At 38.8% G+C, this 140,107-nt stretch overlaps 17 protein-coding genes and 4 pseudogenes across 35 annotated transcripts; 11 read left to right on the forward strand and 10 right to left on the reverse strand.

The window, feature by feature from the left end:
* Window positions 1–1,324: 1,324 nt before the first annotated feature.
* On the forward strand, window positions 1,325–4,149 carry LOC121804047. The gene is made up of 3 exons (XM_042203599.1): window positions 1,325–1,350; window positions 2,075–2,680; window positions 2,813–4,149. Exons 2-3 carry the CDS (start codon window positions 2,075–2,077, stop codon window positions 3,917–3,919), a joined length of 1,713 nt encoding a protein of 570 aa, XP_042059533.1. The 5' UTR covers window positions 1,325–1,350; the 3' UTR covers window positions 3,920–4,149.
* A 1,196-nt stretch (window positions 4,150–5,345) lies between these two features.
* On the reverse strand, window positions 5,346–9,200 carry LOC121807727 (mitochondrial thiamine diphosphate carrier 2-like). Of its 6 annotated transcripts, none has more exons than XM_042208041.1 (9): window positions 9,114–9,200; window positions 8,911–9,020; window positions 8,519–8,666; window positions 8,264–8,380; window positions 7,150–7,261; window positions 6,799–6,926; window positions 6,413–6,565; window positions 6,118–6,261; window positions 5,346–5,835 (listed from the first exon to the last, which is right to left on the reverse strand). In XM_042208041.1, exons 3-9 carry the CDS (start codon window positions 8,633–8,635, stop codon window positions 5,617–5,619), a joined length of 990 nt encoding a protein of 329 aa, XP_042063975.1. In that variant the 5' UTR covers window positions 8,636–8,666; window positions 8,911–9,020; window positions 9,114–9,200; the 3' UTR covers window positions 5,346–5,616. The 6 variants fall into 6 exon arrangements, with proteins under 6 accessions (XP_042063975.1, XP_042063957.1, XP_042063967.1 ...); XM_042208023.1 differs by having other exon boundaries at window positions 8,885–9,020; XM_042208033.1 differs by having other exon boundaries at window positions 8,885–8,969; window positions 9,114–9,156.
* A 19,924-nt stretch (window positions 9,201–29,124) lies between these two features.
* Window positions 29,125–29,906, forward strand: LOC121796784 (flowering-promoting factor 1-like protein 3). Its single transcript, XM_042195565.1, has one exon. It carries the CDS (start codon window positions 29,260–29,262, stop codon window positions 29,566–29,568), a length of 309 nt encoding a protein of 102 aa, XP_042051499.1. The 5' UTR covers window positions 29,125–29,259; the 3' UTR covers window positions 29,569–29,906.
* Window positions 29,907–33,602: 3,696 nt separating this feature from the next.
* On the reverse strand, window positions 33,603–36,138 carry LOC121795572 (annotated as a pseudogene).
* A 2,711-nt stretch (window positions 36,139–38,849) lies between these two features.
* LOC121793754 lies at window positions 38,850–41,169 on the forward strand. The gene is made up of 7 exons (XM_042191791.1): window positions 38,850–39,025; window positions 39,115–39,153; window positions 39,238–39,291; window positions 39,560–39,613; window positions 40,563–40,616; window positions 40,700–40,771; window positions 40,874–41,169. The coding sequence occupies exons 1-7, from the start codon at window positions 38,981–38,983 to the stop codon at window positions 40,982–40,984; spliced, it is 429 nt and encodes a 142-aa protein (XP_042047725.1). The 5' UTR covers window positions 38,850–38,980; the 3' UTR covers window positions 40,985–41,169.
* Window positions 41,170–42,512: 1,343 nt separating this feature from the next.
* On the reverse strand, window positions 42,513–51,301 carry LOC121757546 (annotated as a pseudogene).
* Window positions 51,302–60,912: 9,611 nt separating this feature from the next.
* LOC121807757 (probable protein phosphatase 2C 40) lies at window positions 60,913–64,599 on the reverse strand. The gene is made up of 4 exons (XM_042208069.1): window positions 64,079–64,599; window positions 62,139–63,190; window positions 61,784–62,048; window positions 60,913–61,261 (listed from the first exon to the last, which is right to left on the reverse strand). The coding sequence occupies exons 2-4, from the start codon at window positions 63,186–63,188 to the stop codon at window positions 61,131–61,133; spliced, it is 1,446 nt and encodes a 481-aa protein (XP_042064003.1). The 5' UTR covers window positions 63,189–63,190; window positions 64,079–64,599; the 3' UTR covers window positions 60,913–61,130.
* A 1,326-nt stretch (window positions 64,600–65,925) lies between these two features.
* LOC121795520 (40S ribosomal protein S21-2-like) lies at window positions 65,926–67,420 on the reverse strand. Its single transcript, XM_042194064.1, has 4 exons — window positions 67,337–67,420; window positions 66,980–67,059; window positions 66,671–66,803; window positions 65,926–66,160 (listed from the first exon to the last, which is right to left on the reverse strand). The coding sequence occupies exons 2-4, from the start codon at window positions 67,027–67,029 to the stop codon at window positions 66,095–66,097; spliced, it is 249 nt and encodes an 82-aa protein (XP_042049998.1). The 5' UTR covers window positions 67,030–67,059; window positions 67,337–67,420; the 3' UTR covers window positions 65,926–66,094.
* Window positions 67,421–68,055: 635 nt separating this feature from the next.
* Window positions 68,056–70,082, reverse strand: LOC121793765 (heat shock factor-binding protein-like). Its single transcript, XM_042191802.1, has 5 exons — window positions 70,004–70,082; window positions 69,066–69,113; window positions 68,762–68,785; window positions 68,627–68,669; window positions 68,056–68,425 (listed from the first exon to the last, which is right to left on the reverse strand). The coding sequence occupies exons 1-5, from the start codon at window positions 70,004–70,006 to the stop codon at window positions 68,286–68,288; spliced, it is 258 nt and encodes an 85-aa protein (XP_042047736.1). The 5' UTR covers window positions 70,007–70,082; the 3' UTR covers window positions 68,056–68,285.
* A 3,046-nt stretch (window positions 70,083–73,128) lies between these two features.
* LOC121757553 (expansin-B4-like) lies at window positions 73,129–74,268 on the forward strand. Its single transcript, XM_042153081.1, has 4 exons — window positions 73,129–73,225; window positions 73,309–73,421; window positions 73,502–73,692; window positions 73,941–74,268. Exons 1-4 carry the CDS (start codon window positions 73,129–73,131, stop codon window positions 74,266–74,268), a joined length of 729 nt encoding a protein of 242 aa, XP_042009015.1.
* Window positions 74,269–76,131: 1,863 nt separating this feature from the next.
* LOC121757560 (expansin-B4-like) lies at window positions 76,132–77,788 on the forward strand. Its single transcript, XM_042153088.1, has 4 exons — window positions 76,132–76,309; window positions 76,389–76,501; window positions 76,593–76,783; window positions 77,467–77,788. Exons 1-4 carry the CDS (start codon window positions 76,132–76,134, stop codon window positions 77,786–77,788), a joined length of 804 nt encoding a protein of 267 aa, XP_042009022.1.
* A 1,051-nt stretch (window positions 77,789–78,839) lies between these two features.
* LOC121807805 (xyloglucan 6-xylosyltransferase 2-like) lies at window positions 78,840–80,611 on the forward strand. The gene has a single exon (XM_042208138.1). It carries the CDS (start codon window positions 79,070–79,072, stop codon window positions 80,444–80,446), a length of 1,377 nt encoding a protein of 458 aa, XP_042064072.1. The 5' UTR covers window positions 78,840–79,069; the 3' UTR covers window positions 80,447–80,611.
* Window positions 80,612–84,019: 3,408 nt separating this feature from the next.
* LOC121757565 lies at window positions 84,020–84,943 on the reverse strand. The gene has a single exon (XM_042153093.1). The coding sequence runs from the start codon at window positions 84,941–84,943 to the stop codon at window positions 84,020–84,022; it is 924 nt and encodes a 307-aa protein (XP_042009027.1).
* An 8,461-nt stretch (window positions 84,944–93,404) lies between these two features.
* On the forward strand, window positions 93,405–96,382 carry LOC121807775 (xyloglucan 6-xylosyltransferase 2-like). 11 transcript variants are annotated; one of them, XR_006052044.1, is made up of 3 exons: window positions 93,405–95,088; window positions 95,537–95,568; window positions 95,748–96,382. XR_006052044.1 is itself a non-coding variant. In XM_042208106.1 (2 exons), exon 1 carries the CDS (start codon window positions 93,679–93,681, stop codon window positions 95,053–95,055), a length of 1,377 nt encoding a protein of 458 aa, XP_042064040.1. In that variant the 5' UTR covers window positions 93,406–93,678; the 3' UTR covers window positions 95,056–95,088; window positions 95,537–96,382. The 11 variants fall into 11 exon arrangements, 1 of the variants encoding a protein (XP_042064040.1); XR_006052039.1 differs by having other exon boundaries at window positions 93,406–95,455; window positions 95,665–96,382; XR_006052040.1 differs by having other exon boundaries at window positions 93,406–95,455; window positions 95,739–96,382.
* Window positions 96,383–100,096: 3,714 nt separating this feature from the next.
* Window positions 100,097–105,607, forward strand: LOC121807764 (probable histone-arginine methyltransferase 1.3). Its single transcript, XM_042208082.1, has 15 exons — window positions 100,097–100,625; window positions 101,212–101,274; window positions 101,620–101,722; window positions 102,040–102,183; window positions 102,371–102,474; window positions 102,554–102,652; window positions 102,742–102,811; window positions 102,974–103,070; window positions 103,529–103,583; window positions 103,786–103,869; window positions 104,319–104,396; window positions 104,559–104,662; window positions 104,747–104,919; window positions 105,009–105,160; window positions 105,354–105,607. Exons 1-15 carry the CDS (start codon window positions 100,452–100,454, stop codon window positions 105,411–105,413), a joined length of 1,560 nt encoding a protein of 519 aa, XP_042064016.1. The 5' UTR covers window positions 100,097–100,451; the 3' UTR covers window positions 105,414–105,607.
* A 288-nt stretch (window positions 105,608–105,895) lies between these two features.
* LOC121807810 (translocase of chloroplast 159, chloroplastic-like) lies at window positions 105,896–109,842 on the reverse strand. Its single transcript, XM_042208150.1, has one exon. The coding sequence runs from the start codon at window positions 109,617–109,619 to the stop codon at window positions 106,038–106,040; it is 3,582 nt and encodes a 1,193-aa protein (XP_042064084.1). The 5' UTR covers window positions 109,620–109,842; the 3' UTR covers window positions 105,896–106,037.
* A 1,384-nt stretch (window positions 109,843–111,226) lies between these two features.
* Window positions 111,227–113,652, forward strand: LOC121807821. 2 transcript variants are annotated; one of them, XM_042208165.1, is made up of 4 exons: window positions 111,227–112,473; window positions 112,814–112,980; window positions 113,069–113,263; window positions 113,344–113,652. In XM_042208165.1, the coding sequence occupies exon 1, from the start codon at window positions 111,249–111,251 to the stop codon at window positions 112,098–112,100; it is 852 nt and encodes a 283-aa protein (XP_042064099.1). In that variant the 5' UTR covers window positions 111,227–111,248; the 3' UTR covers window positions 112,101–112,473; window positions 112,814–112,980; window positions 113,069–113,263; window positions 113,344–113,652. The 2 variants fall into 2 exon arrangements, with proteins under 2 accessions (XP_042064099.1, XP_042064103.1); XM_042208169.1 differs by having other exon boundaries at window positions 111,227–112,463.
* A 137-nt stretch (window positions 113,653–113,789) lies between these two features.
* On the reverse strand, window positions 113,790–115,269 carry LOC121807817 (TOG array regulator of axonemal microtubules protein 2-like). The gene is made up of 5 exons (XM_042208160.1): window positions 114,910–115,269; window positions 114,728–114,834; window positions 114,511–114,655; window positions 114,239–114,433; window positions 113,790–114,158 (listed from the first exon to the last, which is right to left on the reverse strand). Exons 1-5 carry the CDS (start codon window positions 115,132–115,134, stop codon window positions 113,928–113,930), a joined length of 903 nt encoding a protein of 300 aa, XP_042064094.1. The 5' UTR covers window positions 115,135–115,269; the 3' UTR covers window positions 113,790–113,927.
* Window positions 115,270–115,866: 597 nt separating this feature from the next.
* On the forward strand, window positions 115,867–124,160 carry LOC121807836 (annotated as a pseudogene).
* A 1,451-nt stretch (window positions 124,161–125,611) lies between these two features.
* On the forward strand, window positions 125,612–129,405 carry LOC121807864 (annotated as a pseudogene).
* Window positions 129,406–129,554: 149 nt separating this feature from the next.
* On the reverse strand, window positions 129,555–135,551 carry LOC121807844 (kinesin-like protein KIN-13A). 3 transcript variants are annotated; one of them, XM_042208194.1, is made up of 14 exons: window positions 135,384–135,551; window positions 135,159–135,283; window positions 134,791–135,038; window positions 134,243–134,470; window positions 133,956–134,144; window positions 133,739–133,843; window positions 133,505–133,582; window positions 133,332–133,413; window positions 132,032–132,194; window positions 131,426–131,764; window positions 130,912–131,130; window positions 130,194–130,812; window positions 130,057–130,122; window positions 129,555–129,974 (listed from the first exon to the last, which is right to left on the reverse strand). In XM_042208194.1, exons 3-14 carry the CDS (start codon window positions 134,992–134,994, stop codon window positions 129,792–129,794), a joined length of 2,475 nt encoding a protein of 824 aa, XP_042064128.1. In that variant the 5' UTR covers window positions 134,995–135,038; window positions 135,159–135,283; window positions 135,384–135,551; the 3' UTR covers window positions 129,555–129,791. The 3 variants fall into 3 exon arrangements, with proteins under 3 accessions (XP_042064128.1, XP_042064121.1, XP_042064137.1); XM_042208187.1 differs by having other exon boundaries at window positions 135,159–135,287; XM_042208203.1 differs by lacking the exon at window positions 135,159–135,283.
* Between the last annotated feature and the right edge of the window lie 4,556 nt (window positions 135,552–140,107).

The following is a 140,107-nucleotide window of genomic DNA, read 5'->3' on the forward strand; positions in this document are numbered from 1 at the left end:
ATAAACACACATAGTTTTTTGTGTTGGATTTTTCTTTTTTATGTATTAATTAGAAAAATCATAAGAAACAATATTCCTAACCTAGGCCAAGAGAGAAAATCCTTACTCGAGAGAATTTTATCTGACCTGTAAATAAAGATTCTTTATGCGTGCATCGTGCGTGCACCTACTCATCCGAGTGTATTTGCATTTTATTATCACTAAACCTAATTACAATTTACAAATCCTATGATTGTTGCGATAATTCAACCTTGCAAAGCGATTCTCTTCTCTCTCACACGGAAATCATTTAATTATTTTTGCCCTTCATTTGAATTAATAATAATTTGGGTTACCGATGAAAATGTGTTCAAATGGTAAGTTGACTATTTTTTTTTCACATGGAAATACAGGCCCCATTATTATTTTAGTCAATTTAGCAGCCACATTAAGTCAATTTCTGTCTTACAATAAGATTATTCTTCCTCCAACACGCAAATTATTTAATTTTTTTTCGTTTGTTTGAATTAAATAGTTATTTGACTAAAGACTGAAAACACATTTTAAAATTATAGTCTTTTGGTTGAAAATTTGTTGTTATAACAATTAGACCATTCGATGACGGTAAGTTGACTATTTTTTTCACTTTGATAACACTCACCTCCACCTAAGTGTATTTGTCATTGTACATGTCATTAGTCGAATTTATTTGTTGTTTATTTGAATTACACCGATTTATTATAAGTTGATTCTTTTCCTTTTCAACCCTAACTCATAATTCTATCTGCCTGCGAAAAAATACATTGTATTTTAATTGTTGCATATTAATGGTAACTCATTTCCCCTGTTATATTTATTTGTATCCCTGTCCATCTATATTTCATTTTTTTTATTAATAATCTCAACTGGATTCTTTTCGTATTGGTTCATAAATTATGAATCATTACCTAAAAGATGTATACACAAACCAATAAAGTATACCGCTCTTTGTCCCACGCACGAACACATCCGTGCGTGTTCTTGCGCGTTCGTGCAAGTGTGCTTATATTCTTTTTATCCACAAAATAGGTCAAATCAAGGTTCTAATGTAAGTAATTTACTCGCGTGTTTCTAAGTTCCAACATATATTATGCATAATTAATCCATATTCGTTACTATTTTATTGGTAATACTAACTTCTTAATTGATAAGAGTACTATTTTATTCCTATCTATTTCGAGAAAAAAAGAAAAACCTAGAAAAAAGAAATTCATCCACACGCTCCTCCCCGGCGCCTGGGGAAGAGTTGTTCGTCACTCACTATATATTTCTTCTTCCATTCTCATGAACTCAAATGAGTCTTAAAACGCAGCCCATTGCGAAAAAAGACAGGTTCGTCCCTCTTTATCGCGTATACATAAAGCTTTTGTATGTATGGTCGGACGTAGACGACGTTCCCTGTTTCTGTATTTTCGTGTATGCACTGTTTTGTTGTTTCTCATCTAAACCCCATTCTTTTCCCTCCAGACAAGCCCTTCAAATTATTTTTCTTCTTCTTTATACATGCATAGATGTGTTTGTAAATGTTTTCTGTATGTTTGTGTTCGTGTTTTTTCTTGCCGATGTCGGTTTCTTTTACATTTGCTTTGTGAAAAGTTGGGATATTTATGGAGAAAGATGGAATTTTGCTTGTATCTATGATGCTTTAATGACTCGATCTTAAGTTTATTGTGATTAGGTTTTACGGTTTTGGTTTTGGTTTTGGTTTCCCAAAATTTGAGTCTTTCAAGGTGCAATTGGGTATTGTGTAAAGAGCTCATTCTTTAATTTCTAGTACATTGTTATCTGTTTTGGGAATCATGGCGATTTGATTTTGATCATATGTATATCATTATGTGTCAAGAAACTTTTTTTATGTTTTTTAATCAGATCATAGAGAGAAGGGTAGGTTTTGGAAAAAGTCTGTTGCTGGTTAGTTTTCTCCTTTGTTTGGTTTATGATGATGATGTCTAAAGCTATTATGGATTGACTTCATGCTTTTTCTTGATTGAGTTTTGATATTGCACAAGCATTCTAATTTTGATATTGCACAAACTGATGCATCTTTAGTTGGCAGATGACTAATTGTATGGAGAATCATGTTGCATCCCCGTTGTATGATGCGTTTGGGGAGCCAGAAATCATGCCTCGAGTTGGGGATGAATATCAGGCTGAACTGCCTCAGTTTCTTGGAGATTCGAACGCTTTGTCTTCCTCGATGGACTGTGCAGATGATGAGACCAGAGCTGATTCCCTGCAAAATTTCCACATTGGTTCGCGTATAAAGTTGGCGTGGATAAGCAGTGAACAATCTGGTATGAGGGGATCACTTGATTGGATGGATGAAATAGACGAGCGCAGTGGTAAAGACTATCGTTTGGTGCCTGAAATCTGTGATGAACGCTGGTCTGAAGCTGAGAAGGGCTGTTTCCTTCTTGGATTGTACATATTTGCAAAGAACTTTGTCGAGATAAAGAAATTTGTTGGGGCGAAGGATATGTTAGCTGTGCAGTCGTACTACTATGGGATGTTCTACTCTTCACCGGAGTATCACAGATGGTTCAGCGCTAAGCACAAGAGACGCAAATTAGGCCGGGGATTGTTTTATGGGCTAAGGCTGCAAGAATTTCTATCTAGGGTGCTACCAAGAGTAGGGGAGGAGTCTCAGAATGCTCTATTGGAGGTACTTATTGCTGATGTTTTCATCTAAACATCTGCGTTTTTTCTTGATTGAGTGCCAAATAGTGCAGAAATGTGCTCATTTAGTGCACTTTTTTGTGCTGATTTTGTGCATATGGTTGTTTTTTCTTTCTAGGTTTCTAAATCATTTGAGAATGAAAAGATATCAGTGGCAGAGTATGCCTTCCGTTTGAAGGCGATGATTGGTACAGAGTTGCTTGTGGAAGCCGTTGGCATTGGGAGAGAACATCAAGATCTCACTGCAATGGCTACGAGGCACTCAAAGGCACGCCATGATATGCCATCAGAGAGGGTGTATACCTCACTTACAACAGCTGAGATATCGAACTTGTTGAGTGGAGAGCACCGCCTGAGCAAGGCCAGATCGAATGATCTGTTCTGGGAGGCAGTCTGGCCGCGTCTGCTAGCAAGTGGTTGGCATTCGGAGGAGGCCACGAACTACAGAGACGTTGCTAGTTCAAATGCAAGTCCTAGCCTAGTTTTCCTTATTCCCGGAGTGAAGAGATTTTCGAGGAGAGAACTGGTGAGAGGTGATCAATATTTTGATAATGTGGCTGATGTGTTGAGAAAAGTTGCTCAAGAGCCTGCCCTGCTCGAGCTCGACCAAGAAGGCATTGGTCGCAGCAACGAGGCAGAACAATGTGGATTGACTAGTGATGAGAATCATTGCAGTTTTTCCCTCACTGTTGTGGATACAGGCCTCCCAGATGGGAAGGTAGTCGAATTCAGAACCTTCCCATCTGCAGCAGAGATTAGTCGAGAAACGACTGATGAGGCTACAATTCTAGGCAAGAAACGCGGCCATGATGCCATGGCTGCGGATGAAGAAGCTCGTGCGACTTCCCCTGATGCAAGAACCGCGTTAGTGCACAAGAAATGCACCACTCAAGGTCAAGATGAAGATGAAGTAAGCAAGAATCTTGATATATTGCCATCCACTAGCAGTAGCAGCAACAACAGCAGCAGCATTGAACAGCGGCAACAACCTCAGTTTTTTATTGACCTCAACTTCCCTCCAGAGGCAGAGGCTGGCTCCTTTTCTGCTGATCACTTGGTCCACGAGCAAGATATCATCGCTTCAAAAAACAATCTTGAAACTGCTAGCTCGAACCAAACAAGGTTTAGCACGAGGCGAAGGCCTCCAACTATGAGAGTTCTAGAAGCTTTTGCACACGGATACTTGAGCGTGAACAAGAAGCAGAAGAAGGAAGACGGGCAATGAGCAAGCGATGTTGAGCTCGGGATTAGAAGAGGATTTGCTGCTGCCATGTGAAAAACAAGCAAAGAAAATGGTGCTAGTTGGCAGCATTCAAGAATAATTTTGTAGGTGAGAAAGCACAGAGTATTTTCTTGCAGCTGATTTAGGTGCTGCAGATGTTTCTTACCAAATATACCAATCAACTTTTGCAGTGATTTCATTGTTGCAACTTTGAATGTAACAAATAGCATGAAAAAAATTTCAAGTGTGGATAATTGTGATAAAGTTGAGTGTCCATTACTCCATTAGCTCACTTAGGTCTCAAATTCTTTTTTGATGATTTTTACACCAAGTTGAATATTTTGTCACGGCCTTAAATTTAAGATAGATATTGAGTTCTTTCTTAAATCAAACTTAATGATTTTTAAGAATTAATTATCAAGACTAGGGCTGGCAATTTTTGCATGACACGCACGAATTCGCACGAAATTAATGAGTTTGGGTCAAAGTTTATTGGGTTCGTGTCCTTATCGGGTCAAAACACGAAAAATTTCGTGTCGTGGTCGTGTTACCCGTTAAGAAATAATATTATTCATTTTTAGTATTTTAAAAATGATATTTTTTATAGGATTTTATTGCTATGAATCTATTGATGTTATTGTTCATCATATCAGACTGTGTAATCAGATTTTAGGTTTTTAATTACACTATTAAGGATTAGATTCAAGGTTTTGTAACTTTTGTTTATCGAGAGCAGTTATTATCAGGTTCGAACTGTGTTATCAGGTCATATTCTTGTTTGTCCTTAATAAGTCGGGTCGTTAACAGGTTGACCCGATAACAACCCAACACGCACGATTTGTCATCCCTAATCAAGACTTAGTGGTAGTGTGGGCTAGTGGGCCAATAATAAAACTCCAATGTATATTAAAAATGATCTTGTTTTTATATTTTTATCAATCCACCAAAATAATTCACTTTTCATTTCTTGCAACTATTTTATACTGGTATTCAATCTTCACTCACTTTCTACCTTTTATCATTATTTAACTCTTTATAATGGAACTCATACTCCACTTATAATGTTAACACTTTCAATAAAACACATCACCCCCAAACAAGACTATTTTTTGTGATGAAAGAAGTATTTTTTATCATACATTCATGTGTATGGCTTATGAGATACTCCTATATTGTGGGTCAATAGATCTAGTAAAATTGTAATTACATAACTAAAATTGCAATTACGATAAATAAAAAGAAATAAGGCAACGGAAAAAACGAAAGAGAAAAGATGGTTGATTAAAGATTTCTAACAAAAACATCAAGAATTTAATTTCAGAAGCAACCTCAAATTTTAAATGATACTCCCCTTTCATTTCCAAGCTACATAAAATTGAGGATGAAATAAATGCAAAAAATATATCAAAGACTTTATCATCAACAAATGTGAAGAGAATTCCAAGACTCTAGAGAAGCAAAATGATCATTACAAGAGTAATAGTAATATAGTCAAACGTTGTTTCATTAAAATCTATAATATCACTGACTTTCTGCTGTTTAGACTATATCTATGCCTATGGATTATTCCTAGTACAAAACAATATGCAGGTGGTACCCCTCAATTTTGAGGGGACATATCAAGATCAACTGTGACAAAATTGCTCTAATGCAAAAGGAATGAATGGTTGAAGAAGAGAAAGGTGAAAGAAGAAACAGATTCAAGTCAAAAGGGTCTCTAACCAATCCGCCGTGAGCTCATACGCAACAAAGGTTACAGCACCTGCTGGCGCAGCTTTGACAATTGATGGTGTGATGCCCTTGTATAGACCCGGCCAGCCCTCTTTATGCAAAATTTGGCGTAGGGCATCGTACATGTTTCTGTAAGCACGGTGCTCCACTCGAGCTCCATATCTTGGATCACGTTGCAGCCCTTCGACCTACAAGTAAAGCCAATTCGTTAAGATAGAGTTTGTGACTTGTGAGGTGATAATAAAAGCTACTAAAGAGAAGTTCCTAGGATGAGGGAGCCATGAGCAAGAACGGGACGACACTTGGACAAATACACCATCAAAATTACAATCATATAGAAGTTTGCATCCTAGGATTATCTAGAGTCTTCACTAGAGCTGATTTGTTTGTCGTACACGTAGGAATTCAATCGTGCAGCAGCTGAGATTGAAAATCAAATGAATAATCAATAGTCGAAGCTGGAAATATACCTGAAACCTCTTCTTCACCACATCGAGTGGATGGCATACAGCTTTAGCACAAGTGCCAGCAGCCAATCCACAAAGGAAAAGCTGGAAGCTTGAGAGAGTATCATCGGCTCCCATATCATAACCTGATCTGTACTGATTCCAAACCTAGACAACCAAGAAAGTAAATCAAATTACAACCATGACAATATAATTAATGTTCAAACAATAAGCTGCACCAATGAACTCCAGATACATATGAGAGAGGGCGTGTGCGTGTGTGAGGAAGGGAGGGAGGGGGGCAGAGATCATAGATCACCATGGTCCAACGTTTGAATGTATCATATGTCCCAAACTGCAATCCAGCGTAAGGAACTATTTCTATCAGTGTGGGTGTCAGTCCAGCATACAGCCCTCGAAAACCACGTCTTTGAAGTATATCAGAGACTGCAGCCCTCATATTAGGATAAACCTGTTTGAGTACACAGCACCATTCAGAAAAACCTCCTTATTCATCCATGTAGCAGACGAAACATCAATGCATAACTAAATTATCTTGTTCTAGTTACAATTAGCAAAATTAACTAGCCACTAGCTTAGTGACTGGGGATTTCAAACGTTGGTTCCTAAATACCGTAACCCCGTTCACCAAAATGATAACAATTGAGGGGAATGCTCATTACTTGCAAGAGTATTGCACAATACCTTTGGCTCCCCTTGTGAAGCTAAAAGGGTTCTTATAAGATCGAATGGATAGGATCCAACAGTGGCTGCACATCCCGCTAATGCCCCACTTACATATGAAAGATATGGACTTATATTGATATGGTCTCCTGTGTAAAGAAAACAAGAGAGCACAATGTTATCAAAAAGAAAAAAAGAATCGTAGGGCAGCTGGATCAACAATGCACAAGAATTTATCATGACAGAAGTTCTTCAAAGCTATTACAGTATTTATCTATCTCATCGTAATAAAGAAAGACGAAAGCATTATTTACTCTGTATAACAATATCATGTGCATCAACAGACTGAAGACGAGCAGCAATTTTTCAAACCTGACTTGGATGAACCAGAAACAAATGACTTCAATTTGTGCAGAACTGTAAATTGTATTGCCGTGTACGGCATCACCATAAGCAAGGCTGGGACATTACCCCTCCAGAAACCCTGATAGAGAAAATGAGAGAGAAACAAAATGAACATGGAATGGAAAAAAGTAAGAAGTTACAGGCTCACAAAATGTCAGGACGAGAATGAAAACGACACATCTACGATTAGTTCCATGCACAAAATAGGCACTAAAAGTTCTTTAATCATTGCAGAAAACTCAAAATTAACAGGTAAGTGGCAACAGAAACCTCTTTCTCCCTATCTCTTACTAAATTGTTGTAACACATCAACACTGCCAGCTTTCTCACTAAGCATCTCTCTCCCCGTAACATGTCATCGTGTGCAAGTCCCTTCTATTACATGTGCAAATCCTGCCCATATTTCCATGGCATCACCTGCAATAATGGAACCTAGAAACAGCCTAATCACTGTGGAACCCAACATGTCAAGAAGAGAACTGTGAACTGACTGACTGCTGGGCTACAATATTCATCTCTGTTTTTATACTATCATTCTTCTTTCATTACATATCTTTTCCTCCCCAATTTTCTTTTGTCCGAGCCATAGTTATTTATTTTGCCATTCACCTCTTTGCCTTTAATTCTTATTCTTACTGGATATGCTGAAATGAAAAGAAAGATGGCTCGTTCCCTTTTCTCTCCTTTCTTGACTTTCCTTCTGCTATGAATTTTGCAGAGCTCTATGGTCCAAGTTCACTAGAAAAATCTATTGAACTCAGTTCCCATATACCACATGATTTTTAAATTGCACGGGCAGACTTTGATGACATATTTTGTCCCCAACCTGCAGTTAATTCCTAGACTTAAGCCCCAAAACAAAAATATCCACCAACCATTAACAAGCACAAGTTTAGGTGGAAACTGGAAGGACTTTATCTTGCACATAATCTCCAAATACAGCATGAGCATGTAAGAAAGAAATACCAAGCATAACAATGAGAACTCCATGCTAAACTCGGCCTATAACAAAATAAGGAACGTGGATCCACATGCGTCTTATAAAATGTAAACAAAGTCTATTTTTATAGGTAATCAATACCGGCCAGCCTTCCTCCCTAAAAATGTCCTTTGTTGCTTGCACCATACCAGTATATTTTGATTGACTATACACATCTCGCCGAAGCAAAGCCCATTGCGTAGTGGGTTCCAATTGAACCTGCATCATACAACAAATGAACTCATCATCGATAAGCTAAACACAAGTAGAAATATACGCTAAGAAGCATAACTAATAACTTAGACCACAATTCTTCAATAAACCAACTTTTCAAAACAATTGAACTAGAAAATCAACCTGAAATCGGATTTTAATCACGTCGAGGGGAGATGTGACAGTTCTTGAAATCCCACCCGATATAGCGCCAGCAGATGCATCAATCAAAGCCCTTTTCAGCTGCCCCGGTTCCTCCATTCCCCTCCTTCAACAATCAAGCTTCAAAAACCTATAAAAAAAAAGAGAGACCCAATTCCCAAATTAAACTTCACAACTTTTCTACAACCCTTATTTTGGCCCCATCGGAGTCACCAGAAGCCAGAACTAATGCACTACTACAAAGACCAGGTACAAAACGCATTAATATGCTGCAAGTTGTCGACTTTCACATTATAGTAACCAACCACAAGTAAAAGAAAATGAAATTTCAGAAAAATTAAAAATTACCCAAAATTGTAGGGTTTTAGAATTACAATTGAAGGCAAGGACTCTGAAATAGTAGTAGGGATTTGATGGAGTCCAAATGGGTGTCCTGATTATTCAAATCATCCACACAGCAGAAGAAATAATTAAAGAAACCGACCTGCAAAGAATGGAGGAGGGGAGAAAGAAAACATTGAACAATATTCTGATGGAGTCGAAGAATCTCCCAGGTTTATGATTAATAATTTAATACCGATATAAAGGTCTTTGTGTTGAGTTTCGCGTTTGCAATCGCTGTCTGCAGTAGAAAGCAGAGTGCGTTTCTCGCTGCGTGTCTGTGTGGGAGAGGAATAGATTTTAAGGATATTCTTTCGCACATAAGAGCATCCACAATGGGAGCGTCCGCTCGCCGAACCATTGTAACTGGCTAGCCGAATTTCGACGAAAAAATCGGCGAGTGCACGTCGATTTCCGAGAGCTCGCCGATCCGCTGGCCGCCATTTGCACGCCATTTTCATTTGCAGTGCTTGTTTTAACGAGTATTCTCTCTATCTTAATTTCTGTACAAGAGCAACAACGCGAAATGGATAACAACAACGAAGGTATTCCAGTGACGAGCGGGTCTCAAACTCCCTCGGTACCCGTGGGAGGTGGATGGGGTCTGATGCCCGGGTACTACAACATATACTCCAGGATTTTAATTAATATAATTTTTTTAAATTAATATAATTTTTTTAATTAATGTACTTTTTAAATTTTAATAATATAATTGAATTTTCTCGTATCTGTGTCGTAAATTTAATTCCGTATTTTGTGTGATTGTTAATTATTTGTTTTATATAATTTTGAGTGATGTGGCTAGGCGATTATTAGGCTATTGTTGGGCTGTTTGCTTGTTTTGATGATGTGGCATGAGAATTTTTAGTGCTGATGATGTGGCAGAAGAAGTTTGTGGCTAGGCTATGTCTGGGATATTCTTATGTTGGATGCTCTAAGAAAATAAAATCTAATAATTTCATTCAACTTAGTACTTCAATAGTACCAATTTTCTATGTATAAGAGCAAATCCCAACCTAAATAACCAAATCGAAATTTTCAATTGATTTCTAACGATACATAAAGTTAGTTTAACTTTTATCTATACTATCAAAAAATCGCATCACGCATGGGCTAGCGTGTGATGATGCATTAAGTTAGTTTAACCTTTACCTATATTATCAAAAATCACATGATGCATGGGCTATTTTGTAACAATGCATCATATTCATTTAGCTTGTAAATTTAAACTACCAAAAAAACATGTGTGACCTACATATGGATATTGAAATGACATGAATTTCATGCATATAAAAAAATTGGTATGATCATCACTACTAGAAAAATTGCTTCTCACTACACTTTTTTTTATCACACTTTATAAAAAGTGCCAGCATAGATGTACTATCTACACACTAGCTTTTCACTGCACTTTATAATATATTGTTACTGCACTTCAACATAAAAAGTGTCATCATAAATGTACTATCTACACACTACCTCTTACTACAGGTACCCGGTGCTGCACTTCATCAAGTGTCATTATAGATGAAGTGTCAGCACAGTAATTTTCTAGTGACAATTTTAAGTGTCATTATAAGCCAATTTTCTAGTAGTGCATGGAGTTAAATTTTCTTGTAGAGTTTTCACTTATTTAATAACTTATGAAGACCTGTAATTAGGGGTGAGAAAAAAAAAACCAAAAACTGAATATTCGAACCTAACTAAACTGAAATTTTGAAATTCGATTTGATTTCTCGGTTCGGTTCGGGCGAAAAAAATGAAAATCCTAAAAACCAAATTATATTTTAAATATAGCGTATTATATATATTAAATTAATAGAAAATATATATATATGGGTGTGTTATAATGATAACTCATATTTATGTGATAACCTTATAACTAAATCTTCACCACACATTTTTAAAACTCCCGCTCCCCTGATGTGTGATGCAAATCATGCAACTTGACAAATAGGAAGTAAAGGGTTCAAAACTAATTGCTGTTCGAGGTTAGAACAATATCGCAACGGCCATTTTGGTAATTTTACTTAATGTGATAGCTTCCCTCTTTCTATAGCATCGCAAATCTTGCATGAGATTAGTATTTATTTATTTTGTATTTACTTTATGTGTTAACAATAAAACTAAATTTAGGTTGGATTATACAGTATAATTAATTAGTGTGAGGGTCCACTAGATATATAGGTGACTTGAGCGAGTGTAAAACATTGACCATATTTTATGTTTTGTGTTGTGAATGTTTAATTACATGTGCGTGTGTAGAGTGAATGAAACAGTTGCTATCATTTTATCAAAGTATCATCTTATCAACTCAGAGTATCATTCTATCCGTTAAAATTATCATTCTATCCGCTAAAACTATCATTTTATGTACATACCTAGGGATGTCAATCGGGCCAGCCCACCGGGTTTCGGGCCAACCCTATTCGGGTTGCGGGTCAATCGGGTGCGTGCTAATCGGGTTGTTATTTTTTCGGGTTATAAAAGTTCAGCCCTAACCCTAAAAACTCGGGTTTCGGGCTAGCCCATCGGGTTAATCGGGTTGCTACCGATAAAATTAACATGCGATCAATCCAATAAATAATAGTGAAAATTAGTTATATTTATAAAATGTAAAATATTTAATTATGATAAATTTGAGATATATGCGTAAACTCAAATATTAACATAATCAAATACTAATATTTGAGATTTATGCAACATAAAACATAAACATCAAGAAATTTTAAAGCATGTTTAGAAATTTAAATATATTTTTTTAGTGAATTTGAAGTTTCTAATTCATTTATCTATTATTATATTAATAAAAACTTAATATATAATTTATATATTTAATATATAAAATGAAAAGTTATTTTTTCAGTAATCTGTATTATAAAATAATCAATGAAGTGTCGAATTAGAGTCAAACAAATAGAACAATATAAATTTTATCGGGTTTCCGGGCCAGCCCATCGGGTTTTCGGGTCTGGCCCTAACGGGTTGCGGGTTAATCGGGTGCGGGCTAATCGGGCTGTAATTTTATCGGGCTGGAAATTTTCAGCCCTAACCCTATAAATTTGGCGGGCTATTCGGGTCAGCCCACGGGTTGCGGGCTAAATTGACATCCCTATACATACCTACAAATAAGTAAAAGTATCATTGTATCAACTCAAAGTATCATTCTATCCGCCAAAACTATCATTTTATGCAGTGGGAGTGAAAGAATGGAGCGAAATTCAGAAATTAAACGAGGGAAATGACATATTTTGGCACCTTAAAACATGTGTTTTGTGGATATGGTTCCAATCAAATTTGAAGTTCTTAACTGATTAAATTTGATTTCAGCCGGCAATCTCTCTTGGATCTCATCATTGTGCAACTTGCTCCACGTGCAGCAGACGAACTATGGTACGGGAAAGATCAGCTAACACGATCCTAATTTTCAATATTCATGGAGTATTTCATTTCGGAAATTATTTTTGCATTCTTGGAAATGGCTCCCTACAAAACAGAGAAATCAGTATTGGTTGAAGTTTACACAAGGGCTTTTTTCAAGCTATCCATTGATAATTCCATAACATTGTCAACTATTTTTCTTAGGATTGATAATCAAAGTGAACTTCAAATAAACAATTTTATTCTTAATAAACCAGTACAAGTTATCCGATTATTTCCCAATATCTGGAATTTTGTTTTTGACAGTCCTACTGTTGAATTGATTTACACAGTTGAGTACCATCTGGGCAGAGACAGCCGATAATGCTCGATCTGTTGCACGAACCTTAGTTCTTGGTAATTTTATGTAAAGACCTACAAATAAGTAAAAGTATCATTCTATCAACTAAGAGTATAATTATATCCGCCAAAACTATCATTTTATGCAGTGGGAGTGAAAGAATGGAGCGAAATTCAGAAATTAAATAGGGAAATGACATATTTACCCCCGCGCCTTTTTTAATGAAGTTCTAAGTTTGTGTGGTCCAGATTTGGTTATAGGGTTATTACGATATTTAGGGGTTATTATATGATCACAACTCTATATATATAATGGGGAATGTTATATTGCCAACTCAATACTTAATTGCTAACTATAATTAAATAATATCCATTAGATATTCAAATCAAGGGTCTAGATCATCAGTCCTCGATTGTCAATACGATCAACAAAAAACGTCAATAAGGGTATTAAGGTCAATTTACAACAAATTAGTTGTAACTAGCTTTTGAAAAATATCTCATAACTTTAAAATGCATATAACTTTCTCGATTTAAATTATTTTTTCGCACAACATATATCAAATTAAAGATAATTTCATAAGGATTCCAACGAGATCTCACTTGCATATGTTCCGATGTCAAAATTTGAAAAAAAAATCTAAAATTTTCAATTTTTTCGTACAACAACAAATGTCAACATAGTATATAAAATATGTCATTATAATACATGTAGAATGTCAATATAAGCAATGTGTTAACATTGTCAAAGCATTGTGTTGATATTTTCAAAACACTATATTGATATTTTCATCCAAAACCCTAATTTGGTAGTTATTTTTATCTTTTTCGATTTAATTAATAAAAATGAAAATTACACGTGGCATATTTTAGACCACAAGATTTCTAAAATCCTATGGTCTTAAATTAGTTGTAGTTAGCAATTAAATGATGAGCTAGCAATTGATCACTCCCCTATCTGGGGTGTGATCCGTTGCTAACTTTTCTTAAAATGCTAACTTGTTAAATCATCAACGCAATGTATTAAAAATATCAACACGATGATACTGAAATGTAAACATAAACTTAAGTTGATATTTTAATAAATTGTAACAGAATGACGACTTTACTCTTTTGTTGATATTTTATCTCCTATTTTATTAAAATTCGTGAGATTTAATCTCATTCCCTCATCTTAAAATTTAAGGGTAATTCAGTCTTAGTTTTGGATTATGATGCTATAAGCAATATAAGAATATAAACAAAATATAAGTATGGTATCATGAAATTATATTTATATTTTATTTTTATAAATAGATTTTTATAATTAAAAATTTTATATAGTAGTTCTGTATATAATTTTTAAAATAGCAAAAAATGACACTAACTCGCATGTCTAGCGAGTGGGCATCACGTTCGCTTATTATTGGCCATAGAGAGTGGGGGCCCATGGAAGTGATGTCTCGCGCTCTTTTGCATATCTTGCCAATGGCTTGCAGCAAGTTCCGCGACCGTCTCGCTTCGGGGCAGAACTAACCCTAACTATTGTGAATTCTCTAATTAGACCGTTGAATGAGTCTCAAATATATGAACACATGTACACCTCTATAGTAGATACGTAGTGCAATTATAAAATCAGCACCAAACTTTATTTTCATATGCACATAATGAATGCACAGTCATGTTAAATTTATGGAGTAACTCATACATCTTTAAAACCTAAAATCATGGAAATCGCAACAAAAATTCACTCCCCTTGTGCTTAGTATGTTGTGTTATAATACATGATGCTTAGTGGAGTAATTGACAGTTGACACTATATATGAATAAAAATAAGAATCACCTTCACAGTGGCTTCACGAAGAGTTTCCTCTAACTGTTAGTGTTTGAGCTCATCAAGATCGGATTGAGCTGGTGGAAGAATCAAGTCAGGAAATAGCCGTTGGGAACCAAAACAGGAACTAGCCGTTGGAAACGGTTATAACCGTGTTCGGCAAAAGGAGCTGTTCGGCCAAAGGAAGCTGTTCGGCAAAAGGAAGCTGTTCGGCAATTGGAAGCTGTTCAGCAATTGGAAGCTGTTCGGCAATTGGAAGCTGTTCGGCAAAAGGAAGCTGTTCAGCAATTGGAAGCTATTCGGCAATTGGAAGCTGTTCGGCAAAGGAAGCTGTTCGGCGGTTTTCTTGATCGATACTTCTTAAGGGAGTTGCGATTCATTCCGGAACTAACAACAACAGAAATCAAAAGTGATAGAGAGAGAATTCAAGAGAGGAAGTGTTATCTTTCAGCTGTGCGTTTTTAGCTCTCGAAGCAAGAAGTTTTCGGGCGAGTTGAGGGTTTTCCATCTTGTAAATTCTTGAGAGTTTTGAGTGCTCTCATGTTTGTAATTTCTCGAGTGATCAATAAAGAAAGACACCAGATTCTGCCCGTGGATGTAGGCTTACGCCGAACCACGTAATTCGCTTGTGTTCTTCCTTGCATGTTGTCATTTCATTAATTTGCATTTCGATCATCACAACCGTAGGTTCGTTCTTCACAACGTGGCGCCGTCTGTGGGAAATTCGTCCACTGAATTGATCGAGAAGGCATAAAGTTTTGGGAGTTCTTTCTTTGTTTCCTCAAGAAGGCGCTCAACCTGTTTGAATAATGGCTGCAGCAAGGTTTGATGTTGAAAAGTTCACAGGCCGAAATGATTTTGGCCTATGGAGGCTGAAGATGAAAGCAATCTTGATGCAACAGGGTTTATGGGAAACCCTAAATGGTGGAGGCAGTAATGAGGAGAAGAAGCCCGAGCCTGATGAAAAGGAGAAGGCAAAGGCTCAAGACAGAGAGTACAAGGCATATAGTACCTTGATACTCAACCTCAATGACAGAGTCCTCAGAGAAGTTTCAAAGGAGGAGACAGCGGCTGGAGTTTGGTCCAAGTTGGAGTCATTATACATGGCCAAATCCTTGGCAAATCGGCTGCACCTGAAGCAGAAACTTCTCACTTTCAAGATTGCTGATGGAAAAGGTGTGTTGGAACAGCTCGAAGAATTTGGGAAATGCATCGATGATCTTGAGAACATTGATGAAGAGATTAAAGATGAGGACAAGGCTCTGATGTTGTTGAATTCCTTGCCACCAAGTTATGAGCATTTCAAGGATGCTATACTTCTTGGTAGAGAGTCCAAGATTGGATATGAAGAGGTGTACTCTGCTCTAAAGCTCAAGGAAATCCAGAAATCTAATCCAAAGTCCACTGAAATGGTGTCTGAGAGTCTGAATGTTGCTGATCACAAGAAGAATGTGAAAAGAAAGTCACAGAAGAAGCCTTGGAAAAACAAGACAGCTGACTGGAAAGAGACCAGATCATGCCATCACTGCAAGAAACCAGGCCACATAAAGAAGAATTGTTGGGTTTGGAAGAAGAAGCAGGCCGAGGAAGAGAATGGCAAGAACAATGCTGATATTGCAGAAGAGTTGGTGGTCCCGGAGGCTCTGTGTGTGACTGAGGACATGGAAGAACTTCCATGGATCATGGATTCTGGATGTAGCTTCCACATGTGTCCAACTAGAAGTCATTTTGAGGAAATCAAGAATGCAGCTGGATCAGTTTTGTTAGGAAATGACCAGATATGCAGAATCAGAGGAATTGGGTCCATCAGGCTTAGACTTCATAATGGCTCCATCAGGTTACTCACTGGTGTGAGGTTTATTCCAGAGATTAAGAGGAATTTGATCTCTATTGGAGTGTTGGATGCAGCAGGATATAATTGCATATTATCTGATGGGATTATGAACATCGTCAAGAATGGTGATGTTGTTATGATGGCTGAGAGAAAGAGAAGCCTATACTATCTAAAGGCAAGTGTGGTTACTGGATCTGTGAATCTGGTGCAGGTATTAGACTTAAGAATGTGGCATCTCAGACTCGGACACTTGGGAGAAACTGGAATTAAAGAATTGGCCAAGAAGGAGCTGATTAAGCTGGAAAATCCCAATGAGCAGTTGGGTTTGTGTGAGCAATGTGTGCTCGGAAAGAGTAAGAAACTGCCCTATGGAAGAGGAATTCACAGCTCAAAGTCACCACTAGACTATGCCCACAGTGACTTGTGGGGCCCAGCTACACCAGTTTCATTGGGTGGAGGTAGATACTTTCTATCCATTATTGATGATTTTTCTAGAAAATTATGGGTGTTTATCTTGAAGGAAAAATCAGAGACATTCATGAAATTCAAGGAGTGGTGTAGGGAAGTGGAGGTGGAGAAAGGGTGTTCTTTGAAGTGTTTAAGAACTGATAATGGGCTGGAATTTCTGAGTGGGGAGTTTGATTCTTTCTGCAAGCAGAAAGGTATGAAGAGGCATAGGACATCTCCATCTAATCCCCAACAGAATGGAGTTGCTGAGCGCATGAATAGAACCATCCTAGAGCGAGTTAGATGTATGCTCTTTGGCTCTGGAATGGCTAAGAGATTCTGGGGTGAGGCTGTGAGTATGGCAGCAGTTCTCATCAATAGAAGTCCTTCTTCAGCTATAGCTTTTGACACTCCTGATCAGAGATGGTATGGAAAGGCCATGGATTATTCGAATATGAAGATTTTTGGTTGTATGGCTTATGCACACATCAAGCAAAGTAAGTTGGAGCCAAGGGCCTTGAGATGTGTGATGATTGGATACCAAAAGGGAGTGAAGGGCTACAGACTGTGGTGCATAGAGCCAGGAAATCAGAAAGTTATTATCTCTAGAGATGTGCAATTTGAAGAAAGTAGGATGCCATTTCTGGAAAAGGCTCAAGAGAGCCAGAGGCCATCTCATTCTGAGAAAGAACCAGAGCCTGAGAGGATGGTGGAGATGGGTGTTCCAGAACCTGAGGAGGCTGAGGAATCAGTTCAGGTGGAGGTTTCTGGAGCAGATAGAATTGCTGAGCCTGAACAGCAGATGGGAAATCATAGTGAACAAGAAGAAGCAGATGCTGATGTCTTGAACCCTGAAGAAGAGCAGCAGGATTTGGGTGACTATGTTCTAGCCAGAGATAGGGTCAGAAGAATCCCTAAACCATCTACAAGATACAGTGAAGAAGAATACTTGCTATATGCACTATGTGTTGCAGAAAACATAGAGTATGCAGAGCCTTCAAGCTTCAAGGAAGCTATGAGTTCTAAGGAGAGCAAGCAGTGGATGGAGGCTATGATAGATGAAATACAGTCCCTGATCAAGAACAAGACATGGGTGCTTGTGAAGAGACCCTCCACACAAAAACCAGTGAGTTGTAAGTGGATATACAAGAAAAAGTTGGAGGTTGGGAACAAGATTAGGTTCAAGGCTAGGCTTGTAGCTCGGGGGTTCACACAAGAGGAGGGAATAGACTATAATGAAGTATTTTCTCCAGTGGTAAAGCATGCCTCAATAAGAATTTTGCTAGCTATAGTTGCTCAAAGAAGTTGGTTTTTGGACCAACTTGATGTGAAGACAGCCTTTCTTCATGGAGAGCTTGAGGAAACTATATACATGAATCAGCCAGAGGGATTTGTGATACATGGGAGTGAAGATAAGGTTTGTCTACTAAAGAAAAGTCTATACGGTTTGAAGCAAGCAAGTAGACAATGGCATATCAAGTTTGATGAACATATGCAGAGTATGGGATTTACAAATTCCAGATATGATAGTTGTGTCTACTTCAAATCAAAGGCTGAGGGACCTGCTGTGTATTTGCTATTATATGTAGACGACATCTTGCTTGCTGGACCAGATAGACAGGAGCTAGATAGGGTGAAAGCCTTATTGAAAAAGGGATTTGAAATCAAGGATCTGGGGAGTGCTAGCAAGATTTTGGGAATGGATATATTCAGAAATGCAGATAAGAGGGTGTTGTGGTTGTCCCAAGAAGGCTACATTCAGAAAGTACTGCGCAAATATCAGATTGACAAGAGTAGAACAACCTCAGTTCCACTATCACAACAGACTAAGCTGTCCAAATCACAATGTCCCAGAAATCAGCAAGAAGAAAGAGAGATGAGCCAGATACCTTATTCCAACATAGTTGGGAGTGTGATGTATATGATGATATGCACAAGGCCTGATATTTCTCATGCGGTAAGCGTGGTGAGCAGATACATGTCCTGTCCGGGAAGAGAGCACTGGTTGGCTTTGAAAGGGATTCTCAAGTATCTCAAAGGAAGTAGTGATCTGGGAATAATGTTCAAATCAGAGAATGAAGGAGATAAGGATAGCATTATTGGGTTTTGCGATTCAGATTATGCAGCTAACCTTGATAATAGGCGCTCACAATCTGGGTACATATTTACCTTGTTCGGCTCCGCGGTGAGCTGGAAGTCTAATCTCCAATCCGTGGTGGCTCTATCGACGACGGAGGCAGAGTATATAGCTCTTGCTGAGGCAGTAAAGGAAAGCTTCTGGCTTAGGGGTATAGTTGGTGATTTTGGGGTGAAGCAAGAGAATGTTGTGATCAAGTGCGACAGCAATAGCGCGATTTGTCTCTCGAAACATCAGACATATCATGAACGCAGCAAACATATAGACGTGAGGCTGCATTTCATTCGAGATGAGGTTGAGAAGGGTGCGGTGAAGATTGAGAAGGTCAGCACCGAGCACAATGCGGCTGATGCACTTACTAAAGCCCTACCAAGATCCAAGTTCCGACATTGCTTGGATTTGGTTGGGGTGGTCCGAAATTTGTAAGTATGGGAAGGAAGGTGGAACTGGTGGTGATGGATCTTAGATTGCTCAAAGGTGGAGGATTTGTTAGTGTTTGAGCTCATCAAGATCGGATTGAGCTGGTGGAAGAATCAAGTCAGGAAATAGCCGTTGGGAACCAAAACAGGAACTAGCCGTTGGAAACGGTTATAACCGTGTTCGGCAAAAGGAGCTGTTCGGCCAAAGGAAGCTGTTCGGCAAAAGGAAGCTGTTCGGCAATTGGAAGTTGTTCAGCAATTGGAAGCTGTTCGGCAATTGGAAGCTGTTCGGCAAAAGGAAGCTGTTCAGCAATTGGAAGCTATTCGGCAATTGGAAGCTGTTCGGCAAAGGAAGCTGTTCGGCGGTTTTCTTGATCGATACTTCTTAAGGGAGTTGCGATTCATTCCGGAACTAACAACAACAGAAATCAAAAGTGATAGAGAGAGAATTCAAGAGAGGAAGTGTTATCTTTCAGCTGTGCGTTTTTAGCTCTCGAAGCAAGAAGTTTTCGGGCGAGTTGAGGGTTTTCCATCTTGTAAATTCTTGAGAGTTTTGAGTGCTCTCATGTTTGTAATTTCTCGAGTGATCAATAAAGAAAGACACCAGATTCTGCCCGTGGATGTAGGCTTACGCCGAACCACGTAATTCGCTTGTGTTCTTCCTTGCATGTTGTCATTTCATTAATTTGCATTTCGATCATCACAACCGTAGGTTCGTTCTTCACACTAACAAAGTTAGACATCTAAGCATGGGCGGACCCAAGTGAGGAGAGGGAGGGGCTTAAGCCCTCATCGATATTATTTTTTTAACATTTTTCTATTAATTTTTTAAAAAAATTATAAAGATTTAGTGTAAATTATTATGTAAAAGTCCCTATAAATGATCTAATTTATTCAAAAGTATACTTTAGAATAAAATTTAGAAATTTCAGTTCCTATTGATAAATATTTCTCTATTGATAAATATTTCCGCATCCGCCCCTGCATGTAATACGAAGAATATAGTAAATAAAAGGAAATTGTTAAGTGTGTACATTAAGTAATATAATACAGTCAAATGAACAAATGAGCTGTCTACAAAACTATTGGTTAATTTTTTTTTATCATCGCTGATCTATGCATACGCGCCATTTCCTATTTTATATATACCTCTCTCATTATTTCACTTAATTTCATCTCAACAAAATGCAGTTCCGAACTCTGCATATCACTCTACTCTCCGGCAAAAATTTGAAGAAAGTCGCCCCCTCTAGAAAGATGGACGTCTACGCCGTCGTTTCGATCTCCAACGAGATCGACGGCTCCAAGCAGGAGCACACGACGCCGTCCGACAACGACGGCACGTGGAACTTCCTGATGGAGTTCAAGGTGGGCGAGACGGCGCTGCAGACGAACCGCCTCGCCCTCGAATTCAAGCTCCTCTGCAAGGGGACGCCAGGCGGCGACAAAGACGTCGGCCGCCTCAGCGTCTCCATCAAGGAGCTTCTCGACTCGGCCGACAACAACACCCCCTTCATCGGCCGAGTCGAGCACGAGGGCGAGCTCACTTTCTCCTACAAATTCAGCGAGAAACCAGCCGCCGCCGCCGCCGCCTCATCTCGACCTCCGCTTATGGAGAGTGTGAAGAAAACGGTTTTGTACGGAGCTGAGGTAGTGAACAAGAATGTTAAATCTATGTTGGGATCGGAGACGGTGAAGAAGAACAAGGCTGCGTTTGTTGATTTGCTATCGTCGTTGCCGAAGAAGAAGGATGAGGGTAAGTTTCCATTTGTGAAGGCGGCCGATCTCCCGGCCCGGGCTCTGCCCGGCCCATCTCGTCAGGCTTCGACTTCGAAGACCGGGGGAACCTCAAGCTTCTATGAAGCTTTCAAGACAACTTCAGACTTTATATCGACGTCTGTGTCCAGTATAGCCCAACCCGGTTCAAGCAAGGACTCGGGAAAGACTAAGCCCAAGCCACGTAAATAGTTATATTGACTAAAGGTCATGTCTAATTTTATCTTTTGTTTGATTGTCTACTGTTGTATTTTATCTATAGTCAAATTGTACCTTTGCCTATTTTCCAAAGTGGGGCAGTTTATAAACGAAAAATGTGTGGGTTTGTATGGATTCAAGTGTTATTATCGTAATTATTCGTGCGAGTAATTAATTACAAGAAGCTGATATTGATTCATAAACCATAAAGATTAATAGTTCAAGAATTTGTTGTTGAGTGCGTTGGCCCAAAATTTAAGAATGGAATTACAAAAGAACTTTTTTTGTAAAGCCAATCCCACAAATAATTTCCTATTGAAACACCTAAATTTGCGGGTCAATTCGCCGAAAAATACATTCGTGTAAGAAAATGCATGGTATTGGTACCTAGATTCTAGCTATTTCTTGAATTAAAAACAACAAGCCCAAATACAAAGCCGATAAAAAAGCATTTAACCCATATTGACTTTTACCTATATTATCGAGAAACACGTTTAGCCTATAATTCGATTTTGTAATACAATGATAATTGACAATTATACCATTGAGTGAAATTCTCTTGTAGAGTTTTCACATATTTAAGAGCTTGTCAATACACTTAAAGCAAGGTTAATTAAACTGAAAATTTTGATTAATTGATGCTATAGTTAACAAACGTCGATGTTTCTACGCACTTGGAGTCATCAAACTTCATGGATCGATATATTCAACGTGTCATTCATTCTATTTAATCCATATCATACACATTATGCGTGCACATATAATCAACGAACAAGTGATAATATGAAGAAATACAAATTTTTTCGCTCCAAATAGAATTCGTTCGCGACATTATATATTAAGTGACGATGATGTGGTTTAGAATCTTCAAAATTGGACTATTCGTGGAATTGGCTCAATTCGATTAGGAATATGGAGTAGTTCACTTCCACTATTTTATCATACAAATTTTACTTTTTATACTTGTTACTCTATTTTTCAATTGATTCGGATCAAAATTAAAAGAATTCGAAACAATCGAATAAAACCTACTACTACTACTATTACTTACACTTTGTACGTTGCGTTCGTTCTTATTTTATCTTTTTGTAATTGGTTTACAGCTATATATATTTTCTTCTTATTACCGACGGAATAAATGCCATCGCCAATTACCGACAAATATTAGACTAAATTTATCGATGGTCATTTCCTATCAGAGATTTCGTCGGAAAAATTACTAGCGAAATATACTCCGTCGATAATTATTATCGACATGCAACTTACCAATAGAAAATTTCCGATGGAAAATCAGTTGTTTTTTAGTGTTATAGATAAGTATTGATACAATTTGTGTGGTTATCATGAGTATATTATTTGTATACATACGCATCCATAAATACTTAACATTATATCAAAATTAGGCTTGCGTGGATTGAATCAAAGACTTTGAATAAAATTCTAGAGTTGCTATTGATATGAGTCATGATTCATTGGAAGAGAAAAGTAAAATAAGAAAGATGACGAGTGGAGAAGAGTGAACTGAGGAAGTTGCAGTGGCGATCGTATCCGATAGCATGTGTCGACATGCTTAAGCGCGCGTTGACCACGCCGCTGCCATTGACCTAATAACAGTCAAATAATGATTGAGCTGTGTGCAAAAGTAATATTTAATTTTTAATTAAGGCTAATTAATCTTTGGAAGCCACCAGGTAATTCCATGCTCATCGTGTTGACTTTAAAAAAAAAGACTTTTGATCAACATGCATACTCTATTTCATAATTTATATATACCTCTTTCCTCACTCCTCTCAATCTCATGAAATTGAAATTGAAATTTGAGATCACAAAATGCAGTTCCGAACTCTACAAATCACTCTTCTGTCCGGGAAAAACCTCCCCTCTATAAAGATGCCCATCTACGCCGTGGTTTCTATCTCCGGCGAGACCGACGGCTCTAAGCAGGAGTACATGAAGCCGTCCGGCAGCGACCCCGGCCGCCCGGCGCCAACCCGACGTGGAATTTCCAGATGGAGTTCAAGGTGGGCGAGACGGCGCTGCAGAAGAACTCCCTCGCCCTCGAATTCAGGCTCCTCTGCAATGCCACAGAAAACAAACAAGTCGTCGTCGGCCGCCACAAAACAGCTGTTTGACTCAAGGAAATCCCCCTACGTCGGCGAGCTCTCGTTCTCCTACAAATTCATCGACGAGTCAGCACCGAATGCGAGTGGGAGTGGGGCAGGATGGAATCGGGTGGAGAATGTAGCTGGCGTAGGGATAAAAGCGGCTGCGAATGTATTATCTAGAACACCATCCAGTTATGGTTGAGCCTGTGGTTGATAGTTCCATATCATCGCATTTCGAATTTTCTTTGGTAGAACCATGGTTACTTCTTCCTTACTTGTTATGTGTGTCTTCTTCCAAATGGTCGGAAGCTCAGTTCCTTTTTGCTTTTTAGGAATACTTTTGTTGGGATTGTCTGTTTGTTTAATGCTTATGCTGGATATTACTCTTCACCTCTGTTGCATCTTACAATTACTATTCTTATACAAATGTCAGCCAGTTGAACTTTAGGTATTAGTAATTTAGTATGAATGTATAATGGTTTCGTTTTGAAGTTGGACTAGTGTGTATCCTGTTGATTTTGTACTTATGAAGCTAAGAAATATAAACGAAGAATTTCAGTTGAATAAGAAGTGAATCTAGGTTTAAGGAGAAGCCGCCTCTCCGTTGTCATATTGTATATATTGTTAATAGTTGTGGCACTATGGAGACAAGACAAGATATATTATTACGGGCCGAGCTTTTCAGAAAAGAGATAAGAATACAGTGGAAATTGAATGGCCCCTAAGGCCATCCGCAATGGGCGGACGATGGCACGCCCGATGGCGCGCATCGTCCGCGCCATCGATCGTCCGCGCCCATTGCGGATACGGACGATAGGTCGCGGACGATCGTCGCGGCCGATACTAAGGGCGCGGAGGATGGCGCGCCCGATGCCTATCGTCCGCGCCATCGTCCGCCCCATTGTGGCGTACACGGACGATGGCTGCGGACGATAGGCATCGGGCGCGCCATCGTCCTCCCCATTGTGGCGTACACGGACGATAGGTCGCGGACGATGGCACGATGTCCTCCCGACGTCCTCCCGGCGTCAAGGCTGCGAAGGCCAAAGGGAAGGCGGCCGCGACCTCATCCTCGACCGCTGCAACCCCACCTCCGCTCCCGGAAATGCTCCCGCCCCAGGCAGCCGAAGTGTATTCGTCGTTGGCGACAGCGTCGATGGCGAGGACGTTGTTGGAGACGCACAAGGCCCTCAAGAAGTGTACCGACCCCGACGAAGCCGAATACCTCCGGGCATTGATAGATGAACTGCGTCGGAAGTTGGGAATTGCACCGACTTAGTTTTTTTTTTGTAAGTTGAACGGTGTAACTTCTTTTTTTATTAATGTGTCCCCGTTTGTTATTTCGACCTTTTTATTTACTCGTTATTAATTGTTAGTTGAAAACATTTAAATCAATTAAACAAATAAATAAAATGATGATGTGGCGCGCCATAGGGCGCGCCTTAGGGCGCGCCTTAGGGCGCCCCACTGCAGGTGGGGAGGTAGGAGGATAAAACTGCTGACGTGGCGCGCCTTAGGGCGCCCCATTGCTAATGCCCTAAGTTGAAATGTGTAGCTTCTAAAATTGAAAAAAAAAATAGAATAAAAAAAGTTTTGAATTGCGCATCCAGAGAATCGAACCCTGGTCAGTACCGTGTGAGGGTACTATGATACCACTACACCGGATGCGTTTTCTTTAATTTCTAATAGTTAAAATCAAAACTATGAGTAATATATATCAGGATAGGGTTGTTCAAGATTCCGAGAATGCTCGTGATTAAATTGACCCGAGATCATTCACTACAAGAAATTTATATATTAAGGATACAAAATTAAGGACACAATCATTTGCGTTGGAGTATTTGGAAAATTACTAAATTTTAAGATTTAAGATACAAAGAAAAAGCATTGTTGAAAGACAATATATCTAAGATGAAAAAAAGAAAGCGTTGTTAAACATTTTCATATTCAAGACGCATATAAAATGACTTGCTAAATTTTCCACATGTAAGACACTATAGCTAAAAGTGTCTCTAATTTTAAAAGAAAATCACAAAATACAAAATTAAGTACGTAGTTTTTATTAGGAAAATCATAAATAAAATCTTCTCTCCTCTTCACACTACTTAGAGCATCCGCATCGCCATCTCGATGCGGGCTCGGACTCGTCTCGGCGAGACGAGCCAACATCGAGATAGCGATGCAGCCCTCCCGTCACGTCGCGTGTCCCTCCGCCTCGATGAAGCTGGTGAGCTCTGGCGCGAGGCGTGACGCCCACTCGCCGGCCCGCGAGTGGGCGTCGTCATGTTGACGCAATAAATATTTTTTTTAAATCGATTTTCCGAAAAAAAATTTAAAAATTAAAATTTTAAAACGGTAATATTACCGTTTTTAAAATTATGTCTTTTTATTTTTTTAAGATTTTAATTATGTGTTTTTTTTATTTTTTTAGGATTTTAAATTGTAATTTTCTTTTATTTAATGAAGCGTGTTTTATTAATTGAATTTGTTGGAAATAAAAATAAAAAATGAAATTGAATGAATAGTTAAGAGATGAGATGGTTAAGAGATGGATGGTTGCAGGTGTTGTCTCTTAATTAAGAGATGGGATAAAGAGTTCAGTGGGGCCCATGAATAGTTAAAGGATGAGACAGTATTGAGACGAGGATGTGGATGGCCTTATAGCTCTTCGATTCTCCATTGAAGAAAAAAAAAATTGGTTCAATTCAAAGTTTATGTTCTTCGTTTCAATTGTAGATAAAAATTGGTTCAATTTCACAACTCTTCACGCCTGTCTTCTTGATCGGCCTAGACAACCAGTCCTTATGGCCTTCAATTCTCTTGGAGTTAACCTGCAGAAACATATAATCTATCTTAGTTTTAGATTTAGGTTAGAAATTTAATGCCTCCAATATTATGAAATACACCTTTTTCCACTTAGAAAGTTGAGAATCAGGTTGGTTTGGGTACGGAATAAAGACAGCCTCACATGCTGAAGTTGGAGCTGTTGTAAGCAATGCGAGACTTCATTTTAATAGAGATTCGAGAAAGGATTGTAATCAACGTCGAACTAATTTCTAGTGCCGAACCCTTCATTTTTAGTTTGTTAAAGTTCATTTTGGAACATCTTTAGTCTGTTTTACTTCATTTTATACAGACTTCATTTTTACACCGTTTTGCACTTTAGAAAGAATGAAGTAAAACGGTCTTAAAATGAACTCCATGCTATCTAATAATGAATTATTTGTTGGTTCGGTAATAACCCTAGTCAAATCAAAGTTTGACTATCTCAATGTCGCCTACCCATTCTAAGACCTTTTGACTATCTCGAAGTTCACTCTAAGTTCATTTATGCTTGGGTAGGCGGCATCCAATAATCGTTTTGCAATTTTAGACCGTTTTGCATTTTAGATAATATTGTTTGACTATCTCCTGTCCATGATAAACTGTTTTCATGCAAGATTTTGTGATGGCAGTCTAAGATAAAAGTTGATGTTGTTTCTGACAAAATCTTCTTAATTAATTTGTTGAGGTCTACAACTTTGAGATAGTATATAACTCTTCTTAACATGCAATAGAGGTAATTTTTCCTTAGCGAGAGCTTCTACATGTCATGATAGTTATTTTTTGAGGATCAAGAATTTTATGAATTTGCAAAATATTCTCCCATATGGGGTGCATGGGGTTGTATAGAGATTAGAGAATCCCATAAAATTGGATTCTTCTCAATCCGAACTCCTCAATTTATGCAACTCCTACCAAATTTTAAGAAATTATTTAGTATAATGGCTGCAGCTATATAAATCGCAGATATTTTGAAATATTAGGTTTATGTTTTCATATTCTAAAAAATATGTTATTTTTGCAACTCTGGCTACCCCTAATGGTCCACTAATTATGTATCTGTAATTTGTGGAGTATCTTATTTTGGAGATTACCAAATTTTACAAGGTATCTATCAACTTGCCACCGTCCCATATTGTTCTCAACAAACAATTAGAAAAAAGAGGCACACCCACGTGAACAACATACATACATATATATATATTCATCAAAAATTTGATCCACGATATTATGCTTTGCTAAATCTTAATATTATTCTCCCAAATCTAATATTCCACGTGACTCAAACTAATTAATCAAGTCTTTCATCTTTTCATGTATACTAGAATTGTTTTCTCACCACCTTTCCAAATGTATACAAACAATAATACTAATAAAATTTGAAAAAAAATGGACTCGACCGTACGCATACCCTTTAGTATAATATTCGATAGACACACCTGCATTAGCTCCACATTCATGATATCGTACATAGAAAATAAATAAAAAATAAAAAAAATTGAAGTAGTCCTATATAGACTCATGCAAACCACACCTACATTTCCCACAATTTGCTTCTAACTCTAGAAAGAATTTGCATTATATATAGCCATGAATTTGAATATTGAAAAGTACCTCAAAGGCTATACAATATACATATCTCCCCAATTTTAGCTAGATTCTAGATTCTTGACAAAAACATATTCTCCTAGCGAATACTAATGCAAACTATCCTATAAATTCAAATTTATATTGTGTAGATAAGATTGGGTCATTGAGAATTATATATGAAGATAAGAGGCTTTCCAAAGCCCACTCCTTTCTTTTAATGGGCTTCTATACATTTCACTCTTCCTTCTCAGTAATCATTTGTAGAGATTAAAAAAATAATTGACATTAATAATAAATATAATATGGTCATCAAGATTTTGTATACATTTGTTTGGTGATATTTATGATTCTCTTATCCTATACATAAAGTATGGGGCAAGAGAGTTCCCCATAACAGCTTTTTTCACTCTCATGCCATGCATGCATTTTTCCATTTAGGTGAAACTTATTTTCTTTATTTCCTTTTTATTGATCAGTCTGCAAAATTTATTGTCTTTTCATTGCTGGAAACATTGATCATTCATGATTTCTCCTATTCCAGATCTGGTACTCTGATTCTCTACCTCCACCATCCAATATATTTTTATTTAGAGATAGAGAGAGATAAAGAGAGAGAGAGAGTACCACCTAATTAAAGTCTATGTATGCATAAATAAGTACATGGATTAGAATAAGATAGGCACATGCATTAGAATAAGATAGACTCTCTATGTTCTTTGATCAAAACTCAATCTTGTTGCAAATGCTTAATTAAGGATATAATATATGCATAAGTTGAGAACAGATCCTCCCATTTAGAATTTTCTTATATAGAAAGAGAACCTTCTTATCAAAGTGAGTATGTGAGAATATATTGCACTGAACGCGTAAAGTAATTTTACTATAATAATCTCATACGTTTAATGCAGTATTTTCATGATAAAAAAGTTCTCACAATAATCAATCCATCTCTATATATGATAGACACACATATGAAGTACATATATGTGTACATGTGTGTGAATACTTTCTTGAAAGAATATAATGGGGGAAGGTTTTTGAGAACCCATTAAGACAAAGATCAAGTATATTATATTAATTGTGTTTAATTAATTTACACACTATGGCATTACAATAAATGGCCAAATAAAGCTAAATGGCCAAATAAAGCTTGCAATCTAGTTTTTTTTGTCTTAGATAAATAAAACTTACTTTTTCATTTAATATTACTACAAGAAAGAACCTAGTTCTAAACCCTCCCTACAAAATTAAAAAAAAAAGCAACAAATCAATTCCATATGTAGCTTATTCCCTAGCTTAAATAGACACTTTCTCCACCTATTTGAACACAGCTTTTCCCCATAAGCAAAAAATAATAAAAAGTGGGGAAAATTCCACAACACACTAGCCTAAAAACCCCTATATATATCCCCACAATCACCACATCTCACTCAACAAATTTTCCAAATTCACCACAACAATTTCCTTCTTCACTTGAACAATGTCTGGGGTTTGGGTGTTCAAGAATGGTGTCGTTCGACTCGTGGAGAACACTGGAGAATGCCACGGCAAGAAAATGCTAGTCCACGTGCCCTCGAACGAGGTGATTGCATCATATGCTATGTTGGAGAGGAAATTATTGGATCTTGGATGGGAGAGGTACTATGATGATCCTGAGCTTCTGCAGTTTCACAAGAGATCAACGGTCCATCTCATCTCTCTCCCCAAAGATTTCAACAAGTTCAAGTCCATGCACATGTACGACATCGTTGTCAAGAATCGGAACGAGTTTGAAGTTAGAGATGTTTAGTAATGTGATGTGATCATGCACCTAAGTAATTTCTAGGGTTTATTTTTGTGTGTTTAAATTTGTGTGTGTGATATAGGGATGTTGCCCAAGGTCAGGGTTTTTAATTTATCTTTGTTTTTGTGTGAAACAATATTAGTATTGTATAATATCTGCTTGATTTGGGTTGATGTGTTGTAAGAGAAATGAAATAAGATATGTATATTGTGGGAATTTAAAGTGTAGTGTAGTGTACAAGGTCGTCTAGTTTGAATTTTTCAAGCTAATGCCACATTATGTGAAATGTACTTGCTTATTATTGATATAAACTATAAATTCTAAAGAGATGGTGATTTAGGTTATATTTTTTGAACCGTTGATTTTGTGCTTGATTTACAATATTTTTGTTGAGCTTTACATATATGACGTTTGAAACTTTGAACGAACAAAATTTCATTCTATTTTCTTATAATTTCTTAGTGCGGGAGCCGGGAAATGACACACATATAATAATCACAAAAAAAAAACAAAGGATGTAAAAATTACTATACATCCAATAATCTCTACGAGAATATGGTGAACTCATACAATTACGATGAGGGGGGGAGGGGTATTTACATATAAAGAAAAATCATAGTAACTAATAATAATTACATTTGCATTTAATTTTTACTACTATATTTTTTCAGTTCATACTGTACTTTTTTATTTTTATAAATCATATATTCAGATAGAAAAATCTAAACATAAATTTGAATGTTCACTCCTTGCTAAAGACTACGTTTTATCAAGAGCGTAGGAAAGCATCATGAAGAGGAGGATGACCAAAATTGCTTCAAGAGAAACAAAAACTGAACTCAAATTAGTCTGCTAATCTACCTTATTTATTGGTGGATTAATTAACAAAGTTTGAGCTTGGTGGATCATGCAATTAATACTCCCTCCATCTCATGTTACTTACATTTTTTTATTTTAGATCGTGAATTCAGGATTGGATAATTAGTATAAAAAAATTATGTAATAAGAGAACACTTAATTAATTACTTATAATATCTTAATTAAATACCTTAATTAATACTTAAAATAGAAATAGTACAAGTAGTTTGAAACGGGTCGAAACAGAAAAACTGTGAGTAACATGGGACGGAGGTAGTATTATATAATTCATTATATCACCCAATTTGCCTCATCTATATATATGACTATATATAAGGACATGCATATTGAAGCGTGTAGTGTAGTCATTTTATGTGATTATTTCGTGGGTACATATATATACTTGTATTCTCATTGTTTAAATTTACGTGTAGACATGTAGTCATATTATATGATAATTTTCGTGAGTAGTACATATTTATATTCTCATTAATTATTTCACCATAATTATATTGGTCTCCACATTATATTTAGGGCAATTTCAGCGTGGGGAGTATCTACTGTTTGGTCAGGCATAATATTCTTCATAAAGAAATACTACTCCTATATTATTTGGTAAATTATTCCAACTTTAAAACCTCCCTTTTTGACAAAGATTCTTCAAAAGGGGTTGGTGATTTCCAACCCCAAAAGTCAGTTTTAATCTCTCCTATAAAAATGTATATAATGAGAAAAGAAAAACATATTCCCCCTAACCCTAAATATTCAGAATATAATGAGAATGACAACCCTATTTTTCCATACACATTAAGCTACAATACTTTTAGGAAAGAAAAATAGTACTACTATACTACTACCGTACTTTATTTGTTCCATCTCCAAGAATATGTTTATACAAAAGAATGGTCTTTAAGAGAAGTATTTTTTAATCTTTGAGTGGTTCTGCTGCCCACCATGTTTTCTGGAATTAGGACTAATTTTTCACCCCTCCTACCCCTACGTACTAAGTCTTCATATTCCCACATAAAGGTGATTTAAGTTCCATAAGTTAGGTAATCATAACTTTTTTCGTTAATCAGACCATCCACTACGGGTCTCGCCGGCGTCTCGCGTCCCGTCCCGGAGAGACGGGACCTCGGCGCGACGCGTTGCAGCTCGCCGTCCCGCGCCGTCCCGCGTCTCGTCGGGCCAAGAGACGGGCTGTCTCGCCACGCGCCTAGGCGACGTGGCGCGACCCGGCGTCGTGCGTGCCGCCCACTCGCCGGCCCGCGAGTGGGCGTCGTCACGTGCTGACGCAATAAATAATTTTTAAAAAAAATCGAATTTTTAAAAAAATAAAAGAAAAAAATTTTCTAACGGTAATAATACCGTTTTTTTGTTTTTTTTTTAATTTTTAATTACTTTTTTTACTCTATAAATACTCCTAAACTCATTCTCATTTCACACACAACTACACATCTATTCTTCCTATCATCTAAATTTTCTCTCAAATTTTCTCTCAAATTTTCATATAACAACTCAAGATGTCCGGCGACGGCGATGGCAACTACGGCGGTTCCGGCTCTGGTGGGTGGGATCTCAACGCGTTCGGCGATTGGGAGACCATGATCAACACATTGGGCGGTTCCGGTTCGTCAACGCCGGGGACCCAGGGTTCGGCGACGCCGGGGGGTACCAACCAGCCAATTTTGACCTTGATGCATATGTCCGTCCCTCCGTCCCGCGGTATTCGCAGGGATTATCCCAGATCCGGGAGGATTTTTCCGTTGATCCCACGTCGGGAGTAGGCCGAGGCGGTGGAGGTGGCCGAGGCGGTGTACAACCCCAGGCGGGCGAGGACGAGGAGGAAGAGGATCTAGGCCGGCATCCGTACAACAACCTCGAAACACTGGCGGTGTACAACGCCTGGATCACCGTCTCGTATGATCCCATCGTCGGAAATCAACAATCCCGAAAGTGTTTCTGGGAAAAGGTATGTGAGGTCTACCACCAGATAAAGCCGAAAGGCTCCCGCAAGCGCAAATTTAAAATGCTCCGCTCTCACTTTGACCGAGTCGACCGACAGGTCAAAAAATTCTGCGGCATCTACTCGGCCGAAGAGGCGCGCTACCAAAGCGGCGCCACGGCAACCGACATTTTGACGTCCGCTTTGCGCGCCTACTACCAGGACGAACGTCATCAATTCAAATTTGTTGATGTTTGGCAGGCAGTCAAGGACGAGGAACGGTGGGCCGGCGGTTTCCGCTCCAGCTCGGGCTCAGCCTCGAAGCGCACGAAGCATACGGCGAGTGGCCAATACTCGTCTGGTGGTGACACCGCTGAGGGCATCAGCCAACATGAGCCTGAATCCCAGGAGTTTGCGGGTACGGTAGGCGATGCTGGAGGATCCGCGAGTGGGTGTCGTCGGCCGCAAGGGACGAAGGCGGCGAAAGCGGCTAGAGCAAGGAAAGGCCGAGGCGAATCAAGCCAGCCGGCCTCGGGATCGGGCTCGCGGGGAGGCTCGGACACACTTATGGTGGCGTACATGACCGCCACAATGGCGGACACTTCCCGCTTCTCGTACGCCCAATTCACGGCCTGGTGGAACGGAATTGTGCATATGGCAACACAACTTGGCCTTCCGACTCCCCCTCAACCTCGACCGCCTCTGGAGGTTGATTAGCCGGCAGAGTAGTTTTTTTATTTTTCTTTAAATTTATATTTTAAATTATGTTTTGTGTTTTTTAATAAAGTGTGTTTTTTAATAAAGTGTGGTTGTTTTAATTGAATTGGGTTGGGAAAAAAATAAATAATGAAATTGAATGAATAGTAATTAAGGGACGGTTAAGGGACGGAGCGTTGCAGGTTCTGTCCCTTAGTTAAGGGATGTAGGAAAAAAGGACAGTGGGACCCTCAAATAGTGGTCAAATAGTAGTTAATGGACGGTATAGAGACAGCGTAGTGGATGGCCTCAAGAATAAAAATGATAATATTCTCAATCAAGTAACCTATCTTAGAATCATCTCAAGCTTAACACGTCTTGGTGTTATTAAAAAATGACATAATATCTAATTTATTTTTAGACGAATTTCTTTTTTCCAAAGTGATTAACAATCTCGTTTTAGAAAATTTATGAACAAACATATGGAGTATTTCTCAAATTTGTATCAATCACATCTTCTATCATTTCTTATACTATAAAATTGCCAAGTAAAAAATATATGTTGTGTCTATTTTACATGGAAAAAAACAGTTGAAGCAGTTACATGGGAATCCAACAACATGGCCACCGAAGAGCGAGTCTAGTCCAGACAGAGGCCGAGAATACTAACATTTAAACCCCCGGCAAATAGAGAGGACGATGATGAGGACGAGGAGGAAGATGATTCCGAGCACAATCAACTTCATTTTCATGTTTTTGTACCATAACTTTCTCCGGAGTTGTTCCCCTCCTTTCTTGAACACTTGAGCCTGCAGAGACGAGAAAATGGGCTCAGAGCTTAGATTCCAGAAGGGTGTGGGGAAGAGAAAGGAAGAAAAAATAGCTCAAACTAACCGATTCGCGCAGGTCTTGAGCCTTGTCGTTGAGATCAGTTAGGTTTTGGCCTCTTTCTATAGTCTGCAAGAAGCACATACAGAGGATAAGAACGTTAAAACCAGATAAAAAAAATCAGCTCGAATCCATGTGTCGAGATCATGTAGATGTGAAGCGTGCAGTGTTATTACTTGAGACGATGGAACGCCTTAAAAGCACTTGATATGCAGAATCATATAAGAGCCATTAGAAATCGAAAAAATCATATACTCCTACGATTTATCAAATTATGAGAAAAGGTAGAACAATTACGCCTGCATTTAGCGAAGGCAGTAACGTAACAAGCAGCAAAGAAGAGTGTCGTATATTCGTGAGTGCAGTTCCTTTTGCCTACCTTGTCTATATTCTCCAGCATAATACTTTTGACCTCGGAAACTTGGGCTTTAACTTTCAATAGTTTATCGATCTCATCAGCGTGATCAATGATATATTGCATGTGTTCTTTCATTAGAGGCCTGCGTGAATTTTTTTCGAGTTATACGTATTTGCCAATGCTCGTGTCAAACACTAAACATTAAAATCATATTTTGTCTTTTGGGAATGAGAAATTTACCCAAATTCTTTGTTGAGACTTTCGGCAATGGCTGTATCAGCCTTACCACCGCCGTATCTTTTCCTGAAATCAGCTTTAATGCGTTCCAAAAGTGCGATTGAGATCTGATTCCCAACAGATTCTTTGGCAACGACGCAGTAAGCTGCATGAGAGGTAAGCATGGTGTCAACCACAAGTTCAGGAAAATCAATTTTCAGAGCTTAATACATAATTCTTTAGCTTCTGCTTCTTGAATTATAAGTTATGTGCTTTATTTTCATCATTTACATGATTTGAACAAGAAAGAATGAAAACAGCAAATTGCTTTGAACACACAGCAACATGTAGGGAGATTGTGATGATCATTGTTCTTTGGCCTATATATAATACTCGGATCTGATCAGCAGACGACTATTTACCCCTCAAAGTTCGATACTCCAAACATTATAAAAACATCTTTAGATGCAGGAGAAAATCGGTTGATGTTTTCAGCCAAAACCAGGCATTGATTAGAAACCAACAAAATTCACAAAAAGCATCTTGAACTAGCTTCATGATCAATCAACAATGGCTGAAACACATTTATAGATTGAAGTATGTAGAGTGGGAGGCTAATTAAGATATAGTACTACTGTTCATTCTACAATCACTCAATTCCCAAAAGATCAATTTCTTTACACAAACAACTGCAGCCACGGCATACTTATCTCAGTTGCTTCCGCCTTATCCATACAAGATCAGAAAATGATCAAATACACAAGACTCTTTTGCAAGAAAACTGCAATGTAACAGGACATAACTTATGTAGTAGTATTGCTCTATTTTTTTCTTCCCACAATTCTAAGTAAAACAGTTCTACGTCTATGAAATGAATCACAACTTAAGCAGTTCAGGCAATGAAAAAGAAAACCAAAACCAAATGAAAAATCAAGAAAGCATAAGCTTAGTTCTATGAATTGTAAACATCTCTCCCCTGTCCATAATCAAAACCTAAAAAGATCAAATTCCCAAATCTTGGCAACCCAAAAAGAGCATAACAAATTATCAAAATTGGCAAACTACCGAAATTTCTTGAAACTGTAGCTAAAGAAAGCAGTCAAAACTCAAGATTCCACCTTGCGACCTCAGACCCAAGAAAATCCCAGCTCAAATTCAACCCTCATTCCCCTAAATTCCAACCCAAATCAACAAAACCAATAGCAGCATGAAAGATTCAGACAGCCCACATCATGCTTAAGCAAAAAACAGAATTTTTACCGTATCCATCTTCAACTAGAAAGTTAAAAATGTGTTGATCGTAGTTGTACGTGAACTTGTTGTTGGTCGACGGCAGCCGCTGCAAGCACTGAGCGGCATGCCGGTGAACTCGGTGTACTCCGCCAGCACCACCGTGCCACGCGCCACGAAGCTGTATATGAACGATTCTTGGCCCATCGCTGAGTCGACTCACCGATTCCCGCAGCAGAATTGAATTGAGCAGCGATTTAGCGAAACCCGCCGCCGCAGCAGTCGAAGAAAGTTCGTTTCTTTAACGTTGAGCCGCCGGTTTTGGGTGGTGGGCTGCTTCTGATTGGACGTTGATGTTTATTGATTACTTTCTTGATTTCTTTTAATTTTTATTCTTCTTGTATTAATAATTTTCTTGCCTCTAAATTTTGATATATAACCATTTGAAACACGGTTTCTTTATTTATAATTGTGATTTTCACCGAGTGAATTCGTTTGAAATTTTGAATAGTTGATGAAATGAGGAAGGCCAAGTCTAATTTCTAGAATCTAGATTACATTTTTCAATAATATTTCACTTCATATTCCTATTTTTTAGATTGCTTCAGGATTGAAAAAAACGCGTTGTTTAATCAAGTAACTTCTTTCATTTTTGCTGTATTTATTTATAAAATGAATTAAATGCACTTTTTTCTATATAGAAATAATTAAATCAATGCAATTAGTTGTTTGATTATATACTTTAGGCTGAAAACAAATTATCGAAATATATTAGACATCCAAAACTATATTTTTGTGATAATTCCTGGCGTAGCAAATTTGGACAATTGTATCTATTTAATGAGTATGTCATATGTATCGTATACCTCCAAACAAATAATTTGGTATGGAATTTTTGTAATGTGTGAAACATAAAATTATTTTGCTGTGCAAGTAAGGTAGCTTATTGAAATCTATCTTTAAATGGAGAGAGAGGAGTAGGGAAAGAATCAATTCAATATGTTATTTTTATTTAATACATAATGTAATTTTAGTAGTACGATTTTGTTGACTTGGATTTTGAGAGATAGATTTGTCTAAATAATTGAAAACGGTTATGAATCCTGACTTTGACAGTTAGTATCATGGAGATTGATTTATGTAAAAACTAGTCAAATTTAAATAATGGCTGTAGACTCCATTTGCATTTACAATGTTTGGCCTCCTTATTTTTTATCTACAAGACAGAAATAATCAAAATGTTAATTCTAATCAAATCCTTGTTTTACTCATTAATTTACTAAATTATCCATAATAAATGACCCATACAGTCCCCAAGTTAAATCCCAAAATCAAATTCTAAATTTTAATCTCCAAAATGTATTTTTTAAAAATACAATCCGATAGGCTCATAGGCATATCATGATTAATTTTTATATTGTAAATGAAAAGCTATAATAATTCAAATGAAATTATGAATAGAATGGCGCGCTTTATATTGGGACATTACTTAACACAAGCCCAAATCTTAACGATGTGAATATTGTTTATATTGGGCCCAACCAAAAGAAGGTCAAAAAGCAACCTAGTAGCTAGTAGTAGTAGTAGTAGTATTTTTTTGAGACGAAAGTGCCAAATATATAGTGTTGAAAATTTGAAAATTTCATTTAAATTCAAGTTTAGTTAATTTTGTTGTAAATGCAATGACTTTATGCATCAAGTCCAGGTTTTTAGTACTCCATCATGCAAAAAAATTGATTTTTTTTAGATCAATTCATCCAATTATACATACATATACGTTTTTATTTCATAACTACCATTAAAAATTCACAACTCAATCATCCTTAGAAGTTAGACTCTGCCGTAGTCCACTGTTTAAGGAATAATGGGTAAGAGTAAGATATCATGGCTGCGAACAACTAGTAATGATCATTAAAATACGCTTTACTAGCTTGGTTTGCTTTTAATAGAAGAATAATTATTCCTATGCTTAGTGTAATTACTTGGCTAAAATTGTTGTGTAATACTTCAATGCTGTCTTAAAACGCCTAATCATGATTGAATTGAGTTCCTTTGAAGACTAGGATGAAAAAATACCTTTGCAGGCTCGGATTTGAAGCTTCCAACATTAATCACTCTATCACTAAGTCAATACTTGTACACGTAATCTTCTATTTATAATATGTGATATTTTGTGTTTAAATTTTAATGTTCTTCAACTCCAAAATATGGCCAATTTTACATATAATTAGGTTGGGATATATTACATTTTATGATCTGAATATTTCAAAATATTTAAAAATTTTGAGATTGTGCCAAGTTAATTAATTTTCTTTCAAAAGGTGAAAAATGTGTTATTCCAAAGCATAACTATTGTACAAATTTCGACTTTCGAATCATTAAATATTGAAAATTCATATACTATTTGCTAGTACTGCTACACTGTGAAAAGATTGAGGCATTATTTGAGATATTTTTGAAGATTGCTACATTATTTGCACAAATTATGATTCAGTTCACACATAGCCCATTGCAGTAAATCGAGTAATTTAGCAGTAATTGGGCAGTTTAACATTTGCGAACTAAAAATGTGAAACATAAATATAACAATGCAATAATTCGAGTAACTTAGCATTCATTACATATACCCGATACCCTATCCGAACTTTTGTATTAATCGGGTTTACCCGTTCCCCAATCACATATACATGATACCTGAGTTTTGCCAAGTCCAATACCTAGCAATGCAATACTCGAATAATTTAGCAATAATCGGTAAACCTAGACCCTAAATCTTAAAGTGAAAAGGTAAATTGAGAAGGTATATTTTTCATTTACCTTCTCAAAAAGGTAATTATACCTTCTCAAAAAGTAATGTACTCAAAGGAAAAAAGATAAATTAAAAAGGCAAATAAAAATAACTAACATAGTACCCTTTTTTGCCGAGAAGATGTCTTCTCAAAATGAAAGAATGTATAATACCTCCCAATATACCATTTTCATTGGAGCATGAATTTTTTTGAAGAAAAGGTAAATATGTAGTTATTTCCCTTTGAAATGCTTTAAAAAGGATATTTGAGAATATATTTTTACCTGTAAAACTGCATATAAATTCGCCCGCCTTAAGTTTGAACTCGAAATTCAACTTTTATAAGGCAGTGGGGTTTTCTATTGCTTCAATTATTGCTATAGCCTTTTTGAATACCCAAACCCCCAAATCCGGTTCCAATTTAGCTGCAGATTTTCCGATGGAACTTCCGGAATCCGTTCCTCCTCCAGCTCCTCTCTCCGAGGCATGGCGTAACAATTCGATCTTCTTTGTTTGTTCATTCATTCAGTCGTTTGTTTCTTTTAGTTTCTGATTTTTGCCCTTATTTTTCAGAAAAAGGAGAATGTGACGCCGATGAATCCCAAGATAGCGGTAACGATTGCAACTCTATGTTTTTTTCGGGTTTCAGATAGTGTTTTGAGTAGGGATATTTAATTTTGAATTTGGGTATTGCAGGAATTGGCCGAATCCCGGCAGGAGCTTGTCAGCAGAATACAGAATCTTAAACAGGTTTTCTGCACAATTTTTCACTGGTTGATGCGTTTTTTCATATTTACTGTTTTGACTGAATCAGGTGTTTGCTGGTTTTTCATATTAACTAGGGCTAGTTAATTTACTGTTTTGAAGAAATTAACTAGGGCTAGTTGAACTAATGAAGGGTTTGGAATTGGTTAACTAAATTATATGGTACTATGTTACATGGGATGGGGTAGTGTTCTGTTTCTTGCTTTTGAGTTCAGTAATTTATTCAATTTGTTCCTTTCTTGCAATGAATTAGGACCTCCAAAGCTGGAGAATGAAGCTGGATACGCAAGTTAAGGTTTACCGTGATGTAAGTATTGGTAATTCTTTCGGAGATATTGAATGGCTTGATGAGTCGATATGCCTTGTAACATGTAGCCTATCATTCTGATTTGTTATTGTCCTGTAGTCTCGAATCTTGAGTCTCATAGATTGTGGAAATGTTTTCTGTTCTTTGTGGGAAATAGTCGGCTTAGGTTATTCTTGTAACTTGAAACAGAATTTGTTAGTTTGGATGGAGTTGCTAGCACACAATCATTATGCTACATGCATTTGGATGATGTCAAGAATACGTTTTTATCTTATTGTCAAACTACAAACTAACAAAGGTCTTTACCTTGTAGTGCTTAGGATGTAATTAGACCAACTATAGCTCAAGTGTGATGTGTCTGATACCATCATTCCATCAGACATTATACCAGTGTGAGCAATGAACTGGGATTTGGATGTAAGACAAGAAAGCCATCCTTATACATGATTAATCAATGGCAATGAGCTAAAATCAGATGCATGTTAGTCCAAACAAAAGGATAATAGGGCAACTGGTGAGATCATGAGAGTGATGTGAAAGTCTGAATTTATTTAACAGGCAAAAGAAGTTTGATGCTGTTCTTGTAACACTCATGATACATATTCGTGTTGAGTATCATTAACCACCTCTGGCTAAACTCTTGAACAATATTTTTGGGTGCACTTAGTCTCTTGGATGTCAATCTGAGCCTTTTGAGTTGTTGTCAAATTTAGATTAGTTCTATGGATGAATTGTAGTACTACAATGGAGTAAACACATATAAGAAGTTTGGAACTTAGTTGTCGTGCTTCTGTTACAAGAGCTGTGTGCTGTCTCAGCCAGAAACGGCAAAATTGTCTGGACATAGCAATCAATAGTGATCAAAAACTTTATTTGTATCTAAACTTGATGAATTTGATACTTGAATCCTCACATATGATCCAGTAACCCATTCCCTGTCTTCCTACAGGAGCTCTCAGAGCTTAAGAAGTCACTAAATACTGAAGTTGATCAGCTACGAACAGTCAGTTCCCCTCCTTCGCTTCATACTCATGCCTTGTAATATTACACACACTTATCACATCCTTGTTTGTTTGATACACAAAGGAATTTCAAGAGCTGAGGACTACTCTCCAACAGCAGCAGGAAGACGTTGCAGCCAGCCTGAAAAATCTAGGGGTCAGTATGTTATGCCAACATGTCATGGCTTCTTCATTTAGCTTAAATATGAGATTTTTGCAAATGCTCTACTCCATTCATTCAAATCTTTCTTAACTGCAGGATGATCTTGGAGAACCAAAGGAGCTCGGAGGCACGAGAGACGTGGAAGCCAACAAGAGTGTAGATCAAGATTCACCAAAAGACGAGGGTAAAGCAACTCATCAGTCATGATTCATGAATAGATTGAATTCTTCCTCCATCGTTTACTATTGGGGATGACTTCTTTTGCCATCCCAAATTTTTATGTGTCTGAACTCTCTTCTCAATTTCATCACGTGACATTAAGCCCTCTATCACTAACACTAACAGTGATGCTAATATATTTCCATCTATCCAAATTTTAAATTATTTAGGCATTTTCATTTGAATTCTGCTGTTAATTCCTCACAGTTGCTAAGGTTTTTGTTTGGCAATATTCTCATTATTGCTATTCGGAATATAATTTATTTTTGCATTGTGAATTGTAAACAATTCATTTAATTTAATAGCTGTAGAACCCCTTTCACATTTCAATATTTTCACCATTAATAATAGCCTTGAAGTTGTCCGTTTCCCACTACAATGATTTGAATACGAACTGAAATTGAATAATTGAGTCAATACAATTCTATGTACTATATAAAAAGGAGTGGTTAAAATCGCTATTCCGCTATCACCAAAGCCTTATACGTCGAAAAGTCGCACCAACACGAGCATAAAACACAACGATTTTAGTTTCATTTTTAAGTTTTATACTCGAAAGAGATCAAAAACCGAAGAGATTCTCGATATTACTAGCACAGTACAACCTTTCTGCAAATGCTATTTTCATCCATAAAAAAAGTACTCCCACAAATTCAATAATCTTCAGAATCAAGCTTCTTGACTCTTGATGAAAAAAAAGGAAGAAGCAAAAAAGAATGGCAAAGGCATTATTACACCTTGCAGATGAAGACATTCAATCCACATACAAACAGCCGATTTTGGCAACGTTATAAGAAGATATATGTACACCCCGAGTTTATCACATACCTTTATCTAAGGAGGGAATCTAAAGCTAAGAAGCTGCAAAAAGTTGGCCTGTTTCACAGACACAACGTTGACGCCTTCGAGATGCGTTTGTTCGTCCCCAAGACGATCACAATCACTGTGATGTCGTCGTGATATTTTCTCCTTCTGCCAGCAGGGGATGATGCTCATCAGCTCTTCCATGCTAAATCCTGTAGAAAATAGTACTAACGCAACATTTTCAGCAAAAGTCGTGCAACTGAAAGAGACTTATTCAAGACTTTTGCTTCGTTCGATCACTTCTACGGTTCTACCATTATGGAATTTACACATTAGAAAATAGTACTGACGCAACATTTTCAGCAAAAGTCGTGCAACGGAGAACTTGAACCAGACCTTTGGCCTCAGGCATTATTAACATCTCTATCGCTTGGCCAACACACACACACGGATTGTCTTCATTTATTAGTGTTGCAAGTGGTGGTCTTAAAAAGATATCTATGTAATTATCAATATCTTCCTTCACATATTGAGCGTATGAGGATCTTTTTGTTGAAACAAAAAACTATTTTGGCAAAAGACGGAGTAAAAAAAATCTATACAAAGACACATATTGAGGTTATGAGGACTTTTTTCATAACAAAACTAGGAACAAAAATATAGTATATCTTTTTTCCCAAATAAATGCAAAAATTACACCAAATCTCTGCTGCTACAAAAAGTGCCTATCATAGAATTTTTCCAAAAAACCCTTGTATTCTTGTATTTTCTGCACCCAAAAACAAATATGCGACCATGAGGCAAGATAAAACATCACAAGTGAGAATTTGGGAGAATTGTAGAAGTAGTTAATGAGAAGAAAGCACCTTGTCCGACACGGACGGCGAGATTTTCTCCCGCTCTCATGAAATGTGTCTCTTTGATCGTCCATTGTATGCTACTACTTGTATCCATTGATGGTGGTTGATCTCGTAGCACATTCGCAGCTAAGAGATCAGCGCTACTAAATTTGTCACTGTGCTTGGCTAGAGCCATGAGGTCCACATTGGCATCAACTGGCCTATTCCGAGCAAGGGCTTTTAAGATCATTCCCCGTTCGTCTGGACTAGGGAGGGGAACATACATAAGCTTTCCGAACCTTCCTGGTCGGAGCATTGCCTCATCCATCACTTTGGGGCTGCCAATAACTCAGCAATATTAGAAGGGAAATAAATTTGATAATCCATGTAGTACCTATTTGTAGCACCAATTACATAAACACCGCTTCTCGGATCTGAGCCATCCAGTTCTACCAGCAGCTGCAACGGAAGGAAGACATGATCTGTTTTAGATGAATATTTGGAATGAACAAAATTTGCACTAAGCACTACTATTTGCTAACCTTGAATGTGTATAAAATTGGCTCCCGAATGAAGCCTTGGCGATCAATGTCTTTCCGCAGCCAGGAGGGCCGTAAAGCAAAAAGCAAGTTGCTATGTCCAACCCAAGAGCCTACAAGAAGTAGGAAAAGTTTTACAAAACAACAAACTAGTATGATTTACTAAAATAAAGACAATTAGGAAACAATCAAAGTAATCAAATTTCACTCGCATAACTCAATTTACGCAGCTGAATAAAGTAGGACTACGAAATAAAAACAAATTTACCGCATAAGCTTCACGACTCTTTATACGCCTAACTATAAGATGGTCGAACTCCTCTCTGAGCAAATGCAGGTCGCCAACATCATCCCACTTCACATTTGGTATGCCAGAAAATCCTTCTCTTCTCATAGAAAGTTGGACCGTTTTGGCCGCTTCCTGCCATCAGTTAGAGCTTAGAAGAAATGGTCAAGTGCATCAAAATGATATTAGTATAAATTATGACAAGGAGAGAGGAGAATAATATCAAAATCACGATTTACACATTGAAAATGATTATACAAAACCAATGCTTCTAAGCATTCGTTATTTCATCAGTGTGTGATTTAAATGAGAACAAGCTACTCAAAATCAGCCATGGTTACATAGAGATTCTCCATTTCTTCATCTGGGCACGGCAACTTCAACCACTATGATCCTCGTCCTTCTCTTCTTTGGACAGCTCATCCCTTTTCTTGCCTGCAATTCCCTTCTTTGCAAGGATACCAGCATCGTGAGCTATTGCTGTCAAATCTGCTCCTGTAAAACCTGGAGTCAATCTAGCTATTTTCTGAAGATCTATAGCACCTTCAAGTCTATGTTTCCTTGTTAGCATGGAGAGTATTTCAATCCGGGCAGCTTCATTAGGAACACCTAATGCAATTTCACGATCAAATCGTGCTGGCCTCCTCAATTCAGGGTCCATGGCGTCGGGTCTATTCGTTGCTCCAATCACAAGTATATAGCCTGGTCTGCTATTAGAGCTTGCAGAACTCGCACCATTGCCAGCAGGTTCTACAGGCACGTGTGATTCATCCATGCTAGTCATCAACTGTGTCACGATGCTTTTCTCCATTTCCCTCTGTAAGTTACCCCTTTTTTGAAGCAATTGCATCAATGAAGGCTATAGATGGCGCTGTCCTGTATGCTTTTCGGAACAACTCTCTTATGTTCCCTTCCGATTCACCTAGCATTGAAATTCTATCATTCTCTAGATTCTAGAGAACAAACAAGTAAGAAACTACAAAGTAAAGACGATAGCAATCCTCACATTGGAGGGGTAAATATCAACATAGCAAAACCCCGAGGCTGTGTTTGGTACACGGAATTGGAGGTGTGGAATTGGAATTGAAGCATTCAATTCCAAATCCAGTGTTTGGTAGTATAAAAATTCACGGATTTGGAATTGAATTCCAATTCCAAATCCTCCAATTCCACAATTTGAATTCCATATAAAAAGTAGTGGAATTCTAAATATTCACACACACACTACATGCATTTCACACACTACATGCATTTCACACACTACACACACTTCACAAATTTCACATACTACACACACCACACATTTGAACTGTGTGTAGTGCATGAAGTGTGTGAAATATTTGTAGCATGTGTAGTGTGTGAAATGTGTGAAGTATATGAAATGTGTGTAGTGTGTGAAATGTGTGAAGTATATGCAGTGTGTGAAATGTGTATAGTTTGTGTAGTGTGTGAAATGTGTATAGTTTGTGTAGTGTGTGTAGTGTATGAAGTGTGTGAAATGTGTGTAGTGTGTGAAGTAAGTGAAATGTATGAAGTGTGAAATGTATAAAATATGTGAAATGTGTATAGTGTGTGCATTGTGTGTATATTCATTGTTAAAGTATCGGTAGAATCGATATATTATTTCTGAATGAATTTACATTATACACATAGCGTCAATATATAGGGCTAAGGACTCATCTATATGGTAAACCTAATTAACATAATTACATTGATTCCAAATCTCCTATACTTGGTAAAGATTGATTCTCGTATATCTTTTCCCTGATTTGGTGCAATCTTCTCCAACACTCCCCCTCAAGTTAAGCGACAGGGTTACCGATGCTCAACTTGCACAATACTTCCCGAAATAGTTTCGAGTTCACTGCCTTTGTAAGGATGTCCGCCAACTGATCTTCGGACTTGACAAATGGCATCTCCACTATCTTTGCTTCAATGTTCTCCTTTATGAAGTGTCTGTCAACTTCAACATGTTTGGTTCGATCATGCTGAACCGGGTTCTCAGAAATGCTGATGGCTGCCTTGTTATCGCAAAACAATTTGCAGGTCTTCGATGAGTCTAGGCCCAATTCTTTCATAATCCTCCTTAGCCATAGTAGTTCGGTCAATCCACTTTTGATTCCGCGAAACTCTGCCTCCGCGCTAGAGAGTGCTACCACCTTCTGTTTCTTACTTCTCCATGTCACAAGATTACCTCCAATAAAGGTGAAGTATCCTGCGGTTGACTTCCTATCGTTCGGATTTCCTGCCCAATCCGCATCAGTAAACCCATGTATCTCCAAGTTCCCGTGTTTTTCAAACAGAAGTCCATGATCTGCCGTCCCCTTTAAGTATCGGACGATTCTTAATGCTGCATCCCAGTGCTCTTCTTGTGGTGCATGCATAAACTGACTTACAACTCCCACAGCATAAGCAATATCTGGCCTAGTGTGTGATAGATAAATCAATTTTCCAACCAACCTCTGATATCTCCCCCTGTCGGCAAGTCTTGCGTTTTCCTTCATTTGTAACCCATGATTTTGGACCATTGGAGTGTCCGCGGGTTTACAGTCCATCATTCCCACTTCTGCCAATAGGTCGAGGACGTACTTTCTCTGATTTATGAAGATCCCCTTCTTCGATCTTAGCACTTCTATCCCCAGGAAGTATTTAAGGAGTCCTAGATCCTTCATCTCGAATTCATTGAACAAGTTCTTCCTTAGCTCGATCATTTCTTCTGTATCATCTCCAGTGATAATCATGTCATCTACATATATGATTAGACACGTAATTTTACCTCCTTTCTTCTTAATGAACAATGTGTGATCGGAATTACTCTGCTTATATCCATACTTCTTCATCACCTCCGTGAATCTCCCGAACCATGCCCTTGGAGACTGCTTGAGCCCGTATAATGTCTTTTTCAGTTGGCACACCTCTCCATCTTGGAACTCACTAGCAAAGCCTGGTGGGGGTTCCATGAAGACTGGTTTTGGTAGCTCCCCATGCAAGAAGGCATTAGTCACATCGAACTGGTGAAGTGGCCAATCCTTGTTGGCGGCGATTGAGAACAAGACCCTGACAGTATTAATTTTCGCCACAGGTGAAAATGTTTCATCATAATCGATTCCATAGGTTTGAGTGTACCCTTTAGCCACAAGTCTGGCCTTGTACCTTTCCACCGTGCCATCTGGTCTATGTTTTATAGTGAACACCCATCTGCACCCGACTGTCCTTACTCCTTCAGGCAACTTGCCTTTCACCCATGTATTGTTCCTTATTAGTGCCCTCATTTCAGTAAGCATAGCATCCCTCCAATGTTTATGTTTCATTGCTTCCTCTGCCGATTGTGGAATTTCCTCTTCCTCATACAGTGCGGCTTCGAAAGCCCGTGCCATTTTAGCCAAATTCCCTTGCACAAAATTTGCTACTCCATAACGGCTCTTCTTCCCAATCTTCTCAGGGGAGTATCTCTTTGGTGGTATTCCTCTTGTAGTCCGATGAGGGAGAACGTACCCTCCAGTATCACTGTCAATCGTATTATCTTCTTCGGGGAAATCTGGACTCAAGGGGTTAGGAGAAACTGTATTCTCACTAGGATCGGGTTCAGGAATTACCTCGGATATCATCGAAGGAGGATCCGGGGACGGCGGATGAGATGACTCTTGTGGTGAGACTTGCTCGGCAGCAATAACAACTGGTTCTGTTGGATCCTCAATCGAAGAGTTTGGAAGTGGCACAACCCAACTTAGATAGTCTGGTGAACTACCTGGATCACTCTCCCCCTGACTACTAAGGTGGGTGTGGTAAAAGAATTCGGTTTCTAGGAAGTTACAGTTCATGGTAGTAATGACCTTTTTGGTGAGAGGGTCAAAACATCGGTATCCCTTCTGGTTTATCCCATACCCGACAAAGGCACATTTTGTTGCACAAGGTGATAGTTTGGTTCTCTCGTGTTTCGGGATATGGACATAAACGGTGCACCCAAAGACTTTAGGTGAAAGGTTCAGGTGTTGGGGAATTTTGGTCATTTTGGAGAGGGTATCGAGCGGGGTTTTTTTGTTGAGGATTTTGGTAGGGAGACGGTTCATGAGATAGACAGATGTGGCTATAGCTTCAGGCCAGAAATATTTGGGTACCTTGGATTCGATCATGAGAGCCCGGGTGATTTCAAGGATAACTCTGTTCTTTCTCTCGGCTACCCCATTTTGTTCGGGTGTGTAGGCACAGGATGTTTGATGGATCATTCCCTTATCCTTACAAAATTGGGCCATAGAATTGTTAACAAACTCTCTCCCATTATCGGACCTAAGGGTTTTGATAGTGGTGTGAAACTGGGTTTGGATCATTTTATAGAATAAGACAAATTTTTCCACAACTTCAGATTTATGTTTCAAAAAGTATATCCAAGTCATTCTAGTGCAATCATCCACGAATAGCACAAAATATCGAAAACTGCCCCCACCAACAATTGGTGCAGGGCCCCACACATCAGCATGTATTAAGGAAAAAATAGAATTCATACGGGTGTTGGTAAGCTTAAAAGACTGTCTATGACTCTTGGCCAAAACACATGTTTCACATGAGAAATCGGTAGGAATAGAAATGTTTGGAAAAAGAAGTTTAAAGTAACCAGGAGAGGGGTGCCCTAGTCTTCGGTGCCACAGCCAAATTTCTTGTTTCGTGGTTCCGTGAGCCAGCATCGCATTGCCATGTTGAGCTATCTCATCCACGTAGTAAAGTCCTTGTTTCTCAGTGCCACGCCCAAGAATCCTCCTTGTCTGAATATCCTGTAATATACAGAAAGTGGGGTGCATCAGAAGTGTACAATTCAAGTCTCTAGTCACATGACTTATGGACATCAATCTCTGAGATAGCGTAGGAACATGTAGACAATTTGACAAACATAGAGTAGGAGATATATTGATAGTTCCCGACCCAACAACAGTAATCAACTCCCCATTTGCAGTTCTAATAAATGTATCAGCAATTTCACCATAGCTACTAAAATCATTTCTATCCGGGGTCATAGTATCTGTGGCTCCACAGTCAAAAATCCAACCCTTATTGCTCGATCTATCATTATTATAAACATGAAATGCAGCGGAAATAGTTTCTAACGGTGCAAAGGGGTTGTTTGACATAAAACTGCAAATATTTGGGCTTTTTCGAGAATTTTCCATATTCTGGGGCCGTGTTTGATAACCCATAGGATCTGGGGGTCTAAATGAAATATCATGGGGTCCAATTTGTAATAAACATTTCTTCTTGGGGTCAAAAGTAGAGTAGGGAAAAATACAAGGGTTTGGTTTTAAACCAAACCCTTTACCTTCATAGACGGCGCCGCTCGTCTTCCTCAGCTCCTCCGCCCTCTCGGCGAAATTGCCGACTCTACAAACGCCGTCGCCGCCGGTCGACGCTCCAGCCGACGATTTCCCTTGGCCAGTCGCCGTTTCCCTATTTCCGGCACCAATTCGAGCGGGATGCCCCTTCTCATCTACGCTGACTGCGAGCTTTGCTTGAGCTCTCTCATTCTGTTTCTCCTCCCACCACTTCGGATATCCGATTAGAAGGAAGCATTCCCCCCGGGAGTGTCTCGGTTTCCCGCAATGAGAACAGATTAGCCGGGATTTGTCTGGCCTGCTTCCCGGTCGGTGAGTGGTCGTGGTGGGTCGTGGTGGTCCGCGCGAGTTGGGGCGTTGGCTCTGGGCAGCGAGGCCGTGCCCAATTCCTCCTCCTGTCGACGAATCGGATGCTCTGCCGTCGTCGTCTCCGGTGGGTGGGGGGGCTGTGTTGATACTCCTCCGGGCAGCCTCCCTCTTTACCCAACCGTAGGCCTCTCGGCCTCCTATCTTGACTTTCGTCAATCTGGACCAGATCGGGTAGTCCTTTCCGTTCAGTTTGAACGTGACAGTAACGTTCTTGTTGTTCCTTAACTTTGTTGGTGTTTCCAGATCCGTTTTTGTATCCTTCTCGGTGTCTGACATCGTTTCTGATGTAGGGTTCGATTTCTGTGGTTGATTTGGTTATGAGGTCGAGAATTTGGTATATTGTGGCTATGATGATATTGTTCTGAGCCAAGATCATTCCTGCTCTGAGGCCATGTTAAAGTATCGGTAGAATCGATATATTATTTCTGAATGAATTTACATTATACACATAGCGTCAATATATAGGGCTAAGGACTCATCTATATGGTAAACCTAATTAACATAATTACATTGATTCCAAATCTCCTATACTTGGTAAAGATTGATTCTCGTATATCTTTTCCCTGATTTGGTGCAATCTTCTCCAACATTCATCAAACATGTCAATTCAATTTCATATCAATTCTCATTTTACCAAACATAGGATTTGGAATTCATCAAACATGTCAATTCAATTTCATATCGATTCTCATTTTACCAAACATAGGATTTGGAATTGAATTATAATCCTTTCAATTCAATTCCATAGAATTCCAATTCCAATTCAATTCTATGTACCAAACGAAACCCGAGTGAATTTACATCCATGGAATTCTATCATCGGATAGACACTAAATTCTAGACTATAAAGAAGTATGACACTGCAAAACAGTAGAGGCTATGAATGACGGAGCTGTAAATTTCTAACCCTAAGTGAATTAGTGTGGAAAAATCCATACAAATACAATAACCTAAATATAGCAACAATGCATCACTATAACAAACAAAATTGAAAGTTTTACATATATGTAAACATGATTTCATACCAGCAACTCCAGACAAGAATTCAGTGGCAGCAATTTTGTAAAATGGCACTCCCGTCACATTGGCAATGGCATGAGCCAACTTCGTCTTCCCACACCCCGGCGGCCCGTGCAGTAAAATCCCCCCATGGGCTGATACAACGACAAGATGAAACCCATCTTCAATTCCTCAATCACTTCACTAATCCCACCTAAATCCTTAAACATTGGCCTAAAAATCACATTCTCATCCTTTCCAGTTTCCACCACTGTGATTGCTCTGATTTTTATTCACATTTTTGCTATCATTCCTATTGACATCATGACCTAATTTAGATTGCTGATTCGTCAAATTCACCTCTTCATACCCTTGTTATCCACCACTCCAAGTTTCTCCGATTTCCGACACAAACCCTCCCTCAACATCGACTTCATCAAATCACACTCCGACTCAACCTTCGACGCCTCTTCATCAGAAGAACCGCCGCCTCCGGAAGAGTAAGACGACGCGAGCGAGGACAATGAGCAGCCGTCGATCGTGTCGCCGCTCAAGTGCTCCGCTTCAATTTGAAGCAGCTTCTGCTCTTTATCGTCTATCTTCCTTCGCTTGATCACGATTGGAGTATCGCCACCGTCGTTTGAGTTCGTCGCCGTGAACCGCAATTACTCTTTCCACCTGCTTCGTGAACGGCCCGGAGCTTGTAGCGGAAGTATTGCGGGTAGGAGGAGCGGAGGTGGTCCACCAGCTTGTCGAGTAGCTTTTCCCGGCAGATTCAATGTGGCGGCGGAGAATTCGGTCATTGTTCGAATGCAGTTTTCCAGAGCTGCCATGTTACGATCTTTGCTCGTGGTTTCCCAATCGTGATCGCAACTTCACAACAATCACTCTATTCACCGCAACACCGATCAATCGAGCTAAAAGTGCACACGAGCTAAGATGAAACGATAGGAACTATATTGAATGAAAGAACAAGGTCTCAACGATTACAAGTAGAAAGCAAAAGGGAAATGCCCTAGATCCACGATCTAAGCATGAAACAAGCACACAACAATAACAACAATTCAAAAGATGGCAGCGCTCTCCTTTTTTATACTTAGCTCCCCACGCGTCCCGCGCTTCCTGCCACGTCACTTCCACCTCAGCATGTTTAGCATGGATATATCACGTGCTTATTAATCCAGCTGGACTTATTTAGTTGACTCAACAAACTCCAACGAACTCTACGTTGCATGCATATAAAGCTACGCATCAATGAGCATGCATGCAACATGCCACAGCCGCGTCGCCTTCCCATATTGGTATTTCGGATCTGATAAATTAGAATAGGGATTTGGAAATTGAACTATGGGCTCACTGTTTTTGTTCGAATTTTCAGAATTAGTCTCCCTTGTTGTTCGAATTTGATGTGGGCTTGGAGTTTTTATGCTTGTGAGAGAAACATTTTTTCCATATCTGAACCAAATCTCTTAATTTTTATATTCTTGTTAAAATTTCCCAAAATTCATCTCTGTTCTTGAAAATATATATGTGCTCTTCATCTCGTCACTCTCGTTCACTGTTTTTCAAGTTCTCAATCAAATTTGTAGCACTAATAAATTGGAATAGTAGTATTAATTTTGATTACTTAAACCAATGGCAGAATAATATAAATTCAATGTCACGCTCGCATTTCCTAAGGATAGGAAGTACGGTGGACCGCGACTAGGGGAGGAATAAAGAAGCGGGGAAGAAAGGGGAGAACAGGAATATTTGACCCAAAAGCATTTATTAAAAAGAAGTTCACTTCAAACATTGTACTAAGAAGACATTTCTAAAGTTAATGTAAACAGAGTTAAATAAAAACAATGTATCGGATTACAAAGCAGCGGAAAAGACCAAAAGACAGATGATGCCGGGTATGACGACACGACACCATCCAAAGACCAAGTAAAACACTCATTTGGCTTTCATTGCTCAACATCCGTCATCCCCATCGCCGCTCAACCTGCACATTAAGAAAACAACATGCAGGGCTGAGTACTTATTGCACTCAGTGGACACACGCCAAAATCATAGTTTGTCATGCCACATCAGTGTAACCTTGGGGTTTTAAGTGTAAGAAAGTAACCCAAGTACACAAAATATATTTCATAAATTCGACTGCGCAGTCATTTTCAGATATTGCCACCCTTATTCCCACTATCATACACTATCTGATCCAACCATGACAAGGGGCGTGGCCACACCCCAGGTCAACTAGACCGGCCAACTTGCTCTCAGATGGCTCCCGGTCTCGTGTACACTAGCCTGAGGGTTCGCAGCCCAACAGACCCGAATTCGATTAAACATATGTGGTAAACCACTTCAGATAGGTTTCAAAACAAAACAATTGGCAAGACAAACAGTTCACCTCCATAAACGTTTCCGGAACAAAGTCCGTATTTAAAGATAACCCACATAAAAGTAGGGTAGAAAAGCCCACCTCGATTGCTTAGCTTTTAAAACAGTTCCCTTCAACCACACTTTCCTCGAAAAAGATCACCCTTTTGAAAGATAAATAATATCATGATTAGAGTCAGAAGAGACGAGACTTTAAACGACAATGCATGATTCCTACGTGGACGACTTCAACATCTAGCACGTTACACGTACATACACTTAACAACATATTACAAAACAAACACACAAAGTCACACGTTCGAAACACACCCCGCACGCAAACGACGTACCCAAAACGCGCACACGACACACGAACACAGCACTCCAAGTCCTGGCATACCCTTACTGTGCAAACGGCTCACTTGGCTCGGAAAAGGTTCGGAAAAACTCGGAAAAAGGATCGGCGTCTCGACATGGCTCGGTGTCTCGGCCGCCTGGCTCGGCACGTCGGTCGCTGGCTCGGCACCTCGGCCGCCTGCTCGGCACCTCGGCCGCCTGGCTCGGCATCTCGGCCGCTGGCTCGGCACCTTGGCCGCCTGCTCGGCACCTCGGCCGCTGGCTCGGCACCTCGGCCGCATGCTCGGCACCTCGACCGCCGGCTCGGCACCTCGGCCGCTGGCTCGGCACCTCGGCCGCCTGCTCGGCACCTCGACCGCCTGGCTCGGCATCTCGGCCGCTGGCTCGGCACCTCGCCGCCTGCTCGGCACCTCGGCCGCCTGGCTCGGCATCTCGGCCGCTGGCTCGGCACCTCGGCCGCCTGCTCGGCCAGTGCACACTCCCCTTCCTCCAACTTCCGATTCTCAAACCCTATACAACATTCACACCACACATTCTACGTCCCAAAACACACCCAGACACCTGGGATCATCCCTTCAAAAACTCCCCACAACACTGCCCTAGGCTGAACCCAACACTCTCGGCCAACACACACGAAAACTCTCGAACCAAACACTGATTCCTCCGAGCCATCTCTTGGCCAAACACACCCACATTCATCACAAAAACATATCACTCAGAATCACGCCACTTGCACATGAAAACATCTCCCAAAAACATACAACTCGCGAAACTGCGCAGTTTACTTGCAAAAATCATAATAAAATCATACGACATCCAAAGAGGCTGAAATTTACACACCACACAAAAGACACATTAACCTTTACACAGTTCAAAATTCGTACCCAACGGAGATCGTTTGCTTAGTTAAAAAGGGGTCGGAACCCACTGCCAGATACTATCAAAAACATGCTCAACCATATCACATAGCCACAAACCCTATTCAGCATCTAAACCAACCAAAACGTCCTATATGCATGAGTTTTCGAATTAAACAAGGGTTAGGGGTTACCTTCCCCGGATGGTTCAAACGAAACGCAAAAGCTTTACTTGCTTTTCCGACTCCGATTCACGACGAAGGAGGGTATCACCTTGAGGAATCCAAGAAGGTGATAAGAGGGAGTGAAAGGAAGGAGATAAAAACCGAGAGGGAGAAGGAGGGAGACTTACCAGTGAGAGAGAGCAACTTTGCGAGAGAGAGAGGGAGAGATTGAGAGAGTGACCGAAAAGAGAAAAGAAAAGGAAAGGGGAAGAAAATGATCGGTTATGTGAGGGTGGAGGAAGTTGAGAACATCATGGGGTGATGGGGAAGGGATTTCGAAAATGGGGAGGGAGAGAGAGGTTTAAATCGATTAATTAGAATTTTAAATCATAGCTGAATTAATAAAACCAAATTTTAATTTGTCTAGGTAGAAAATCCCATATCCACAACAATATTATAAATCAAATAATATTTCCACACCATATATTAAACACAAAATCATAAAAATTTCATCCTTAAATAAAAGAATAAAATTCCACAAATTTTCGGATGGGATGCGGTGGTCAATTTCTCCTTCAACAACTGAAAGCTCGCCTCACATTCTGGTGTCCATATCATCTTGACTCCCTTTTTCAGTTGTTGCGTCATTGGCCTTGCTATCTTCGAGAATCCCTCGATGAATCTTCGATAATAGCCCGCCAGTCCTAAAAAGCTTCGGATTTCGTTTTGTGTAGAAGGTGACTTCCACTCCTGCACCGCTTCTACCTTGGCCGGATCTACACGAATTCCATCTGAAGTTACTACATGTCCAAGAAAATTTACTTCCTTGAGCCAAAACTCGCATTTACTGAACTTGGCATATAGTTTCTCGTCCCTTAGAGTTGCTAGGACGGTTCTCAAGTGCTCTTTGTGCTCCTCCTCGTTCTTTGAGTAAACAAGCACGTCATCGATGAAAACCAGGACAAACCGATCCAGAAATGGATGGAACACGCGGTTCATAAGGTCCATGAACACTGCCGGGGCGTTCGTCAGTCCAAAAGGCATTACAACGAACTCATAATGACCATATCTTGTTCGGAACGCCGTCTTGGGTACATCTTCTCGCCGAACCCTCAACTGATGGTACCCAGACCTCAAATCCATCTTAGAGAAGACTCCTGCCCCTCGAAGTTGGTCAAACAAGTCGTCTATCCTTGGTAGTGGATACCTGTTCTTCAGCGTTAGTTTGTTTAGCTCCCGATAGTCGATGCACATCCTCATCGTTCCATCCTTCTTCTTTACAAACAACACTGGTGCTCCCCATGGTGACACGCTAGGTCTAATGAATCCCAATTCCAGTAGCTCTTGCAGTTGCACCTTAAGCTCCTCCAACTCTTTTGGCGCCATTCTATAAGGTGCTTTGGATATTGGTGCCGATCCGGGCTCCAGATCGATCGTGAATTCTACTTGCCTGTCGGGTGGGGGTCCCGGCAATGCATCGGGGAAGACATCGGGATATTCACTCACTATCGCCACATCTTCTATCTTCCTGTCTTTCTTCTCCTCCCCATTCAAATAAACAAGGTACGCTGGACATCCCTTCCTCATCATTGTAGTGGCTTGCAGCGCAGAGATAAAGGACTTGCGTCGGCTCATTGGGACTCCGTGAAACTTCATCGGCTCTTTTCCGGGGGTTTCAAACGAGATTTCCCTTTCTCTACAATGAAGGGTAACGTGGTTCTCCGCTAACCAATCCATACCCAAGATTATGTCTACGCTACCCATCGTCATTACTTGCAAATTATAAGCCACTAAACTGAGTTCACCTATTCCAAAGTTCACACATGCACAAGATCGGGATATATCTATAGCCCCGCCTACCGGTGAGGTCACACTCATAGTGGGTTCGGTCTTAACAGTAGATAATTCCAAAGTATCCACACAAGACGTTGATATAAAGGAATGCGACGCACCCGTATCAAACAAGACAACTATAGGCATATTGAGAAGTGTGCCCATACCTGCCAAGTTTCCTTGCCCAAAGGTTTCTTTCCCGTTTGCCGGCTGCTTCTCCCTCAAGGCGTAGGCCCTTGCTTGCGATGGTAATCCTTGGCGGCGTTGTTGCGGTGGAGGTGCAGGTAGTGCCTGGGATTGTGGACGGAAACCTAGCTGGTTCTGTCTCGTTCCCGTTCCCATGTGCTTGTTTGGGCAATTTCGGATGTAGTGGCCACTCCCACCACAGTTGAAGCACCTAGGGTCTCGACACTCCCCGGCGTGGTACTTGAAGCACCTTCCACATTGAGGGTTCCTCGGCGGAAAGTTTGCCCTCGGTTGGAAAGTATTCTGTCTCCCGCCATTGTAGGGTGGGTTCCTCATGTGTTGTGGCCTCTTACCACCATACTGAGCCTGGTCACCATCCCACCTCCTCTTCTCTTGGTGGCCCGGCTGAGCTTGTAGAGGTGTCGCGTTTGTTGTTGCCACAACTCTTGGCTTAGGGAGTGCATCTTCCACGTCCAGTGCACAAGTCAAGATCTCCGAGTAGGAGAGTTCTCCTCGACAGGCCAACGCGGCCTTTATCTCATCTCTGAGCCCGGCCCGGAACTTCACCGCCCATTTCTCATCGGTGTCCATCAACTCGGGCGCATATCGTGCCATCTGCGCGAGGGCTCGGTCATACTCAGTCACAGTCATTCGGCCTTGGCTTAGCGTGTGGAATTCTACCACCTTGGCCCGTCTGTACGTCTTTGGGACATACTTGTTGTCAATCTCCACCTTAAACTCCTCCCATGTTAGCGCCTCCAGGCGGGCAGGATTCATAGTTCTTTGCCGAGTCTCCCACCAGTAATCGGCAGCACCTGACAGTTGAAAGGTAGCGCCAGCAATGCGCTCCCTATCTGTGCACTCCATGACCCTGAAGATACGCTCGAGGCCGCGTATCCACTCTTCCGCTTTGGATGGGTCTCCTTGTCCGTCAAATTTTGGGGGATTCTGCCTTGAGAACGTAACTATGAATCTTTCTTGTTGAGGCGGGGGTGGAGGTGGTGGTGGCGGTGGTGGTGGAGGTGGTGCCTCCACGTTGGGTCCTTGTCGTGGTTGGCGTGCACGTCTTGGCGGCATTCTGATTCAATATCCAAAAAGTGTTACTACAATTCTCATCCAAAATTACCACTTTCTCAAAATTTTCTTATAAAACCTTCATGTAGTATAAGATGCAACACATAGGATATAAATCAAAATCAAATTCTCATTAAAAGAAAGAAGGCCAACATTGTTCCCAAGAGTAGATCGTACTGAAAGCAAAAACTGAAAAGACAACGAACTATTCTAATTCTAGACTACGACTCTATCGTCCTCATCCATAGGCCCTTCCTCCGGGTCTTCGTCGTCGTCCTCCTCGGAGTTCCCTGGCAGAGCCTCCTCATAATCATCTTCATACCCTTGTTCACCCTCGTACATGCTCACATACCTGTCCTGATACACGACCCTCTCTTCCACCTCCTGTGGGGGCTGTTCCTCTCGAGAGTCCACCAGTGCACAATACACGGCTTTCCGAAAGCCAGCCATGTCACCCACCATGTCGTCGGTAGCGGGCTCATGCCACGTGTACCTCCTCGCCGTTCTTTCGGCCCACTCCTTCCAGCTATCGGGAAGCAAATCTATTAGCTTCTCAATGCCGTCATGCTCTGTCACTCCGAACTCCTGAGCTGCCCTCCAGAGGGTGTCGAAGTGTGCCACGAACTCGATCAACGGTACGTGATCCTTCTTCCGGTACACTCTATAATCCCTGAGCACCCTCTGTGCCCTAAGTCTATCGCGATCACTCCGTCGCGGGGTTCGGAACATACGCGCCATCTATAGAAAAACAGAAACAACCGCCTCGCGTATAAAAACAGAGTACATAACCGAAGAAGAGAGAGAGAGAGAGAGTGTGTATGCACGTATCGCTGTTCTAACCCAAACCCGCTGGTGTTCAAAGGCCAAAAGCTCTTATCTATCATAGGTCCAAGAAGCACTAGTGAAATTCTATCACGTCTAAGTTCAAACATTCAAAAGGCCAACACATACTCACATAAAAGCTCACATCAACATTCACGTCATCATATCATCACACATCAGCCACATGCTTTCATATAAGTTCATCATACATCAACAGTTCATAACACCATAACAGTTCATAACTCAAATAATTTCCAACTTTTCCACATCACGTTGTACCCTTCCACATGTCTCAACATTTACTTAAACTTTACATAAAAATCATTTTCAACACCAAAATCACAATTTCCTCCACTTCCATATACTTTCCAAAATTTCGAAATTTTCATTACCTCATTTCAGGTTGAGTGCGATGAGTCGGATGTTGAGCCAATGACACTTTTGAAAACTTACTCCAGTCAGAAAAAGAATTTTTTTGGGTCCAGAGCAGAAAGAGAAAACCTAGGCTCTGATACCACTCTGTCACGCCCGCATTTCCTAAGGATAGGAAGTACGGTGGACCGCGACTAGGGGAGGAATAAAGAAGCGGGGAAGAAAGGGGAGAACAGGAATATTTGACCCAAAAGCATTTATTAAAAAGAAGTTCACTTCAAACATTGTACTAAGAAGACATTTCTAAAGTTAATGTAAACAGAGTTAAATAAAAACAATGTATCGGATTACAAAGCAGCGGAAAAGACCAAAAGACAGATGATGCCGGGTATGACGACACGACACCATCCAAAGACCAAGTAAAACACTCATTTGGCTTTCACTGCTCAACATCCGTCATCCCCATCGCCGCTCAACCTGCACATTAAGAAAACAACATGCAGGGCTGAGTACTTATTGCACTCAGTGGACACACGCCAAAATCATAGTTTGTCATGCCACATCAGTGTAACCTTGGGGTTTTAAGTGTAAGAAAGTAACCCAAGTACACAAAATATATTTCATAAATTCGACTGCGCAGTCATTTTCAGATATTGCCACCCTTATTCCCACTATCATACACTATCTGATCCAACCATGACAAGGGGCGTGGCCACACCCCAGGTCAACTAGACCGGCCAACTTGCTCTCAGATGGCTCCCGGTCTCGTGTACACTAGCCTGAGGGTTCGCAGCCCAACAGACCCGAATTCGATTAAACATATGTGGTAAACCACTTCAGATAGGTTTCAAAACAAAACAATTGGCAAGACAAACAGTTCACCTCCATAAACGTTTCCGGAACAAAGTCCGTATTTAAAGATAACCCACATAAAAGTAGGGTAGAAAAGCCCACCTCGATTGCTTAGCTTTTAAAACAGTTCCCTTCAACCACACTTTCCTCGAAAAAGATCACCCTTTTGAAAGATAAATAATATCATGATTAGAGTCAGAAGAGACGAGACTTTAAACGACAATGCATGATTCCTACGTGGACGACTTCAACATCTAGCACGTTACACGTACATACACTTAACAACATATTACAAAACAAACACACAAAGTCACACGTTCGAAACACACCCCGCACGCAAACGACGTACCCAAAACGCGCACACGACACACGAACACAGCACTCCAAGTCCTGGCATACCCTTACTGTGCAAACGGCTCACTTGGCTCGGAAAAGGTTCGGAAAAACTCGGAAAAAGGATCGGCGTCTCGACATGGCTCGGTGTCTCGGCCGCCTGGCTCGGCACGTCGGTCGCTGGCTCGGCACCTCGGCCGCCTGCTCGGCACCTCGGCCGCCTGGCTCGGCATCTCGGCCGCTGGCTCGGCACCTTGGCCGCCTGCTCGGCACCTCGGCCGCTGGCTCGGCACCTCGGCCGCATGCTCGGCACCTCGACCGCCTGCTCGGCCAGTGCACACTCCCCTTCCTCCAACTTCCGATTCTCAAACCCTATACAACATTCACACCACACATTCTACGTCCCAAAACACACCCAGACACCTGGGATCATCCCTTCAAAAACTCCCCACAACACTGCCCTAGGCTGAACCCAACACTCTCGGCCAACACACACGAAAACTCTCGAACCAAACACTGATTCCTCCGAGCCATCTCTTGGCCAAACACACCCACATTCATCACAAAAACATATCACTCAGAATCACGCCACTTGCACATGAAAACATCTCCCAAAAACATACAACTCGCGAAACTGCGCAGTTTACTTGCAAAAATCATAATAAAATCATACGACATCCAAAGAGGCTGAAATTTACACACCACACAAAAGACACATTAACCTTTACACAGTTCAAAATTCGTACCCAACGGAGATCGTTTGCTTAGTTAAAAAGGGGTCGGAACCCACTGCCAGATACTATCAAAAACATGCTCAACCATATCACATAGCCACAAACCCTATTCAGCATCTAAACCAACCAAAACGTCCTATATGCATGAGTTTTCGAATTAAACAAGGGTTAGGGGTTACCTTCCCCGGATGGTTCAAACGAAACGCAAAAGCTTTACTTCCTTTTCCGACTCCGATTCACGACGAAGGAGGGTATCACCTTGAGGAATCCAAGAAGGTGATAAGAGGGAGTGAAAGGAAGGAGATAAAAACCGAGAGGGAGAAGGAGGGAGACTTACCAGTGAGAGAGAGAGCAACTTTGCGAGAGAGAGAGGGAGAGATTGAGAGAGTGACCGAAAAGAGAAAAGAAAAGGAAAGGGGAAGAAAAGGATCGGTTATGTGAGGGTGGAGGAAGTTGAGAACATCATGGGGTGATGGGGAAGGGATTTCGAAAATGGGGAGGGAGAGAGAGGTTTAAATCGATTAATTAGAATTTTAAATCATAGCTGAATTAATAAAACCAAATTTTAATTTGTCTAGGTAGAAAATCCCATATCCACAACAATATTATAAATCAAATAATATTTCCACACCATATATTAAACACAAAATCATAAAAATTTCATCCTTAAATAAAAGAATAAAATTCCACAAATTTTCGGATATTACATTCAACATCTAGCAAAGGGCAAAAATGGAATACAAAAAACTTTTGTTGTAAACCATGAATATAATTTCTGGAGAAACATTTTCTTGAGATTCTTGATATAACACCATTTCTGCAAATTCTATTTTCATCCATAAAAAAGTATTCCACAAATTCAATAATCTTCTTGATGAAAGAAAGGAAGAAGCAACAAAGAATGGCAAAGGCATTGCGGCTTGCAGATGAAGACATTCATTCTACATACAAAGCAGGCGATTTTCGCAATATATATGCTATCACATACCTTTATCTAATGAGGGAATCTAAAGCTAAGAAGTTGCACCTGTTTCACAGACACAACGTTGATGCCTTCGAGGTGCGTTTGTTCGTCCCCAAGACGATCACAATCACTGTGATGTCGTCGTGATATTTTCTCCTTCTGCCAGCAGGGATGCTCATCAGCTCTTCCATGCTAAAACCTGTAGATAATAATATAATGCAATATTTTCAGACTTTTGCTTACTGTTTGAAGCAGATGATGTAACATCAAAGAAGGTATTTAAACAAGTTTTGCAACTTGCAAAGATGATTATTTAATCTGTCCTACCATATAATGCTGATGTCGTAGATCATTACAATATAATTTCGAATACTCGAAAAAGGAAGTATGCAGAGGAAACAACTATTCAACAGTATAGGTATCAAGTAGTTAATACTATATTTTTGATGAAATATGGAGTATAAAAATAACCTTTAACAAAATTTTGAAAAATTTTTATGTAACGAATTTTGGCAACTTTTCATTAAGCAACTTTTCACCGCAACGTTCCTTCTGAAAAATTTTGAAAATTTGTTAAAGGTTAAGCACGTTCCTTTCTTACTTAAGCACGTTCATTAAGCACGTTCCTTTTGAAAAATTTTGGTTTATGTGTTAAATGTGAAAAGGAACCGCAATAACAACAAACGAGATACGAAACGAAATAGAAGTGGTGATGGCATACCTGCTGAATCTGCAGCTCTTGAAACAAGCTGCTCGACTAGGAACTTTGCTGGATCACCAGAAGGGTTCCTTAGCATGTAGAAATGCACAAGATTCACGACTTCATTATTGCTGAAGAAGTCGAACAAGCCATCACTCCCGAGCACAACAAAGTGATCAGAATCTGATACTTGGTGCGCGATGACACAAGGTTCAAGAGATACATAAGGAGGACTTATGAGATCACGGACTCTAAGAATACCCATCAAAGCATCATTCATGTCTTTCTGCAGGAAACACGTAAGATATAGCGAAGAGAGTAAGTCGACTCTACATAGTATAAGCCATTAAACGAATTAGATTGTGCAAAGTGGTACCTTTTTCAAGTAACCAACCCCAAAAGCCCTTGTAACCTTTAGTTTTCCTTTCACTTTTCCAGCCACAAGTGTAGAAGGGTCATCGGGATGCTCGTTCAGAACTCGGATTCTTTCGTCCTCGTTGTCGACAGTATGACTATCGGTGAGCTGGACAGCTCGCAGCCCCTCACTGTCCCTCGTGTCATTCCCCTTATTATAGGTAGCCAACACCGCTCGACTATCACCAAGATTGAGCAAGTACAAGTTTTTCCCGTGAAGTAGAGCAAGCAAAACACAAGATCCTATAGATACTAGATCGGGACGGTCATCCATTTCCTGCTCGACCATGTAAAGAAACTCACTTTCCGCTTGATTGAGAGCGCGTTGAAGGCTGCTAAGCACGCTCTGCTTGAAACATTCATCAGCGCCTTTCGACAAACCCTGGTCCAGATCCCATTCTAGCAAGTTGAGGTGAGCGGTGATTGTCTCATACAACGTTCCTGCCAGAAAGTCAGCTGCGTCCCTTCCATTAAAGCCATCATAGATACCACAAAAAAGCCAACCGTTCTCTTCGGAGCAAACAGCTTGAACTCTATCCTCGCCAGCTGCGCCTCCGGCAATTTGCAATTCCATTGCATTGAGAAAGCTTTGGCTTCTCGAAGGAGCGCTCATGGACTTAAGCGAAAAGGACTCATAATCAAGCGTCTCACTTGGTGAGGACGGGCTTAAGCTCAAGATCGACATGTTGCTTTGGAGAGAAGACGAGAGCAGGTCCATATTTGTTAGAGATGGAATTCTCCTGAATGAATTGGGAGAGTCCAGAGTCGGGAGTATCTCAGAGGCAATCACCCCATTGCAAATATTTGTGTTAGCTAACGTAGCATTAGCACTCAATGCAGCACCGGAGAGGCAAGAGAAAGAATTATTGGCTCTTCGGAGTCCACCAGAAGACGGGATATCAATATAATTAGGCCTATCCCAAGAACTATCGTTCTCATCGTTGCAATGATAGCCAAAACTGACTTTAATCTCCCCTTCGGAATTGCTTATGGTTTCACCATGCATCATCATAGCTGAGAAGCACAAAGAAAGAAGATCTTCGTCCAGTCGATTGAAACTTAACATACAAGTGCAATTAAATACCACAGCTATACAATAGGTCACAGCAAAGACAGAATCATTGTGGAATTTATGCTAAAGAGATTTAACAGAATAGCCATAACCACTGTTTAATGACTGCTTGCTCAATACAGAAGCAACATCCACTTTTCCATGATCAGTTTAACAGACAAAAAAATGCTATTGAAATACCAGCAGCCCGAAATGACACTAATATAGTAAACTACAAAGAGATCAAATCAGGCTATTTCTCTAAATAGTCTGTCCTATAACAGGATTATGTACATGAGCTCTATCAAAATGCAAGTGTCGAAAATAACAAGTTAATCACTGCATTTGGGAATTTACAGAGCATGGATCACCATACAATCAAGAAACATGAACTTTCTGGTAAATGATTTTCTCAAATTTATTGAAACAATAATAGCTTAATCACTGTATATTTGGGAATTTGAAGAGCATAGATTACCATTATCTTACTTGCTAGATTGGAACATACATTAATAAACATGAATTTTCAGGTATGTGCTCAATATATTTTCTCAAAATTGATTGAAAATGGTTGCTCAAGAAGAAACAAGATTTCATTTTTTCTGATATAGCAACTGAAACAGGATGTTTAGTTATATGTATATACTAATACTACATCTTTGATGACATAAAAACTCTATAGAGAAGTCAATACCAATCAAATGACAATTTACACAATCCAAACTACTCCCTGAAGCAGAAGATCAAAAGTGCAAATTCAATAGAAAAAAACATAAAATTAAATCAAGAAACACAACCCATCACTCCAGACAACAAAAAGAAGATCAAATTTTATGAAGTACACAACTCACCTTCTTGACTGTATATGCAACCAAGAATCCACCCACAAACCTTCAGACCTCAGAATGCCAACTCTGCTCTCTCTCTCTCTCTCTCAACAAAAGTGAAAGGAGGCGGTTGATGAATATGGGAAACTGTGAGTGGGCCATAACACAGACACACACACACTGTTGGCGAGGTGCAATAAAGCACAAAGGTAAATCTTTTTTGGAAGTATTAGCACTGCACAAGACGAGAGAGAAAGGGGAGGGAGAGAGAGGTGATCATGGATGGAGAGGAGGGAGCGCGCTAAATATAGAGGAAAATGGAAGGGTGGTGTTTGAAGCTAGAAAGAGGTCAAAATGTGGAAATTTGCTGAATCCCTACTGAAAAAATTTCCCCCTTTTTTCTTCGCACAAGACCTTTTTTTTCCTTCTTCCCTCTTTCTTCTCTTCAGCTAAATTCCCCCATTCTCATATGCTCTTCCCTCCCTCCACTCTTTTTCCTTTCTCTCTCTACCTTGACCTCTCTCCTTTTGTCGAGTTGATCTGCATTCATTAACACACTCTGTAGTTATACAAATCCATAAAAATCAAGTCTTTATTTTGGTATCAAAATAAAAAAGTCAGCTTTAATTTCTTATTGCGCTTTAATTAACCATTACCATCTAAGACGATCATTACCGTTGATTTGATCATTTAAATAATTTATTAATAATATGATGACGTTTGTGTGTGTGCAAGTGGAGTGAATAATTTATTGGAACAGTAGAGGACAATTCTTTCTTGTTAGATTTAATCGAAGCACTAGCATAATAATTCAATTTTTGTTCTTAGCCTATTGTTGTTGTCAATGAAAACACATGGAATGTATAATTTCTCGAAAAATTATGGAGTACAAAAGAAAATGACTTTCCACTTTGCACGTTTGTTCTTAAAGATACTTGTCAAAAATAAATATTAGTACTACAATAATTTATTTGTAACAAGAAGTCGGAAATAATAGTCCATATATAGATGTATTTAGGATGCACCATCGTAATATTTACAAAAGAAATTAAAAATTTTAAAACTGACATTTGAACCCCAAAGTGATGAAATATGTACGTGTTGACTGTCTTCTTGGGGACATGCAATTATTACAAATTCATTTTACATTATTAATGTAAATATGGCAATGACCAATGACCAATGACCAATGACCAATGACCAATGAACAGTATTAATAATAGATTGTAACTATATACTTTGTTCTCATAATAAAAATATTTTTTTTGTTTAAATCTCTTCCTAAATACTCTATATTCATGATAAGCTTATCATGAAATATCAATCAAGCGATGATGGTTGTATTGACACTGTACATGCACACTGAATTTTGTGGGGCTTGCTTGACGTTTCGCACAGTTTAATTATTTGGTCCACATTTTAAGTGAAATTTATTTGGCCTTAAATTGCCTATCAACAGTACATACCATAATTAATAGTCAAACGTAATTAAAAAGAGGAACATGCACAACATTAATATGCTCAGTAGCTCAGTGACGACTTAATTGCTCGATGTTTCAAAGTTATAACATCAATCATCCATGATTAATTGCCAAACGCTATATAAAAAGGTAAAATGGAAGTAAAGAATTAAAATCAATCTTGAATATGTTAACTGGCAGAAACAACATTAGGATACATCTATGTGAATTATTATTTTAATACAACTTTAAAAATATTGGCATTACAACACAGCCAACATGATCTTGACGTTCGAAACTATGCTTTTTCCAACAATAAAACTAACCTCTCTACCATGATAAATCGACAGAAGACAATTTTTTTTTGCTAATTATGGTATGCATTGTAGATGCCAAAAACTGAAAAATAAGTTGGGCCCAAAATGATTGTAATATTAGAATAACTCAATGAGTAATGGAACAAAATTGCATCCACATCAAAGTCATTAACATACAATTTGTAAAAAGAGAAACGTCCAAGAATGAGCAAGTTGGTGAACCCAGTGCTACATTAAAGACCGATGGACGAGAACAAAATGGCCTACTGTTGTCTGGCCTCAACTTTCTTCTTCTGCCAGAGGCGATCCAAAGCACTGTCCGCATCACCCTGGAGTGAGAAATCAAGAACAAGTTTTAGTTCCAAAAATTCTGAAAATCTGATGTTGGTGACATATCACGAAAGAGGAAGACATCCCAAAGCCAAAATGAGAGTAACGTGAAAGCAGAAGAGCATATGACACAAAATTGTTGCAGGAACTGAGTTATTGACTTAGTTTTGATATACATATATAGGAGAGAGCAGTTCAGTCGAAACACTGAAATCAATATAAAAAGTAAGTCGATGCAATCGTCCACATCATAACATCTCACTTGAACAGAAGATCAAACTAAGCTAATTGATACTAATCTTAACAGGTGAAAGGACTTCCAAGTTCCAAGATAACTAAATACAAAAAAAAACAAAGCATTGTCATTCTTGGCAATGTAACCAGGAGTTTACTACAATAGCTTAGAAACAGCTAGTCTTACAACCATGTTATTCAATTTGTAGCAACAACAAACAAGTCAGGCAACGAATAAATGGCATTTGCATGACATGATTCAACTAACAAAGTACCTGGGCACGGATGAAACCACATAGGGCAAAAGTAGAGAATTGGCCAGTGTAAATGCCCCTCTCATCCACATGCCCGATGTTAAGCTGTACCGAAGCATGATCCTTGGACATAATCAGACGGTTGGTAGCGGAGCTAAACATAACAGAAACTATCAGCTTAAAGTCATAATACAATGGACACATCAAATAAATTCATTACTACATCAGCAGATTTTGGAGCAGGTCGAAATAATTGCAGTGTATCTCAAAAAATCTGAATCTAAACTGTAAAAAACTATCAATGTGCTACATGAAAAACGTGCATCATACCATTTCCGCGGAATGTAAAGATCCATGTTTTGCCCTTCCTCATTCTGCATTTTGGCAGGTCTCTTTGAAGACTAGGTGGACTATAAAAACAGACAAATTTCGAAGATAAATACGTAGGAATAAAGTAATCACGATTTCTAAATACATCTACAATTTATCAACATCAACTATACACAATAAAATTAACCTAAAAATCTTGTAGCTATTTTATGCTCAATTTCCATATGAATACGAAGCAAGGGCAGCACTAATGGATAGATTTCTGAAAGAAAAGGAATCGACGACAAAAACCATAAAAAAAATACGTTCAACAATTACCGTATCTCACTAGCTAAAATGCAAGGCCGAGAACCATACCTGAATAATTCTCAGCTGGCGAAGAAGAGAAGAGCGAGCAGACGACGGAAGCTGAACGACGAGTAAAACCCTAGTTTCTTGAATCCTGCCCAATATATTTACTATATTTTGGGCTGATTATATGGGCCTGGATCTAGCCATTGAATTGAGCCCAGACTAATTTGTATTGACAATTAAATCCAGTTATTATAGGATTAATTTTATACGAGTATCATTAGGTTGGTAGGAGTAGGAGTATAAACTAGTAGTATTTTGTTTTACATATCTTAAAATTTCTACTATCTATAATTTTTATTTCAACCATCTAATAAATGTTATTAATTTTTACAAATCACACAAAAAATTTAAACGAAGTTTGTTCATTTTTTCTATAACTTCAGTTACAATACTACTACTAAATTAAGTGTGAGCTTTTATGTAATTTATTTGTAACATTAATTACGTTAATAACAAAATTTAAGTTATTGAAATCAATTAAATGTATAAAACAAAATATATAGTGCCTTTATGAACCAACCACAATATTACACGAATTATACTTAAATAAGGGATGGAATATAAACAAAGTAATCCAGTTAACATTTTTTATTAAGATTAGTAATTAATGAGCAAACATTGTATGAGAATTCAAGATGATGGAATTTCTTTAAAACATACTATCATTGTACAGTTTTACCTAAACGATAGATCTATATAATTTCTATGCCTATAAAACATGATTTACATAAAAACTACAAATAGTACTAATAATTTGCATAACTGCAAAACGATCTCTGATTAGATAACACAGTTGAATATCAATCACAAGTTTGTGCTCCTAGAGCTAGTGATTCTTGTATAATGTCTCCTCAACAGTAATTGAGACACTATAAATTGATACAAATAACAATCATAAACAAGCAAGAAATAGCATCAGCAATACTCCGGATATAAATGTACACTCATTTCTTTAACTATCTCCACCGGACTTTGGTTCTTCTCCAGTCTTCGCTGGATTTGAAGGCGATGCAGAGCCTTCTTGACCCATCTCGGTCCTAAGATCATTGATGCTCTGCTCCAACTCATCAATCCGGTTACCCATCTCATCAAGTGCAGTCTTGTTAAGGAACTCAAGCAATATGTATCAATTGAATATGAACGGAAAAACAAAGAAGTATTCAATTATCAGGAGTCATATAAATGCCATGGTAACCCATCTCCAAGTTTAATTGACAATTTACTCTTATGTTCATAAAGAAAACCAGGTAGCATCCCTAAAACATCGCAATTATGCCGACTACTGAAGGATATTTTTAGAGATGATAGATCCAGACATTGTCTGAAACCTCGATTGCTGCACAATGAGAAAGGAAATGAATTAGGAAGAACCCAAGAGCAAAAATACATGAATGGAAACTTAGATTCATATTAACAATATCTACTCACCATTTGCTGAAGAAGATTTTGCACCTAAGCAGCAAAAAAGGCAGAAATTAGCACAACTAACAGTGGAAAATAGACATTAATCTAGTCACATACTATACATGTAAGACAAACAAGCAAATATCCACTCTCCATTAGCATAAAGGAAAAGACAATAGAAGTAAAGATGCAAAGATCACAATGAGACTTATACTGCCAACTAATCAGAAACCAATAACAGAATTCAAAACCTGGTTGATTAACTTCTTGAGTGAATGAAAATAACTGACAATCAACCATAAATTTTAGTTCGTACAAGAGAACTTACAAATGCAGTCATGTCAGCCGTGCTTTGTTTGGCGTCATCTTGACCATCCTGCAATTGAAGTATAAATATTGTAAGTAATACCCCATCATAAATAGTAAGTAAAAGAAAAGTTCATGTGGTAGAACTATTAAAAACAAGCCTGTATGTTGAACAGAAGAAAGGTTTTGAACAAAAACCTATCAACTGGATACCAAAACATCCACAAAAGGGCTTTATGAATGTCTTATATAGTATAATTGTAAATGCGAAATACTATATTTAAAAACAAGAGCACTATATTTTAGTATTCACAACACTAACATCTGAAAGAAACATTGTAACCCTTGATCAGAATATAAGAAGTTAGATAACACAGCCATGTGAAACAATTTCATTAATATCGCATAATATGATTCGTGGCTTTCATAATTACTAACTCACTGAAGAAGAGGAAGCTTAGACAACTCATATAGTATCGCACAGATGTGTTAGATATCATACAACAAATACATTCTAACAGTGCAGATTAGGAATATATACGAACTATTGGCTGCAAAATAAGAATAGCAACATAATTTGTGATGCATCCTTATCCTCCAAAAATATGAATAGTCGCCAATCCTCTACATTATACGTGGGTCCACAATCACAAAAACAGGTCTTAAACATTCGATTATTCAAATTGCAGTTGCTAAATTATAGTGCATCCATGCAACCGCGAAAAAATCAATATGAAATGTCAACAACAATCGCATCATATAATCTAAAAATCGAATTCGGAAAAGTAAAATGCGATAGCAATTTGATCATTCAATCGAGCGATTCCACATACATCACATCCAAAACAACCGGTAAAATAAAAATGTGGGAGCTGAACGGGGGAAAAACAAATAAAAACGAGAATCCAGACACAGGATCAACGACTTGATTGGAAATAGAAGAGTGATTGAGTAATTTACCATTATTTGGGAGTGAAATCTTCGATGGAAATGCCCTAGAGAGAGAAATTGGGATGCAAATTTTCGAGATTTTGAATTGTGAAATGTGAATCTGTGACTGAGCTTTAATTCAATCGAATGGAGCTAATCTTTACTGGGCCGGGCCAGGGCGGGTCGATTTTCCAACGACTGGGCTTCATCTGCAACGGCCCATTTACCAAATAATTTGAAGCCCATGAGTTTTATGAGTCTATAGAACCTTCCTTATGACCTATATGATGCTTTACACGACTCCTTTTCAATTTTACTGTAAATTCCAAGTGAGTTTCACGCCATATTGCATTCAGTTTTTCTATCTAATTATTTTACATTTTTTAAATTCGTGTCGAGTCAAACAAGGACTCCCGTTGCAATTTGTAGGACGAATGGAGTATCAGGTAATATATGTTGAAATTAAGATACGGTGGGATACTAAATTTAAATATGGTGTTTGATACATTGATTAATTTTTTTTAAAATAATGGTAGTATGTTTCATGCATATATTGTTCATTTTGCTTTCTGTAAGGGTTAAAACTTAAGCTTGATTAATAAAACCTTACCCTTTGTTCAACCAAAAACAAATATTATTTTCTATTTTATTCTTTATACTCTCTCTCCATTTTAATTATTAATCATTTTTCTAATCTCGTGCTTAAAAGAAGCTATTGTATTAGTTAAGGATTAAAATTAACTTTCAATTAGTCAAACGTGCTTATATAGTCAAGCGAAATAGCGATTATTAGTAGTACTAAATTCAGTGGCGAAGGCACATGACGGCCAAGGGGGCCCATGATCCCCCCCACCAATTTTAGTGTTTACTATATTATACTCCCTCCGTCTCGGACTACTCGCACATTTCCTTTTCGGCACGTAGATTAAGGAATGAGTGTATAACAAAGTCAACAATTGCGGCTGTAGGTGATAATTTTTACTAAAAATGGAAAGAGTGCAAATAACTTGGGACGCCCAGAAAGGAAATAATTGCAAGTAGTCCGGGACGGAGGGAGTACATACATGTATTCTTAAATCAATGACTGATGCATAGTGCAGGTGGTTGATTACTCCATATTTTACCATCAAATTGTAGATTGCATTTTTTAGTTTCACAATGTTCATTTTTTTTAATATTTATTGTTTGTTTTAGCTTCACAAAGTTCCTTTATTTAGTTTTGTCTTTAGTTTTTTTCCATAAAATTTTAAGAGATCCGTAAATGTATCTTGTAAATATTATTAGTAAATTTAATATTAAAGTTATCTCACAAATATTATCCATATTTCTCGTAGTCCCCACTTAGGTCGCTTTAGTTTTAGGTGATGAAGAAACAAAAAATATCTCACAACCATGATGAGTAACTTGGGCCTCCCAATATTAAAATTCTGGCTTCGTCACTGATTAAATTATGGTTTTTCTAGTCAACACCAATTGGACAAAGTTTATGTATAACAAAACTTTGTCTTAATTAAACACTTCAAAGAGATGTCTTAGGAGGATTTAATCATTAAGCTAGTGAGTTTGTATAATTTTTGATCGAGTTATCATAGATAGGGTACAATGAATAGCTAGTTCTTGGTGTATGGTTGTAGAGCTCTGTGTTCAAGTAATCAAGTTGGATGCTCAGTTGTAACCGGTTTATAACTACGATCAATAAAGCTCTCTCATTCTCCCATGGACATAGGTTCAAAGTAACCGAACCAAGTATGTCCGGTGTGTTTTCATTCTTTGCATTTTGGTTCATGTTTGTTTTTGTTTCTGTTTGATCGCATCTGCTCGTGGCTCGAGCTTGTGGTTCTTGAATCTTGTTGTTGTTTCATAGTAATCATTTTTATTAGAATAAAGAGAAATGTATATAAATTGTGCATGTACATAATATCCTTAATTTTTAGATTTAATTAAAAATTAATTTTGTTATTTGTTATATTATTATGTAGCAATAAGATAGAAATGATATAGAAACTTTGTATCAAATTATAACATAATTTCGAGCTTGATTCAAATTAATTTTACAATATTTAGTAATAAAATATTTTTCTCATAAATATGTAAATATTTAAATTAAAATTTCAATTTTAAAAATTATTTCAAAATAATTAATATGTAATTTATTTTAAATTAATTAGTACTTATAAATTGAAAAGATTTTCAATGTAAAATATAAATTTATCACTACCTGATTGATTATTTGAATGGGTAATTATTTACATTGCTTTTTGCGAAGACGTTGGAAACTGTCAACCATCATTTGTTGATGAGCGTAATAAAATAATAAATTATGTTTATTTGAGAACCTAATTAGATTTTTGTTAATTTAACGTGATCCATCGTTTACATGTTACCATGTCATCTGAACATAAAATTTAATGGTCGAAATTATTTTGATTTTTGGTAATTTTATTAACTTTATAATATTTTTTACAATTTGTAAATATTTATCTCAACTTTTAGTAATTGTGTCAATTATATCTTAAATATTTAATTTATTAATCCGATTTCAATCTTTTCAACTTATTTCAATTTTATTATTAGTGATTTTATCAATTTTATTATAATTTTTGCGATTTGTCAACGTTTAGCAATTGTGTCAATTGTATCTCAAACAAAGAAACTGATATAATAAACCTGAAGTTGGACATGGATTTGAAGAATGATTGAAATAAATTAAAATTATAGTACTAGTTCACTACTATGGTACACTTAGCTACAAGTTTTAATACAAAATTAGTAAAATTAAATATTATTATAGAAAAATAAACTATTATAAATATTGTTAATGGAGTATAGTAGTACACTAAATGAATGTATGTTTGAGAAGGGACTAAGAATAATTTCAACATACATTAGTAATATAATTAGCATTTCATTTCATATACTATATATTGAAAGAAATATGATATTGATATGCTATATATTGCCAAAAACGCAAAATCCATTTCATATATATTCGTACAATTTTGACAAGAAATTACCTTATAAATACGAGAAGTAGGTGGGTAGAATAAACATTAGGTCACCATGAGTCCATGACTATTTCTAACAACTATAATCGTTTCATTAATAGGAGTATTTTCTTATTGGTTTTGGTCGTTTCAATCGACTTAAGACTTTGCATGGATTCCATAGTGAATGTGAACGCGACACTCAGTAAAGCTCGTTTCTTACCCGCGGTGGCAACATGGTACGGCAGCCCCACCGGATCAGGAAGTGGTAATAATAGTATAACTTAATTTAAATTTATTTTAATTGAATGTGAATATATGAAATTGTGAATTTATTTTGTGATTTTGTAGGTGGAGCTTGTGGTTTGGAAAATGATGTGATAAATGCCCCTTATTACGGCATGATTTCTGCCGGTAAGGCCAATTTATTCCGTTCTGGTGTCGAATGTGGGACTTGTTATATGGTATTATTCTAAATTTATTTCGGAGAGATTGAAAAATATTTATTTTATAGTATAATAATAATTATTATTATTATTTTTAGGTACGATGCAAAGATCATCCAGCTTGTTCAGGATCTCCAATTCATGTGACAATCACAGACGAATGCCCCGGCCTTTGTAATAATGAACCTTTTCACTTTGACTTAAGTGGTAAAGCTTTTGGTTATTTAGCGAAGACTGGTCATGAAGAAGAGTTAAGAAAAACAGGAAGGATCAACATTCAATATACTAGGCAATTCTCTCTCTCATGCTTCACCCTGAACTTCCATACACTTATCTATGGCTTAATGTGATTCCTATAATTATTATGATTAGAGTTGTGTCCGAAAACAAATAGTATAATCATGACTTGGTATCGCCCAGATATAGAAACGCATCATATCAATTCGGTAAACAATTTTTTGTGTTTATACTGCTATATTTGTGATGACTTTGCACATTTATAGTTCCTTACTTCTTGAATTGAATATGGTTATGCAGCGTGAGATGCCACTACAAGGCTCATTTAGCAGTGAAGATCGATTCAGGATCAAACCCTTACTATGTAGCCATGGTTGTGGAGAATGTGAATGGAGATGGTGAAATAGATCGAATTGAGATCATGGGACAAGGTTTGCAATCATGGGGATGGAGGGATATGCAACGTGATTGGGGTGAGACTTGGAAATTTGACGTGCCTAGTGGAACTACCGGACCCTTTTCAATTAGATTTACAGATCGCAGCTCAAGATCAGTTGTGGCTTATAGGATCATACCAGCAAATTGGGCTCCTGGAAAGACATATTATTCGAGAACGAATTTCCTTTGATTTTGGACAGTTAGGGTTTTGAATGTAGGAAGTTGGTTTGAATAATTCAGAAAAGGATCTTGTTGTATGAGGATCATTAAATCAGAAACGCTGCATCATTATGGCATACAATGCCATTCCTTATAATAGGAAAACTGGACAATAATATACTTTTTCAATGTTATGTTTTGATTATACTATTATCATAAGTTTAGATTATTTGAATATTTAGTCATTTACATTGCTGTCTGTTTGGAACTTAGGCGTTGGAAAATGTCAACCTGGCCTCTTAGTTGTTGAACGTAATAAATTAATAAATCATGGTTATCTTTTATTAAACTATCATACCATTGGGGCAGGCACAATTCAGCGTTCAATTCCATCACACCATTGGGGAAGGGCAGCCAGGCACATAAACTCACAGATTTCATTGTTTTATCTTTTAATAATTTTAATAACTCTAACAAATAAAAAATAGATATATTGATCCCTAAAATTACAAACTTTGGCATAATAGTGGTACTATTTTTCATGAATTTTAAAATTTGTCTAAAAATGTTACTCCCTCCGTCCCACCATAATTGTCACTCTTAGTGGTGGCACGAGTTTTAAGGAATGTAAAGAAAATTTGGTTGGAAAAGTTAGTAGAATGTGAAACTCACTTTTTTATATAAGTTTTATAATAAAATGTGAGTGAAGTGAGTTAGTGAAATGTGTGACCTACTTACCATTTATGGTAAAAATGAAGTGTGACAATTATTGTGGGACGGACTAAAATGGAAAAAAGTGACAATTATTATGGGACGGAGGGAGTACTATAAATTTTACATTCCATGTGTTATTTCCAACAATGGGTCAATCATCACATTTGACTAATGCACGCGGCTTTTTTTCATACTTGACACAATTAAATCAATGTGCTTTTCTATGTGATTTTTTATCCCATTTGTCATGAACTTAAATAAGTGGTCTAAAATATCATAAACGTTTCACGATTGCATGTAAAATAAGTTTTCTCCAAAAAATCTTATTTGGATTATATTGAGAAATACTAACACTTTGTGATATTTAAAACAATTTAAAAGGTTCTAGAAAATATTAGAATTAAGTCAAAATTCATGGTTTTAAGAACCACTATTCCTAAAAATGATCTCTGAAGTTAATTAATTTATTAGCTTGCGCTCACAGCTGTTTGTTTACCATGGTATAGCATGATTCATTTTTCAGTAAATCCATTTTATATACTATTTTAATACCTAATTGGGTACGTATTAAATTTTTAGTTCACTTCTTACAAATTGTACTATTGATTTGGCTTTCGATTTTTTGTTGATTATACTTAAACAAATTTCAGTCATATGCCTTATCAATTAAAGTAATTGAAAAAACAAAGAAAGTTACTAAGCGTGAAGTTGGACGTGGATTTGAAAAGTGATTATAATTGCAATAAATTTAAATTATATAATTTCCTACATTTTATATTGTACCTTCGTCCACTACCAATGGTCTTGACTCTGTATAATGAATGAAACAAGTACAAAATTAATAAAATATACTCCTAAGATGAACAGAAAAAAAAAACTACTCCTACTTAATAGGTATTGTTAGTGAAAAATTAGACTTAATTACACATGAACCTAGATTAAACTATTGAATGTTGGTCAAAGTAGTATATCAGATTATACATGAACCTAGATTTGAGAAGGTATTGAAGAACGTATACAATAAATTATAATTATATAACTTGCATTTCATATACTATATATGGAAAATAAATATGACATACTATTGCCAAAAACCCTTTCCGATATATTCATACAATGTTGATAAGAAATTATCGTATAAATACGATTACTAGGTAGGTAAAATAAACATTAGGTCACCATGTCTATTTCTATCAACTATAATCGTTTCATTAATATTTTATTATTGATTTTGGCCGTTTCAAACGACTTATGCCTTTGCCTGCATTCCACAGTGAATGTGAATGCGACACTCAATAGAGTTGGTTTCTTACCGGCGGCGGCGACTTGGTATGGCAACCCCACCGGAGCAGGAAGTGGTAATAATATAATTTTAAATTTATTTTCATTAAATGTTAATATATATGAAAATGTGAATTTGTTTTTGTGATTTTGTAGGTGGAGCTTGTGGTTTGGAAAATGATGTGATAAATGCTCCTTACCACGGCATGATTTCTGCGGGAAATGGCAATTTATTCCGCTCCGGTGCTGGCTGTGGGACATGCTATATGGTATTATTATAAATAAATTTTTCAGAGATTGAAAAAAGAATTAATTATTTTTTTGATAGTATAATTGTTATTATTATTACTCCATTTATAGGTGAAATGCATAGATAATCCATCTTGTTCAGGATCTCCAATTCATGTGACAATCACAGACGAATGCCCTGGCCTTTGTAATAATGAGCCATTTCACTTTGACTTGAGTGGAAAAGCTTTCGGTTCTTTAGCAAAACCTGGCCATGAAGATCAGTTGAGAAATGCAGGAAGGATCAACATTCAATATACAAGGTAATCTCTCTTTAATCTCTCTCTTATATCTCTCATGTTGAATATGAAGCCTGAAAGAAAGTGAATTAATTAGTCCATGATCACGGTCATCGACTCTTGGGTTTCATACATATATTAATTAATGAAGCCTGAAAGAAAGTGAATTAGTCCATGATCACGGTCATCGACTCTTGGCTTTCATACATATATTAATTAATGGCTCGACCCAATTCCTATCGTGTTACTAAGATTAAGGTTTGTCGTAAGTTGTATTTGTAATTGTAGGCTTCCGTACATATATTTAGGTCAACCCCGACTTCTTTGTTATTAGGATCATGGTCTATTTTAAGTTGTGTCATAAACTATGGGTTTCTCTATATATATTTGTTAGCCTAACTCAATTCCCATTGGTACTATAATTAGTTTTTATTGTAGGTATATCTGAAACTGTTGGTTATCAAATTTTACGCCCAATCTGAATTCATATTATTATTGGAATTATGGTTCGTTATAAGTTTATCTGAAAATAAATAGTTAAATTCATGACTTAGCTTGGTATCACCCTCGGATATAAATACATTGTATGAAATTGGGTAACTAATTTTTAAGTTTGTCTAGGTAAACAATTTATTTGTCTGTTTGTTACATTTGCGATGACTTGTGTCTTTATTTTCTAACACCTTGAATCGAATATGGTTATGTAGGGTGAGATGCCACTACAAGGCTCATATAGCAGTGAAGATCGACTCAGGGTCAAACCCTTACTATCTAGCCATGGCTGTGGAGAATGTGAATGGAGATGGTGAAATCGATCGAATTGAGATATTGGGTCAAGGTTCAAAATCATGGGGGGCTATGCAACGTAATTGGGGTGAGACTTGGAAATTTAATGTGCCTAGTGGAACTATTGGACCATTTTCAATTAGGTTTACAGATCGCAGCTCAAGATCGGTTGTAGCTAATAGACTCATACCAAGAGACTGGGCTCCTAGAAAAACATATTACTCAAGAATTAATTTCCGTTAATTTTGGATCTTTATGTTTTCTAATGTAAGAAGTGAAACAAATTCAAGCATGATGTGATGATGTTTGTTTTTTAACGTCCTTGTCTTGGACGAGTACTTTTTTTTTTATGAATGTTAGCATTATAACATAAATGCAAGTTGGTATAAAAAAATGTGAGTTAATTTATTAGGGTGAGACTGATTAATCATTTTAATTAATTCTAAATTAGAGAAATTGGATTTTTTTTTACAAGTAAATGTGATAACATACAAGGTGTGGAAATTGGATTAATGATTTAGAGAACTCGGTGTTTTGAAGATAAATGAAAATTCATAAATAGAAGACGGATTTAAGATGGAAGCAATAAAAAAGAACCCTATTAGTACTTTGTAGTGAAGATTGATTTAGTATACATTTTAGTCGTCACATTTTTATATCCAAATACATCTAGTCATTCTTGAAGAATTATTAATCCATTGAACTCAACCAAGTACTCCGATTTATATTTGTTTCAGCTTCCACTTCTTATTTCAAAATACTTATACTATAAACTTCTCTCTGTTACCCTCTCTTTATTTTAACAAATAGTACATCTATTTTTCAGAAAACATTTATAAAACATCTAACTATTAATTCCTTATTTAGACCCATGTATCTTTATTTCGACAATGGAAATCAAAGATTTCTTAATTAAAACGAGTAAAATCAGAGTGTCTCAATTTACAAGCCTTTCAAGACTGTATTGCTATATTTGATTGAATGAATATATGATGGAGTAGATATGATGGTATAATAAAATAGAATTAAATTAATTGGATTGTCGACTATTAAAGTTGGATTAATTGATTGTGAATATGTGATGTAGAATGAGATGATTTAATGTTGGAAAATAATACCCCTAAAACATCCAATTATATTATTTCCATTTTATTGCAAATTGTAAAATCCTACAAAATTTTCCAAAATCTTGAACGGCAAGTGGGCTCCACACGCAATTGCATCTTAACGAAACGACTAAACACACAATTAACAACTATAATCAAAACTATAACTAAAAACTTCATGTCTGAAAGCAACTTCTAGTCTCCACCATCTTGCCTTCCCCACTTCATCACTCTCTCCACCGACACCTCTTCCCTTCAAAACCCTTTTAAATTCAATAATTGACCTCTGCGTCCCAATCCCAGATCCCCATTTTCCTCCATCGAAAATCCCAGATTCCGATCTCCACTTCTCATCAAAGTTTAAAAAAGGAAGAGAATCAATCATCAACGCTCCAGCTCGAAGAGGGCCCGAATCGCGATGCTGGATCGGGTTCTCAGCCCACTCAACGCGCGCCGCCTCCACCGCGCTTTCCGCAAGGCGAAGCTGACGGTGCTCTGCCTCTTCCTCACGCTAATCGTGCTGCGCGCCAACATCGGCGCCGGGAAGTTCGGCACGCCGGAGAAGGATCTCGACGACATCCGCGAGACCTTCTCTCACATCCGCAAGCGGGCCGAGCCGCGCCGCGTCTTGGAGGAGGTTGCCGAGCTCAAATCGACCGGGAATGCGGACGCTGGTAGCAAAAACTACGCCGATTTCGATATCAAGAAGATCTTGAAGGATGAGGACGACGGCTTCCCCGAATTCAAGCGCGATCCATCGCAGCCTTACTCTCTCGGCCAGAAAATATCGGATTGGGATGAGCAGAGATCCGAGTGGCTGAAGAACAATCCGGATTACCCCAATTTCGTCGCTGAGAATAAGCCTAGGGTTTTGCTGGTGACGGGTTCGTCGCCGACGCCGTGTGAGAATCCGGTGGGGGATCATTACTTGCTGAAATCGATCAAGAATAAGATTGATTACACTAGGGTTCATGGGATTGAGATCTTCTATAATATGGCATTGCTTGATGCTGAAATGGCTGGTTTTTGGGCGAAATTGCCGTTGATTAGGAAGCTTCTGCTGTCTCACCCTGAGGTGGAGTTTCTATGGTGGATGGATAGTGATGCTATGTTTACAGATATGGCTTATGAGGTGCCATGGGAGAGGTATAAAGATCACAACTTTGTTATGCACGGTTGGGATGAGATGATTTATGATGAAAAGAATTGGATTGGATTGAACACCGGTAGTTTCTTGTTGAGGAATTGCCAGTGGTCGTTGGACATTCTTGATACGTGGGCGCCAATGGGGCCGAAGGGGAAGGTTAGGGAGGATGCAGGGAAGATTCTGACGAGGGAGCTGAAGGGCAGGCCGGTGTTTGAGGCGGATGATCAGTCTGCAATGGTGTATATCTTGGCAACGGAGAAGGAGAAGTGGGGTGAGAAGGTTTATCTCGAGAACCACTATTATCTGCACGGTTATTGGGGGATTTTGGTGGATAAGTATGAGCAGATGATTGAGAGCTACCATCCCGGGTTTGGTGATCACAGGTGGCCTCTTGTGACTCACTTTGTGGGCTGCAAGCCTTGTGGGAAATTTGGGGATTACCCTGTTGAGAGGTGCTTGAAGCAGATGGACCGTGCGTTCAACTTTGGGGATAATCAGATTCTGCAGATGTATGGCTTCACGCATAAGTCGCTTGCTAGTAGGAAGGTGGTGAGGATTAGGAACGAGACGAGCAAGCCTCTTGAAGTGAGGGATGAGCTCGGCTTGCTTCACCCCTCGTTTAAGGCTGTGAAGACGGGTTCTTCTTGAGTGCACATAGAAAAAAGGGGGTTTTGAGCTGGGGTTTGTATTTTTAAGTTATAGTAATACATGTCATTTTTACTTATATCCCATGATCTTAGAGTTACCATTGATGTATTTCTTTAATTGTGGCGATATCTTCTGTGACATAGTGTCATTTTACGTTTGTGATGATTGTTCTTCTCCACATTGCCTTAAAAGGTCAGGCACCAAATCAAATTCTTTACTAGCCATGGAAGTTTACCTTGAGCTTTAATTATACCATGCTATCTAATTTTACCACATATGCCAGGATTTGAACATTAGATTGCTATATATGAACTGCTGTAGTTTGGATCTTTGGTTATACATTTTCTGTTGTTGATGTTGGCTTTCAGTTTTCGGAAGCTTGCAGCTTGCTTCTGGAGTCATTTTGCACACTGCAGGTAAACATAGAAATTTTTTGCCTATACTTAGTTGTTAATCTATGATGCTTAGCTTCTCTTATCTTGTTTTGTCTGGATATAGTTCTGATGCGATGAATTAGGTAGTTGATTGATTTGAAAAGGCAACATAAGTGAGGTTTAGTTTAGCACTGTAGTGTTATGATTGTTTGTCTTAGGATTTTCAGTTCACCCATATTTGAGCTTGTGTTCCTAATTTGAGTTTGGTTAAAATTTTGGTTCGTTGTTTATGGGCTTGCATTTGTTTGGGAGTAGTACTCCATTTGATTTACTAGTAATTTGTTACGAAAATGTCCATTGTTAATCCTGCCAATATATTTAGCAGCCTATTTCCCCCAATATGTTTAGTTCTTCATGTTGATAAACTCTGTCTACTCTGTCTCTGTCTCTGTCTCTATCTTGTTACTCGTGTGTGCTACGCAACGTATTTCTCGGGCTCATTGATCTTGTCATAGCTCGGAGGGCCATCAACTTGTTCTTCACCATTCTTGGACTTCGAGCAGGTCTCGAGGTGTCAACGAGAGCGTTTATCGATCTCCTCAAATTGATACTTGGCCTCCCCTATGCCTCAAGCCAGCTAAATGAATACATTCAACGTTTAACTCGAAAATAAGGGATTACCTCAATTAGGAAGCTCTTGCTGCGTATCTCTCTATATTTCACTTGCCAACATTTAATGTACAAAACTTCTATCAAATATTGAGATATCAATTGAGGCCATACGTAATTTATAATATGCCACCTTTTATAATGGCGAGTGATCAATTGAGCCGTTTGCATAAAACTATTCATTGACATCAATTTAATTCACTTGCAAAATATTTATATAGTTTTATTATTGGAAAAATACATTGTTTCACTCTCAATTGTCCAACAGTTAATACGAATTTATTTAAGTAGAAGATTTGGAAATGAAGATATTACAGCATTATGTTTTGAGACGTAAATGGCAATTGAAAACCCAATTAAAGTATATAATTTAATTTATGAATATTTCCACTTTATTGGTGTGCATGCGCATTAATTTTTCAATGCTATAGTAAACAATTGATTTATTTTCAAAATTTATGAATAAAATATTTTTCTAGATTATAAATATAAATTTCTAGAAGAGGGACTTAATTCTTCTTTTTTAACTATAAATATATGCATTTGGTAGCTTACAGTCCATTCACTTTTTATCTTTTTTTCCATTACGTTGTTCACTGAATTTTATGCAAAACTTTCTCTCGATTTTAGGTATTCTTCTTACTCTTCAACAATATTATCTTACACATGAAATTAGTTTTCTGAATGCTTTTTTGCCCTTTTGTCTATTACTAATGTTTGTTTTGTATCCCCGATTTGCTCGCCCAACTGTTTTGTGGTTGAGGATTGTCTTACAGTAATTTCTTTGATATATTAGCATATGAAATATTATTGTTTTGCTACCCAAAATTCACCTCATTGCTTTTAATTTTCTATCAATTTATGCGCTATATAACTATTTAAGAATATAATAATGCAATGCCAATATTTCCATATATGTATCTATATAATATATTCATCTCCTAAGTAAGTATTTCTTTGGGTTTAGACTTTTTTTTTCCGATCTAGTAGTTAAATTTCCCATGTGATAGTATTCGAATTTAGACCTACCTCAAATAGGTGGTAACTGAAATTGATATATGTTTTAGGTAAGTTGATCTTGAGGGAAAAAAACTGACATTTATTATTTTTTCCATTGTATAATTTATAATAAGTTATGGGGCCTGATAAGATTGTAAAACTTGCACAATGCGAAGAACGGGACTTGATTCTCAAGGAGCATCAGAACACGATGTAGGTTGTTGATCATCCATTCCATTTGTAAGATTAGATCAATATCCTGACTGAAATGTGACGCAAACATGCGAAGTAGTTGGATGATGAAACAACCATCCAGAAGAAGCATCTGTACAATCTGGGATTGGATAAGAGTCTCCGGCAGATCAGTGTAACATCCTCTTGCTTCAGCTTCAACGGTGGCTATAGCGGTGGCGTATGTTTGAACATTGCCAGGTGGGTTATTTTCATGAAGCAGAAGGTCCAGATAGCGCAACTTGTGGCATTCCATGGCCTTCAGATGTTCCTTATCGTGATGATAAGGGCCTATAGCGATCACATTAGGTTCATAGGCTTTGGGGTTTATATTGCGTAACTATCGATTGACTTTGTATATTGAGCATTTTGGTGGTGTACTGTACACCTCCAAAATGCTTAATACAAAAAGTCCATCGACAGTTAAGCAATCTAAACCCGAAAGCTTATGAACCTGATGTGATCGCTATAGGTCCTTATCATCACGATAAGGAACATCTCGAGGCCATGGAACACCACAAGCTACGCCATATGCACCTTCTGCTTCATGAAAATAACCCCCGTGACAATGTTCAAATGTATGCCACCGCTATAGCCACAGCTGAAGCTGAAGCAAGAAGATGCTACAATGATATGCCCGATACTCTTACTCGATCCCAGTTCGTATGAATGCTTCTTCTAGATGGTTGTTTCATCATCCAACTACTTGGCAAGTTTGCGTCACATCATATTAATCCACTTACAAATGGACTGATGATCAACAGCCAATAGCGTGATCTGATGCTCTTTGAGAATCAAATCCCGTTCTTCGTCTTATGCAAGCAGTATCGAGCGCGATGACAATTATTCTAGGCTCTAGACACTTCACATCTCCTTCTTCTCTAGTCTCAATCCTATAAAAGGCTACATAGAAATGCCGAACGTATCTCCTCGCCAGGTGATGTTAGAAATATATAGTACTCCACTCAGGTAAACGCTCATCTATTTAAGTTTTCAGCATTTCTTTTGTAATATTGTTGGTTGTGTTTTTGGTGTTTGAGCAGAAACTATTTATCATTCATTAATTTTGAAATTCACTATGTAGTGGGATCATAGAGCTTTCATTTTATACGATATAGCATATATAAGCTGGAAATTTGATAAGTGCCACTAACCTTTGTGCGACACCATACATAAGTAAAAGCTAATAAAATCTCATCACATAAACCAAAAGATTTAGTAGTAAATTAAATAACTAGAGATACTAATTCAAAGTTGCATAATAAAGTAAAGAAAATCAACCACTAGTACTTCTCTACTCCTAAGGCAAAACAAAGTTTCCCCTATACTCAAAAATCTCTGGCACATCCCTCTTCATCTCGAAACATTTAATATACTTTTCATCACAATAATTATAAAGTAGCAAATGCCCATTATTCTTAGACTGCAAAACAACATAACCCCTCTCACACAAAGCCTTGGGTATGACAAGGCCATCAATCGATCCAACCCTCTTCATGTGAATCCATTGCAGCATGCTCCCTTCAATCCTCAACCAAAATATGTTCAACCAATCAGGCCCTTCCCAGTCACCGGAAAAAAACACAAGAAAAGAGTCCTCACCCTCCGCAAAAATCGTCCTATCCCAATACATCTTCGAAATCTCCAAATCCGGTATCTCCAAGACACGGAAGCCCTCGTTCCTGAAGTCGAACGACAAGATCAGCTCAATTCTCTCATAGTCTATTGCTAGCCAGTGCGCGAAGGCGCTGTTCTTGCACCGTGGATTAATAGGGCTGAACTGACACAAGCGAAGATCAATAATGCTGCTACCGGCGCCGGTCAGCCCCCTCCAAGAATTAGTCGCTTTTGAGTATACCGAAGCGTGCAAGTGTAAGCCGATTACGTTGAGGCCGGTTATGTGGCACGACAACAGCTGCACCACCGCGTAATCTTGTGCGGCCTCATCGAACCAAATCCCAAAGTCACGAGACAACGCCCGATGGTGATTTGGTCCAATGGTCTTTGAGCTAGGGTTTGGTGGCATTGGCAAGATAGTGATGAGACCTAAACTAGGGTTGCATACTGCAACGGGTGCGTCGGAGACCCTGTAGTAGACGCAGATCAGGCCGTTAGAAGGGCCGGCGATTTGAGCGTGATAGCCACAGGCAGCGTCCGTGGTGAGGTAGTCCGAGATTTCCTGGGAAGCTGGCAGGGAGTTGTTGTACAGCTTGCCGTTAAACATTGACAGTTCTGAAACTCCGTCTCGTCTGAAACTGAACTGCACGAGTAGCGTGTTACCGCCGTCGCCTCCGTCGGCATGGTGGTGAATGTGCGATGATGAATCCGCGAATTTCTGATGTTTGTAAATGCTGGTAGAAGATAAAGACTACGACACAAAGAATTTACGTGGTTCGATTTACTGAAGTAAATCTACGTCCACGGGAAGAAGGGAGGGCAAGATTGTATTGCTTGATCTGGGATTACCGCTTACAACACAGACTTGCTATATGATCTTTTATCTCTAGAGTTAGTAAATCCTCGTCTATCAGATCTAAGTTCTATTTATATATTGAACTGAGATCGTGGCTTGCATCACCACCCTAAGTCGTGGAGGTCATGGAGGTCATGAGATCCTGCATGGCCACTAACTAGGCAGTGGCTTACATCATCAGTAATTATGTCGTGGATGTCGTGGAGGTCATGAGAGCCTGCATGGGTCCACCACTAGATAGATCGTGTAGTGGAGGTCGTGGCTCCCAGTTCGGTATTGCCGAGCAGCTTTTGCCGATGCTGAGACCGAACTGCTGAACTATTGCCGAGCAGCTTTGTAGAGCTTGATTGGTCGGCTTTTACCGAGCTATAGGCTGGGGCCGAACTCTTTGGTAACGCCGAACTGATACTCTTTCTTGGGCTTTAGGCTGATGGGCTTGTTTAGTACATACTCCATCAGGCGTACATACTCCATCACTACCCCCCCCCGAAAAGCGAAGTGAACCACTTCGGCGAAGCGAGTCACTTCAGCATTCTGGATAAAGGTACGGGGTAAGTTGATGTTTGTCCTCGGTCTTATGAAGTAAACTCTTCTTTGACCGGACTTGGTTTGTGTCCTAATTTGGCGAGTTTTATCGCGTGGATCGGACTTTCCCTTGTCCTAATTCAGGCAAGTTTTATCGCGTGAATCGGACTTTTGTTGCAGTTCGTTTCAGACGAAGTGCTTGATTCTTAAGCTGAATTGTGGTCTTGTATCCTCTTTAGAAGCTTGGACTTCACAATCGTTGGCTTATTGCAGCTCGTTTCAGACGAACTGCTTGTTTAAGCTGAATTGTGGTCTTGTATCCTCTTTAGAAGCTTTGACTCACAATCGTTAGCTTATATATGTTCTAAAAAGGGGATCAGCCTTCGAAGAACAAGATACCTCAGCAACATTTGTAAGAGACGACACGCACATAGACAGACAAAACGCACATAGACAAAACGCACATAGACAAAAAGACCAAGCAAACCAAAGAAAACACATTGACCGAACAGGACTCAAGACTGACTGACTGACCGGACTGTCTCTTACAAATGGAACTTCTTGAGGTTGGAAATGTGCCATGTTCGGGGTACCTGTTCTCCTGACATGTGAGCCAATTTGTAAGACCCTTTGCCGAGGACTTCTGATACCCGATACGGACCTTCCCATGTGGGTTCGAGTTTGCCCAGCTTTTCTGCTCGGCTTACTTCGTTGTTTCTCAAGACGAGATCTCCCACTTGAAATTGCAGCTTTTTCACCCTTTGGTCATAATACCGGGCTACTTGCTCCTTGTACTTGGCTGCTTTTATGCATGCCAATTCTCTTCTTTCTTCGGCAAGATCTAGCTCGGCTCTCAGTCCGTCGTCATTCATTTCTGCTGAGAAATTTAGAGTTCGGGGACTGGGTATGCCGATCTCCACCGGAATCACGGCTTCAGTGCCGTACACAAGACTGTACGGAGTTTCACCGTTGGAGGTTGTGGGTGTAGTTCGGTAGGACCATAGGACTTGAGGGAGATTTTCTACCCATTGTCCTTTGGCTTGTTCTAACCGAGCTTTTAATCCTTTCACCAGGATACGATTTGCTACCTCCGTTTGTCCGTTTGCTTGTGGATGAGAGACCGAAGTGAACCGCTGTTGAATATTCAGCTCTTGGCACCAATTCTTGAACGTCTTGTCGGTGAATTGAGTCCCGTTATCCGAGATGAGGATGTGGGGTATGCCAAATCGGCACACTATGTTCTTCCAGACGAAATCCAATGCCTTCGAGCTCGTTATCGTAGCTAATGGTTCAGCTTCCACCCACTTCGTAAAGTAGTCCACGGCAACGATTAGGAATTTTATTTGCCGAGGAGCTTGTGGTAGTGGTCCTACTATGTCTATACCCCATTGCATAAAAGGCCAAGGGCTTTGCATAGTGGATAAATCGGTCTGCGGCATCCTTGGGATATTTGCATGGACTTGGCACTTCGGGCATGTCTTGACGAGTTGCACTGCTTCTTGTACCAAGGTTGGCCAATAATATCCCCATCTTAGAACTTTTTTAGCTAAAGCTCTAGCTCCGATGTGGCTGCCGCACGATCCTTCATGAACTTCTCTGAGGATGTAGTCCGTCTCTTCTGGCCCTATACATCGTAATAACGGCTGAAGGTAGGACTTTCTGTATAAGACTCCTCCATGAAGTTCGTACCGAAGTGCTCGGCATGTGATTTTCCGAGCTTCTCTCTTATCCTCGGGCAGTTGTCCTTGATCTAGATACTGTAAGATCGGCGTCATCCAGTTCGGCGAGCTGGTTACTGAATGTACCTCAGCTTCATCAATGCTTCGATGCATCAATTCCTCCACCTTTGAGCTTGGACATGCGGCTAACTTACTTAAAGTATCTGCTCGGCTGTTTTCTGCTCTGGGAATGCGGATTATCCGAAAATAAGAGAAACTTCGGCTAATGCTTTGCGCTTTGTCTAAATATTTCCTCATCCTCTCATCACGGGCTTCACTTGTACCCAACATGTGATTCACTATGACTTGTGAATCACAATGGATTTTGAGAGACTTGATACATAGACTTTGCGCTAGCTGGAGTCCGGCAAGGAGGGCTTCGTATTCGGCTTCGTTATTAGTGGTTGGGAATGAGAACCGAAGTGAATAGGTTACCTCGTGTCCATCGGGAGCGATAAGCAGAATACCAGCTCCACTTCCCGTTTTATTCGAAGCTCCATCTACGAATCCGCTCCAGCAGTCCGGCGGCTCTTCTTCGGATTCCAAGGGCTGTGCTAGTTCGGCATTGGCAGAATTTTTCTGTTCGGCAATGACAGGGATTGCTTGATCGAACTTGGCCTCTGCAAGAAAATCTGCCAAGGCTTGTCCCTTGATGGCTTTCCGAGGTAGGTACTCGATTGAGTGTTCTCCCAGCTCTATGGCCCATTTGGCGATTCTGCCTGATGCTTCTGGCTTGGTCAAAACTTGCCGAAGAGGCAGATCGGTTAAGACGCATACCTTGTGAGCATAGAAGTATGGCCGCAGTCTCCTTGCTGCATTTACTAACGCCAGAGCAATTTTTTCCAGAGGTTGATACCTTGTTTCTGGACCTCTTAATGCTCGGCTTGTAAAGTAGATGGGAAACTGCTTTAGGCCTTCTTCTCGTACAAGCACCGCGCTAATGGTTTGATCGGATGCCGCTAAGTATAAGAAAATCACTTCGGCATCTGTTGGAGCAGAGAGAATTGGAAGCTCGGCTAAATAACTTTTGAGCTCGTCAAAAGCCTTTTTCTGCTCGGCTCCCCACTCAAACTTTGGTGCCTTTTTTAACACTTTGAAGAACGGCAGTTGCTTTTCGGCTGCTTGGGAAAGGAATCTATTCAATGCGGCTAGACATCCAGTTAGTCTTTGCACATCGTGTATGGACTTCGGCATCGCCATGTTCTGAATAACCTGAACTTTTGAGGGATTTGCCTTGAGTCCGTCCTTTGAAACCCAACAACCCAGAAATTTTCCCGAATCTACCAAAAAGGTACATTTTTGGGGGTTGAGTTTGAGGTTGGCTTTTCGGAGCACGTCGAGAGTGGATTTGAGGTTGTCTTCGTACTCCGAAGTGCTTTTGCTTTTGACAACTATGTCGTCGACATACACTTCAACCTGTTTTCCGATTAGGCGCCGAAAAAGCTTGTCTACCATCCTTTGATAAGTGGCTCCGGCATTCTTTAAACCGAATGGCATCTTTTTATAAGCGAAAATGCCGAAATCGGTAATGAAAGCTGTTTTCGGAGCGTCACTCTCATCCATCAACACTTGGTGATATCCTTTGTATAAATCAAGAAAACAGAAAATTTCGAAGCCGATCAAAGCTTCTACTTTTTTATCTATATTCGGAAGGGGATAGCAATCTTTAGGACAGTGCTTGTTTAGATCGGTAAAATCTATGCACATCCGCCATCCTCCTCCTTTTTTCTTGATCATCACAGGATTGGCCACCCAAGAAGGATATTTCACCTCGAATAGTACATCCGCTTTTAGTAATTGGCGGACTTCGTCATGGATGACTTGGCTTCTTTCTGCCGCAAAGAGTCTTTGCTTCTGTTTTACTGGCCGGATTGAAGGATCAATATTTAACCGATGAGTGATTACCTCGGGGGGCACTCCGGTCATGTCCAACGAAGACCATGCAAAGACATCTTTGTACTCCTTGAGGAGCTGAATGGTCTTTTCCCGGAGTAGAGGCGTTCCTGTGAAGCCGATCTTGACCGTTCTGGATGGATCATCTTCGTATAACTGAACGGTCATTGAGTTCGGCTCTGAAGTGACTTCGGTCATCTCGCTTGCCTCTGACTCCGGTTGCTGTGATTGCTATGCTTGATGGTGCCGAACTGATTGCTCGGCACTTTTAAGCGCAATCTGCAGACATTCTTTTGCTCTCTTTTGATCACCTCGGATGACCGCTATCCCACCTTTAGTGGGGATCTTGATGGTGAGGTGATAAGTAGAGCAAACGGCCCGAACTGTGTTGAGCCAGTCTCTCCCCAGGATGATGTTGTACGGGGACCGAGCTTTCACCACAAAGAACTCGATCATCGTATTGGAGCTTGTAGGCGCTTTTCCCACCGTGATCGGAAGGCTGATAATACCTTCAGGGCGGGTGTCCTCCTGGGCGAAACTTTTCAGAGGAAGTGGAGCCGGACTGAGCCGAGCTGGATCCACTTCCATTTTATCGAAACATTCTTTAAAAAGAACGCTGACTGACGCTCCTGTATCCACAAATACTCTGTGGATCAGTTTGTTTGCCACTCCGGCTTGAATGACAATAGCGTCTTGGTGAGGAGAGATGGCTGGGACGGGATCGGCATCTGAAAATGTAATCACTTCGTCTTTCTTCAGCCTTTTATGTGTCGGCTCCTCTTGATTGGAACCTCTGCGTTCTGCTTTTAGGGACGACTTAGTCTTCCCGGCAGGGAGAGCATCAATAGTCTGGATTACTCCATCATATTGCGGCTCGTCGTCGTCTTCGGGATCTTCATGCCTTTTCGGATCCTGAGGATTGCAGTTCGCACCTCTCTGCTTTTTGTTCTTTTTCGGCTGCTTGCTTTGGTATTTTTTTAACGTTCCTGTTTTCACAAGAACATCAATACCTGCAGCCAAATTTCGGCACTCCTCGGTATCGTGACCGTGGGCTTGATGGAAGGAGCAATATTGATCCTGAGGTCGCCGCGCGGCTGATTTCGTCATCCGCTTTGGTTTTTCGAACATATCGGAATGTAGTTCGAAAATTTCCGTTCTTGACTTGTTTAATGGTACGAACTGAGCGGGCGGCTTCTCAGGATTGAGACGTGGCCCCAATCTGCCTTGTACCGGTGCCCTTTGAATTCTTTCAAAAGGAGTTCGGCGAGGAAGCACCTGGCCGCTTTGATCGGGCTTCTTTTTCTCTTCTCGGGATGAGCTGTCTAAAGACCGTTTTCGACGGTCTGCCTCATCCGCACGGGAAAACTGGTCCGCAATGTCCCACATTTCTTGAGCTGTTTGCGGACCGCACTCCACGAGCTTTCTGTAGAGAGCTCCGGGCAGGATTCCATTTTGGAATGCCGAAATGACAAGTAGATCATTGAGATTATCTACTTGTAGGCATTCCTTATGGAATCTCGTCAGGAAGTCGCTGATCTTTTCGTCGCGACCTTGACGTATAGAAAGCAGCTGAGCCGAAGTAATTCGGGCTTCCGCTTTCTGAAAGAACCTCCTATGGAAAGCATCCATTAGATCTCGGTAGGATCTAATGCTGCCTTGAGGAAGGCTGTCGAACCACCTTCTGGCGTTCCCGATGAGCAGCTCGGGGAACAGCTTGCACATATGGACCTCATTGAGACCCTGGTTCGCCGTATTATATTGATAGCATCCCAAGAAGTCATGAGGATCCACTAGCCCGTCATAAGTCATTGACGGTGTCCGGTAGTTCCGCGGCAAAGGAGTTCGGGTGATATCGTCCGAGAACGGAGTCTTTAATGCTCCGTACATGGCGAACCCGACATCTCTTCGGTACGGAGGAGATGGAGTTCTCCTGTGGTTCCGGTACCGAGGAGGAACAGGAACATGTCGGGGTTGAGGATTCTTTCTCCTGGAAGACACGTCACTACTGCGGTAGTGACTTTCATGTCTGGATGAGGAGGGAGAATCCGCCGTTGTCTTCTCCGGCTGTTGGCTCTTCTGCAGGAAGGTTAAGAACTCCTCCTGCTTCTCGGCCAAGAACAGCTTGACAGCTTCATTTAAATCGGGCTGCTGGGAAGACTCGGTGCGATCTCTCCTGGAGTGGCTTGTTCCTTCTTCGTGAGAACTGGAGACAGATTTCTCACGAGGCTGCTTTCCAGGCCTATGGGCTGCTGGATTAGCTTCCTCATGGTTATCACGGACGGAGGCACGGGTGTTATGTGATCTGGTATGCATTTTTTTTTTTTTTTTTTTAGTGGTGGAAAAAGGATCAAAAATTCGCTTTATCACAGATTTGGTTCTCTGGTTTCCCACAGACGGCGCCAGTGATGAATCCGCGAATTTCTGATGTTTGTAAATGCTGGTAGAAGATAAAGACTACGACACAAAGAATTTACGTGGTTCGATTTACTGAAGTAAATCTACGTCCACGGGAAGAAGGGAGGGCAAGATTGTATTGCTTGATCTGGGATTACCGCTTACAACACAGACTTGCTATATGATCTTTTATCTCTAGAGTTAGTAAATCCTCGTCTATCAGATCTAAGTTCTATTTATATATTGAACTGAGATCGTGGCTTGCATCACCACCCTAAGTCGTGGAGGTCATGGAGGTCATGAGATCCTGCATGGCCACTAACTAGGCAGTGGCTTACATCATCAGTAATTATGTCGTGGATGTCGTGGAGGTCATGAGAGCCTGCATGGGTCCACCACTAGATAGATCGTGTAGTGGAGGTCGTGGCTCCCAGTTCGGTATTGCCGAGCAGCTTTTGCCGATGCTGAGACCGAACTGCTGAACTATTGCCGAGCAGCTTTGTAGAGCTTGATTGGTCGGCTTTTACCGAGCTATAGGCTGGGGCCGAACTCTTTGGTAACGCCGAACTGATACTCTTTCTTGGGCTTTAGGCTGATGGGCTTGTTTAGTACATACTCCATCAGGCGTACATACTCCATCACGCGATTTTCTGAAAGCTTCAGAATCGATGTGATCGCGCCATGATTTGCAGACGCTTCGAAATCTCAAGAGGGATGTGAATGGCAAATGCAAGAGGATTTCTGTTACAACGTCGTGGTTGAGGAGATTGGAATCCATCTTTTTTATTGTTGATTTTTTATGGAATTCAGTTTATAAATAGACAGATAGGGGATGAGGGAATTTTTAGGTTTCACTAATTCTATTTGGAGTAGTATTTATTTATTTATTTATAGATTTTTTAGGGTTAATGATGGAAACTATCCTACCGTAATTTAATGATTTTATCAATTCTATCACAACTATGAAATTTATCAATATGAGCATCAATTGGATCCCATCCTTTTTAATTTAAAAATTGCTCCTTTCAATATGCCAATTTGGAAAAAAGTGATAAAATCACTAAAAGCATTGATATATTCGATCATTAAACTGTACATATATATGTCTTGGCTTAGGTTCACTAATTTGATTTGGTATGAACCAATTACATCCTAATTTGTTAGTAGTATTTAAATATTAATGCAAGGGCCGTACTCGTACATAACGGAACTCCAAAATTATAGGGTCCGTGATCTCATTCCAAAACAAATTCAGCAGCAATAAATTACTACTCCATGCAAAAAAAAAAGAGTCAAATATAAGAAGAAAGACTACGAATAGATTAATCCATTCGAACTCAACCAAATACTCCAATTTATATTTGTTTAAGCTTCCACTACTTAATGGTGTAATAAAATACGTACAAACTTCTCTTTCACCCTCTTGATGACTTGATCTCATAAAATAGTCCATTTATCTTCAGAAAATATTTTAAAAAATATATGAACTGTAACTTTTTAAAATAAAGATAAATATACATAAATTATATAGTACATAATAACTTAAATTATAAGAATATCCTAAAAATATCCATTTTTTGTAAATAAAATCCTGCAAAGATTGTCCATCCCTTGACTGGAAAGTGGGCTCCACGCGCAATTGCAACTTAACAAAACGATTAAACACACAATTAACAACTCTAATCACTATAATTAAAAACTTCCTGTCTGAAAGCACCTTCTCCTCTCATCCATCTTGCCTTCCACTTCCACCACTTCATCACTCTCCACCGACACTTCTTCCCTTCAAAAAAACCCGATTAAATTCATTCCCAGATCCCCATTTTCCTCCATCGAAGATCCCAGATTCCGATCTCCACTTTCCATCTAAAGCTTTGAGGATTTCTGGGCTTCGCGAATCCCGCATTCTACTGTCCGAGTCATCAACGCTCCAGCTCGAAGAGGGCCCGAATCGCGATGCTGGATCAGGTTCTCGGCCCGCTCAACGCGCGCCGCCTCCACCGCGCTTTCCGCAAGGCGAAGCTGACGGTGCTCTGCCTCTTCCTTACGCTGATAGTGCTGCGAGCCAACATCGGCGCCGGGAAGTTTGGCACGCCGGAGAAAGATCTCGACGACATCCGCGAGACCTTCTCTCACATCCGCAAGCGGGCCGAGCCGCGCCGCGTCTTGGAGGAAGTTGCCGAGCTCAAATCGACCGGGAATGCGGACGCTGGTAGCAAAAACTACGCCGATTTCGATATCAAGAAGATCTTGAAGGATGAGGACGACGGCTTCCCCGAATTCAAGCGCGATCCATCGCAGCCTTACTCTCTCGGCCAGAAAATATCGGATTGGGATGAGCAGAGATCCGAGTGGCTGAAGAACAATCCGGATTACCCCAATTTCGTCGCTGAGAATAAGCCTAGGGTTTTGCTGGTGACAGGTTCGTCGCCGACGCCGTGTGAGAATCCGGTGGGGGATCATTACTTGCTGAAATCGATCAAGAATAAGATTGATTACACTAGGGTTCATGGGATTGAGATCTTCTATAATATGGCATTGCTTGATGCTGAAATGGCTGGTTTTTGGGCGAAATTGCCGTTGATTAGGAAGCTTCTGCTGTCTCACCCTGAGGTGGAGTTTCTATGGTGGATGGATAGTGATGCTATGTTTACAGATATGGCTTATGAGGTGCCATGGGAGAGGTATAAAGATCACAACTTTGTTATGCACGGTTGGGATGAGATGATTTATGATGAAAAGAATTGGATTGGATTGAACACCGGTAGTTTCTTGTTGAGGAATTGCCAGTGGTCGTTGGACATTCTTGATTCGTGGGCGCCTATGGGGCCGAAGGGGAAGGTTAGGGAGGATGCGGGGAAGATTCTGACGAGGGAGCTGAAGGGCAGGCCGGTGTTTGAGGCGGATGATCAGTCTGCAATGGTGTATATCTTGGCAACGGAGAAGGAGAAGTGGGGTGAGAAGGTTTATCTCGAGAACCACTATTATCTGCACGGTTATTGGGGGATTTTGGTGGATAAGTATGAGCAGATGATTGAGAGCTACCATCCCGGGTTTGGTGATCACAGGTGGCCTCTTGTGACTCACTTTGTGGGCTGCAAGCCTTGTGGGAAATTTGGGGATTACCCTGTTGAGAGGTGCTTGAAGCAGATGGACCGTGCGTTCAACTTTGGGGATAATCAGATTCTGCAGATGTATGGCTTCACGCATAAGTCGCTTGCTAGTAGGAAGGTGGTGAGGATTAGGAACGAGACGAGCAAGCCTCTTGAAGTGAGGGATGAGCTCGGCTTGCTTCACCCCTCGTTTAAGGCTGTGAAGACGGGTTCTTCTTGAGTGCACATAGAAAAAAGGGGGTTTTGAGCTGGGGTTTGTATTTTTAAGTTATAGTAATACATGTCATTTTTACTTATATCCCATGATCTTAGAGTTACCGTTGATGTATTTCTTTAATTGTGGCAATATCTTCTGTGACATAGTGTCATTTTACGTTTGTGATGATTGTTCTTCTCCACATTGCCTTAAAAGGTCAGGCACCAAATCAAATTCTTTACTAGCCATGGAAGTTTACCTTGAGCTTTAATTATACCATGCTATCTAATTTTACCACATATGTCATGATTTGAACATTTAACTGTAGTTTGGATTTTTGGTTACGCCTTTTCTGTTGTAATATCACTTGCTGATGTTGACTTTGAGTTGTCGTCTCTGCAAGGTTGCTTGAAATTTTAAATTGGTAGGTCAGTGAAGCCAGTTGGTAAAATTATGTACAAGACCTCTTACAATTGCTGAGTGTTTGATCTTCTTTGTTTTGCAGCTTGCTTTTTAGAGCCATTTTTCACACTGCAGGTAATAAAACTAGAAAAGCTTTGTATATCCTAGTTGTTAATCTATGATGCTTAGCTTCTCTAATTTGCTCTGTGGAGTTCTGATGCAATGAATTAGGTACTGTGATGATTGATTTGAAAAGACAACGTAGTCGAGGTTTAGCATCAGTGTGAGATGATTGTTTGTCTTAGGTTTTTCAGCCTACCGTATTGGGAGCTTGTGTTCTAGCATCTACCTGTTGATCTCCCCTGTCTTTATGTCTGCAATGGCAGAGTTGCATTCTGTGTCATTTACTACTTGCGCGAAAAGGGGGGAAACAGGCTTTTAGGGCGAGGAGCGAGAGGCAAGGCCGTTATAGATTCCATGTGTGCGCTAAAGATGACGATTGACGCCTGCACATGAAAGCAACATGGGTGGCTGCAAGATTCAGATTCAGATGCCCCAAGGGAATAAGGTGCTACATATTCCATGTGTGTTAAAGATGATGCCAAGAAACATGGGTGTCTGAAAGTATTCAGATTCGGATTCAGATGCTCAACATCGCCCCGAGGGAATAAGGCACTTCTAAAAGCCAGATCGACTGGCCGGTTCTTTTGCAAATCGGTGCTTGGTCTGTTACGTACGGCTCGCACACTAAAATGATTTGCTACAATATTTTGGCCCAACTAGTGGTGAAATCAGTCTGATCGGCTGAACCATGAACATTGTAATAGGTGTAGCCTCTTAAGCTTATAGTACTTCTTACCATGATTAAAATTGGAATAAGGTGTAAGCCTCTTAAAGCTTATAAGATATAACTTCTTGCCATGATTAAAAGTCTCATTTTTTAAACAAATTTTGGGTGTTTACAATTGAATGTTTCTTGATAAGTACAACTCACATTTCACTCCTTTTCCAAAATAAGACTATTGTAAGAGTCTCGCATGCCTGCTCACTTATTTCATTCATAATACACTCAACGAATTTATTAAAACTACTTGTATAGTTTAAGACATGATTGATTGCTGAAAAATTAGAATGCATCAACGTTTGTGAATCCTCGTGGCATTATCTGATATTAAGTTGCTCAATCATTACTCCACTTGTTATGGGATTTTCCATACAAGCGAAGACTACTTGTATGTAGGATTGTCTGAGATTAAGAATCATGTCTAAATTACTCAATCGAATAACATCCTTAAGACTCGGTTTTATTTAATCCATCGAACTGAAGAATACCACCTAATTATACCACTTTCTCTAAATTTTGCACACTATAAAACTCTAGGTGTCTAACTCTCTCAAACACACATTGAGTCTTGATTGTTGGCAATGAAGAAAGTTTGAATGAAGCATCTTATTTTTGGCACTTTATATTGAAAAAGCAAAAGATGAGCAGCACATGCTTTTGCTTTAGCATAGCTATATTCTTTGCTAAACTTGATATTTCAGATAGGAATCATAAATTGCTGCTTTTGGCATCATGTGATTTTGTCCATTGGTTCCTAACATTGAACCACATAAGTATGGAAATGTCACATTACTAGAGTATTAAATTTATCATCACATTTATTAGATAAATGTTGATTATTAGAGTTTAAATGTTTAAGATTAAATTTTTTCAAAGCAAATATGAGTAGTATGTTAGATCATAATATTTTCATTTTATAATAAATTAAATATTGTTAAAATAATTAATTTTGGGTGAGATAAAATATGAGAGACTGAATCTTTTCCGACCAAATCATGAGCCATAAAGAGTGAAAACCCTAAAATGAGTAAGTTTTCAATCATTGTAAAATACCACCCAAAATGTTTCAGTCTCAACTTTCAGAGGCTTGAATTAAAAAAGGCAAATGTATGGCAGTAAACTTGCAACAAATTTTAAATGATAATTTTAAAAGAAAAGTGAAACACTTGGAATTAGACAAAGAAAATATAATCTGAATACAATAATAAATTTACAAATCTCTGTTGTGACTTATTTAGTGAATAATAAAAAAATGTTGTTTGTAGCTTTCGCATTACGGTTGATGGAGTCCTACAGTATTTATACAAAAATAATTATGATAGTACACGCCTTTTTTTACACTATATAAATTGTGAATTATTTTTCTATATAAATACAAAACGATTACTACATTATGTCAACTAGTATTAACCTCCGTGCTATGCACTGGACATAAGAGTTTCAAATAACGAATACAAAATATAATAAAAATATAGAAAAGAAGAACTCAAAGCAATGTGAAGATTTAAAAAAATGGACTTATCTTCTCTCACTCTAAATGAAGAATTTACTACTCCTTAATGAATGTATTATTTATATACAATTTTAATTTATGATCCAAGTGGAGTAAAAACAATAAAATTAATGACAAAAAGAATATGTGTAACTAAGGATCAAAGAATATAAGTTAATTAGAATAAATATACAAATAAAGAAAATATGTGTGAGTAAAGATCAAAGAGTAGAAATTGGAATAAGAAACGTACAATAACAGTATACTCATATTAGATAATTCAAAAAATATTTTAATTAATTAACAATAAATTTTAAAATAAATATTAACTAAAACACATTAAAATATATAATATATATAGAGCAATCACACTTCAATGACATACTACAACTTCGTATAAAAATAGTAGTATTATTTTAATATTCAGTTAAACTCAAGAATAATTAAAACTTTCGGTCATTCAATTTAATCGAATATAAAAAATGTCTTTATTTTTATGAGGATGAAATATTAAATATTTTAATTAAATAAATATAGCATGAAAATTAAATTATATATTTGTGTTGCCATTTAGTTTATAGATTAATTCAGAGAAGAAATTATTACAATGATGAATAAAATTTTAATTTTAATCCAAATAAAAGGCAAATTAAACTCTTTAGCACAATTCCAATTTAAATCAAATAAAGGCAAAATAACAATACATGAAGAATTAATTTGATGGCCCGAACGAAATTAAAACCAGGCCGAAGTTCATCATTTTTTTGTGGTCCAATTCAATTTAACACAAAGAAAAAAAAGTAGCCCAATTTTAAAAATATACTCTCATCCGTCGACTGCCTCTCTCTCTTCTCTTCTCCACAATCCATTCCTCCCCCAAAATTGAGGATCGGCGAAACCCTAGCTCCATCGCCACCGCCATTTCCCGTCACCATCGCCGACCACCACCGTGCCGAACTCCGCCTCTCCTCTCTCGCCTCGCTTTCAAATTTTCCAGCTTAGGTAGGAACCTTAGCTTGACGTGAAACTGGAATCCCCCCCTTCGCCGCCCGTCGACCACCGCTCTGGGCGCCACAGACGCCTTGGCGGAAGCCACCGTCCGTCGGCTCGCTCTCACGACGGTAGGAATACGTCCGTCGATCATCAGTGCCATGCGCCCACTGTCCGTCGTCTCCTCTTGTCACTCCACGGCGACCCAGCGCCGCCTGGCTTGGTGTCGCCGTCGTCCAGCCTCGGCAGAGGGAAAAAGAGCATCCATTCCCCCTCCGAGCTCTGGTTCCGATCGAGAGCCCAGCCACCCGTCGGCCAGTAGCTAAGCCCCCCCCCCCCTCTTTTTTTAAGTCCTCGATGCACTCTTCCTCTTTCCTCTTTCTTCTTCTCACCCTTCTCTCTCTACGTTTCATTTTGCAGATTCAATGTTGCTTTTTAATTGTTCCAAAGCTTACTTGGGAAACTATCATTTTATTGGACCAATTTTCCTCCAATATTGCCATTTTTTAAATGACCAAAAGGGTAACCACATATGCTTTGAAGTTTCCCGCCAAAAAGGGCAAAAGCGTCTTTTCAAAACTCTGGCACTTTAGATTAGTATAGATTTATTCTTTACACCACATCAGTAACTTTTTTGTGTACCATGTTAATACTCTTTTAATGATTAAGACCAACTATGTATCGTCAATACAACAATAAAGTTTTTGTGAACGTTTTCAAATACCAATAAATTGATTTGTTAGTTTATTTAAATAAGTACAGTAAACCTGACGGTGGATATAAATCACATATTGTACAATACATTCATATAATTTAAAATTCTGTATATTAGAGAAATGTTTTGACTTTTTTCTTCTACTTTATACTCACTCCGTCAGCGAATAAGAGTCCCGTTTTTTCATTTTAATGCGTCTGCGAATAAGAATCCCAGTTCACTTTTACCATAAATGATAACAGAGTCTCATCTTCCACTAACTCATTTAACTCACATTTCATTTAAAACTAATATATACAAGTGAGACTCTTATTCCACTAACTTTTTTCCACCCACTTTTCTTAATATTTCTTAAAACTCATGCCGCCAAGAAATGAGACTCCTAATGACGGAAAGATGAAGTATTTGTCATTTTAATATTCACTTCTCAAATTAAAATAAAAAAATACTAAAAAAAATCGTGTAGCAACCTCTTCATCGTCTACCCCTTCGTCGACACTGAAAAACTCCATTAAATTCGATTTTATAGTTTTCGCCGTACATTATTGGTGATGGCCGTTGCACCGCCTTTATCTTCCGATGCAGGCACCGAGCTATCCTACTTCACTAATTTCATTTCCCGATTGGGTAAACAACCTATCCCAAGAAAAGAACATCCTTTCTTGATTTTTTCTAAAAACCAAAAAATCTTACTACTAATTCACGAGTGTGTGCCTTTCGCACTTGTTTCATGAAACTCTAATTAAACGAAGTACAACAGCACAGTCCAATCACAGGGAGACACGTCACCGGTTGCACCGCGGCGCACTCACCACTGCAGCAGTGGATCGCGGAACCCTTCATCAACAACGCCTCCAAACAAAAACCAGTGCAGCAAAAGCCACTGCGCACTAAAACCTTCACTCTCACTGAAAACCCTAGCTTCTTCCAATTTTTATTCCTTTTAAGGTAGAATCAGCTTAATTATCCTTACTGTAATGGAGAACAATAAGCTGAAGGAGCAGGACTTTTTGGTGGCCTCAATCTCGCAGCTGTCGATTTCCGGAAGCGCCTCGCCTCCGGTGGTGGCGCGGTTCCGCTCCGACTCGCTTTTATTCGGCTCCGAGTCTGATTCGGAAGGCGCGGTTCAGTTCGATCTCAGCAACTGCCAGGTTCGTTTGTTTTCTGTATCGCGGTGATTGAATTTTGTGTCCCGAGGGTTTCGGTTTCTGGTTGGTTTGATTTCGAGGTGGTGGAAATCAAGTCTGCTGTAATAAAGGATGGTTTTTTTGTGTGTAGTTGGAATGTGTTTCGTCGACGATTATGGTGAATTTATTTTCGTTTTCTATTCCAACCTTATATTTTAAAGGATTTTAATGAAATGATAGCGTTTTCGATAATTAGATAGATTGAGTTTTAAAAACATTAGAATGTGGGAAAAATGGAAGAAAGCTTGTTTCTTTCCTTGTCTAGTTTGAGTTTAGAATTAGAAGAATTATGCATAGAATAGTATTTGTACGGTTTTTGAAAATGTTGGCAGTTTTCTATCTAAGATGGTGAGTGGACTCTCTCTCCACTATTGAGCCCTTTTTTTTATTTGGGGGTAACTAGTGGAAAACCTTTTCTTTTGATCAATATTTCAGGCTTGTATGCATCGAATTCACTAGTTTCACTTTATGTGTTGTTATTGAGCTATGTCTATTTCTTTTTTTTATGTGTTGTGATGGTCTGTTTTATTATGTTTTGTTTTCCTTCCAGCTTTACAAGCTTGGTTCGGCTCGATCCTTGTGTATGTCTGAAGCTTCCGATACAAATAAGGAGGTATGAGATATATCATTGCATATTAATCATATTTATAGCCTCTGGATCATATACAAATGGAGAAGGAACTAGTTTTCTTATATTTGGAGGTTCAAAACTAATGTTTGCGTTGGACTTCCATCTCTTTTGCTTTTCATTAATGTAAATAAGTATAAAGTATTATCTGAGATGATGGAATTGTAATGTGATGGCATGTAGCTTGCTCTAATATTTTTTTGCCTCAGAGTGAATAGGCATATATCACAGTGCACTTGCTGCTACATGCTAATGTATGGACTATTTCTTCCCGTTTCTGCATCATATATAACTGATGCATTTTCTGTTGGCTTTTATCTTGTGAATCAGAAAAGCTATTCTAGAGGAATCACTATAGAGTTTAGAAATGAGGAGGAAAGTACGGCCTTCCATCGTGCATTTGAGCAATGGAAGAAGGAAGTGGCTGTTCAAGGTTGGTATATGATATCTTTGTTGCTTTGCCATGGCAGATGTGGCCTCTTAATTTATTATCTACGTATTTGTTACCTTGTTTGCTTGAGATGAATATCATCACTATGTGTTTGGTACTATGCTACTGTTGGAACGTACTTGTTTATTTTTTTTCATATAAAGATGTGATTAAAGCTAATTCTTATAGAAAGTTTAGTCGAACAACTTGTTTCCTGAATATTTAGAAAATTCTAAATGTATGTTAGAAAATATTGAGGTGGAAGAAGTCGTACATTAAGAAACAATGCTCTGACTCATATGTCGACTCCTATGCTCCAGGGTCGTCTTTGCCAAATGGAATTGTTTCATCATCTGCAAGCAAGTTTGATGACAAAATAGAGGCATCTTCTGCCAAAATGTACTTCCATTACTACGGGCAGCTTCTTCATCAACAAAATATGTTGCAGGACTATGTGAGGACAGGTTACACACTCATTCAACCTGTTCTGCAGTACTCTTTTAATTTGTCATTATACATCCAAGATCTTTAAAACTGTGGCCTTCTCATTTCATGTTAAGAAATTTTGCAGATAAGCGCTTGTTGCATTTTCTTGTAGCTAAAGTAAATTGGGAACCCTATCTGGTGATATGATTGAAATTTCTATTCCAGGATCTTATTATGCTGCAGTCCTTGAAAATCGCATCGATTTCACTGATCGTGTAGTAGTTGATGTCGGGGCCGGTAGTGGCATCTTGTCTTTATTTGCTGCTCAGGTGTGATATATGTGATGCTTTTGAATACCTTAGCATCATAAATATCAGAAATTTATAGTTTCTAATATGCTTTTCTCAGGCTGGTGCAAAGCATGTTTATGCTGTAGAAGCATCAGACATGGCAGATTATGCAAACAAACTCATATCTGGAAACCCTTCATTCAGTGAAAAAATAACAGTAAGAGTTGTTTTTACATACTTTCACCTGTTTGTGAACCAATTTTTCTCTTCTCCTATAAATTTCCTGTTACATATTTTTGCTGATAGGTAATTAAGGGTAAAGTTGAAGATGTTGAACTACCTGAAAAAGCAGATATTTTGATATCTGAACCAATGGGTATGCTTGATTCTTTTTCTTCTGTTATCCATCTTATGATGAGGCCTTGATGATTGGAGATGCAGCTAACTAGATAAGATAAAGAGGAAACACTAGTGGAGCACTATCTTTATCCAGCATGTGATTCGAACACATTTACTGAAAACTGACTCTGTTCTGCAGGAACATTGCTAATTAATGAGAGGATGCTAGAATCATACATAATTGCAAGAGATAGGTTCCTTGTGCCAAAAGGGAAAATGTTTCCGACAATAGGAAGGTAGGGGTTTCCCAAGTCCTACCTTCTTCTGCTAATTGCTTTTGTTAGGGGTTTTGTTTAGAAATATGCTTTTTTTTCCCAAAAGAAAGAGAGTTTGTACTGCAGAAATTGCCCATTTTTTTCCTTCATTATGCATTTATTTAGTTTATAACTAAACCATCCTTATGTACTTCTTTCCTAAATATTACCTACGGTTTAGAATCTTAGATACTTTCCAGAGTTCTCGGATGTGTTTGACTGGCTATTACCATTTTTTTCTTTCGATCTATTTTAACAGGGACCTTACTTCAAATTATAGATGGTTCTTCGTGCCTGCATTATCATCTATTATACAACTTAGTCATTGTTCGGATCTATTTTAACAATAAATCACCATGTATTTGGGTATATTTGTAATCCATTGAATTTATATTTCTATACCTTCTTGTGTTGATACTTGTTACTATTTGCTCTTGTAGAATACATATGGCGCCATTTAGTGATGAGTACTTATACATAGAAATTGCAAATAAGGTAAGCATCTCTTACTGCCATGGTTATCTATAATTCTCCGCTGACATGTGTTTACAATGATCAACAGAAGATATTCTGAATAATTTTTATTATATGTGAAGGTTGAATATGTTGTAAAAGCTTAAATTTTATTTTTTCTGTATCAGTATTTTTTTACTGTTCATATAAGATACACATTTATTGTTTTTCTTTCCCAATCCAGGCCTTGTTTTGGCAGCAACAAAATTATTATGGTGTTAACTTGACCCCTTTACATGGAACTGCCTTTCAAGGATACTTCTCACAGGTTCATTCTCACTCCATTTCTCACTCTAATGTCTGTTCAACCGTGTGTCTTTTTTATGATATACAAATTCTATGGCTTGACACTACCAAAATCCATTTACGTGCACTTCATTTCATTCTCTCCTATAGATGTGATATATCAATGAAATCTGTTTCTAATCACAGAGAGTTCTAAGTACTAAAAACAAATGGCGCACCTAAATTTCTACATGTTCTAGATATAAGTACTAAAAACAAAGGACTACGCTAGAGATGCAACTTTTCCTTAAGCTATTCAAACTTATTTATCAAAACCAACCATACTTTTCCCTAAGTGATACAGTTAAAGTATCTTCTCTATTATAAATCATCCTTTGATCTTTCATCTATTTGGTTTTGCAAGAGTTGGGCATCAGCTATTCATATAATATGCCTGACTGTATTCTACTTTACCTCCTCCGAGCATTGCAGCCAGTTGTGGATGCATTTGATCCTAGGTTATTGGTGGCTCCTGCAATCTCACATGTCATAGATTTCACTTCTGCCAAGGTAAATGCTCTTGGCTCCTCTACCTGCTTTTGTATTGTATTTGCATACATAATCCTGCATTCCAGCAATCTTCTCTAACCCCTCCCCCCCACTCACACACACAAAAAATACTTTTGTGGCCTAATAAAATTCTAAGCTGATGTTTGAAATGACAATTAACAGGAGGAAGACTTATATGAATTTGACATTCCACTGAGATTTGTATCTTCAACCGGCACCAGAGTGCATGGACTGGCCTGTTGGTTCGATGTATTGTTTGACGGGAGGTAATACTTCACCACCACAGCAGTGCACATCATTGTCTTGAGTCTGGCTCATGTTCTTACTTAATCATGTTACCTCATTGGCAGCACTGTACAAAGGTGGCTAACCACTGCTCCAGGTGCCCCTACAACACACTGGTACCAGCTCCGTTGTGTTCTGGCCCAACCTATATATGTGATGCCTGGCCAAGAGATAACGGGCCGACTTCATATGGTGGCCCATAAAGCTCAGAGCTATACCCTTAACCTAACATTATCTGGTGGGTCCTAAAACTTCATTTTCAGCGTGACCACTATTTCTGTACATGTTTAGTTTCCTTCACTGACTATCTAGTTCTTGTTTCAATAGCTAAAATGTGGGGCCCTGGTGCTGAACAAGGAGGAATACTCCAGACATCATCAGGAAAGCTTGATCTTAAAGAGCCTTATTATCGGATGTCTCAACCACAGGCCTATCCAATGTCCCAAGACCAACAACCAAATCAATTACTACAAACGCAGGTTTGCAACTTATGACACATGCTGCTTTAGTTTTTTTAACATATACATGCTGAGTAGAAATCTATAACTCCAGAAATGCTTTTCATAAGTTTGGTTTCTTCCTAGTTTTTTATACATAACATCAGTTGTTACATCGTTTGAGGAAAAAACACAGTTTTTAAAGTATAGTAACATTTGGATTTGCTTGTTGCAGGATTTACAAATACAATCACATGATGAAGAGGCCTCAGATCTATTGCAACAATCTATGTGATCTCTGCATCCATAATTTATCCGACAAAAGATTGTATTCATATTATTGTAAGCTCGTACGAGAGAGAACCCGATCATGTCTCTTGTAATTGTTTCAGCTAGCTGTTCTATTCAATAGTTTGACATGGATTACTACTTTGTATCCTCCACCAAATTGAGAAATTATTGCTTTTATCAAGTTACAAATTTTGGGCATCTATGTTTTTTTTTATCACTTTAGCAAGGGTTTAATTTGGAATCAGTCTTTTAATTTGCTTGCAATCAGAGCTTCATAATTTCAATTCTATTTCTAAAAATTATTGATAGAGATAGGGAAGACTTCGAGCAACTTCAAAACTCCGGTACTAAAAGGAAAGTTCTAAAAGGTGTTAAAACTTTCAAATCTTGTTCCACATCTATATAAGTATGGGTAACACTCCCCCTTATAAGGCTTTTTAAGTGTGAGTGATCCATTTCTAATAGAAGGAAAGATACGTAAGGAAATATATCAATGGCTAAATCTTTTTTCATTTATAAGAGAAAAAAAGAAGCAAGTTCAAGTCTTTACTAATTCACAAATATAAGCTGCTTCGTTACTCTTTTCACTATATACACCAGTTCATTCTCTATTCTAACTATCTTCACATCATCCATCAATCTGTCGAAAAAGCTTCTTGACCGCAGCTATGGCAATTGGGACAAGAGCCAGAGCTGCGATCTGAAGCTGATTTGAGCAGCTCGTTTTCATACAAATCTTGCCCCTCAGCCTGCTGTTCAATGCAGCTGTGATGTCAAGATTGGATTCCATGCTGATACGGATGCAAGAATGCAGGTTGCAGCCATAGATAAGTTCATCTCCCCATCTCATTGCCGATATCCCGACAGTGCCTTCGTCTTGATTGAAAAACAAGGTTGCACCATATGCTGCATCATCTTCAGATTGAATGATGCCGGTGTTTCCCACCACTGTTGCTCGTTTCCCAACTGATGAATGCAGCTGGATTTTGAGTTCTTTTCTGTCTTCTGTGAGTAAAGCTGAGATCATTGCATTGGCAGTCTTGATTCTGTCTTCAATGAGCAGATATTCGTAGCTGCATCCGTGGTCCCATCCATGTGGGGTGAGAACCGGCCTTGTGAAAAGGCAGGCCATTGAGTCTTGATCTTCTCCATCCCCATAAGCCTCCCATTGGTCCCGGCTGAGCTCAGTAGTAGTCTGTGAGGAGTCGAGTGGCTTGAACGGGAATGGATTGTCGTGCTCAACGTCTACGTCTTGGTTGGATCCAGATGGATCACACAGCTCGGCATCTGATCCAACAATGTCACCACTTTGACCACTAGATAGTCCTGGATGAACATTGGATTTCAAGAATGGAGACAAATCAGGAGATTTAGGAGGCAAATGGCTCAGCAATCCAAGAGGGCTCCGAGCCCCCACTTCTGATATAATCTTCATTGAGCAACACAGCAGCAGCAGCTGAGCTCTCCACCCACTGTGCAACACTTTTTCTCCATCTCCATTCTTTTCTGCATTTTCAATAACACAAACTGGAGTCATCACCAGTGGCTCTGGCTCCCCAGCTGAACGACAAATGAGGCTTTGAACGACTTGCGACTGCTCAGATAAGAACACCTCATAGCTTATAGGACATCCATCAGGCCCATCTGGAGGCGTTGCAGCTCCATGTGTGAAAGCAACAATGGATTTTCTCCATATTGATGAACCAAGAGATGAAGTGACCAGCCTCAGAAGAGACAAATCATCATGGCCGCCTCTTCGGGTGTCCAGGCGGTCCACGTATAGGACAACATCAGGTGGACATTTCCTCATCACTTTCTTGATGGATGACAAAATCTTCCTGTTGCTGGATTGGTCTGTCAAACAAGTACTAAGACCAGGGGTGTCGAAGATCCTTAGCTTCACTCCGTTGATCAAGCCAGCAATTTCTCTCACACGAGCCGTTGCAGGCTCAAATGCATCAACTGCAGCAGTGTTTTCTCCCATAATGGAATTCACAGTAGCACTCTTGCCAACTCCAGTCTTTCCTATAATCAAGACAGTCAACGGGAAATCCGGACTGTCCTTTGTTTGTGCTTCGTTCTCCATGGCTGCATTCTTGCAGGAATCAAGATGCGAACTTCCAGCAGCAAGTGTCAGCTGGTATAAAAACTTCAAAGCTACAGAATCCTCAGGGGAATGGCCCAATCTCTCTAGAAGGCACAGATATTTTGCTCTTATCTTTTGTATTTTTTTGATACTCATCTTCTCCCTTTCACTTAAATCTTCACCAATGGTAGAAGAAGGATTCACCCCATGAGTTTCAGCTGCAATGCTAGTTCTTGCAGAGTCGAATGTACCCAGTGACAAATTCTCCACACCATCATCACCAGAGGCAGCACTTTTTACATCCTCAAAAAGAGCAGCAGGATCAATTGTATGTGTCTCATTACTCATCCCATGAGTTTCAGCTGCGATGCTCGTTCTTGCAGAGTCGAATGTACCCAGGGACGAATTCTCCACACCATATACTGACGCAACTTTGATAAGATCATCATCATCACCCAAGGCAGCACTATTTATGTCCTCAAAAAGAGCAGCAGCATCAATTGTATGTATCTCATTACTCATCCCGCTACCTACATCCACCTCGTCGTGAAAATCTACAAGAACCTCACTATCAATCTCTTCTGAATGATCAAGTAAAACCCCTCCTGTGTTAGGAGTAGTAGAGTCTTGTGTCACATCCATTTCAGCTTTACTAATGTCCAAGTAAAAGCTCAATTCTTCTACGTCACTAGGCAATACTTCACTGGCTTCAACTTCTTTCCCAGTTTCTTCTTCTTCTTCTTCATCTAATTTTGACCCTTCAAACACAGATTGACTTGCAGCAACTGCACATATCGAGCTAGCATCTTCATTGATGTCAACACAACGATGAGGGGAGCTAATTTCATGGTCAGCATCAAAGCAAGAGGACTCAACTGTCTGCTCAATCCCTTGTTTCATTCCTTCCACATTCTCACTCTCATAATTCTGATTGAAGATATAATTATCCTCTAATTCTAAACCAATATTACTTCCTGCAGCTTCATCAACCAAAGTAAGACAAGATACGTCGTGCAAAACCATGCTATTGGCAAAATCAGCAAGCTTTCTTGAACCAACCAATTCCAAACTCTCCTGATTGATAATATAATTATCCTCTAAACCAGTATTACTTCCTGCAGCTTCTTCAACCGAAGCAACACAAGATACATCGTGCAAAACAATGCTCTCAGCAAAATCAGCATCCTCTCTGGAACCAACCAATTCCAAACACTCCTTCCTCTCTTCAACAACATCAACCTCTTTAATATCCTCATCCAAATGAATAAGCTCTCCATCATGCCTTGATTCGGCCATGGGATTAAACTCTTCGTCCACATCCAACAAGTGAGCCATAGTTTCTTCATTGAAATCAAGGGCATCACTATCTTTGACCAGAGAGTGCTCCATCTCATCTAGCAAGTTCCCATCAAGCTCCATATCCACAACATTCTCACCTTGTGACTCATTCTCATTCCCTTCATCATCATCCTCCAATATTCTAACTATCGGTGCACTACCAATCCTATGCAGCACTTCAATGCTAGGAACCCTTGCAACGCCAGCATAGAAACCTTCTTCATCCGAAACCACGCTGCCATAAGAGTCGTCATCACTGTCCCCGGATATCTTGGCAACAGGAACAGCCAGCTTTCTTGCTGATAAAACTCTAGGTCCCATAACTGGTGTAACCTCAACCTCCCCAACCTCCTCAACTCCCTCATCCGATTCAGCCACCATTGGCCTAAAAATGCTCGAATTCGCACCATTCTTCGACTTTCCGACTAGCTCATCATTATTCGACTCACTCAACAACGACCCAGAATCATCAAAATCACCACTTTCTTGAACAAATCTACGCTCCTTGCTGCTACTACTCTCAACTACTTCTCCACTCAATCCAACCACAGCACCACCAGAAGCCGCAAACTCACTAACGACTTCAGTTTCTTCAACAAGCCCTTCATCTTCCTCAACACCACCACCAACTTCTAACATATCCCCATCACCCTCAACATTCTCAAGCTCACTATCACTGTAATAGCTACCACTCTTCGACGAAAAAGAAGATTCAATGTCGGAGTCATCCAAAGTTAGAGGTGCTCTAATACCTGAAAGAGGGACGCCCTGGATGCTCGAGCCCATGAAGAAAGCTGCAAACTTTAGGCTCTTGGTGTTTGTTATGCAGCTGTTTTGTTTGAAAATGCTGATAAAGAACTAGGTAGGTCAATGGTGCAGAGTGCTTTGAGTTTGAGTTTCAAGATTGAGTTTTTGTCTTTTATTTGGAGGGTTTTTGTAGGATTTGAATTTTGTTTTGATTTAGGTGTGGTTGTGAAGAGACATCATAGGTTGGATTTTATGGCATGGATTCATGTTTTTTTCTTGGAGGTTGGGAGTGGTCGTGGTTGCATTTTCGCCTTGTTTTTATCTGCGGCATACGATTCAATCATTTCGAAATTACTGCTAATTAAAGATTGTATTTTTCAGAGTTTGATCTGTGTTGGGACATTGGATAGGATGAATTTAGCATTTGTTTAATTAGTTAGTCATGTTCTTGAAATGTAATGTACTGTACTAATTTATTGATAATGAATTTAGAGGAACATTGAATGAATAAATAGGTGCTCGATCATTATAAGGGCGTGTTTGATAACTTAGTAATACCAAGATTGAGAATTATATATGGACATTTCTAATTGTTTGATATCATGGTTAAGCTTAACTCAAAGCCCAATATAAAACAAGGGCCCTCTCCAATCTTACTAAAATTATAACTTTAACCATGTTTATGTAACCCATCAATTTGTCAAGTTAAGCCATGTTATTTAATATACTATACAAATTTAGATAATTTCTTTTCTATCAAACAACATCGAAAAAAATCATATCTTTGCATATCTTGACATGAAGCCCGTATTTCTTATCTTGTTTCACATATCTTCTCATATCCCATCTTTTTTATCAAACGAGTCCTAAGTATTAGATGAAATATAATTTTCAATGAAACAGTACTATGTTACATGAGGTTTTAGAAATCTACTTTGTGCGTTAGTATATGTCAATTTGATATTATAGTTTTGTACTTTATTCAAAATCAAATGTGAACAAAAAGAAAAAAAACAATCAATGAACAATGTTACACATGTAAAAATCTAAACCTAGTTCCAAAAATATAAAGGAAAATTAAATTGTTCAAAATTTAAGTGTCAGCATTAGAGAAGTGGTGGTGCCGAATTGAGTCAACCAAATAAATTAGTTTTAAATTTCGATCATTAAATAGGTTATAATTCCAATGGATTCAAATTCGAAAAGATAATATAGACTACAGTGGATGGCTGGATGCATATATATGACTTAATAATCCAATCGAATTTTAGGTGATGTAATAAATCTCATTCAAATTCAGATTCAAAATCAAATTTATTGATACAAACTAAACAGCACAAATTTTTATTACTAAAAAAATATCAATAAATATATTGATTTTTTAAATATAGAAAAAGAAATAAAAATAAATTCGTTTAAAATTCATTTAAGCTGGATATTTTTTAAAACAAAATATTATGAAAGTTCATTAAAATGATAAAATATTTTTTTTGTATAAATATAAGAAATTGAAATATTAAAACCGTTTATAAATAGAAAACTTCATAATCCATACTTTCAAAATTTCAATCATTAGAATTTCATTAATTGGATTTAGATTAAATAAAAGTTAATAAAAAGGTTATAAAAAACAATTTATCCCACGTTTATCGTCCGTCCCATGGCAAAATGGCGGCTCTGCACCATGACGCCGCCGCCGGCCTCCACCGCCGTCGATTTACTTCCAGGAATATCAGTCTCCTTAAACCGGTTTTCTTCGTTTCCAGCTCTTCCGCTTCATTCCCAGCTAAACGCGCCCAAAGAAGAAACCACCTTCGCCCAAAAATCCTCAAAACCCTTCAAAACCCCATTATCCCCAAATTACCTGCAAACCCAATAATCCCAATTGAAATCCCACCTCAAGAGACTAAGCAGCAGGAATTTGAGAAGCATGAATACTCAGAATCAGCTGAATTTGAAGAAGCTGGAGAATTGCAAGAACTGGAGGAAGTTAAGGTTTCACCGCCTGCCGGCGTTGAGATTGATGGAGGAACTGGTGTGGCCGGTAAAGACTCAATCTTGAAATATGGGTGGTGGTTTGTTGGAGCTTTCGTGTTTCAGACAGTTCTAGCTGTTCTTTTTTATGGTCTGGATGATACCGAAAATAAAAGGGAAATTGTGAATGGGAGTAGTGAACTGGGGGCTGTTTTGGATGAAAAGGGGAATTCGAAAAAGGGGTTGGGAGATGTTGTTACTGGAGATGCAAATGTTGATGTGGAGAAGTTGGAGATGGAGAGGAAAATTGAAGAGATTCGGGTAATGGCGAGGGAGGCCAGGGAAAAGGAAAGATTGCAGTCAAAGAGGAATGGTGGTGATGGTGAGGATGATGAAGATGATGAGGGGACTGATGGGGGCAAACATGTCAAAAGTCAGATAGAGGAAGAGCTTGATGGTGCAATGGTGAAGTTGAGGAAGAAGCTAGGGAGTTCGCTCTTAAAAACACCATTGGTTGGGCATTCAAGTGGGGAGACAAAGAGATGAGGAGATGAGGTTGCAAAGGGTGCTTTATTATATAAAAAGAAGTATAAATTCAAAGATTTTTCTAGTGATACAGTAGAGAAACCCAAAGGTTTTGTAGGTTTAGATGATAGTAGAGTTATTGGAGATGATGTAGAGGAAGGGAGTGAGTTGTTTAGAAGGGGGAATGGTGATCATAATGGAGAGAGGCAGACTGAAGTGTCTAATGATGATTCAAAGGTATCTGATGCAGTTCGAGTAGTGGAAGAGGATAACAAGAAAGGGGTGTCTGCAATAACCAAGTCCACCAGGAATACAAGGAGTAAGGTGACGAAAGAAAGGGGGACGAGCAGGCAAGGAAAGACAAAGGGCGTGGCAAAACCTAAGGTGATAGATGGTAGTGCCCCTAGCAACTCTTGTGTTATCTGAGTTTTGATGGCCTTTTAGTAGTTAAATAGTTAGATCTTCGAATTATGTTGTTTCTGGTGTTTCGGATACTATAGTGCTTTTCCAAGTTATGAAGGTCATATGTGACTATATTGTAGCCATTGGAAGTTTTCAGTTCTTCAAAAGATTGTGCTGAATACCTATTCTAATCGGGGCCCAAAAATCAATTGAATATGCTATTTCAACACCCAATCTACTGCATCAGTGATTACTATGTGCTGGATATGTGAGTAGTCAAAATATGCATGCATAAATGCCAAAGTGTTCTCATGGAATCATCACGTGTACAGGAAAAATAAATGAAGAAGCTAGTCAAGCTACAAAATCAGGAAAAGCTAGTGATAAGCTGTCTAGTGGAAATGGTACTTTCAGTGGCAAAGGATTTGGAAATGCTAAATCAGTAATGAAAAGCAAAAATGATACTGGCCACTGGTGGTTCAATCTTCCTTTCGTTCTAGTATGTCCTGAGACTCCTTCCTGTGCTCGTTTCTTGTATTTTTACTGGCTTGGCGTCATTGTTATATAGTGCCACTTTTGCTATTCAGGCTATTTTTATGCAAAGAGGCACTGGTGGTGAAGGGCTTTATACGTTGAAAAGCTTTCCAAGCACTGACGAGCAGACATCTTACGCTGTAGCTTTTGAAGATCGTGTTGATGCAGCCAACTTCTGTTATCCTCTGGAATCATTCTTTGAGGATTTGGGAGACTTCAAAGCTGATGTTGTTCCATTAACTGTCAAAGTAAGTGAACTTGGATCTCAATGTATTAGTTCAACTTTCTTGATGAGTCACACATTACTGAGATATAGCTCAATTTCTAGGAACTAAAAGAGGCAGTAAAATCATATTCCTTAAGGGCATTTGTCGTGAAGAGAGGGCAACTTCAGCTCTATGCAGGCCAGCCACTTACCGATGCTGAGATGGCATTACGAGCTATCATTGAGCAAGGCTGACGAGATAGCTGCAACTTGCCATTCTGTAGCCTGACTACAATCCAGCAGCATCTGAGTATTTGAAACCTCCTTTCGAAGTTTTCGAATGTTAAAGGTGTTTTTTTGGATTTTGAAGTGTTGTTGATACAATAGTGGACTATTTTCTTGGAGTAGTTGAAGTTTTGGATTTTGATAGCATTTCTCCACTGTTGAAAGCTTATTTCGATTTCTCCGCTATTGTAGCTTATTTCTCCACTATTTTGGGAGTTTATTTGAATGTAAACAAAGTCTTTGAATTTCTTGTGGACAGAAGCAAATAAAGTTGGAAACTATAATTGGAATCAAATAATAGCATTATTATACATTCATGTAAATGTGATCTTTACATGAAAGCAATCTAAGTATCCCATAACAGCGAAACAAAAACTTGAAACAGCTAAAAAACCAGACTCTACTTGATCCTCATCAAACAATTAAGAAGAAACAAGTTTGATCATAGCTTGTGCATGAATAGCTGGCAGATTAGACAGGCAAAAGCTTTGCCAAAACTCCTGCTTCTCTTCTTCACCTTCTGTCATTGCTCCATAGAGTGAGACCACAATTCCTCTAGCTGCTTCTCTTGCCTCGGGGAGCTTGTCATTCAAGAGGTTCGACGCCACCTGAATCAATGCCGCTAAGCCAAACTCCTCCATGCTTTTCAGATCCTAAGGAGCATTTCATACAAAGTTAGCTATACATAATGCCCATTTATAAAGTGCATTCAAGAATGGGGAAGTTGGTGTACCATGTTTGAGATGCAGTTGGAGATTGAAACCGCAGTCTTTGCTCTGACTCGGAGGTTCATGTGCCCGACGTATGAACTGAGCTTATGGAGGAGAGAGAGAGGAGCCATGGACTTTGTCATTGCCAATAGTGCCTTGTCTGCTTCTTCACACACAAATTTCTTGTCCTGTGAAGCTTTTAGTAGTAGCTGCAACAACTGGGGAGAGAGAGAGAGGGAGTTTAGTCAAAGGATTTTAAGGCTAAAGGAATTAAATTCAAGGTATGATTTTGTACCAATTGGCTAAAAGCATCAGAAGCAGATTCAAGGAGGGTTTCACCAAAAGCATTGAAAACATCACAAGCAGCCATGATTGAAGTCTTGCACAGTGCACTTCTTGGATTCTTGATTGCTTTCACCATCACTAGCACCACTTTTTCACTGAATTCACCACACAATTCATCAAACCACACAATCTAGAGAGAGACAGAGAGGGGAGAGAGAGGGACATACAGAATTGGCTGCAATAGAGCAGAGTGATAGAGCGCGAATCGCCTAACATCATTCAGTGATTCACACACCTTCAACCAATCCCTCGACTCCAACCCTCCAACCAAACCCTAACAAGAGTTTCAAAAATTCAACCACAGCCACGGATTCATCGAAACAAAGATTCTGATTTTGCAGGAAATTACCTGAATTTTGGAATTAGGGTCTTCAAAGGGCTTTAGACTTGCAGAGGAAATGTAATCGATGGATACATCCACCGACAGGGGCACCGGCACGGGAACTTGATTTTCATCGTTGACGACATGATCGGGCTGCTGCTTCCCCTTCAGATCTGAGATTGCGATCTTCGCTGCCTTTCTAGGCCTCTCGGCAGCGATTGGCAGCGCATTATCAAGAGACCTCAGCGCCATTGTTTCTGAAAAAAATTATTCGAGAATTCGAAAGAGGTTTTGAAATTAGAGAGGGAGAGATTTAGAAAGAGATTTTGAAGTGAAGGAATTAAGGATTGGATGAATACTGATACAAGATTGATTAAATTGAAGGTGAAAATGCTTTGATGAATATAAAGGGGAGTGAAATGATTCGAGCAACGGTCGTTTGTGAATTTGAATTTTTAGCTTTCGAAACGGTCATTTCTAGAATGCGCGCTTCTCTGCGGTGCCGTTTGCTCCGGTTGAGCGTTTTAACGCTGAAGTCGCATTATCAAAGAAGGTTGCAAATAACTAGCTATATTTTGGCAAATTCAAATGTGGATGTCATCGATTGGTAATATTGGAAAGGGAAATTGGTCCCTAATATCATGAACTTTGTATAAATTCATGTTTTCCATAAACTTTCAAATTATTATCACAAATCATGAACTTTCATATTGGTTTGGTATTTCCCATGGCGGGTAAAATCCGGCTTATATGATATTTTGAATTCGATTTGACATAATTCTTATAAGTGGCAAGTCATGTTGGCATATCTATTTGAAATATTAAACACAATACTACTTTTATTTAACAAAATAGAACTCTAAAAACAAAGAAAACAAAACAAATTTAATAAAAAACAGAATTTATGTCACGTTGGCATATCTATTTGAAAGTTCATCATTTATGGTACTAATAATAAAGTTCATGGACTAATTCACGAAGACACCAAAAGTTAGAGCCTTTTCCCGCAAATTCCAAAATTTCCTTTCCCCCATAGCTTTCTGTTTCTTCTACTCTGCAAAAATCTGCAAATCAATTCGGAATCGCATGCATCCTCGTTGTTCAAAATCATCCACTGAATTTGCATCCGTGCATACACAATTCATCGTGTGCATATGCTATGGAGCCTCCTCCACCTCAATTATTGCCACCGCAACCGCAGCATTTCTCCGTCAGGCGATACAACCACCGCAGCCACCGCGGCGAGGGCGGCGGGCCGATGGAGATGACGAAGGAGCATTCCTACTCGGAGAATAGCGAGAGCAGCAGCTCGGGGGAGAGGCGCGGCGGAGGCGAGATGCGCCGCGCTGCGTTGGATTGCAACCTGGCGTCGCTTTGTGATCACATCCAATTGGAAGGGTTTAACAACGGCGTTTTCTCCGACGTCGTTTTGAAATCCATGGGATCCACCTATCACCTCCATCGCCTCATACTCTCCCGGAGTTCTTACTTTCGGTACGTCTTCGTTCCAGAATTGTGTAATCTGTTGAAGTATGCTTCGTTCATAAGCTGAATTAACTATTTGATTGAGGTTTGAAATGAAGTTGCAATCACTTAATGTTTAGTTCTGCACTTGATCGTTTAGGAATATGCTCCAGGGACCTTGGAAAGAAGCCAACGCTCCAGTTTTGACTGTGAATGTGGATGATAGCAACGGTGAAGCGATGGAGATAGCTTTGACCCACCTCTATGGTCATTATCCCAAGCTTAATGACAATAACGCGTTTCGAGTTCTAGCTGCTGCTTCTTTTCTTGACCTTCAGGTAACTAATGGCAATTAAATTTGTAAATCTCATCTTTAATTGATACCAATTGTTCTTGCTGATAAAGAGTGATAAGCATTTACAGTTGCCACTTTAGGTATCTACCTCTTTTGCTAGAACCAAAATATGTCCTGGTAAATTTTATGCTTAATTCTCCAAAAATGGCATTTCTATCCTTTGTATAGAAGTGTAGCTGGATAAATTTTGTCAGAACTTTATCTATTAAACATCATACATAATAATTATTTTTCAGCCACTGATGTCACTTATTACGGGCTGTCATACTGTGGAATTCAGGTCAGCAGATAGGAATGCAAGCATCTACTTGCTCGCTTTAATGTCTTGACCATGTCATATTTTTGTAAATTTGTTGGTCAGGCTGATTTGGGTCGAATAGGTGAACTTGAAGCTGCTATCGTTGGAAATAGCTCTGTGATTCATCATCCTTCTCATTGCACAGATTTACAGTCAATCTTATTTTTGCAGACATTTTACTGGCAAATCCTGGCTCTCTATTAACTATCTGCTATGCAAGCATTGTTTATGCTTGTTTCCTAGACCTATATTGACAATCGGTTGTTGGATTTGTTCATTGCATTTACACTTTTCTATAATACTTACATTTTATGTGCAGGATTTATGCGCCATTTGCACAGACTTCATTATTGCTGAATTATGGTCTACCAACTTCTTAACTTATCAGGTCTAAATCCTTCTGGTTATGAAAGCATTCGGTCACTTGGATGTAAGCATTTAGAATGGAATCACGTTCTTTGTTATGTAGGTCTTTGCCGAGAGCCAAGATTACGGCTTTCATGGGGGAACGTGTTAGAAACACTTGTTGGGGCTACCTTTGTCAAAGTGGTGCTCAGGAATTGAAAGAGGTATGTACCAATCTTCTTATTTTGTATTGCTGTTAGCTTTAGAGATTTATTTTCTTTTACCTTCAGAATGGTGGCAGAATATAATAGTTTGTCTGCCTTTTATTTTCTATGATTCTCCTATCTGTGTCAGGTCCTCCCAAAACTTTCCTCTCAAACATTGCTTGCTTTACTTACCTCCGATGAGTTATGGGTGCCCAATGAAGAGAAACGGTGAGGAGAACTGTGGAAGTATTTTAAAAGTTATTAGGAAAGCTTAATATTTTCTAATTTTCTCAATCTTTCTTTTTTTCTCCCTAAATTCTGGAAGATTCGAACTGGCACTATGCACTCTTCTTGCAAAAGGCACACTTTGCAAAGAACATAATGAGCAGGACAGTGTAGGTTGTGAGGTCATAGACAGTACTGATTCTTCAAGAGTATACAGAAAATATGTGGGCTATGAAAGCACTAATGATTTGCTGGAAACTGAAAAGGGGCGCAGAAAATCAAAAGATGAAGTTGAAGGCCAGTACACTGCTCGTAAAATTTTGGTGGAGCTTGCTGACTCCATAGTGGATTCTCATTTTACTGTCGACAACTTTGGTGAAGCCCGAACATTATATGGTGAATCTTATTTGGAGTTAGCTTATGATTGTAGAGGTCAACAACCTTCATCAAGCAATACACTTTATCCAGATGACATTAGTGCTTCATGTTCTTATTCAACTGTTGGACAGAGTAAATCGGCAAGCAGTGATTTGGCTTCAGAAGGGCTTTCAGATGGAGATCCGTGTTACCAATTAAACAGGAGATGGGCACCAGGAAATCAAATACACTGCATTTCGATGAACTCTTCCAGTAATATGCTGATGTCTAATGAATGGGAACGATGTAACATGTCACCTCTGACTTGGGGTGGTAGGACTGTGGGAAGAAGAGAGGTAAAACGTTGCCTAAAACGGAATTGTGGGATGAGCAGAGAAGATTATGATTCTTTTTTCAACATGTTTGAAGGTAGCTCTCTTTTATACTGTAACATGTCCTTTGAGGCCATCTTAAATGAAAGAAAACATCTTGAAGAAATGGGCTTCCCTTGCAAAGCTGTGAATGATGGTTTATGGTTACAGGTATATTACTGTTTCTTGCATACACTGTCGTTTAATAAAATGGATTCTCAGTTGACAATGTGAACTGCCCATACTTTCTGGTGCACTAACTTCCTTACTGCCTAAGCTGGTTTCAGCTTATTTCGTTTAGTTATTTGATCTCTTTAAGCTATCAAACGTTCAACTACATTTATTTCACTTTTTTGTATGCCTCTTTAGAAGTTGAATTTGCTAGATAACCACTTTTGGTAATTTATTTATGTTTCCCGGGTAGTGTTTTAATTTTATATATTTTTTGAATCACTGATTTTTTAATTATTGTTTAGACATAGTTTCATTTCCCCGGGAACTACTCTTATGATCATCCGCATTTTATAGATGCTCTTAAGCCAAAGAGTGCAAGAAGTTGGTGCTGATACATGCAGAAATTGCTGCCGCGTGAGTATTGCATGTATGTGCTGACAGCCATTTGGATACTCAACTGAGTTACTGCACCTGGATACTACATGCAAGATCACGAGCACAATAATCTACCCCCAAATGAAATTGGACATGCCTATGTCAATAGTTCTGCTCAAGGGGAAAGAAACGGCCTCTTTAGGCCGGTTCGTGTACATGACAGGGGCCCGATTGATGGACTGGCAGGCATTGGCCGCGGAACTACATTTGTGCCTGTAGCTACTTGGCCACCAACTCGTTATGTCTTTTCTCGTGTTCCGTTTGGTATTGGCAACCGAAACAGTCACCAAGCTCCTGCCAACGATGGACCAGATAATAGACCTGACATCAATGCAGACCTTGCTGGGGATGGGTTAACTGTTTTGGTTGGGCTCAGTATGGGATCGAATGATGCCACTAACGTGCATGAGGTGCAACTAGGAAGAGAATTTGAGACAGGTCAGCAGAGCAGGCGGGTGGGATCTTTGACCCCTGGGTCAACTGGGTTAACTACCAATGGCATTCCCATGCCAATGATAGACTCATCGGGGCATGCTATGGGGGTTGAGTGGCAGAATGCAAATAGTTCTATATCATTGGACCTAAAAACACCTTTGAATCACTTTCCGCCGCTTCGTTTTGCGTAAGTTGTACCTTGTTCTGGCATATCCATTTTGCTGCGTAAAGAATTTCCTTACCATCATGGTTATACAGTCTAACTGATGCTACAAAAGTCGATGATTGTTGTCTAACTGGTCCCATCGACTTTGTGTCAGTTCATATACTTTCTGGATATTGAAGCTTTATATTTCTCTTCAATTTTCTTCTGAGTGAAGATGAACCTATGCATTACAGTAGAATAAATGTGTTCCGTGTCTGGTTTATCTAATTAATGTTTAACTTCGTAATATCTAAATGTCGATAGTTCGTAATTTATGAGATAGAGTTATTGTATGTTTCTGACCATTGCCTGCTGGTTTTTCAGGGTCGAATTCCAGGATGTGCATAGACTCTGTGATGGCCAACTCGAGCACCCCCCTGAAGCATTTTATGCTGGTTCCCTCTGGAAGGTTTGACAAAGACATTTTCTCTCAATTCTGTTAAAATTGCTTTATAGTAATTATTAATCAATCAGTAATGTTTGGTTATTTAATTATCTATTTATTTTTATCATTTTGATCTCAAAGGTAAGTGTCCAGGCTTTTAGTGATGAAGATCCACAAGGACGTCGTACACTTGGTATATACTTAAGCCTTTTGTATCAGACTAAACTGTGCTTTTGAAAGAATGTCTTTTTCAATGCTGTTCTCTTTTGTTATTGTATGTTACTCAGGCTTGTTTCTTCATCGGCGCAAGGCAGAAATCAATGATCCACACAGAAAGGTACTCATAGTCATGTTTGTATGATGCATTTTTTGGCTGCAAGAACAACCCTAAAACACATTTTGGTGCTCTGTTACTGGGACCATATCATAGGCTGAAATGTGATTTTAATTATTTTGGAGAAGCTTGTTCTGATAAGAACTTAGGCAGCATCATATCTAAAATGAAATCCCCTTAAATTCTCCAAAATGCCCATAACAAAAATTAACAATGATACGCATGGATAACGGCGTCTTATTGTTCAGATTTTTCATACCATCCTTCCCTTATGTGCTGTTTAGAAAAGATTGACTGAATATTGTCGCTGCATTCACATGAGGTCTGAACAATATGTTCTCAGTGCCGTACGTATTTCGTGATAAATAAATTCGTTGTCACTGCTGATCACAATCACGATTGACACAATCTTATGATAAGGTGTCTTGCTTATTTGCATTTTAAATTCTTTTTTCTTTTCTCTAAGTAATGTAAAATGATGATATGGTTTACAACACAATTCATACCATATTTTCCGCCTTGTGATCTCAGGTCCATATGTACGTTGATTCTAGGGAAAAGGTTACTGCTAGATATCAGGTGAAGTAACAAGGTGGTTTCAACTCGAGCACCCCCCTGAAGCATTTTATGCTGGTTCCCTCTGGAAGGTTTGACAAAGACATTTTCTCTCAATTCTGTTAAAATTGCTTTATAGTAATTATTAATCAATCAGTAATGTTTGGTTATTTAATTATCTATTTATTTTTATCATTTTGATCTCAAAGGTAAGTGTCCAGGCTTTTAGTGATGAAGATCCACAAGGACGTCGTACACTTGGTATATACTTAAGCCTTTTGTATCAGACTAAACTGTGCTTTTGAAAGAACGTCTTTTTCAATGCTGTTCTCTTTTGTTATTGTATGTTACTCAGGCTTGTTTCTTCATCGGCGCAAGGCAGAAATCAATGATCCACACAGAAAGGTACTCATAGTCATGTTTGTATGATGCATTTTTTGGCTGCAAGAACAACCCTAAAACACATTTTGGTGCTCTGTTACTGGGACCATATCATAGGCTGAAATGTGATTTTAATTATTTTGGAGAAGCTTGTTCTGATAAGAACTTAGGCAGCATCATATCTAAAATGAAATCCCCTTAAATTCTCCAAAATGCCCATAACAAAAATTAACAATGATACGCATGGATAACGGCGTCTTATTGTTCAGATTTTTCATACCATCCTTCCCTTATGTGCTGTTTAGAAAAGATTGACTGAATATTGTCGCTGCATTCACATGAGGTCTGAACAATATGTTCTCAGTGCCGTACGTATTTCGTGATAAATAAATTCGTTGTCACTGCTGATCACAATCACGATTGACACAATCTTATGATAAGGTGTCTTGCTTATTTGCATTTTAAATTCTTTTTTCTTTTCTCTAAGTAATGTAAAATGATGATATGGTTTACAACACAATTCATACCATATTTTCCGCCTTGTGATCTCAGGTCCATATGTACGTTGATTCTAGGGAAAAGGTTACTGCTAGATATCAGGTGAAGTAACAAGGTGGTTTCAACGATATTGTCCATTAGTTAACTGGCTCACATTGTTCACTAGCTTCTTCTCTCTTTTGGACTTTCAGTTGATATGCCCGTCGAAGAGAGAGGTGTTGGTTTTTGGGAGCTATAAACAAACGGGCACGCTTCTGTCAAAAGCTCCAAAGGGATGGGGCTGGCGTACAGCATTGTTATTCGATGAGCTCGGCGATCTACTCCAAAATGGATCCCTACGAGTTGCAGCTGTAGTGCAGCTTATCTGATTCTTCTTAAGGTTATTACTAGCTTCTCTGCATTGCTTGAACTTCCCACCACATTAAGTGGCATCCTAATCTTGAATAATTAAGTTGAGTTTGCCTAGAATTTCCTAGTTGACTCGACTTAGTAGTAAACTCAAAATAAAATTATTTAGAAACATATAATATAGGTTTGGAATATTCTTTTAGGGGGGTTGCTCATTGCTGCATCGCTGGCCATGGTGTAGCTATCAGAGATCAAGGGAGATATCAGGACATATGGTGAGAGAGAGAGAACGTGGTGGGAGGGAAATAGAATGAAATAGTGGAATTAGATTATCTAATTAACAAATTCACTCCTTTATGTTGTGACAGATCCTGCAAGATTAGTATATTAATTAATGACATATTTATATAAATTGTGCTCAGCGTGAGAATTAAAAATTTAAAATACCACATGCATGTTTGACCTCGATTAATTAAAAAAAACACGAATTAATGCTTCATTTTTTTATTTTGTGTGTCGTTTATCTTGATGCTGAGTTGTCAACAAATGTAGGAAGCTGCACTATATAACATATAAATGCCATAGTAATTATCTACGAACATGAGACCATATTTATCATACCCCAAACTTGTTACAAAATTAAGATTTCAACTTCTCCTGATCAAGAAATGTTAGTGTAGGCTTTATTTTTGTAAAGTTATCTTCATGAAGAAAAGGTGACAGAAAAAAGGTAATTAATTGCAGTCAAAATAGATTGTAAATTAGTAAACTCGTGGATTTCACTTCTCTTTTTACATTGGCTATGGCTCTATAAGCATGATAATTTGAAGGATTTTAGTTTCGAAATCTCCATAGCTTCCTAGTTCGAGTATGTTTAGGAGTCTTTCGCTGGTTAGAGTTTTATTTCAAGTTTCTTAGTTGGATCGTGCAAAACGTAAAGTCTTGCCAACTGTGTGTTGTCCTTGTCTGAGGTGTGTCCTTTTCGAAGGCGTTATCTCGTAATAGTATTTTCAGTTCAATTACAGCATTATTTTCGGTCTCTGTCTGTTCTCTTTTCCGCTAGTTTGCTGTTTAACTTCTATCATAGTAACAGTTCAATTTTACATGTAGATATAAATCATGGAATGGATTACATCTCTTTCATGCTCCATCTCCATCCTCCAATCCTTCGACAGCTGGAGCTTCGTCTCAACGATACTACAGTGGCTCGAATTCATTTTCCTAGTACCATGTCTGCTGAGGATCCGTTTCATGGCCATTGATCTTATTTTCCTGCTATCCCTCCTCTCTCCATGGCTCAAAACATTCCTCGTCTCCGCCCCCACCACCCCTCTCGAAGAGCCTCTTATCCGCCCTCGTACTCATTCAATAACCACTATTTGGTACAAAGCCACAGTTTCTGTAACAGCCCTCTTGGCTCTCAGCCTATCAGCACTGAGTCGAGGAGTGGGATCGGAATGGAATGGCGTGGATCTTCTGTCCAGTCTGTTTCAAGCAATGACCAATGCAGTGATTCTGTTTATGATCATGGAAATGAGATCTGTGGGTGCGCCATCGTACCCATCCCCTGTCCGAGTGTACTGGAGCTCGAGTTTCTTCCTCGTATGCTTGTCTTCTGCAACAGCTCTTGTTCGTCTAGTATCGAGTGATGATCAAGATATGGAAGTGGATGACATATTCTTCTTGATCACCTTCCCTTTCAACTCTTTTTTGTTTTTAGTTTCCATCAATGGATCAACTGGGATCACTAACTAGCACTAGTGTTGACGAAGACTTTGATGCTTGATTTGAGTGGCTAAGTCACCAGATTCATTGATTTTGTTGAAGAAAGAGTACAATTAGGGATTAGCAAAATATCCGAAATTTGAATACTCGATATTAATTCTTAATCAAGTTGAGTTTTAAAATTTTCATTGGGTTTTAAACTTTTCGTAGGGATTTTTTTGGATTTCTATCTCAATTAGATTAAACTTTTGGCAACTTTTGTATTTTCGGACCAATTACATATTTAAACCAAACAAATCCAAATTTACGCGTATCTACAAAAATTTTACACTTATTTTTATATTGATGTCTTCCTGATATTAATCTTAAAATAAAGAAATACTTACTAGCTAGGCTAGTAATGTCCCAATTATGAGTTGAGTGTTTTAGCCACCCAGCCCAGCCCAGCCCAGCCATAATTGTTAATGGTCACAAATGATTGAACAATCTAGATTTACTTACGATACTTGTACCAAGTTTATCGATGCTTGCTAGTAAGCCGACCTCCACATCATTTTACAATTTAAAACTAAAAACAAAAATTGCCCAAATTGGTCTCTGTCTGTCTTTGATCGCAGTCAGATGGTATGTAATCACCGACCGCTTCGTCTCTCAATCCTCTCATGATTCCCCTAATGAGATTTTGCAAAATCTCATTACTTGATTTTTTTTTAATATATATCTGTAATATATTATATTATAAAATTATATCAAAATTTATAGTAATTTTTTAAATAGAGGCGCCACATTTGCTTTAGTTTTGCATATAAAAAATTCTCATCTTTTCTCTTCATATAATCCTTCTTTTTTGATATAATTTCTTATTTTGTAGTCCCCTTTATTGTTTATTTTTATAATTTTTAGTTGTCATTTATTGTATTTTTTTATAAATTTTATTGTGCAACAAAAAAATATTTCATGTAATAATACTAAAAATGTATAATGGTGTGGTTGTGTTTGATTAATACTGATGATATGAAAGATGATGTGGAGAAGGTAAAAATTAATTAAATATTAAAAAAGTGAATGATTATGTTGGGTTGGATGGTTGCTGATAAACATAGTCTTAGTTGACATTCTTAAAAGGCATCTATTGGATTATGAATTCAAATTAATATTCCTTGCTGATTGCCAGATAATAATCACTTATTTACAAACTTCATCCACAACTTGTATTTTAAATCTCAGCAAAAATCTTTTTCGCTCTGCTATAGTAGTTTCGATTATCATTTTAATGTGAAATATCGGGTTGACTCGTTTTACCGTGAGTATTCATTTGGTCTCGAAAAAGGAATCAATTGATTATCTTCCAATTGGTTGGACCGTAGGTGCGATGATTTGCTTTATCGACGAGGCATATACTTCACCGTTAAGGATGGTAATCCTTTAAAAACGTTATTATTATTTAAATAATTAAATTTGATAATTGAGTATTTGTTCCATGTCGGATCCCAATGCTATGTCTGATTCATTTCTCAATTTTTATTACAGTAGTACTACTATATTTTAAATGTGTAGTCTAAATTTTAAATATACGTTTAATTGGAATAAAATCATTAGCGACGATATAATCTGTGTGAGCATTGAACTGAAAATGCTAGTCCAAATTTCTGTTATATGTCAACATTTTAATGTTCTAAACAAAAACAAAAGGCTTGATTGTTGATTCTCAACGAAATTAATCATCACGTTTCCAATACCAAATCTCTAATTGTTGGAAACCCTAATTCGCCTCAAATCCGCGATAATTTCCCGATCAATTTCATCTCTGCCCAAATTCAAATGGCTAGTGTTGCTGCACATTTCCGAACGTTTCGATGATTCAACATTTGGGGTTTTCACCTGACTAGTTGCTTGGATAAATGGGGGCTCTAACCAGCAACAGGAAGGGAGTAGGCGATTACTTCAAACACATTTCATCTCCCACCCCGTTTGACAAATCGTACGGCCACATTTCCAAAAAACCGAAGCTTTCAGCTTGCATGAGGCCAACTACGCCGCAGACTAATCGTGCGGCGGCGTCAGTGGTGAATTCGGTTGCTGCCAGAATTGCCCAGTATCCGGAGAGGAAATTGGGGTTTCCGAGAACAGTTCACGCCCCGGTTAGTCATAGATTAGGAAGATTATCGTCTGTATTAGCTGCTGGTTCTAGGGATTCCCCAGCTGATAAAATGGGGAGATTTGGTTTTTTCTATCAAAACTACGACAAAATTAAGGATTCAGCATTGAGATCATTGAGGTACGTGGGTTCGGGGAAGCAGAAGGAAGAGGAGATGATTAGGATTGATAGCAGCGATGAACTGGATTGTGATCCTGCCTCGAAAGATTCTAGCATAGGAAAGGTGGAGATTTTGGATTCCCAACGGAGAAGATGGAAGGGGGGAGAAGGGGATGTGGAGAAAGAAGTGAGGTCTTTAGATTCTTATGTGGTCACAGATGTTAGCAATGCTGTTGCAAAGGTTGATGATACGGAGAAGAATGGGTTGTCGTTGATGGACCCTGCCGCTGACGATTCGGAGCAGCCATTTTATAAGAAATTGCACAATCAGGCAAACAAAGGGATTCTGGGCTCATCAACATTAGTTTACGTATAGATTCACACGAAAAGCAGATTCAAGGGCTGCGGTTATTGCGGACTACAAAGAAAGAAGAGCCTATTGATAAGGTGGCCACCTTTGGTTTCACTGTTCTATCCTTTGTGCTGTTTCATTTTCAGTCGTATGTTTAAATTGGGTTGCATTTATTTGTAGTATGTGGCAGAGGAGTTCTTCGTGCCTCTTACCCGTGAGGAAAGGGCTGTGGTTTCTCGCGCTTTGTCTAATTCCCACGGGTTGTTATTCCTCTTCATTTGAACTGGATATCTGTGATCCACTCTTTTATCAGCATCTTATCTATGCTCAACATTGCAGGAAAAAGGTTTTGGTCTCTCATGCGAATTCTGGCATTGATATTTCTGGAGAAATATTACAGCGTTTGGGGCTCCGAGCATGGCTTAATGATGAGGTGATTTTTTCTGTATTTGTTTTGCATGAATTTCGTAAAATTTGGTTGGAGATGCTGTATCTTCCATTGGGAGGTTGTGATTGGAAAATATTATTGTATCGCAGGTTATTAATGTGTATTTTGAGCTGTTGAAAGAAAGGGAAAAGAGGGCACCAGAGAAGTTTCTCAAGTGCCATTTCTTTAATACCTTCTTTTACAAGAAGGTATGCTTATTGCTCAGAATTCAGATATCCATTCTTTAGCACCATGTCCCATTTGTTGAATTATTAGCTTGACATGCCCGATACACGTTATATTTGAACTTCAATATGATAAGAAACACTTACTGCCCCTAACATTTAGAAGTGCACTTCTAAGTCTAATAGTCACTTGGTGCTTTCTCAGCTTATGAGCGGTCGTGGTGGCTACAATTTTCAATCAGTTCGGAGATGGACTACACAGAAAAAGCTCGGATATAGTGTTTTAGAGTGTGACAAAGTATGTTTCTGGGGACTTAGGTTTCATCATAAGCTTTTCTTTGTCAATGTTTCCACTTATCCCTTTGAATTTGTCCATTCATGATGATGTTACTTGTTTTTAGATTTTTGTGCCTATCCACCAAGAAATCCATTGGTGTTTGGCAGTTATCAACAAAAAGGATGAAAAGTTTCAGTATCTTGATCCACTCGGAGGTTGTGACAGTCAAGTTCTGAATGCACTGGTATGCTTAATTCCTTGTTAAGCTGACTGGACTTCCTAGTTTCTTTAATTTTTGAGCGACGTTGTGTATCAATTGTATCAATTCATAGATAACTTTTGTTGGTTTCTGTAGTGTTTTGCTATGGCATGACCCTTTGGAAGTTCTAAATGTAGGCCAAGTATTTTGAGGATGAGGTGAAGGACAAGTTTGGAAAGGATATCAACCTTAACTCATGGGAGAAAGAATTTGTCACAGAACTTCCACAGCAGTTAAATGGGTAACTTGCAAAACATTACAAGTATCTTAATTTTTGTGCTTGTGAACGTGAAAACTTGAATGTTATATTGATATATAAAGGAACAAGTTAATTCTGCTGTGCTGAGTTAATGTGAACTGAACTAGCTGTTGAGTAATCCGTTTAAAATATAGTCTTTCCTTGTCCCAATACCTATTAATATGCTCAGATTTCTGTTATTCTGTTTTTCCATTATAAATAGTTTTACTATATTTTGCATGGTGTAGTGAGACTGCTATGATATGCTATTGGTCAATATGCTTTAGAAATGGGATAAAAGCTTTGCTGGACAAAATTCTGGAACTTTATGACCTATGCGCAGATAACAAAAAAATGTATTCCTTTCTTAGTTGATGAATCATGTAAAACTTAATTTTGTTTGTAATTATGATAAATTGCTTCCTGGACAGGTTTGGTTGTGGCATGTACATGATTAAATATGCCGACTTCTATAGCAGGGATATTGGACTCTGCTTTAGCCAGGTAAACATTCCGGTGTAGCTTGTAAAAAAGTCTCTGCATTTGTTTGCTATTCATCTTGTTCGTTTCTCAAAACTGCCTAGTGGAATATTTAGTAGAATTTTTTGCCGTTCAGCAGAGTAATATGACACAATTTATCATGACTTCTCTAGTCCTCTGTACCATATTCAAGATGTAAGCGTATTATTGTTTACCTTTGTTTTAAAAAGTATTCTTCATCACATTTCCTTCCTTTGCTTGGCCATTGTATAGTACTAGTTCACTTTGATTTTTAAGTGGACGTGTACTTGGTTTATTAAAGCATGGTGTCCTCTAAAACTGAACAATTATTAAACCATTTTTCTAAGTATAAGCTTAATTGATTTATTATTTGGTAATAGGAAAATATGCCTTATTTTAGGCAGAGGACAGCAAAGGAGCTTTTGAAATTGAGAGCAGACTGATGAACAGAGATGTGACTCTCTTTCATTTTGCATATACTATACTTTCGCTGGCTCCAATGCAGAAGATCATCGAAAATGTCGAATTATCATATTATAAGATGCTCTTTCCGTAAAGTACAAAGATGGGTTTCACGTTGCTGTAATTTATTGCAAGTTCGACTCTACACTGCAGTTGCTGGAGTTCCTACCCTCGTTCGTCAAGCGTGCTTGTGAGATTCAGTAAAAGCACCGAAACTGGAGTGCTGAGCGACACAGCTTGATGGCCACCTGGTTGATTATGAATCAATTATGATTTGACACTTTACATCCTGTAAATGTGTTCATAGTAATTTTGCAGCTTAGCTATCATAATTTTGTTACAATTCTTTTGTAGGGTTATAAAGTGTATGAAATCATAGTAGGTTTTTCCCCTTTTTGCTCAGGAAGTTTGACTACATAATTGAAGAAAAATTTGATGCTGTTAATGGAGATATTTCATCTACTATTTGCATGGCTTCTCTCTGAGTTTTGAATGTCGAATTCTATTTCATAAAAATACACATTTAATTCATAAAAGGTCTAAGCCAAGCCTATGTCACACAGCAAGGTAAGACGCTCGTCTGCTGAAGCTCAAAATCATGGAGTAACAACATTGAGATATACAAGAGATAAACTTCAAGAAATCAGAAAATGTACGATCTCCAAAATTCCAAAGTTTTGTTAGTTACACAATATTTTCTTTCAACAGTTCTTAGCATTTATCTAAGTCGCTTTTCTTCAGCTTCACAAATACAAACCTCAACCGGGCGATTCGATTCGTATGTATAATTGACAGTAAAGGTAGGCTATAGTCCGTACATTAAACAAGAACAAATGTAAGTTCCATGGTGTTGCTTCAGCGGGGCACCCTTTTCCGACTGAGTATTTCCTGCTCCCTTAGCCGGTGCTGGAACCTGGCGAGGCGAGCTTGAAGGCTGACGAGGCTAGCTGCTTTGCGTGATAGCACAAAACTCAACTGTGTCACGTAGTTGTCGATATGGGAGCCTGGCTGATCCACTTCGGCTAATAGTTTCATTTCCTGCCACACAAAGCAAACAAATTATCTTGATGTCACTGCTTACAGATGAAGTAAACGAGAAAGTAGAGAGAACGGCTATTACTTCGCGAACTATCTCCATAGTATCTTCAATCTCTTTACGGTGGGCTGCAATGAGGGCAGCTTCTTCCTGTATTCAAAAAATAATTAGCATTTTGAGATAAGTCCCTCGTCATGTAGATAGAAGAGTTTAGAGCCCACCTCTAGTATCTCATTGATACTTCCATCACGAGGCTCGGGTTCACTCTGCTTAGCAACAGGGGTACTTGCATTAGAGGTGTTAATATTTTGTTGCTTGTAACTGGTGGGCGACATTACATCCACATTGTCATAGTCCCTTCTCATTCCAAGCCCCTGCTTTTCGAGCCTATCCTCCCTGTAAGCTTTTAGCCGAGGTGGAGATACTTTCTGCACCTTCTCTTCTGCATTAGTCGAACTCTGAGGGTATCCAGCAGAAAATGTCTTCTGACTGGTAGTGCCCCTCAAAGAATTTTTAACATCAAACCGTTCCTTTTCCATACCAACAGCAGTCATCCCGCTCTCATCACGGCCATTTAAGTTAAAATTGGAAGAGAAACTAGAAGGCGGTTTATCTTCCTCAGTAGAATTATTGAAGGATGAAGTTTCCTTCTCAGAAACTCTTCTACTCGCATCCATCACTTTAGATTCTTGAAGTTGCTCATAATAATCCTCTGCCTCAGCAGCAGCAGCAGCAGCAGCAGCAGATGAAGTTGTAGCTGATGAAGTTTCCTTGACACTTGACGGCAATGAACTAGACTGATCCTTCCTCGGGTTCCCACTTTTTGAAAGACTTTTAACCCTGTTAGTCGATGGCAATTTGTTAGCTTACCATGTGAAAAGGACACCTGGGCCACACTCGCAAAAAAATAAATGACAGCCAGCAAGAGGGGGAGCTAACCTATCAGCATATCTCAAAGTGTTGAGAGTATGCTCGCATGAACCAGCATTTGGAGAAATGCAAGAGATCATAACAGTCCTTGAGTTGCCCATAAAGGAGTCACGAAGAACCTCGGTAAGCTTGCTTCCTCGAAATGGGATGTGAATCTGGTCATTGTCAAGAGCACGAATGCATTCCTTGAGTGCCAGTAAACTTTTGTTGATTTCTGCACCTTCAATCCTGCACAGAAACAAAGACACAATCTGAATAAAATCTTATCACCAAATACTGAAAATTCTGTAACAACAAGATGATCTTAGAAGATAAATTTTGCACAAAACAAACATGTCAGTGAAAACTTAGGACTATCAATTAACTATACTTGCAACAGGTCAAAGATACTCATCAGACAAACATCGAAATAATGTAAAATGAGTCAAATGGTGAAAGTGGATAAATACTCATGTTGCAGGCATAAACAAGTGCATGTAAAATAGTACAAAGAAGCACCTCCAGTAACAGAAGAAATTAATACCGTGTTTGTCGATCGTTATCTGTAGTGTCAGCACCCCTCTCGCTACCAGCAAGATCAATAAAAGAAATTTTTCCTACAACCTTCCTAACCCTGGATTCATTTCCATCATTATTGTAATTATTCCTCCTAGATTCTTTCACCTCTGGGTGCTTCTTCACAACCAGTTGCAAAATAGCATGGGATCTCGAAGACTCCTCATTAGCACCAGTAGAACCCGTGCTTCTAGAGGAATTTCCCCTCTCAATATATTCTTTTACAATAGCCACATCAGAGACTTCAAACTCCTGCAGTCCTACAATGCAGACTTGTTGTCTGCCATCTTCTCTCATGCATAGTTTCCTACATAAGAAGAATCCACAATCAATCAACATTTTATTTTAAGAAAGGTAACTAATGAGGATAGATTTTGCATTCTTGATGATAATATTTAAAACTTATTTTTTGGATATAAGGGAGCCTAAGCTAACTTCATCAAGGGTCATTTTGTCATACTAGTTTATAACAGAAGCATTTTTCAAATACAGTTAATTTAGGAATGAGGTTCTCACACATAATGTAAAATCATTCACTACTTCAATACAAGGGATACCAAGTAAGAGTATTAACTTCCTATCGCTCAGAAGATCATAAAGTTTTCCTCCATATATTTCAAAATAGCTCAGCCACAGCTTGAATCTTTGATTGCGATAAACTGGCTGGTGCAGCAATCTCACAAGATCTTCTGCAGCTCGAAGAGGTAATGGCTGCATAGTGAATGTCTTGCCACTTCCTGGTAAAAATGGGGGACATAATTTTTATCTACCAGCATTTATAAGAGCTCTTACAGAAACAGATACAATAAAGCAGACATAAATAGATTCAATAAATCAGGCATAAATAGATTCAGAGAGCTCAGTTTTTCTACAATTGGAAAGCAAGCTAAAGTAAAATGGCTTGTAGAAAAAGATGTTCAAAAGTGCTCCTCAGATTAGCTCTGCAATGACAAATACTCTTAGTGTCTTTTCTATCATGAAATTATTTCAGCACTATAGATTTTAAAATTTAAACATGTTGTGCTTGGTTTCAACTTTCATCTGGTGTGCATGTTCTCAAATCCCTTCTGTTATCTTACTCTACCTTGTATTCCAATCATCATAGAGGATTCAAATATATACAACAAATGATTGCATACACCAATTATTATAAGCATAAATAATATATGAAATCCTGGAGTGTATAAAATTGCAACAAGAGCTTGTCACCAAATGGCCGGCCAGTGAATACGAAATTTAAGGATAATATAATAGTCTGGAATTGGTTCGTCCAAACACAGTTCTTATGATTATACATCACAACATTCTTTCCTAACTCAGTCAAACAAATCTTTCTTCCCCCCAAGCCCACTAAAAAAAGTGCATTTCCCGACCTTTGATCATAAACAGCAAAATTAACAGCTGGGGTACCTTGTTGGACTTTCAGCAATTAATGTTTTGAAACCTTTTGCACCTATGTTGCATGTAGTTGAAACAAAGGCAATACTAGATTAAATTTAAGTGAACCTCACATTACATGTTGAATCCTCCACATACACCAATTACCAATGGTGTTTAATTTCATACAAAAACCATTTTCCCATTATCAATTATCTTTCAGATGCATCATTAATGATGCAATATTACGAAAAGCATCCATTACATTATCTCCTAAAGATGATATAGTTTAATATGATTTGATATGGTCTTTTACATACAGCAGTACAATAATATAGCATGTCTGACGTGAAAACATATAACTAAGCTAGACTGCATCAAGATGAATGTCTAAACACTGTGCAAATGGATAAAATGATGGTATTATACTAGTCAATCACACAAAAGGTTCAACAAGTAGAATAGGTGCATTCCTAGGTCAGTGAGAATATGCACACCTGTTTGACCATATGCAAAACATGTTGCTTTGGTACGTTGAAAAATGATAGGAATTATTGGCTCGACAGTCTTGCGGTATACCTGCTTACACATGTAAGAAGAACCTTAGTGGATGTAACCAATTTTCATCCCAATTTTGACCAAGAGTTTTCATCGAAGAATTTATTATTACCTCATCATTTGACACTTGCTCATCCAGGACAGCATCAAAACAAAACTCGTGCTTCTCTACATATGCAGTCAGGTCAACCTTCATCGCAACTCTCAAAAGTGAGTTCCCAATCTCAGAAATGAAAAAATAAATAAAAAAAATAAAAAACAATAAACCTAGGATACTAACTAACCAGCATCAACGCAACGCAAACAAGTATAATAATGTTTTTAGATGCCAAAAACATATCCAAACCTTTAACTTGGGTTCATGGACTGTTAAATAGGCATCATCATACACAGCCACAACATCGTCCTCTTTGCGTGCAAGTTCCTTCTTGTTTAATGGCCTCTTACGAACCTAAAATCAAAAGAAAGAAACACATTTACTTTGTACTTGATTATCAGTACAGTTATTGCACCATATAGCTCAATTGAAGGTAATTTACATCAACCAGGGAAACTCATCATACCACAACTTTAATCTTAGCCACATTATTTTCTCTTGTGCCCAATTCTTTTTCATTAAGAGACCCGATAGGAGCTTCTGCATTCATCTGTCCCCTTTGCTGCCTGTTGGCTACCCCAACAATATCAGTATCAAAGGCTTTGGTCACAGCAGGCATGAAAGGAGATGACTCAAATGGATCTGAGATAACATGCTGAAAATAAACAAATGGAAGTGTTCACCATTAAGTAGATATATCTAGTTACAACTGGAAGAATAGAATTTCCAATGTCCATAGTAAGTGTAGCATACATCAGATAAGAGCTCAGTGTCATCCATAGAATGTAAGTCCAAAAGTCCAGCTCCAAAATCCCCCCTGAACTCAGGAGAGTAATAACCCTCTGTTGGAGTAAATGCACCTGAACTCTGGGCAGTTGGGGTCGGGATATGAGGCTCTGACACATTTTCACCATTGAAATTGAGATTCCTCATTAATTTGAAGAGCCTCTGTTTCTCTTCTGCAGATTGCGGTCCATAGCCCTTCATTCACCAACAGGCCTCCCAATTAATATAAACACACCCAATAAAGACAGAGTGTTATATAACACAATCCCAGAGGCACCCATCCTTAACAGGATACGGAGTGGTGGTGGTACCATATGGTTTTAGTCCACACACAATGGTGTAAGAAAAATGAAATTCATTCAAAATTCTATAAACTAACTAAAGCAAACGGTGCCACTAATCCCAACAAAAGCAACGGATGCCGAAGCTTCTCATTTCCACATCCACGCACTTATGGGATAAAAACCATAGCTAAATCATTAATAAGCAAACATTTTCAAAGAACTAATCTTCACCTGCATGAGGCTAGGGAGCAGGGGGTTATCGACTGCATTGGACGACATTGGAGAGGCCAGATGCTGCAATCCAGCAGATTGCAGCCAGCGCGCCATCACAGCATCCCCCGCATCTACGCTGGACACCCCTGGTCCTGCATTGTCATAGAGAGTGGTGGGCGCAGCCGCGCTGCTCTGCTGCATCTGGCCAGCACCGTGGCGCATCGATCTCTTTTGGGGAGCCAATTTTCAAGATCTAGTTTTTCACACTTCAAGCAAACAAACACAACAAAATTCCAGAAATCAATAACAATCGATTGCCTAACCACTAAATCATCATCGAGAAATCAAATTCAACAACAAAATAGCTCAAAATTCAGAAATCGTACGAAGAGGGGAAAATCGGAATAAAAGGTAACACACAGCAACGCGCTCCGCCACCAAAATCAGCAAAATCCAATACCAGTTCCCTTTATTTCGCTCACAAAATTCCCGAATTCCCTACGTATATATCCTACCTAGATCATCGCCGAAACAAAAATATCGCATTTCTATCAGAATTACACCAAATTCAAGCAATGCTATGGCAAAAAAACAAATCAATAGCATCCTACCTGAAACAAAATCAATAGAACATGAAATGCAGACAGATCTGAGAGTTCTATTAAAAAAACAGAAACACGAGTAATTTCGGTCGAAATCTTCTGCAGATTTCTGAGATTGCTTGAGAGAGTGGAACGGAGCGTCAGATATATGATGATTATATATATGTATAGCTACATTTGGCGAGTAAATTATTCATCATTGCATTTTATGGATATTAATAATACACAGATATACGTATATGAGTTTGTATGTATATACATTTTACCTGCAAAAAAGTGTATCTCACAAAAATGTGTGGTGAATTTTTTCGAAATAAAGTATTAATAAACGGCTCATTTTGGAAGTTAATTATGGGACATTTAGAGCATCCACAACCGTGCTCTTCCCAGCGGCACGGTTGTGGGCCCGGCCCCACTTTTTCTGCCTGCTCTCTGGCAAGAGCACAACACCCACAGCTGTGCTCTTCTACAAGGACGAGTACAATTCAATTTAAAATTCAATTAAACAAAAACATTTCCATAATATTAAAATTCATTAAAAAACCACAATAAATAATACAAACTACAAATAAAATAAAAAAGATATAATTAAAATCCTAAAAATTAAAAATTACATAATTAAAATACTAAAAATTAAAAATTACATAATTAAACTCCTAAAAATTAAAAATTACATAATTAAAATCCTAAAAATTGAGATTGAGAGAGTTGTTTAGTATAGTGTCATTTTTTGTGTTTGAAATGAGAGTATTTATAGATGAAAGTATGAATTTTGGGGTAAAAATGATGGAAAAAAAATTAAAAGTGTGAAAAAAATGGATATATTTTATTAGGAAGTGAGATAATATTTTTTTAATTAATTTTGAAATTTTCAGATTTTTTCGATTTTTTTAAAAAAATAATAAAAAATTATAAATCAACGGGTCAATCAGAGCATGCCACGTCGACGCCTTGTGCTCTTGCCGCTGGCACGGCCGTGCTCTTAGCTAAGAGCACGTCCGTGCCAGCGGCAATAGCGCAGCGGCGGCGGAGCGCGTCCTTGCCAGCGGCAAGGACGGACGAGCAGCATTCCACCACCGTTGGGGATGCTCTTATGCCGTTTGATGTATAGGTATTAGACATGAATTTTAAAAAATGTTAAGGAATGGGTGTGATAAAATTAATATGCATGGTCTATATTTATATATTATTAGTTTGGATTGTAATCAATTGTTAATTAATTAATATTTTAAATTAAGATCAAATCTTAGTTATTAAATTAGAAGATTTAGTGGTTGAAATAATATCTCATGTCTCACTAGTAACATTTTAATCACTTTAATTTTTCTCACTACCTTTTTCTTATTTTATCAGTTTTACATTAAAATTCATGTCATTCACCACTAATACAAAGCTTAGACTTCTAATATATGGACATATATACTAAGGTAACATAATTTATATTTATAAGTGTATATAGTATATGGAGTGTTAAATTTTAAAATAAGAAATGTGTGTAAATTATGTTTTTAGGGTGAGGTTTAACTTTTGTAGGTCTAAGTAGGCTAGCATGCTTATAGATAGCCTTCTCCTAATACTAATAATATTAATAATTCTTAGTATATATTAAGATGTGTATTATGATATCACATGTAACATTGAATATCGCAATGCCATCGGAAAAGCAAATGATGAAATCCAAAAGTTCCAGGGGTATTACCTCTAGGAACAGCGGTCGGCAGGGAGCGACACGAGCGAGGTTGACATCATCACGACCGCCATGTCGACTTACCATTCAATGTAGTACACACCATTCAAGTATCTCAAAGCTTGGCAGGAGGTGCGCCATCATCCGAAGTATAAGAGAGGCGTCGCATCCTCCTCCAGCTTCTCCAGCAAACGGTCGAGGTCGGTATCCCTATCTGAGGCCGGTGAGGATGAGGTGGCTAGCCAGCTTGTCGAAGCTCACTTGGGTAGCCCCGAGCCGGCCCGAGCAGTTCCCAACGCCAGCTGCAAGGAAGGAAAGAGGCGACGACCAACCGCCGTCGCGCCGCGACCTCCCGCTCTCGCTCCCTTTGTGCCGCCTCCACCCCCACCAACTAGTTGTGGGTCCTTTCGGGTCAAGTCAATATGGCCGATACGTCTTGGATGACTTCCGAGCAACTTGATTCGCATCACGCAATGATACGAGCTCTCCGAGCTCAATTGGGGATACCGCCATCGGGCTAGTCTTCTTTAAATTTCCACGGATGTATTTTTTAAGATTTAATTATGTAATTTTTAATTTGTAGGATTTTAATTATGCAAATTTTAATTTTTTAGTAATTTGTAATAGTATTTCGAGTATTTTTAATGCATTTTAATATTGTGAAAATATTTTTAGTAATTAAAGTATTTAAATTGAATAATACAATGGTGGGACCCTTGAGCATGCTCTTACGGAAGAGCATGGATGTGTGTGTTGTGCTCTTGCGGAAGAGCAGTGAATAAAAAATGAATAAATGTGGATTCAGACCCACAACCATGAATGTTGATGCTCTTACCAATTAAAACACAAAGTTGAAAAATAATCCATTGATAGTATTGAATTTTTTTTATAAAGTATGCCCCAATAAAATATAATCCATTACTCTCTTTGTCCCCAACAAATATAATGTGGTGTATGACATTGATTTTAATGTTGGAATTTTTTATAAATATTGAGAATGAATGAGCTTTAAAATACTCTCACATCCACAAACAATTCTCTCATTTTACCAGTTGATCTGTCCAATAAAATGAGTTTTTTTTCATATTTAGCAAATTTCTCTTTTATAAGGTCGACTTCATTCTTCACTAATAATACTTTAATCAAAATTTATTTATCTCTCTCTTCTATTTTACCAATTACGCATTAAAACATGTCACATCCTCAAAGTCTTCTATTTTACCAATTGCCGCCTTGATCATCCTCTCCCACCTCTCCGACTCCATCGTCACCCCCCTCCACCACCACCACATCTTCCCCTCATTGTTGCTGCCCTCTCTTTCCGCCCTTAGGGCATTCACAGTGGGACGGACGATAGTCCGCCACTGTACACATGCGGACGATGGCTCATCCATCGTCCATGCCCTATAGATCATCCGCGGACGATAGGGCGCCCGATGTCCATCATCCGCGCTTTCGTCCGTCCCACTGTGGGAGATGCGGACGATGCGACGCGTTTTTGTTTTTATTTTTTTTTTGAATTTTTATTTTATAAATACACTCAATTTCATTTACAATCTCACATTCACATTCTCTCACATCTCTCATTCTCATTAAAAAATAAATCCCGGCAACGACGACTGGAGTACATCGGAAGGCATTACTCGCGCCTTGACTCGGGCATTATTCGATTACGTTAATGATGCTGCGGCAGAATGCTTGGCGGAAATGGAGCGCGAGCGGGAAGCGGCGGCGGCGGCGCAGGTCCCTCGGCCGATTCGGCGTCGGACGTTTGTCCCCCGAGAGCACGACGTAGCTCACCAACGTTTGTTTGCAGACTATTTTGCCGAGCAATCACGGTGGGGCCCGACGGATTTTCACTGCCGGTTTAGAATGCGGTGAGATCTTTTTCTCAGTATTATGGAGACGTTGGAGGCACGTGATGAATACTTGCAGTATCGGGAAGATGGCATCGGTAGACCCGAGCTTACACCGTTGCAGAAGTGCACGGTTACGCTCCTGCAGTTGGCCTACGGCACTACGACGGATATGTTCGACGAGTACCTTCATGTCGCGGAGACAACCGGCCGCCAATGCCTGAAGAATTTTTGTAGGGGAGTTGTGGAGGCCTATAGCGACACATATTTGGGAAGGCCGACCGCTGATGATTGCCAGGCCCTGATGAGGCCCTTGAAAGTAGGACTCACACTCCACTAACCCATTCCAACTCACATTTTATAATAAAACTAATATATAAAAGTAGGACTCACATTCTACTAACTTTTTCAACTATCTTTTCATTATATTTCTTAAAATTCGTGTCTGGTCAAAGTGAGACAATCTTTGTGGGACGGAGGGAGTATTTCATAAGAGCATCCACAATAGCGGACCTTCCGGCAGACGTCCGACCGGCGAGCGGGTCGTCCGTCCGGGACCTCCACTATTGCGACGGACCAGCGCTCGACGTACGAGAGGTCGTCCGCTATTGTGGTGACTCGACGGAGGTCCCAATTTTTTATTAGCATTAAAAATACCTGCAAGTATACATGGTAAGAATAGTATAGCTAAAGTTCATTACCGGATATCGAACACAGGAAAAACAGACACAAATTTTATATCATCTACTAAGCTTCTTTCACTATTTGGAAAACCGAGAGAAAATTGAATTTTTGAAATTAAAAACTTTAAAAAACGAATTAAATAACTTAAGCAAATAAAACACATAGACAAATATAGAGATAAGGAAATTCTAGGGATATGCGTTCACAGTTATGGTTATACAAATTCCAACTACAATGCCCTAGCACAGTTCTTACTGAAGAAGGATGAGTCACCTAAGTTATGCTCATGCGATACAAACGTTGATTACTAACACTAACACTAGCTAAGACCCTTGAAAAGTCATCATTCTCAATTAACAGTGTCGTTTTAAGGTGAACTAATTGTAGTGTCTACTAAGCAGATCTAACTCGTCAAACTCATCTCACGATTATGTAGCAAGTTATATTAAATCGTCACAGAATGTGTCACTCAGACTTGAAACAATTATCCAACACTTAGAAAAGAA

The sequence above is a fragment of the Salvia splendens genome, chromosome 1, assembly GCF_004379255.2.
Source record: "Salvia splendens isolate huo1 chromosome 1, SspV2, whole genome shotgun sequence".
Classification (NCBI taxonomy): Eukaryota; Viridiplantae; Streptophyta; class Magnoliopsida; order Lamiales; family Lamiaceae; genus Salvia; species Salvia splendens.

Excerpts from the sequence above, each read along its gene's own strand:
- LOC121804047 (XM_042203599.1), top strand. The coding sequence starts at position 2,075 with ATGACTAATTGTATGGAGAATCATGTTGCATCCCCGTTGTATGATGCG. Across the intron at positions 2,681-2,812 it reads CTCAGAATGCTCTATTGGAG|GTTTCTAAATCATTTGAGAA; the intron begins GTACTTATTGCT and ends TTTTCTTTCTAG.
- LOC121807727 (XM_042208041.1), bottom strand. The coding sequence starts at position 8,635 with ATGGAGGAACCGGGGCAGCTGAAAAGGGCTTTGATTGATGCATCTGCT. Across the intron at positions 6,262-6,412 it reads CATTCAAACGTTGGACCATG|GTTTGGAATCAGTACAGATC; the intron begins GTGATCTATGAT and ends TTGGTTGTCTAG. Across the intron at positions 5,836-6,117 it reads TGGTGAAGAAGAGGTTTCAG|GTCGAAGGGCTGCAACGTGA; the intron begins GTATATTTCCAG and ends CTTTACTTGTAG.
- LOC121796784 (XM_042195565.1), top strand. The coding sequence starts at position 29,260 with ATGTCTGGGGTTTGGGTGTTCAAGAATGGTGTCGTTCGACTCGTGGAG.
- LOC121793754 (XM_042191791.1), top strand. The coding sequence starts at position 38,981 with ATGGAACTTCCGGAATCCGTTCCTCCTCCAGCTCCTCTCTCCGAG. Across the intron at positions 40,617-40,699 it reads AAGTTGATCAGCTACGAACA|GAATTTCAAGAGCTGAGGAC; the intron begins GTCAGTTCCCCT and ends TGATACACAAAG. Across the intron at positions 40,772-40,873 it reads CCAGCCTGAAAAATCTAGGG|GATGATCTTGGAGAACCAAA; the intron begins GTCAGTATGTTA and ends TCTTAACTGCAG.
- LOC121807757 (XM_042208069.1), bottom strand. The coding sequence starts at position 63,188 with ATGATGATGCATGGTGAAACCATAAGCAATTCCGAAGGGGAGATTAAA. Across the intron at positions 62,049-62,138 it reads GGGTTGGTTACTTGAAAAAG|AAAGACATGAATGATGCTTT; the intron begins GTACCACTTTGC and ends TGTTTCCTGCAG. Across the intron at positions 61,262-61,783 it reads AAGAGCTGCAGATTCAGCAG|GTTTTAGCATGGAAGAGCTG; the intron begins GTATGCCATCAC and ends TATTATCTACAG.
- LOC121795520 (XM_042194064.1), bottom strand. The coding sequence starts at position 67,029 with ATGCAGAATGAGGAAGGGCAAAACATGGATCTTTACATTCCGCGGAAA. Across the intron at positions 66,804-66,979 it reads CTTTACATTCCGCGGAAATG|CTCCGCTACCAACCGTCTGA; the intron begins GTATGATGCACG and ends TGTTATGTTTAG. Across the intron at positions 66,161-66,670 it reads GTGGTTTCATCCGTGCCCAG|GGTGATGCGGACAGTGCTTT; the intron begins GTACTTTGTTAG and ends TTCTCACTCCAG.
- LOC121793765 (XM_042191802.1), bottom strand. Across the intron at positions 68,786-69,065 it reads CGGCTGACATGACTGCATTT|GTGCAAAATCTTCTTCAGCA; the intron begins GTAAGTTCTCTT and ends TTTGCTGCTTAG. Across the intron at positions 68,670-68,761 it reads AAAATCTTCTTCAGCAAATG|CAATCGAGGTTTCAGACAAT; the intron begins GTGAGTAGATAT and ends CTCATTGTGCAG.
- LOC121757553 (XM_042153081.1), top strand. The coding sequence starts at position 73,129 with ATGGATTCCATAGTGAATGTGAACGCGACACTCAGTAAAGCTCGTTTC. Across the intron at positions 73,226-73,308 it reads CCCCACCGGATCAGGAAGTG|GTGGAGCTTGTGGTTTGGAA; the intron begins GTAATAATAGTA and ends GTGATTTTGTAG. Across the intron at positions 73,693-73,940 it reads ATCAACATTCAATATACTAG|CGTGAGATGCCACTACAAGG; the intron begins GCAATTCTCTCT and ends ATGGTTATGCAG.
- LOC121757560 (XM_042153088.1), top strand. The coding sequence starts at position 76,132 with ATGTCTATTTCTATCAACTATAATCGTTTCATTAATATTTTATTATTG. Across the intron at positions 76,502-76,592 it reads GCTGTGGGACATGCTATATG|GTGAAATGCATAGATAATCC; the intron begins GTATTATTATAA and ends CTCCATTTATAG. Across the intron at positions 76,784-77,466 it reads ATCAACATTCAATATACAAG|GGTGAGATGCCACTACAAGG; the intron begins GTAATCTCTCTT and ends ATGGTTATGTAG.
- LOC121807805 (XM_042208138.1), top strand. The coding sequence starts at position 79,070 with ATGCTGGATCGGGTTCTCAGCCCACTCAACGCGCGCCGCCTCCACCGC.
- LOC121757565 (XM_042153093.1), bottom strand. The coding sequence starts at position 84,943 with ATGTTTAACGGCAAGCTGTACAACAACTCCCTGCCAGCTTCCCAGGAA.
- LOC121807775 (XM_042208106.1), top strand. The coding sequence starts at position 93,679 with ATGCTGGATCAGGTTCTCGGCCCGCTCAACGCGCGCCGCCTCCACCGC.
- LOC121807764 (XM_042208082.1), top strand. The coding sequence starts at position 100,452 with ATGGAGAACAATAAGCTGAAGGAGCAGGACTTTTTGGTGGCCTCAATC. Across the intron at positions 100,626-101,211 it reads TCGATCTCAGCAACTGCCAG|CTTTACAAGCTTGGTTCGGC; the intron begins GTTCGTTTGTTT and ends TTTTCCTTCCAG. Across the intron at positions 102,184-102,370 it reads GCAGGACTATGTGAGGACAG|GATCTTATTATGCTGCAGTC; the intron begins GTTACACACTCA and ends TTTCTATTCCAG.
- LOC121807810 (XM_042208150.1), bottom strand. The coding sequence starts at position 109,619 with ATGGGCTCGAGCATCCAGGGCGTCCCTCTTTCAGGTATTAGAGCACCT.
- LOC121807821 (XM_042208165.1), top strand. The coding sequence starts at position 111,249 with ATGGCGGCTCTGCACCATGACGCCGCCGCCGGCCTCCACCGCCGTCGA.
- LOC121807817 (XM_042208160.1), bottom strand. The coding sequence starts at position 115,134 with ATGGCGCTGAGGTCTCTTGATAATGCGCTGCCAATCGCTGCCGAGAGG. Across the intron at positions 114,656-114,727 it reads GCTCTATTGCAGCCAATTCT|TGAAAAAGTGGTGCTAGTGA; the intron begins GTATGTCCCTCT and ends TGGTGAATTCAG. Across the intron at positions 114,434-114,510 it reads CTGATGCTTTTAGCCAATTG|TTGTTGCAGCTACTACTAAA; the intron begins GTACAAAATCAT and ends CTCTCTCCCCAG.
- LOC121807844 (XM_042208203.1), bottom strand. The coding sequence starts at position 134,994 with ATGCGCCACGGTGCTGGCCAGATGCAGCAGAGCAGCGCGGCTGCGCCC. Across the intron at positions 131,765-132,031 it reads GATCTTCTGAGCGATAGGAA|GAAACTATGCATGAGAGAAG; the intron begins GTTAATACTCTT and ends CTTCTTATGTAG. Across the intron at positions 130,813-130,911 it reads ACTTTGAGATATGCTGATAG|GGTTAAAAGTCTTTCAAAAA; the intron begins GTTAGCTCCCCC and ends ATCGACTAACAG.